This window comes from Triturus cristatus, chromosome 12 (genome assembly GCF_964204655.1).
Source record: "Triturus cristatus chromosome 12, aTriCri1.1, whole genome shotgun sequence".
In the NCBI taxonomy this organism is placed as follows: domain Eukaryota; kingdom Metazoa; phylum Chordata; class Amphibia; order Caudata; family Salamandridae; genus Triturus; species Triturus cristatus.
In genome coordinates this window covers 52,499,751-52,643,929 of record NC_140595.1, presented here as the reverse complement: position 1 = coordinate 52,643,929, position 144,179 = coordinate 52,499,751, and the positions used below count along the sequence as shown (strand labels likewise).

Genomic DNA, 144,179 nt, shown 5'->3' with positions numbered 1-144,179 from the left:
GAGAGAGAAGCCGCAACCACGAACTTGAACTGGCAAAACTAAAAATCGAGGGAGAAATAAAACTGGCAGAGAAGAAGTTGGCCGTCGAGCAGTTACGGCTACAAGGGGAACTCGAAGAGAAGAGACTCCAAAGGGAGCACGACGAAAAGAAACTCCAGCTAGAACATGAACGCGGCCTGAAGGAGATTGAGTGGCGGGCTAGAAACGAAAAGTCACCGCCACCCGGGAATCCACCGTCCGCTCCCACCGGGGAAACCAAAGTTCACATCCCCAAGGAAGTGGTAAAGGAGTATTACAAGAACGATGATATTCAGCAGTGGTTTAAGGCCTACGAGGTCGCCATGACCTCTCACCGAGTCCCGCAGAGGGATTGGGGGGCTGGCCTATGGGGCCGGTTCTTAAGCGAAGGAAGAGACACTCTGCTAGATCTGCCCTCCACGGTCATGAACTCCTACAGCCACATGAAGGAAGCCCTCGTGGGCCGGTACGGACTCACCCCCGAAATGTACCGACAACGATTCCGAGATTGCAAGAAAATACCGGGCACCACGTGGGTAGAATACGTGAACTTTTACAGCCGAGCCTTGGACGGGTGGATCAAGGGCAGCAAGGTCTCCACCTTCGAAGAACTGTTCGATCTGATTGCCTGGGAACATTTAGTGGCCAATTGCTTTATAGAACTGCGCCAGCATCTCCTGGTCAGTAAACTCACCGACCCTCGGAAGCTGGCCGCTGAGGCTGATCGTTGGGTGAACACCCGGGCCACCCGGGGCCCCGTGGGGGACTACGGCCGCCACAGTCAAGGCCCCCCCCGCCAGAGGGGCGGAGGGAACCACAGCCGACCAAGAGACTTCCCCGGGGGGTCCTCCACCAGCCCCCCCAGCAGCCCACCAGCGGCGGGTTCGGCACCGTCCCCAGCAAGCACCGGAGCCCCCGGATGACCAGGTCCACGAGCTAGGATCACCTGCTTCTGCTGCCAACAGCCCGGGCACTACGCCAATGACCCACAGTGTCCCCAGTATCAGCGAACCACAACGACCAACCCCACGGCCCGGCAGATGGCCTCCGTGGCTCTGGGGGAAGAGATGGAAGACTCCGAGGAATGGGAACCGGCGGCCATGGCCCTGGTCTCCCTTGGTGATCGAGAAATGGTCCCCGGGACACCCTTGCCCGCCAACACAGAAAAATACCGACAGCAGGTGACCATCAACGGCCACCGAGTCGAGGGCCTTCGCGACACCGGGGCGAGTGTCACCGCGGTCCACCGCAGCCTAATTTCAGAAGACCAGATCCTAACCGGGGCCCTCTGTCCGGTCGTATCCTCCGACAATTCTGAGAGCCTCTGCCAGATGGCGCTGGTGCCCTTCGAGTGGGGAGGGGTCTCCGGAGAACTGAAGGTAGCGGTCCGGACATCGCAGCCCGTAGACTGCCTCCTGGGCAACGACCTGGAGAGTTCCCCGTGGGGGCAAGTAGAACGAAGAGCCCACCTGGAGATGATGGGCCTACCAGAATGGGTCTGCGCCACCACGCGCTCCATGACCGCACGATTGCCTCTCTCCGAGGGCGGTGAAGCCCCCTTACCGAACACTATCCCCGAGAGCCGGGACACCCTACCGGAAGCAGACAACCCTCCTTCAGAGGAAGAAGAAGACACTAACCCGGGGGAAGGACCGGAACCTTTCGCCCCAGAGGCCCTGACGGAGCTCGAAGAACTGCCCGAGATGGCCCAGTGGCGCTGTGAGGGGGGGCCCTCCCGTGAAGAGTTCTGCCAGGAACAGGCCACCTGCCCCTCCCTCGGGGGACTTAGACAACAAGCCGAAGCCCAGGCCGCTGGTGACCGAACCGGAACCCATTGGATCTATTGGGACAATGGCCTCTTATACAGCGAGCAAAAGTCCACCGAGCTAGGCGCAGCACGGGTACTGGTGGTACCCCTGCGGTTCCGGAGCCTCCTCCTGGGCCTGGCCCACGATGTACCCTTGGCAGGACACTTAGGCCAAGACAAGACATATCAGCGATTGGTTACCCACTTCTATTGGCCCAAGATGCGAGCGAATGTAGAAGTACACTGCAAATCCTGCCTCACGTGCCAGGGCAGTGGGAAGAGTGGCGGAAAACGCAAAGCTCCCTTACAACCGTTCCCCGTTGTGAGTACCCCGTTCGAGCGGGTCGGCATCGACATCGTGGGACCCCTGGATCCGAAGACCGCCCAGGGCCACAGATTCATCCTTGTCCTGGTGGACCATGCCACCCCGAGGCCATCCCCCTCCGCACCGTGACGGCTCCCGTGGTGGGCCGGGCTCTCATGGGGATCTTCTCCCGTGTCGGATTTCCCCGCGAGGTTGTGAGTGATCGCGGCACTAACTTTATATCCCGCTACATGAAGTCCCTGTGGCAGCAGTGCGGAGTCACGTATAAGTTCACGACCCCCTACCACCCCCAGGGCAACGGCCTAGTGGAACGCTTCAACCGAACCCTGAAGGGAATGATCCTGGGCCTCGAAGAGCCCCTGCGCCGGAAATGGGACGTCCTCCTCCCGTGCCTCCTGTTCGCATACCGAGAAGTCCCCCAAAAGTCTCTGGGGTTCAGCCCCTTCGAACTGCTGTACGGACACCCCGTCCGAGGGCCCCTGAGCCTGGTCAAAGAGGGCTGGGAGACAAGCCCCCGGGGGACACCCCCTGATGTGTTCCGCTACATCCTGGCGCTCCGCAGCCAGACGAGGAAGTTCAGAGAACTCGCAGAGGCTAACCTCGAGGCCAGCCAAGAAGAAATGAAGCGCTGGTATGACCAGAACGCAACTCTGGTCGAGTTCCAGCCGGGCCAGCAGGTTTGGGTCATGGCCCCGGTGAAGCCCTGCGCCCTACAAGACAAATGGACTGGTCCCTTCAAGGTGGTCGAGCGGAAGAGCCAGGTCACGTATCTGGTCGACGTACAGTCCCCACGGAACCCCCTCCGGGTCCTCCACGTGAACCGTCTCAAGCCCCACTTTGTGAGGACGGAATTAAGTTTGCTACTGGCCACCGATGATGGGGCAGAAGAAGACACCGAGCCCCTGCCCGACCCCCTGAACGCTAAAGACCTGGATGGTTCCGTGGAGGGAGTGAGACTTTCGACCACCCTCACTCCCCAGCAGTCCGACGACTGCCGCCAGCTGCTCAGACAATTCGCAGACCTCTTCTCCCTCATTCCAAGGGTCACCGACTGGGGTGTCCACGACGTGGACACCGGCGACAGCCCGCCTGTGAGACACCGAGCCTACCGGGTGCCTGACCGGGTCCGCACCTGCATCAAGACCGAGGTACAGAAGATGCTCACCCTGGGAGTAATCGAACCCTCCGACAGCCCCTGGGCCAGCCCGGTGGTTCTGGTCCCAAAGGCGGCTTCCCCCGGGGTCGCCCCCGAACTAAGATTCTGTGTGGACTATCGGGGGCTCAATGCGGTCACCCGCGCAGACGCTCACCCTATTCCCCGCGCCGAGGAGCTCATCGACCGCCTGGGGGCTGCCCGGTTCCTCAGCACTTTCGACCTGACCTGCGGATACTGGCAGATTGCTCTCACGGAGGGAGCGAAAGAACGCTCTGCCTTCTCCACGCCACATGGCCACTACCGCTTCAGGGTCATGCCGTTCAGGATGAAAAACGCCCCAGCCACGTTCCAGCGGTTGGTGAACAAGGTCCTGGCCGGACTCGAGGAGTTCAGCGCAGCGTACCTTGACGACATCGCCGTATTCAGCTCTCAATGGCACGAGCATCTCCAGCACCTCCAGCACCTCCGACAAGTACTAATGGCCCTGCGCCAAGCAGGCCTAACAGTGAAAGCCAGCAAATGCCAGCTCGGGCAAGGCTCCGTGGTCTACCTGGGGCATCAGGTGGGCAGCGGCCAGGTCGCCCCCCTCCAGCCGAAGATCGACGCCATCAAGTCCTGGGAGCCCCCCACCACGCAGACGGAGGTCCGGGCCTTACGGGGTACTACCGGAGGTTCATTAAAAATTATGGTAGTATCGCGGGGCCCCTCACGGAGTTGACCTCCAAAAAGCTCCCGAAGAAGGTGCAGTGGACCACCTCGTGCCAGCAGGCGTTCGACGCCTTGAAAACCGCCATGTGCACCGCCCCCGTACTCAAGGCCCCCGACTACTCCCAAGAGTTTGTGGTCCAGACCGACGCATCCGAACACGGCATCGGGGCCGTGCTCTCGCAGTTCAACGACAAGGGCATTGATCAGCCCATAGCCTTCATCAGCCGAAGGCTGCTGCCGCGAGAGCAGCATTGGAGTACTATAGAACGAGAGACCTTTGCCGTAGTCTGGGCCCTCAAGAAACTACGGCCCTACTTGTTCGGAACCCATTTCCGAGTACAGACGGACCACCGGCCCTTGCGGTGGCTAATGCAGATGAGGGGGGAGAACCCCAAGCTACTACGATGGTCCATCTCTCTCCAAGGGATGGATTTCACTGTCGAACATCGGCCCGGGACTGATCATGCCAACGCCGACGGCCTGTCCCGGTTCTTCCGCTTCGGCGAGGAGAACCCCCCAGTGGATGGGTAGTTCTCCACGCCTTTCAGCTGGGGGGGACGCGTGTGAGACCGGCCTCACGGCGTTGCCCTTCCCATCATCCAGCCAACCTGCAACCACCCTCAAGACACGACATCTCCGACTCCGGCCGCCCCAGCCACCCCCGATCCGCGGGCCGGCCAGAGGCCTGACAGACTCAACACCCTACCACGCATGTCCAACCGAGGGAGCGGGAACCCTCGAGCCAGACCCAGAGGCGCCAGCCCAGTCACACCTCGGGTCGCCTTCCCCGGGAGGACTTGATCGGCCACCAGGCCCCTGGGGAGCAGGCGCCTCCCCTGCCGAGCGTCTGGGGTCCCTCCCAGACCCACCTGAAAAGACCAAAGAAGTGAGCGGCAGGAAACCCGGACGAACCCCCTCCGTCACCCCAGTCCCCCCTCTGAGAGCACTCCGGACTTCAAAGAACCAGCGGAGTATAACAAGGGGTGCCGGAGAAACGAGTGCAGAGAAGACCTGGAACCATCCGAGCCTGCAGACGCTGTCGCGGCTCCTGAATGCTGAAGTCACCTGGGCCTGCTGAGTGACTCGCGGCCTCTTGCTATTGAACCATCTGAGCCCTGCGGACGAGGTCGCGGCTCCCGAACACTGAACCACCTAGGCCTGCTGAGTGACTCGCGGCCCCCAGCTATTGAACCATCTGAGCCCTGCTGACGGAATCGCGGCTCCTGAACTTCGACCACTTGTGCCTGCTGAGAGACTCGCGGCGCTCCCCTTGAGGACGACTCGGTAAGAGATCGCCCAGAGACACGACACCCTCCAGCTCGAGGATTGTGAGCTTTCCGCAGGGTATTTCGCAGAGACACTATCTTGAAAGACTGTCCCGCTACCCCCATTCCCCACGACCGATTTGTGGTACGTTGTGCCACTGCTGTACTGCTTGCATCTTGGATCATAAAGATCCCTTGAAATCATCGATTAAAAGAACCTATCGTCCTACAAAGAATACGTGTGGTGTCACTCTGTTCGTAGTGTATCTCAGGGTGTGCGCGCCTGGTTCGGCCTACTTGGGAGAGGTGGGTCAAAGGGGTGGGCAAGACGTATATCGAACCCCCCTCCGGCGAACGCCTTTCCAACAGCGGCAGTGTGTGGCGTGGTTTGTAAACAACAAGAAAAGCGGACATCAAAGGAAGGGTGGAAGGGAACGAGCATATGGGGTGTGAGTTATAACGAAAGTTAATTGTTGTAAGAAGGGATGCAGGAAGTGAGGCCGAGCACGTGATGCGTGCAGCAGTGTGAGGCGTGCAGCAGTGTGTGGCGTGCAGCAGTGTGTGGCGTGCAGCAGTGTGTTTTGTGTAGCAGTGTGCAGCGTGCAGCAATGTGCGGCGTGCAGCAGTGTGCGGCGTGCGGTGTGCAGCAGTGTGCGGCGTGCAGCAGTGTGCTGCGTGCAGCAGTGTGAGGCGTGCAGCAGTGTGAGGTGTGCAGCAGTGTGCGGCGTGCAGCAGTGTGCGGCGTGCAGCAGTGTGTGGCATGCAGCAGCGTGCAGCAGCAGGTGTGTGGCGTGCAGCAGTGTGTGGCGTGCAGCAGTGTGTGGCGTGCAGCAGTGTGAGGCGTGCAGCAGTGTGAGGCGTGCAGCAGTGTGAGGTGTGCAGCAGTGTGAGGCGTGCAGCAGTGTGAGGCGTGCAGCAGTGTGTGGCGTGCAGCAGTGTGCGGCGTGCAGCAGCGTGCTGCGTGCAGCAGTGTCGTGCAGCATGCAGCAGTGAGTAATGCAGCAGGTGTGCAGCAGTGTGCGGCGTGCAGCAGTGTGCGGCGTGCAGCAGTGTGTGCCGTGCAGCAGTGTGTGCCGTGCAGCAGTGTGTGGCGTGCAGCAGTGTGTGGCGTGCAGCAGTGTTTCGTGTAGCATTGTGCGGCATGCAGCAGTGTGTGGCGTACAGCAGTGTGTGGCGTGCAGCAGTGTGTGGCGTGCAGCAGTGTGCGGCATGCAGCAGTGTGCTGCGTGCAGCAGTGTGCTGCGTGCAGCAGTGTGCGGCGTGCAGTGGCATGCATCAGTGTGTGGCGTGCAGCAGTGTGTGGCGTGCAGCAGTGTGTGGCGTGCAGCAGTGTGTGGTGTGCAGCAGTGTGCGGCGTGCAGCAGTGTGAGGCGTGCAACAGTGTGAGGCGTGCAACAGTGTGAGGCGTGCAGCAGTGTGAGGCGTGCAGCAGTGTGTGGCGTGCAGCAGTGTGTGGCATGCAGCAGTGTGTGGCATGCAGCAGTGTGTGGCATGCAGCAGTGTGTGGCGTACAGCAGTGTGAGGTGTGCAGCTGTGAGGCGTGCAGCAATGTGCGGCGTGCAGCAGTGTGTAATGCAGCAGTGTGTAATGCAGCAGTGTGTAACGCAGCGGCGTGCGGTAGTGTGTGGCGTGCGGTAGTGTGTGGCGTGCAGCAGTGTGTGGCATGTAGCAGTGTGCGGCGTGCAGCAGTGTGAGGCGTGCAGCAGTGTGAGGCGTGCAGCAGTGTGAGGCATGCAGCAGTGTGAGGCATGCAGCAGTGTGAGGCGTGCAGCAGTGTGTGGCGTGCAGCAGTGTGAGGCGTGCAGCAGTGTAAGGCATGCAGCAGTGTGAGGCGTGCAGCAGTGTGAGGCGTGCAGCTGTGAGGCATGCAGCAGTGTGTAATGCAGCAGTGTGTAATGCAGCAGTGTGCGCAGCAGTGTGTGGCGTGCGGTAGTGTGCGGCGTGCAGCTGTGTGCAGCGTGCAGCTGTGAGGCGTGCAGCTGTGTGCGGCGTGCAGCAGTGTGCGGCGTGCAGCAGTGTGTAATGCAGCAGTGTGCGCAGCAGTGTGTGGCGTGCAGCAGTGTGTGGCGTGCAGCAGTGTGTGGCGTGCAGCAGTGTGTGGCGTGTAGCAGTGTGAGGCGTGCAGCAGTGTGAGGCGTGCAGCAGTGTGAGGCGTGCAGCAGTGTGAGGCGTGCAGCAGTGTGCGCAGCAGTGTGTGGCGTGCGGTAGTGTGCGGCGTGCAGCAGTGTGTGGCATGGTTTGTAAACAACAAGAAAAGCGGACATCAAAGGAAGAGTGGGAGGGAACGAGCATATGGGGTGTGAGTTATAACGAAAGTTAATTGTTATAAGAGGGGATGCAGGCAGTGAGGCCGAGCGCGCGCTGGCGTAAGCAGTCTGCTGCTTTCAAGTCCGATGCCAGATGCCAGCTTCGCCCTTGTATGCCTCACATACACTGGCCATAAACCGCATTCCTAAGGTCTTGTGCCCCTTACTAAATCTCTCTGAATGTGTGAGGCGGCGCACGCGCAGGAAGTGGCTGGTGGCAAATGGAATGCGCGTGGTTGTGCGCGTAACCGCCACCCGATCCGCCTGGGAAGCCTTTGGAAGCATTTTCTGAAGCCCCTACATAAGTCTCGCTGTGCGATCGCTTACGCGATAGCCATGCGAGACCTAAAAACACGGACATTTCTGTGTTTAACCTGGACACTCTTTGAAAACAGGGACATTTGAGTCACTTGGAGAAAAGTGTCGGGACACGGGGACACTTCTCCAAAAACAGGGACCGTCCTGGGAAAACGGGGACGTCTGGTCACCCTAATTACTGTGCACAAGCCCACCTCCCGGTAGTGTTTGACAAGGGCTCATTCTAATCTAAATTAACAACAAGCATTTGCAATGCAATAGGTCTCGCATTTACGCGAGTTTAAGCTATTGGCATTGTAAATGAAAATGCCTTTTATTTATGTTTTGAAAACGAAAAAAAATAAAAGGCATTGTCATTTGCAATGTCAATAGCTCAAACTTGCGTAAATGCGAGACCTATTGCATTGCAAATGCTTGTTCTAATTGTTGTGGTGTAAATGACATGACATGAAATACCATCACATAACATATTATCACATAACATTTAGTGGTGTAACACAGGCCCCACGTGGGGGGGGGGGGGAGGGCGAGCTGAAGGGGTCCCCTCAGCCCAATACTAAGGCCTGAGCGGTGCGGATTAAATCTGGAGCAGGGGGGCCTCCAGGTACCTTGCAGGGGGGCCCCCTCAACTTTCCTTACGCCACTGATAACATTACATCACATGACATGAGATAACATATCATCACATAAGATTACATGACATAACATAGCATCACATGACATGGCACCGACAGGATGAAAGCATGTCTGTACATAAGACATACAAAGCCACAGGACGTCTGTGATTTAGTCTGGGGCTGAGGAGGGCAGTGGAAGACCGAGTAAATAATCTTCCATAGTGTACGACAACTATTCACCTAAAGTGCATTTTACAGCCTTGCCGGTGACGTCCTGGGACATGTGCCATGGGAAGCATCTCTCTGAGCAGTCCATGTTCTCTGAGGAGGTGCTGTCCCAGATGTTGAGGGGGGGAGCCCACCCCGTCCCAAACAGGGCTTTAGGGCTGGCCTCAAACAGACTCCCCTCCAACATCCTTCAAACACGCCTGTGTAGTGACACGAACACCCCTTGTCGGAGGAGTGGAACAGATACCAGGGCAGCAGCTTCAGGGGGGTTGGGTGGACACCGTGCCTCTGAGGTAGTAACAGACAATAAGGCAGGGTGTGGGAGGGGCGAGAGAACAAATCATGATGTGGATAACGTGAAGTGAGGGCAGAAAAGTAACGTTCAGGCAGCATCACTAAAGAGAAGCCGCAAGGGATTTTAAAAACAAGCATTTGCAATGTAATCGGTCCGATTGCGTTGCAAATGCTTAAGTTTAAAACTGAGCGCGGCACCGCTTCACGGACACCGCACTCGGTTTATTTTATTTTATTTATTTATTTTTTTTTCCTGGAAGAAACCTTTATTACACATTAAAGAGATACAAACAAGGGCCTACAACCACACGGGCCGGCAGGTAGAAGGCTCGGGAGCCAGCAAGGCAACTCCATACGTTCAAATAAGTCAGAAGCAAGAGCTCCCGAAAGTTCAAAAGCACATATAACAGACCGCGGCCATGGTCCAAGGGCAATCGAAAAGAACGGTTTCATATTTTCTAAAAAAAAAAAAAAAAAAAAAAAAGGAAAAAAGAAAAGAAAGATCCACAATAACACACAAACAAGGCAATGAGAGTCCGAAATAGCATTGTGCGTTCCCCAGGACGGGGGAAGATACATATTATCTAGAATAACTCTTGACAGGAGGTGGTAGTGGGGGGCGGCGGGAAAGGGGACAAAGCATGCACAATTACGTAGAATGTGCGGCTAGGGGGACAAAGCGACGTCGACCTCTCGCGGCAGAGGCGGAGCACAGATATTCCCACGATAGGAATTCCATGGACCCCACACCTTAGTCCACCTCCCAGGCTTGCCTCTCGCCACATACACCGTCTTCTCCCTGAACATACACCAATCCATATTCTCCTTCCATACCGAAATCGTAGGCGGCCTCGGGGAACCCCACAACTGTGCGATATTGCGCTTAGCCACCATGTACCCCAGAGTCACCCACTGTGTCTGTGCCGCGTTATAGTCAGTTGGTTCACAGACATTCAGCAAACACCTCCTGGCCTCTGGTAACAAAGCGACATGCGTGACTTCCTCCATTACAGTATGCACCCCGTTCCAAAATCGTACAACCTCCGAACATTCCCATAGGATATGAAGAAAGGTACTCAACAAGCCACAGCCACGCTTACACAGTCCATCCCTCGAATAACCCATACGTATCAAACCCGGCCCAGTGACAAACTCTATGGAGTATCTTCAGCTGCACAAATCTAAGGCGGGCCGGGATCGCCACCTCTTTCGGGGAGGCCACTGCCGATACCCAATCCTCATCGTCCAGTTCCAATCCGTCGGCCGTCCACGCCTCCCGCAGATGGGTCAGCAAGTCCGTACGATCATTAATGAGTTTTTTGTAAATCAGGGAAATAGTGCTGTCGGGCACATAGCCGTCTAACACCCTATCTTCCAACGGGGAATATTCTGGGATAGCAGCGACATCCGGAAAAACCGAGCACAGCGCATGGTGGACCTGCGCATATCGAAAGTACTCCCTATCATTTAATTTGTATTCAGTTTTGAGCATGTCAAACGTTTTAAAGGACCCTTTCGCCCCGAGGTCACCCACCTTACTTATACCAATCATGTCCCATTTCTCAAAGCCTTTCGTTTTCCACAGACAACCCAAACGCTGGGAGGCATACAACGGCGTCGCTCGAGTCAAGCGATCCCTCCACCCCATCGCGGCATTCGCCGCATGCCACACGCGTACCGCAACTTGTGTTGGTCCTGTCAACCGTGCATCCGGAGTCGCCGAATACAGTGCCCTGTTGTAATCCCCGCCCGGAAGTAATAACTTATCCGTCTCGAAGGCCGGATTCAAAGCAGGACCGTATATCCCGTGGTTCACCGCCGCCAATTGAGACGCCCAATAGTATCTTTTAATATCGGGGAGGGCGACACCCCCATCGTACCAAGGGAGTGTCAACTTGGCGAGAGCGATCCTCGGTCGCCCGTCCCAAAACAGTTGGCGCTGAAGACCCTCCACCTCACGGAAGTAACGGGCCGGCACTACATCCAGTGTATTTTGTAAAGCGTACAAAAAACGAGGCAGCAACATCATTTTAAACAATGCCGCCCGTCTGAGCGGCGACAGCGGAAGCCGTCGCCACCTCGCGACGTCGGCCTTCAATCGCTGGAGTGGGGGGAGAAGGTTCCGCTCGTAGCGGATCGCAGGGTCCAGTGATATGTAGATCCCCAAATATTTGAACCCCAATGTAGCAATCTGAATAGGGCACCCCCGCGGCAAGAGGGGGGCCCCGCCCAAGAGGACGTAAACACATGACTTGGCCCAGTTAATAACCAGGCCAGAATTACGACCGAAGGAATTCAATACGTCCACCAATACAATTAGCGACTGTCGAGGAGAGGTGAGATACAGAAGGATGTCATCAGCATAAAGGGAGACACGGTCCTCGAATTCCGGCATCCATCTAATGCCCCGCAGCGACGGCTCCCAACGCAACCAGGCAGCGAGAGGCTCTAAAGAAAGTGCGAAGAGGAGGGGCGACAACGGGCATCCCTGCCGCGTACCTCTCCCCAGCGCGAAGGGAGCCGACGCCCTACCATTCACCACAACCTGCGCCAATGGGTCAGCGTATAGCAATTTTACCCACCCAATGAATTCAGGGCCAAACCCGAATTTCGCTAACGCAGCCCAGATATACGGCCACTCCAAAGTGTCGAACGCCATAGTAGCGTCCAAAGACGCCAAGATGGCCGGCTCACACATATACTCCGCTCTAGCAAGCACGCCATGCAACCGCCTCAGGTTCAGGGCGGTATTACGATGAGGTATAAAACCGGACTGGCTTGTAAATAAAGGGACCCCCTCACAAATAATTAAGGTCAAGGAGTTTGAGGGGAAATAAACAGAAATATACAAAGACACTCCTCTCTGACCTATATAACTTTTGTTCGAAATATAATTAATGCATGGGCTGACCACTAATAAGGAGCCTAGTCGCTTTGCATGTTAGATCAAATTTACAGAGACTTTTGTTGTTTTTATAAAAATATATTCTTTTTATTCATTTCACAATGTCATTTTTATTATACATCAATTTTCATTATTTTCTAGCATGTAATGAATCATTTTCTATTCAAGTCCATATATACCTCAATTTTTTACAATTTATACAAAATCTGTAAGACATCAGAACCCTACTCAGCAATAAGACAATCAATATTCAGGACCACATTCATAACTCAAGTACACTCACATTCATACTTCACACTTATCCTTTGAGGGTGTAGGGAGTATCAGAATGACAAGACATCTCCAATGATAGGTTATGAAAAACAGAACCTAGATAGGTCAGGGCGCACGTGGTCTACGCGCGTTTCGGTGGGATAGCAGGGGATGAACCACCTTCATCAGGACCTCGCCCAACTAAGGTACAGTGTAGTCGGATTTGTACCGAGTAGGGAAACTATTAGCAAACTGGTAGAAATTTCGTTCTTCAGGTATCAACTGGAGCAATATGGCACGTGACTTCTATTATGCCAAGGGCAGACAACAATTTCTATTGGATACGTTGGACTAGATTTCACTAATCTTACGTGGTGTCGGGCAGAGAGACGACAGTGTACTATACATCATGGCATTTGAATATGCATAGTCCTAGGATGTTACGGCCGGTAAAATATTCCTTGTTCTGATATTGATGGCTGTGCAGCAATTTTAGAAGTGCGCAGGAAGAACCTCCACTTTTTTTGGTCGATTCTGCTGTTGTTGGGAAACAAACGTCTCGTACTGGATCAACAACCGTCTCTCGCCGCGTCTCCAAGAGTCCGTAATCAACGGAGGTTCTTCCTGCGCACTTCTAAAATTGTTGTCTGCCCTTGGCATAATAGAAGTCACGTGCCATATTGCTCCAGTTGATACCTGAAGAACGAAATTTCTACCAGTTTGCTAATAGTTTCCCTACTCGGTACAAATCCGACTACACTGTCTTGTCATTCTGATACTCCCTACACCCTCAAAGGATAAGTGTGAAGTATGAATGTGAGTGTACTTGAGTTATGAATGTGGTCCTGAATATTGATTGTCTTATTGCCGAGTAGGGTTCTGATGTCTTACAGATTTTGTATAAATTGTAAAAAATTGAGGTATATATGGACTTGAATAGAAAATGATTCATTACATGCTAGAAAATAATGAAAATTGATGTATAATAAAAATGACATTGTGAAATGAATAAAAAGAATATATTTTTATAAAAAAAACAAAAGTCTCTGTAAATTTGATCTAACATGCAAAGCGACTAGGCTCCTTATTAGTGGTCAGCCCATGCATTAATTATATTTCGAACAAAAGTTATATAGGTCAGAGAGGAGTGTCTTTGTATAAAACCGGACTGGTCCTGATGAATCAAGTCGCCCACGACCCGAACCAGACGGTTGGCCAATACCTTAGCCAGAATTTTGGGTTCAGCGTTCAACAACGAGATAGGCCTGTAGGAGGCACAGCATTCTCGCGGCTTCCCCTCTTTATGTATCACAACTATGGTGGCAAGACGTTGGTCAAGGGGGAGGGAGCCCGCCGCCCGTGCAGCAAGGAACATGTCACGGAGATATGGTGCTATCTTATCTGGACGCAACATATACAGTTCAATGGGGAGACCATTGGGACCTATGGCCTTACCAGAAGCGATCGAGCGAATGGCCAGAGCAATCTCATCCGGCGACAACTTTGCCTCCATCAGTGTGCTATCGGCCTCCGAGAGGGACGGCAGTGCAATATCTCTAAGTAACAGATGAGAGTCCTCCTCCGAGCACCCAGAGACCGGAGAGTACACCCCACGGAAGTAATCCGCGAAGCAGTCAACAATTTCCACCGGGTCAGTAACACACACGCCATCCACTTTCTCCACAACCGGCACCACTCTACTCGCTCTCTCCTTCCTGTCCAACCAAGCAATCAACTTCCCGGCCTTATCTCCCACATCATACAGTCGCCCTTGTTGCTCTCTACTCATCTTTTTAGCAGCATCCGTGACCAGCGCTCTATAATCTGACTGTTTAAGGTTGAGAACGTGCAATTTCTCGGCCGTGACACCCCGCTCCAGATCCCCTCCATCTCAGCTATGTCAGTTTCCAGGCGGACCACTTCTTCCCTCCCGCACCTCCTAGCATGGGAAATAAGAGACAAGGCTTGCCCCCGGATCACCGTTTTATAACCTTTCCAAAGGGAGATAGCAGACGACACTGACCCCACATTATCTTTGAAGTAGTGATCAATGGACTTAACCAATTCAGCGCGAACAGTAGGGTTACGTAAATACCAGGGGTTAATTGGCGCAACTCTTCCCTCCGCCCCAGGAACAACCTCCATCTGCAACAATAGAGGGGAATGGTCAGAAATACCTCGGGCCAAATGTCGCACCTCGCCGATCATTCCAGCCTGGAACGCTGGCATAAGTATATAATCAAGTCTCGAGAGACTCCCGTGGGCCCCCGAGTGGAAGGTGTATTGTGCCTGTCCCGGGTGCATCAGTCTCCAACAATCTATAAGTCCTAAAGTATCTAGAAAGCCACCCAACCAGGCCTGGGCTCTAGGGAGGTCCCTGGGGGGGTGACGGTCCTCCATACCGGATACAACAGCGTTAAAATCACCCCCTAGCACCAGAACCCCCCCAGGGAGTCCCAGGACCAAACGCCCCAAGTCCGCGAATGTAGCCGCCTGCAATTCAGGCGGCACATAAACAGCGACAAGCGAAACAGTTCTACCCTCCCACCTCCCCACCAATGCCGCATATCGCCCTCTATCATCGTGGAGCACCTCGTCCACCTCCAACGGGAGAGAGGCCCTGACCAAGATACCCACTCCCCTAGAGCCAGAAGTGAAACCAGAGTGAACAGCTAGGCGATAGCCCCGCCTATTCAGGGCATGGAAGGAGTTCCCAATCAGATGTGTCTCCTGCAGGAAAACAATGTCGGGCGAGATCCGTTTCAAAAACTGCAACACCACCCCGCGCTTGATCCTATCCCCCAGTCCGTTCACATTCCACGAGAGTATTCTCAATCCCTTACCCCCCCACCCCGCTCCCGTGCATAATGCCCACATCCCGGAGAACACAACCAGAACAAATCAGCAGCTATCCTCACATTGCCTCGTGAAACAAATAAACATTCCCCAACTCCCCCCCTCCCCACCAACCTTCCCGTTACAACTCCTCCCACCCTGCACCCCTGCGTGAGCCCATGTAGCCCCCCCAACTTGCAGTGTGCCTGTCGCCCTAACATTAACTATTGCTACAAAAAGAAAACCCCTGAGGAGGAAAGAGCCTCACTGAGCACCCCACAACCCCCGGGCATTGAAGGATAAGGTGCTGAATAGAAACACCAAACCAAAATATGGAAGTGCCATCACAATAGTCAGTCACCGGGAACCAAAAGTCTACTCCTGTCCAGCCGCGCCCGCTCCATTCCCCTCGATCTGTCCCTCCCGACGTCGTTGCTGAGGCAATGTATCAAGCCAATCTCCAACCTCCTCCGGCCGGTTGAAGAAGTGCGTCTGATCCTCAAACTCAACCCGCAACCTGGCCGGAAAGAGCATCCCATATTTCAGGTCCATGTCTCTTAGTCAGTCGCCGTTTGACACCCATGAACTCCTGTCGCTGCTTTTGGACCAATTGTGTGAAGTCCGGGTAGAAACTTATATGAGTGTTCTCGAACTTCGTCGGCCCACTCACCCTCGAGGCCTGCAGTATAGCGTCCCTGTCCCTGAAATGAAAAATTCTGGCGATGATGGGCCGTGGGGGAGCGCCCGGTTTGGGCTTACCACCCGAAACTCTATGGGCCCGCTCAACCGCAAAAAATTTACTCAAGCCTTTGGGTGCGAGATGGTTGATCACAAGGTCTTCCACAAAGAGGTCAGCAGCAGGAACCTCCGATTTCTCCGGCACCCCGATTATGCGCACATTATTCCGCCGAGCCCTACTTTCAAAATCCTCCAATCGACGGGCAGACAAAGCAGTGGACGTCCGCAGATTACGGACCTCGGTTTGCAGGTCAGACACATCCGTTACCAGACTCGACGTCGTCAGACCCAAGGATTTGACCTTTTCATTCGTTTGCGAAAGGTCCGCTCTGACTAGGTTAACGTCGATCAAAACTGTGTCCAATTTATGGGCCAATGTATCGAATCGCTGGCCGACCGCCGCTTTCATCTCTTCGATGGCACCCATGACGTCCTGTAGTGTTAACTCCGTTGACGATCCCGGGCCATCCTTGGATCTTTCCGGCGACTTATGCGGGCCACCAGGAGAACCTCTCGACTGGGTATAGCGGTCCATGCTGTTAGCTTGGGTATGGGCTCCCCGCCTAGTCGTCTTGGATTTTTGCTTATCTCCGTCCAATCTAGCCGCCATTGTCTGATGGGCGTCAAGGGTGTCGGCCACCAACACGATGAGGGAGCACCGGAGAACCAATCTAGAACGCCTCGGAGACCCCACAGGGTAGTCCCAGCTAGTGGCCAAGAGCAGGCAGGGTACCCAATCGTCCCTCTGCAAATGTGTAATGGCAATCCAAGGCCCCTCAGGTTCAGCGAGGAGACCCGAAACCGAAAGTGAAAGTAGGGGGTGCGCACCGGTCCAAGTCCCGCATGCCGTTGTTGTTCACTTTCTGCCCGGGCACCATGCCAACTCGAGTCCGGGGCCAGGTCTGGAGTAGGCCGCCAACTTGGAGTCGATACTATTCCGGCTCCCGATGTCCGATTTGAATTTGGACAGCAGATATCACCTCCACATAGGTTCGCCCGTGGAAGCCCGTCGATAAAATCAGGATCAATTCAGGATAGACGTGGGAGGTTGTGGAGGCCCTCGGGAGCCCTGTGCCTACGCGGCCATCTTGGTTGCGCGCTAGGCTCCTCTCCCGCGCTCGGTTTATTGATATATTTCTTAACTTCAACACTGAGCGCGGTGTCCTTGAAGTGGCAGCTGCGCTCAGTGCTAAAGTTAAGAAATATATCAATAAACCGAGCACGGTGTCCGTGAAGCGGCACCGCACTCAGTTTCAAAGTAAAAAAAAAAAAAAGTTAAAACAAGCTCGCGCTGACGAGGAGGGAGTGGGAGAAGGGAGGGGGTAGGGGAGAGGATTCACGCGCTGTAAGGCTTAATGAGCCATTACAGAAAGCCAGATGGCGGCTGTGCGCGTGCACGCTCGCGTGAACGCAAGCGCTAGGCCACCAAAAGCCTGTGGCAGCACTTTAAAAACTCCACTCCTAAATGTCTCGCCAGACCAGTGCATGCACTGACTCAGGCGAGACCTAAAAGGCGTTTTTTTCTCTCATTTATATACTTGGCTAAAATGGGTATATTCTCGTGAAATTGTAATAGAATGGCACCATTTGCTACCAAAATCTAGCCACCCTGCCAGGTTCCGCCTGTGCAACGATCCGCTACACCACACTGGCTAGTTTTACAAAACAACATACAAGCATACATTCACGCATCCTGCAGGCATATATGTACGTATGTATGTATGTTGTTGCGTGACGCATGCATGCATGCATGCATGCATTCACCCGGAGCTATGTGGTGTGGAACAAGATGTGTACTAATACTGGATTAGGGACAGTGCTATTCTGACGGTAGACGTTCCGCAGGGTTGGGGGGGCCTTGCAATCCAGGTGTTCCACCATAATATCAAAATGTTAATATCGACCCGCATTTATGTCGATTCCACCATATCGCCTACCAGCATATTATCATGGTAAGTCGAGGTGAAGTTAAGAAGAGTAAAGCTATACTTCCCTATATGTATGTACCGTGCCAGCGTTGATATAGAAGTCCAGGCTGATAGAAGTAACCTTGATGTTTTGACCTATAACCACAAGCACTGAAAGAAAGACCCCATCACCCCCACCCGGATCACTCAAGGAACACAGTCTCATGATTTCACAAGCGAAGAGCAAAAGCGCGCTGTGAAAACATTGACCGGGCTCTCTGGTAACCACAATATCTTCCTTAATTTCTAGGGGCTTTTCTAATAAATAAAATACATTTCCTAATGTCTTAGGGCAATAGATTTGAGACATGTATAGCTAAAATCACCCTCAACCATGGAGCGTCCTTACTACAGAACATGAACAGAAGATGCACTCAAGGACAAGAGATCATGTGATGTGTGAAAGGCAAGATGGCGGCTCGCAGTTAGGTCAGTATGGGGGCCCGGCTTCCCAGAGTCCGCCCAGTATTGGAAATGCGGCCTGATGCTGGCTGTTAAGGGTGTCAATAGACCATAAGATCCCCCGGTTCACTTGCCATTCTGTCCCCATCAAATATACCGGAAAGAGCGATGGTTTCATCTGTTTTAACCACCTTAGGAAATACCTTGAATGAGAAGGCATCTGGGGATATCATCTCGACAGGCTCAGCTGGATCTGGGAGGGACACTTTTACCCCGTACTCAACGCTCAATGGATGCGTTATTGACAGCAGGTCTGCCTTTGACTGCGGATACGGTGTCCATGGAGCCGGACAAGGACTCGGGCCCGATTGATGCATCAGCAGCTGCCCCCTTTCCTTCTGGTCCAGTGGAAGTTAAATCTTGTAGTAAGGAGCAGACTCCCTCTATTTCCATCCTGCCACCTCAACTGCATTTTCCAGAGGTGCCTGAGGGCCGTAAGCCCTCTTTTCATCACAAAGTAGGGCCTTCTATGGCTCGTCTGAGGCTGCGAACCATGCCACAATCGCTTCAAGTTTCCCAGCTTCTGTGCCCTGGTAGCCTGAAGCAGGCAGCAACAATGGGGGGAGCCAAGAGGCTTTTTCCTCGATTTCCTTTTATCCAAGATGCATCTGTGGGTTCAACCTCATATTGTTTGTGGCAACTTCAATGTGACGCTATGTCCTCAAAATGAATGAATTACCTTCTTATATAGCGCATGGCTACCCTAGAGCATCCCAGCGCTGTCAGGACCAAGGACATTATCAAGCATTAGAGGATGTTATTAAACAAGAATGTCTTTAGTTGCTTCCTGAAGGCAGTGTGATTTAATTCATGCCTGATGTTGTCAGGGAGTTTATTCCATTCTTTAGCTGCTAGGACCGAGAGTCGACGGCCGCCCATGCGGGCCAGCCTGACCTTTGACACAACAAGCAGATTGCGTTGGTTATAACCGAATGATAACGACGAAAGAAAGGATCCAGAATGGAAGGGCCAAGGTTGTGAATGGACTTATGTGCCAAACACATAGTCTTAAACACAATCCTTTCATGGATTGGAAGCCAATGGAGCAATCGAATTGAGGGCTTTGCTGATGACCGTTTGGGGACTTTCATGAGTAAGCGAGCTGCACAGTTCTGTACAGCTTGCAAAGTTTTTGTTGTAGTTGCTGAAGTCCCCAGATAGATAGCATTGGCATAGTCCAGTCGCGAGAGCACCAGCGACTGGACTAATATACGTCTGGCTTCAAAAGGAAGCAGGTCTAGGACTTTTTTAAGAACTCTCATAAGCCCATAACAGGTCGCGGCTACTTTGTTAGCCTGATGCTGGAAGTTCAGGGCAGAGTCCAGCCAGACCCCCAAACTTTTTATTTTGGTCTTAGGCTTCGGAGGGGGTCCAAGACACTGCGGCCACCAAGGGTCCAAATTGATTGGGGCTTTATAGCCCAGCAGCATAATGTCTGTTTTGGCTGCATTTAGCTTTAAACAGGACGAGGTCATCCAGTCAAGGACATTGGAGAGACAAGGGGTAAGATTGTTAATCCCCTGATGTAAAGTATCGTCTCTCACAAGGGAAACAACCAGCTGCGTGTCATCGGCGTAGGTGACAAGCTGAATTCCCCAAGGAAGCACCACCTCAGCCAAAGGTCTCATATAGATGTTAAACAAAGTGGGGCTGAGGGATGATCCCTGGGGAACGCCGTGATTCAGTTGCAGCTGGCTTGATGACACTTCATCCTCAAAGACGGAGAAATATCTATCCGATAAAAAGGAGTGAAGCCATTTAAGAGCCAATCCGGAAATCCCTGCATGGCGGAGCCTGTGCAGCAGAAGAGAGTGATTTACAGTGTCGAAGGCTGCGCTGAGGTCCAGTAGGACCACCGCAGCGCAGCCTCCCGCATCTACAATAGCCCTGGTCGCCTCCACTACCGCCACCAGTGCAGTTTCTGTTCCTCGCTTGGCTCTGAATCCAGTCTGGGATGAGTGTAATGCACCAGAAGACTCAACAAATGAGGAAAGAACCTGGTTGACGTGTTTTTCGGCTATTTTACTAAGGCTCGGGAGAAGCGAGATAGGCCTGTAATTCGCCAGATCTTCCGGGTCTAAATTAGGTTTTTTCAATAGGGCACGAACCTTTGCCTTCTTCCAATTGGGGGGCACTACTCCTGAAGCTAAAGAGGCATTGATGACCTGCATTATTACCGGGCATAATGTTTCAGAAACCTGCTTGAGAACCGTTGGGGGGGCAACATCCTGAGGAGAGCCCGATTTTAGGTGGTTAAGGAGCCTTTCGACATTGGCCAGATCAAGCAGCGGAAAGGTTTTGAGAGCTCCAGCTGAATTAGGGGTAACCACATCCGGCGTTTCAGGGCTAATCTCCACTTCATCTGGACTATGTAGAGTTGTTGCAAAAGTCGAATAAATATTGGAGACTTTGGACGCAAAAAAAGCGGCTAGATCCTCACAATGTTTTTGAGGATCCGGAGCCGGATTAGTAGTCCTATGAGTAGCCACCAGGGATTGGAAGATTTTAAAAATCTCTCTAGGAGCATTAGCTGCTTCTGCGATTTTACCCTGATAATATGCTGCTTGAGTAGATTTTAGTAAATTTTTATAGGATCTGAGAGAGGCTTTATATTGGGTTTTCGTAGCAGGTGCAAAATCCTTTTTCCACTTCTTTCCGCCCGTTTACACACCAGCTTAAGTTCCTTGAGTTTATCGGAGTACCATGGTTGTTTGTTGTGGCCCTTCCGATGGTGTATCTCTTTCTTAGGGAGAGTGGTGTCTATGGTGGAATTAAGCCAGTTGTCAAAGGCTTCATTAGCAGCCACTGGATCCTCGTGAAGAGAAGGCGGACAGCTCTTCAAGGCAGTCTCCCACTCCCCAACTGGGAGTCTAGACCACACTCGGCTAACTTTCTTAGAGAGAGTAACTCTGTGGTGTTGTGTTTCTGGCGACCACCTAAAAGAAAGTAGGGCGTGGTCTGACCAGGGGACAAAGAGGGGCTGTTCACATGCCAAGTTCGTGAGATTAGTGAAGCAATGATCTAATAAGTGGCCAGCAACATGTGTAGGCTCTGTCACAATTTGTTTCAAGTGTACTAATCCCAAGGAATCAAGCAGACATTGCGAGGCAGCAGCATCGCTTTCATCGAGGTGGATGTTGAGGTCACCCAGAATGGAAAAGTTGGGGGAATTACTGATGGAGTGAGAGATTTTGTCCACAAGGTTAAGGCAGAAATTATGGTGGGCACCCGGTGGTCTATACACCAAGATCCCTGAAAAGGTACATGTGGGCGAAAGGGAAATGGAGAAACCAAGACTTTCGCAATCTAAGAGTGGGCTTTCATAGGTTCTGCATCTGAAAGAGTTTTTATGAATGATTGCAACTCCGCCTCCCCGACCTGTCAGGCGATCCTGTCTGATGATCAAATAGTTGGGCGGGAGCGCCTGGACTATGTCTGGGTCAGATGACTCGGTCAGCCAAGTCTCCGTTAAGAAGAGTATATCAGGATCAAAAGGATACGGCTTCTCGGCGTGTATCCTCTGACCAGCTTTCTGATGACCCAGCTCGAAGGGCCAAGCATCGGCTCCGGGTGGCTGTCTATCAGTTACTCTCATACGATTTGGTCGATGTCTCGCAGTCCAAGCATCCTAGGGACCCGGCGTTTACGTTTTATTCTGTACCCTATAAAGCTATGTCAAGGCTTGGCATGTTCCTGGTGAGTAGCACTTTGGTTTCCTATTCAAGTATTACACGCAACCCGGGGGTTCTGTCGGACCACAACTCTTTGTCATTGTCTATTTCACGTGGGGTGTCTACTCGGGGCTCAGGCCCTCGGAGGTGGACATTTGAACATACGGTACTGTTAGAAGATGGTTATGTCAGCTCCATGAATGCTCACTTAAGGGAATTTCTTTAATTTAACATCGGATCAGCCCCACTCCTGGTGGTCTGAGACGCCCTTAAGGCAACGTGTCGTGGATAGAGCCTTCAATTTGCCCCCCGTCGACGGAAGATGGCATTGACAAAAGAAATCGTGACCCAACGGACTCTGAGCTCCCTGGAATCCGACTTGGGATATTGACTCATGGTAATGGATCGACCTCGGGCCGGCCGGCTCTGGGAGCAAACTACTGTCCTTAGAGCCTCCCTTAGGAAACACATTTGGGAAAGAGCAACTTCTCACAGGGCGGTTAAAAATGGAAGGGCCCGGCAGATGACCTACTTTGAAAATAGTGAGGAAATGGAGCTAACCTTATCATTTAGGATAAGAGAGGGATCCAGTGTGAATGGCATTCAGTAGATCAGGGACAAGAATGGGTCTTTAGTTACAGATTCAGTCTCAGTCTTTGGGTTCTTCATAGGTTCTATCAGGACCTATATCGGGAGGACTGCTTTTCTTCCACCGAGGACATATCTCGATTCAACCAGCAACATCCAGATCCTATGGTAACCCTTACTCAGGGGTCTAAGTTGGAGGCCCTATCACTTTTTTGGAGGTTAGAGATGCCATCAGTTCTCTGGCCAGTGGGAAGGACTCTGGTCCTGATTAGATACCTTTAGAGTTCTATTGAACTTTCTTGCAGTATCTGGCTCCGGTGTGGAGGGGCTCATCCACCCTGCACATTTTCAGGAAGACCCTCAAGACCTGGCTCTTTGACTGACCGAAGCTGCTCCCCCCCCTCCCCCAGCGCCTTGAGACCCTTGCAGGTGAGTAGCGAGCTTAAAACTCCCTGATTGATTGATTGACTTGTTTAATTCTTTTGATCTGTTGGATAGGGTTCCTGAGTCTTGGAGGGAGACAAACATTATTATCTTTTCTAAAAACGGGAAAGATCATACATTCTGCGGGTCATACCACCCAATTTAGTTAATTAATGCCAACTCTAAGATCTATACTCACGTTCTATCTAATCAGCTGTCTGTAATCAGATTGGAATTGGTGGACCTGAACCAGCATGTTTTCACCCATGGCCGGGACACATCATCACATGTCAATACGGCTATTATGGCTCTGGAGGTAGCCTCGGTTGGAGGTGGTCCAGTCGGTATGATATGTTAGGACACAGAGAAGGCCTTTGATAGGGTCTCCTGGCCCTTCCTTGGGGGAAGGGGGGGGTCATGGAGACCGTAGGCTTAGGCTCAGTCTTTCTGTAGAGTCAGGTGTCTTTATTCTGGCCTTAAGGCAGTATATGTGGTGCGGGGAACCAATCCGATCCTATTTCCATACTCCACGGTACCAGGCAGTGGTGTCCTCTTTCCCCTCAGCTATTCGCTCTTTACATTGAACCATTTATTCAATCTCTCAAATGGACAGAAGAAATACAATCCCTGAGACTTCACCACTTTGAAGTAAAAATCCTTGCATATGAGGATGGCATTGCTGTCTTGACCCCAGCTCCGATTAGTGGTCTATGTGCAGTAGTGGCGGCAGCCCAATCTTTTGGAGAAGTCACCAGTTACAAGTTAAACTTGGATAAGACTCGGATCCTATCCAATGTGTCTTCTCTTGGCCATGATAAGAGGTGGGTGCAGTACTTGATTTGTCTTAGGGTCATCTTAACGATCAATACTCTTGAGATCTTGAAAAACAATTATGGGAAGCTGTTTCAATATTCAGCGGAAGTGTTTCTCAAGTGGAACCGTTTGCATTTGGGGCTAACCATTTGCGGCAATCTTATCAAGATAATTATTCTCTCTCGGTTTCTTTATTCTTTCCTTTGTATCCAACTTTTTCTTCCGGTTGCTTTTTTATTTTATTTACTAAAGTAGAGGCATAATGGCAGAAGTGCATTTAGTCTTATCAAAAGCCTCAGTGTAAGATCCAGTTTCTACGGCAGTCAAGTAAAAGGGTGGGGTCTCGCGTCACGTCCTCAGATTTTATTTTCTGGTGTTATTCTTTTCACAACTCCGGTTGGTATTGGAATGGGGGTAATGCCCATTGGGTTGCACGTTTAGTGAGTTTCTTCTGCTGGGTGAAATCGATAGTCCCCGGTATGGGCATGGTGGACACAATATACTTCAAGCGAACCCTGTTCAAGAGTTTAAAAGTCTTCCATCTTATTTGCGGTTCCTTCAAGAGAATATTCCCCGGCACTACCCCATTCAATTAGCTCACATATTTGGGCTATAACCCCAACTTTCCCAATTGTATTCAAGAATTTTTTTAGGAAGACCTGGGGATAGGCTAATCTCTTGACTTTAGGCCAGCTGTTTGAGTTCATGGTTTTCTCCTCATTCAGTAAAATCCAGCAACAGGTTTCCCTACTGTCAACAGTTTTCTTTAGATACTGCATTTTATCTTTAGACTTAAGGAAGAGGACTGGAGTCGAATGGACAACCCCTGCCACAACTTTATTAGGAAAGCTCCATTCATGGGAAATATAGAGCTTTTTTACAAGTCTATCTACCCGTCATCTCATAAACAGGTGAACTACCTGTTTCAGGCGAGGGCGAGTAAGTGAAGTACTTGGCTTTACATGGAAGTAACATGTGCGGATCTTTGGTTTAGCAATTTGTTATTTCATTCAGCTTTGCATGTATCTCATACAAAGGTACATTATCTTAAATGTATTAACAACTGGCATTATACTAGTTTCGTCTCTTCATTATGAATCTACATCCGGAAGATCATTGTTTTAGTTGTGAACTTACGGGAGCTGACGAGTTCATGCCTTTGCATCTTGCTCAGTATCATGCCTATTTTGGGAACTGATCTTCGGCAAATTAGGTGGCATCTCTAAGCTGGCGGTTGTGACGGATTTGAAGCGGATTATGTTGGGTAATTTACCAGCTATTCCTTCCTACTTATATGGGCTATACTTTTTTTCCTATAGCGTTAGCTAGACTGGTTGTGGCAAGATTCTGAGTCTCTAGCGGGGCTCCAGATCCATGGATCAGGTGGCGGGAATTTTTGAATTCAAGTATGTTGGCGTTAACTGAAAACGATCCTCGGAGGAAAGAGGGCAGATCTGGGAACCTGTGCGGGGCTGGTTGGCAGAGGTGACTGCTCCCCAGGACTGTTCCACCTAGTTGTGTAGTCTCATTTGTTTTCCACCATTCTCTCCCCCACCTATTTTCTGCTCTTGGTCTCTTTTCTGATCTTTAATTTTGCGAAACACGCATTATTAAAGGCAATTGTGAGGTTTGTCATGCTCTAATTTGATTGTTGGTTCCCTCCCCCATTTAGGTCACTCCTCTCCTTATTTGCCTGCTAAGTTTTGTGTATGTCCCCCTGCTTTTGGCACTTGTTGTTATTCTGTTATCGAAGACTTAATAAAAATCATTCTTAAAAAAAAAAGAGAGATCATATGATGTGAAATGTACCACAAAAAGCTCTGCTCCCAGGGGCCAACTTTAAAGGGCTTCATAAACACTACGCGTTGTGACTGCTTGTACTGAGGAAGGCAGTGATCTTTCAATTGCCAAACTACATCCTGGCTGGACACACAGGCTTCTTTCTGTGCACAGGACCTGCTCCAAGATTATATATATATCCAAAAGTCCATGACGCCGAGGATACCCAGTCTCTTGGATGGATGCGTGCGTGCGTGTGTGTATATCTCTCTGGGTAAGAGTGGGGAAAAAAATAGGTCCTTTTGATGTAATGGGATGTCGTTATGGCAGATTTTATTTTATAATGGTGATGTGTTCGGTCCTTCGCTGCCCCCCCCCCTTACCCCTCCTCCACCTTCTCTCAGCCAATCATAGCTTTGTACAATCATAGAGTAAGTGCTTAGCAGTGACTTGGTTAGAGAGTGAAAAGATGGAGTGCAGGTGCCGTAGCGCAAGGGTAAGTACCACTCTGTAGGCAGCGGAGTGCTACAAAACACCACGCGCCTCCACTCCTCCATCTGCTGAATGGAAAACTATAATCTGTTGCATCTGTAATAACGCTGTGTGGAGGGTTCTGGCATCTTCCCCAAAAAATTAAAAAGTTCTCAGAGCTCCTGATGGAGTGCATGGCATGTAGGATTGTATCCACTGCCTTTTTCGCTATAGTCTAGGTTCCTGTTTTCATAATAAAACACAGACAAACATACAGACAGTTATAGATCACCATCTTCATTCATTGACTTAATCAACAGTCATATTTTTCGTCCGTCCACCACAGCACACCGACCGCATGGTGCAATGGGTCAGCACTCTTCAGCCATTGGCTCACTTGCCCTGTGAGCGACAGCATTTACCCGAATTACATGTGCACATCCGTCTAAAAACAAGTGCACTACAGTGCAAGGGCTGGTCTGCTTGAGCAGCTTGGCAATGCCTTTATTTTAGTGCTGTTTATTTTGCCATTTTTTGTACAAATACTAAAAAAACGATTTAAAATTTGCCAACGCCAGACCCACTGGCTTTGCCAGTGCCTTTTTTGCACAGGTGCGGTGCAAGGGCTGGCTAGTATTAGCATCTTGGCAACTCCTATATTTTAATACTGTTTATTTTCCCATTTTTGCATATTTAAAAAAAAATAAAAAAGATTTCTAATTTGCCAGGCATGTTGCTTTGCCAATGTTTTTTTGTGGCGCTACTGGGTGTGAGGTTTTGGTGCCTTTCCTCCTGTTTTCTTAGGCTAAGAATGAATGTCACAACCACTTATTAGGGCCCTGCTACATGGGGAATTTTCTGGTCAAAAGGTGTCAATCTGTTGTAGGGCGATGGTGGTATTCCGAGTGCTACAGTGAACTCTATTCTAAGCGAAGAGACGTTATTTTGTTACAGACATGCTTAATGCGAGTTAATGAGAACACTGGTGAGGGTCCAAGTGAGTGTTCTAGGGAAGCGAGACTGTTGGGTTAAGGTCACCTTGATTAATGAGTGTTGACAGCATGATGGGAGTACATGCGGAGTACGGATGCTTAGAGAACGTTTAAAATTTACCCCTCAAATTTGCATAAAGTTTGCACGTACGCGAACTTTTTATTTAAGGAACTGTTTCTGAACACAAATGCAAGTCAATTCTCTCAGTAAAAGTGTGTTTTGTGCGGTTTTTTTTCTTCTGCAACCCCACTTTTAGTGAATATTTTTCTAAACATATGCCATGCTGTTTTAAAATGCTTCAAACTTTAAATTGATAAAGACGGCGAAGATTTTTAAAAAGAAATTCACAAAGTTGTGAGTAAAAACTTTTGCAAAGTCACTCTCTCTCTCGCTCTCTGATCTCTCAATCTGATCTTCAATTGCTCAGTAAAAGGACATTTTTGGACAGGGTCTTGTGGAAAGTGGAGTGAAGGGACATGCTCGCTTCCAAGCTTCTCACTTGGGCTTGCTGAACGGACAGACGGAGCAGCACTGGTTGGATCAATCACGCTCAATGTCTACGGGAAAGAGATAACTTGTTTAGGGTTATGTGGAATGCTCAGTCACTAGAGTTTTATTGGTTAGTGGGGTGCTGAATAATGATTGAAGATGGATATTTGAGTTCAAGTCATGAAGATCTAAAGAGGTTGGTGAGGATCTTGCAGAACACGGAGCGAGGCTGGAGGATAGAGTTTTAGCCATGATGCATGCAAAGAGATTTCTCGGTTCGTGTCGTGTGGAATACTCACGGTAGTTGGCTCACCAAGATGGAGTCATGATGCACGCAAAGCAAGAATGTTTGGTTAGAAGTTTGCTGAATATTGAGTGAAGATACCTCATTGATTATGAGTCATGATGAAAGTCTAGAATGACGGGTTGATTAGACTCTAGCAGAACACTCACAGAAGGTGGATTATGGAGTTTGAGTTATGAAGAAGATAAAGAAATGTTGGTTACGAGCAAGATGAATACGAAGTGAAGAAGGACCATTAATTCCGAATTAGGATGAACACAGAAAGATTGATAGGTTTCAATTGCGTAAAATACGAACGGTTAATAAAATCGTACAGCTGGAGTGATTATGAACGCAAAGAGAGATTGCTTGCTTCGAGTCATGGAGAATGCCAATTGGTTTGTGGTGTTCTAAAGTACAGCGGAGTCAAGAGATCATTGGATACAAATCACTGTAAACGTGAAGATCAGTTGTTGGGTTGTCTTTGAGGTGAATGTAGAGGAAGGGATTAAAGCAGTTTATCTTTTAGAGATAAAGTATAAAATCACTGTTCAAGAGTCCGTGCTTAGTCAGTGGCTGGGAAGATAGCCTTCCTGTTAACGGAGGCCAATGGAGTTCACTCTTTCTAGTCGATGCTCAAGATTAACTGTTGTTGCGTGTGAGGCGTGCATCCCGTGACAGTCTGTGGTTACTGGGCCATCACCATGGTGGGGATTGTGGGCACTACTGGAATGCTAGGGTAACACTGCACTCCAAATGGACAAAACAGTTACTTACGTTACTTCTGAAGGGTAGCGTGTGTGAGCTGCCATTGCATACTCCAATCAGGGTAGATGGCTTAAGAGTCATTCAAACAAAATGTCCATTAAAGCCATTGGTTTACAAAGTAGCAGGTAATTTACGTAAACATAGGGATGTACAACAGTAATATTCATACAAAAAAAACTCAACGCTTCTAGCACGTTATGGGCCAGAGATCCAGTACCAAACACATTGCGAGCACTTACACAGTAAGGCACCAGGCTACAAGAAACACGGAGTCCTACGATCAATGATGTGCAATGGGAAAAGACTTCTGGGACTTTGGAATCTTTAGGTCTCCGATATTGTAATATGGGCTTTATGCATAGCATCCAGTCAACACAAAATCAAAAAGTAGTGGAGCTTTGAGGCCTGGGGGGATCTAAATCGAAAATATGTATGTGACTCTCAACACCCATTTTCCGCCTTTGATAGGTCTTTTGCCCCTGGAGTAATCCTGGTTGGTAGCATCATCATCTGGTCTTTGTTGGCCTCCACCGGGAGGTGATACTGAGAAACTAGTTGGGATCTACATCGTGAAAATGTGAGCTAAAATTACCTCTTTATCATAGACTCAAATTTTATTTTAAACAAGCATTGGCATAGCCAATAGGTCTCGCCTTTGGGATCTTGTACGTTTTTATCCAAGCAACAGTTGATGTTATTGCACCAAGGATATTGTGCTGCATAACTAAATACTTATAAAGTCCCAAAAGCGAGACCTATTGGCTATGCCAATGCTTGTTATTAGATGTTGCCTTTCGAGTAGGGATAGAAAGAAGTCCAACTATAGTGTTAATATGGAAAAATGATGAGAGCTAAAACAAATACCGTAACCTTGCATGTAGCGCTACTTCCTTGTAGCAAAGTGCATCCTGATGTCCAACATGGACCGAGGATGCAATTGGTGCTAAACAAATAGCATTCATTACATGCAACAAAATACGAGCAGCAGCCATCTGCCACATGATCTCTGTTCCTTTGCTCTTGCGGTTGGCATTTATGTCCCACATAACTCTAAATTATGCGAGCAGATGCAATCGCGAATTTATCCCCATGCGTAATTCAAATCTGCCATGGTCTAATATATTTTACTATCGGACAAGGTGATTAATTTACAATAGCACCCTCACCATGCCTCTGCTCGTGGAGCTCAGATAGCGGGACCCAGAACCAAATTAGTTATGATACATAGAAGGGGTGGGGGGGGGGGGGGGGGGGGGAATAAGGTATATGACAAAGATTTTAAGAGTAAGTGTGGTAAATGTCCTGAAGCTCCTTACAGCCGCCGTAGTGTGGAGCCACAGACGAACCATGTAAAGGTGACATCGTGAACGGACAGGAGTACACACATTGGGAACAAAAGCAAAGATAGAGACTCAGTTGCATCAGAAATCCAGGAGGATGGGCTCTTGTCTGTCATTGTTAATGTTCATTTTCTGTGAATCTACTATGTGACAGGATTCGGCCTTTAAAAGCCACTGCAGTGTTGTGCATGCTTGTCAAATAATGCCAGAAGGAGCTAGCCCTGAATTCTCCTCGGCATAGGAGCGTAAACTAACCTGCATAAACCATTGTTTCTCACCGTGGGCACAAGAGACATTTATATGCACTTCCTTTCTGGTGCTCTTTTAAAAAAACGAGTTGCAATTTTATATTGTGTAACATCAGTGAGAAAAAAAATGGTATGCTCTTGTGTGCCTTAGAGAGTTACTGTCTTAGCTATGGGCGGACTACACTGAAAGATGTTCAACCATCCAGACACTTTCCCCGATCATGAATTTTCAGGTTCATGCCATAGAACATGTTCATTCAGCCTGTTGAACTGAAGCACTGACATAAATCCCAAAGTGGAGCGTGAAATGGAGGTGGTGTCAATGAAACCCAGCTCGGACCTGAGCATTAAATTGTATTTTTGGTGACTCTTTATAAAGTACATACTATGTGATGAATCGTCTCTATTGTTTTTACTGTGTTTTTTAAAGCTGCAACACGACAATTTCGGATCCCTTTACAATGGATGGGTGTGGGACAAAATGTGGGAAATTTTGGTATAGGGCAGTAGTAGAAACATAAAAGTCAGGAGGGCTTTCTGCGCGACATTGTAGACAAGCATTGGCATAGCCAATAGGTCTCGCCTCTGGGACCTTATAAGTGTTTTGCCAGAGGTGTTGGGAAGTTTGGTAAGAGATGCAATTTAACATAAAGGGATACGAAAAAGGAAACCAGGAAAGTGTGATGGGGGAAGAAGAGGGCAGCAGATGAGCTGTGGGGAGGGAGGGAGAAGCAAAGGGATGAGAGAGAGTGAGACAAAGAAAAAGCAGATGGCGACAATAAGCAAGTAGGGGGATAAATATAAAAGGATCTAGAGACTGTTGGGGAGGGAGAGGGGAGGAAAGCCAGGGTTAGAGATCGGACGACAGAGGGAGGCGAGAGAGTGGGAGGACATTGAAGGGAGGGAAAGAAATAGGAAAGCCATTGTTTCAATGCCGGGGGGGTGGGGGGGGGGGGTATAAACCTGAACTAGCAGGATTTCTTTCCTCTGGATATCTAAGATCTCAGTGTGACTCGCTGCTGGTTCCAAGAGGAGTCCTGCGCGGAACATACATTTTGTAAAGTCATGCAGTGAGCGCTGGCAGTGCCAGCAACCACGCTCACTGAACAAACACATTCATCGAATGCAGCGGTGGATCCCTTCACACCACTGAGATAGGGCCAAACCACACACCTTCTGGGATGGAAACCTGGAGACTTTGTTGAATTAACCCCCGGACTCCTGGAAGCCAGGCCATGAAAGTGGTGGATCACTTGCTACACAAATGTGTGAATGGCATCACCATGGTTTTCAACTTGGCAACTGAGAGGCGCTTTGTTGTCAGCTGAAGTTCTAAGTGCTCACTTTATGATCTGAATCACTGTTTCTAGCGCCAACAAGCCTATCTGGCGTAGAAGCACTATATTATCTAAACACAGGTTAGTCGTACTAACCTCACCTGTCCATTCAAAGATACTCTCCCCCCTTCTACTAGCCCAGGTATTTTGCAGAGTGCTAAGTACCATCATGCAGTCACTTTAGAGCGCTAGTGCGCCAGGCAGACACCAGGGAGGGTGGATATTGGTGGAACAGAGACGTGCTCTTCAGTTGGAGGACCCACTCTTCTCAGATGGAGGGGAGGAGTTCTCTAAGGCTGGTCTTCCTTCAGTGAAACTATTGCCTTAAGTTCGCGATCACATGGTTTGGAAGAGGACACCCGAGGACGGGACGCAGGGTCTGGTAGTGAATAGGGCGCTCTTGTTACAAGGGTCAGTCATCTTAGGTCAAGATGCTCCTCAGGTCTCAGTCAGCCATCATCGTCGGAGAAAGTGAACTTTGTTAGGGAGAGTAATTGTAGTTGTATTTATATAGCGCTTACTACCGCTGACGAGGCGTCAAAGCATTTTACCACAAGCAGCACCGGAAACCAGCTCCGGAACCCAATGCAGAAATCACAACATTCCAGTAAACCCTGTTTGTCTCTGAATTCGGACCATAAAGTGCTGGAGTGGTGACAGCAGGGGGTGGGGGGCTCTTTTGTTCTCACTAGAACTTCCAGTGAGTTGGGTCCCACAACCTGTCAGCAGTAACTTGCCCCACAACAGATGCGCCTAATCAGGGCGCTGAGTTGCTCTGTGATCTGAGGGCTCAGATGTCAGAAAGCCGAGCCGACTGCGCCCTTGTTACACATGTAGCGACTATGAGAAGCGCTGGGCTGCGCGCCGTAAAAACATCCTCTCAGTACACACACCACGATATGCCCAAGGAGGGGTGAGGGGGGGAGGGGCCTCAAGCAGGCACTGCAAAACACGAGATGGGCTGCTGGAGGTGCATGGAGCAAAGAGGAGGGTGGGAAGGGAGGCGGGGAGGGAAGAAGGAAGGCGCGAGCCAGGAATGGAAATACCATGAAACCAGGCGCTCTGGTAGGGAGAGCAAAGCAATACCAAAGTAGGTAGGGAGAGCGGCGCGCGAGTGCATACATTTTAAAACAAGCAGGATGGGAGAGGCAGTGGAAGGGAGAGAAAGAGGGGCAAAGCAGAAAAGAGACGTAGGCACAGATGGGCATAGTGAAAATGACAGAGACACGGCACGTATACTAAGTAAAACAGAAGCGGAGACACAAAAGAAAACATAAAAACAGAAGAGACATGTGAATACACACTCCAATGACAAACGGCGGAGAGGGGCGAGAGGAAGGGACGGCAAAAGTGAAAGCAGCTGCAGGAGGGAAAAAGCATTGGCCGCGCGGAATGCATAGATGGGGGCTGCAGCGGGAGAGAGAGGCGGAGGGAGTTGTGTGCGCGCGAAAGCACTTCATGAGCCTTGACGGCTCCTAACTGTAGGAGATGAGAAAGGCAGATGGCCGCTCCGCGCGTTCACGTGCACATGCACGCATGCACGCAAGCTTTAGGCCAGGAAAAGCTTGTGGGTAGCACTTTTAAAACCCCCTTACTAAAAGTCGAGCAAGCAGCGCATACACTGCTCTAGGCTCGACCTAAAAATGATATGGGTAAGGTTATAAACAACGGTGGGTTTGGAAAAAAGGACCGTCATGTCACTATCAACAAGGTTAAAAGAATGGTCTAAAGGTTTCAGCAGACATGCACCCTTGCCGGGTCATGCCTTTCGTCAGTACCCATTAGTGGGAAGAAAGCATAATCCCCCTCGTTTTTTCTATATAACTCACGTCAGGTGGAATAACTATTCCCTGGATCTGATTATTCTGCTGGTTTTATTCATTCCGGCAAGCAAGAATGCATTTGTTCTCAGCTTTTGAAATCACCACACATTCCCCATAGGGTAGCGGGAGAGTTGCGTAGGCTGCCCTCTTGTGGTGCAGATTATAGCCTACGGTTCGATCTCTCTCCTCCTGAACGTTGTATCCAGTCAATGCACATAAGTGGCAGCCAGAATGATGTGCAGCATCCCCGGGGTGCTGTGTACCGCTTTCCCTATTTTTCAGCGGTTCTGTATTCAGCCCAGACGAATCAAAAGGTTTAAACCTGTAACTCCAAGAACCTGCTCAAATTTCAAAGGCAGGTACGGCATCTAAAGGCATGAACCTCAGCAATGGTGAACATTTCCATTTTGAAGGGTATCTATGGGACAGGACACCCATTGGACCTCAGTGGGAAGGGTCCAGCGGAGACCTCAAACTACAATATCTCTGAAACTGGAAGGGTCTCCAGTAAACGTTCCATCAGTTCTGGTTTCAGAATCGTCGTCCTCTGCCAAACGAACACTCTCCTACGACCCGTGATGAAGTGGGTAAGTACTGTGCTCTGCTTGGGCTGGAAATGGAGATGCATCGGTTCCTCCAATTTCCAGGAAGTTATGGGTGTGGTGGAGCAATGCAAGCTCCCATACTCTCAATGCTGGGATCCTGCAGGCCTCCAAGGGGCTTTAAATAATTGCATTATGGTCAGCTGGTATATTACATCTTTGTGGCACTTGGGTGGAGTGAGGCTGGGAGGGGCGGGTTGGCCAGAGTTAGGGGGGAATCAGGGGGGGAGGGGGGGGGGGGGGACGGCACAGGGCAGAAAAATCAAACCGGTCCAGGGTAGCACAGCTTTCATTTGGCATTCAAGGTGTTTAATCACCAAGTACAAAGTAGTGCTTTAAAGCACATATTTAAATTATGTTATTTGAAAATGAAGAGCCTAATTTAGAGTTTGGTGTACGGGATACCCCGTCTGCTGTGTTACAAGTGTGTTATATCCTGTGACACTTGTAATACGGCGGATGGGATGTCGGTCATGCTTGTGACAGAGTACCCATTCACCAAACTATCAGACCCTAGATTGTTGTGGTTTTAGATACATTTTCTGAAAATGCTTGTCATGATATAATAGCATTGTGTTTTGGATAGTTGCATCACTTCAAATGTTGCTTTCATACAGAAAAGGTGGCTATCAAAGAGATTGGTCCCTAGGTATGCTCTATGCCAATTCTACAAGCTGCCCAGTCTGTTGGCCAAAGACTCAAAAAGGGGCATCTATTCAAGCAAACCAGGCCGGGACCCACATGTTTCATCCGGTTAGTTCTTATCCACCTCTGCGGCTGATGGATACCTAGCCGTACGGCCAAGTGCTCAGATCTGAGTTTCACAAACCTGATGTACTTTACAGAATGTGCAAATAAACATAAATTAAAAGTTAGTCATATCCTGGGGCAACAATAAGAAATACTCAAACACTAAACTCAAAGACCTCAACCTACCATTTCACTACCATGGCTCACTATTCAAACTGACCTCTGAAGGAAGATTCTCAAATATTCCTACATTTAAAAAAAAAAAAAAACCCACCAGGATGTTCAACAAACTCGCCTTCAACTCTGAAGCACGTGAAAGACAATATGAGGAGACGTAATTTCCTACGAACGCCTCTCATCTGCCAATGTCAGAGTAATGTGGTAATAGCAATTACAAGGCTCAAGGCCAGATCTACCAACCGATAACAGTTTTATGATCGCAGATCATGAAAGATAAGCCTAGGGGCTGGGTCGTTGACCACTCGTGTGACTGGTAGAGGAGAAAACGAGTGGTGCTCCGACAGAACCTCCACCCATGACGCAAGGTGGGATGGTGTTCCCATCCAATGAGGTAGGTACAGGAGCACAAGGACTGCCCACCGGTGGTGCTGGAAGGAAAGCTCTAATGCCTTTGTGGTAATGATTACATGACCATCCACATGAAAAGAGGGAAACTGAGGAAAAAGCTGCCAGGCAGGTCCTCCCAATAGTATGGCAAATCACAGTGAATATCAGGTACGCAGAGATAGAGTGGAGGGCCAGAATGTTGCTAACTCCGAGACTTAGGGAAGATTGGGAAACGTATAACCGTAACCTTGCATTTATGGTTCTCCTACAAAAAGGGAAGAAAGCACTCGCACACTCCTAGCGGCATGCTTCGTTATGGGTTCGTTCTCACCATGACCAATTCATCAGTGCATGGTGATCCTCCTGTGATACGCAAGACTTGTGCGTTATCCTGCAGTTTCCTGGTCCTTCAGACATGATCATAGACAGCACTCACGTAACTGAAGTATAGGCTTTGGCGCCTAGGGACCTGTCCTGACGAGTGCCACCGACACACCATGGTCTTCATTGAGGGTGGAAACGTGTATTATTAGGGGGTTTGAATCGTGGCATACCTTCCTGATCTTTATTTTTTAATCAAGCGATGGGAAGGTTCAAAAGAAAAATTAATCTAGTAATCATCCCCTATGCATTTTTATGCTCTTTAGTCTTTCATTCTGTTCACAGCAGCTGAAGGAAATCTCACTCAATAGCTATTTCTATCTAACAACATAAAACATTTTGTAAAGCGCTTCTAAGTAAGCCCACAATTCACCAAGGAATTGGTCATGGTGAGGAGGAACCAGATGACAAAGCATGCCACTGGACACTGGGTGAGGGTTTCCATCGTTTATGGAACACCATAGAGTGGGGTTAGAATAATATGTTTACAGGTCTTCCAAAAATCATTTTGTTAAGGACACTCTGGGCAGCCTCTGTTTTTATCAGCTTACCTGATATTCTTTGTCATTTGTAATGATTGAATGGCCACACTGGTTTGCAAGTAAAGTACCAGGAGATCTTTAAAGAAAAAGTATGACAGACAGACCCCCCCCCCCCCCCCCCTCCCTTTACCTCCTTTCACTTGGTCTTTGCCGGTCATTCCCCAAGTCAACCAACTCACTCCTAACTTCTCTTTCTCTTCAATATCACCCGTGCAGCTCTAGCCTCTATTTCACTTCACCGTCCATCGCCTCACATGTCCTCTTCTCATTTATTTTTCTCATAACTGAGCGTCTTTCTGGTCACTGCCATGCCCATGTCTTAGTCCGGTCATTCCCTCCTTTCCTTCAAAGCCTCTCACCAAACTCTTTTCTTTCACCTCTACTTTCTCAGACTCATTTTGTCCATCTTTTCTGTCAAGCCTTCTTCACTCTGCCCTGCTCTCTCTTCCTTCCTCACCTCTCCCAAAGACTCCCATTCCCTTTCTATTCATTTTCCACCCTCACCTTCCATTCCTTTCAATTTCTTTAATCAAGACATGACTGGTACCCGTTTTTTAATTGCGTACATCTCCTGCCCTTGTGTCCCATTATCTTCTTAAACCGTTCATCTGTCTCTTTCTCTCTCAATTCCCTTTATAATCACCCTTTTTGCCTTCTCTCCAAATGTCTCTCTATACCCAATCTCCATCACGGCACCCTTACTCCACCTCATTTACTCTCCTCTTCTTCTAACACTCTTGCTTCACTGATATGTCTCATCTCCATTCCTCCCCCCCCCCCACACTCATTCCAATTCCCAAATTATTTGGCCATCAATCTCCATCTTGTCTGCTTTACCAGCCCTTTCCCTTGTCGCCTACCAATGCGTCTTGTAGATGCCTGATCTCTAAGTGAAACAAGACAAAAACAATCACCCTGAAAACCACTTATTTAATTGGGTTTTGAGCATTGACTAAAACAATGTAACTGGACAAGGCGGGGAGGACATGGTCCCACCTCCCTTTTAACTACAGTGGGTGGACTGCCCTCTAGGAAAATGCGGAGCCATCTACTAATGCTGGCACCTCAGACAAATCAGGTAGAGCCAGTTTCAAGCCCTAATGAGCCTTTAATAGGACTCAAAGCTGGTGTAGAAATTCCAAAGTACCCCAAAGGGTTGCATGTCTCTACATTTACTGGTAGTGTTTACCATACCCAGCTTCAATCTCCACTCAAATAGATTTAAAAGGGCTCTTGTAAAGCCTGTTATTGATATAGAAGACAGGCATCTGTACGCACAATACTTCAAGAGAGTTTGCATCCGTTTGAAATATTTAACATTTTAACAATTTGTGACAGATATCCTAGAGTTGTGTTGCTATGAAAGTAAGAGATTACGCATTTATGTTATGAGATAGAAATACTTCAGTGGTTTTATCAATCATTCTAGAAGATTATGAATTCATTGCAGGATTATGAAGAATCACAATTTTCTATATAATAACAAGTAGTTTCTGAGAACCTTAAAGCCAAAGTGGCTAATTTATCATCCCTCTGAACCCTGTAGTGCAAATTTGAGGACAGCCCCCCCCCCCCAGCTAACTTCAGAGACATCCCAATTCCTATGTTTTAAAAAACTTGACTCAGATTGAATTTGGTTGACAGCCAATTAGAAACTAGCACAGCATTTACCAAGTAAAAGTTATACATTTGATGGAGAAGCCAGTGTCTGGCTGACAGGCAGAACAAGAGAAACGTTAAAGACCTAACAGTGCCTCAGTCACACATGACTGAACTGGTGGGAGATTTCTGGCAGAAAGAGGAGTGAGGTTATCAAGACCAGAAACATACATTAAACCCATGTAGAAGTTTCTTGACCCTCTGTTTGGCTATATCAAAGGTGACTGGTTCACATTACTGCATAATATTAGCGAAGAGCTATTAGCAAATAGAATGTGATGTCAACCATGGTCCAAGCGTCCGAACCACAAGTGACGACTGTCGCACTCTTCAGGGAATACTTGAAGGTATTGCGGGTGGCAAGGCATTCTCACCAGGAGAATCTCCAATCCCCCCTCAAACCCACCATTGTTCCAGTCTTGCAGGCAGCTACTGGCTCAGGTTAACAGTGCTGGCTTTGGCCCATGTGGCGCAAAAGAACAGGCAGACCCCGGAACTGGCAGTCCTGGTTCACTCTTGGGGCAAATGATTTCAGGGCCACGGACAGAATGCAGTGCAGGTAACTCCACAAGTAGAAACCTATTTGGTACTGGACCTTTAAGAATTTAGTGTCCATTGCAGTCAATTCCTTCCCTACATATTTACAAAAAATATATATATGAAAAACTTCTGACCTTTGTACTCGCCCCTGCTACATGGTGAGCTTTCTGGGAAATAGCAGCAAGTTGAACACCAACTCAGAGACCTTCTAACCTATAAGCATTCCCAAGACTTGAAGTGGGATGTGCAAATATCCAACGCGGGCTGTAAGTGGTCGCCATATTTTGTATCTGGCACATCCGGCCGGTGAGGAACTCAAGTCCTATCAAACAATTTAAAATGGACCTCAGAGAGAAGAAGCCATAGACCCGACCATCAACTTCCAGGAATACTCCTCTGTATAAAGTGCTGTGGTGAGATATCACAAGCCTTCTTCTGCAGATTGACGATGCTTGGGCACAGCACAGGTTTTGAGGCCTAATACTTTCCATCCTACAAATGAAGAAGTTGCATCAATTCACAAGTACGTTCTCCTGCTCGCCAGCGGGAAGTTCGTCGTCAACTGGTACACTCACAACCATGCCGTTTACCGACGCCTCATCTACCAAAAATAGAGAGAAAGAGGAAATCAGGTTAGTAATGGTCTTTTGTTGCTAAACATGCTTCAATTAAACCTTTTAAAAAAAAATTATTGGAAGCTTAATATGGAGCAAAACTAAAGGCAAGAGGATATTGCGACTGCAGCAGCAAAGGGGAAGTAGACACAAGGTGCACCGGCACAGACTATCCCAGAAAGATATAATTCGTGAAATTTTAATCCATACGGAATCTCAATCTATTCAAATTCTTTATCAATCTTCAAACCGTTGGTCACAGGATTCTTCATTGATATGCAATACTTTTTTTATCATCCTTAAAAGTAAATGGAACTGACTAAATTTGCGTGCATACCAGTGAACGCTCTTTTTGTTGAGAAACTAAAGGCAACCATGCATACAAAGGAATCACTGATTTCCAGCCATGCTTCAGCTTCTGCGAGTGCTGTAGGGCCCAGAAGGGAGGTCAGTCAAATTTCAGGTAGTAGGTTGCGTCTCTGAAAGGCCAGTCAAGCTTGGATAGAGCAAGCTCTACTGAGATGGACTCCAACAGAACCCTTCCAGAGGCACGACCATCAAATTCTCTCTTCGTTACTCTCCGTGCCGACGCTCTCCTACTGCAAGGGCACCAGACGGCTATTTTGAAGCAGAATACCACGAAGCAAGAACGAAACAAAAACACTGCCCAGGCCAAGCCTACAACCACTATCATTTTTTTTTTAAGAATACATATCTGTTTTGTAAAACATATCTATGCCCACTTTCAGAATACTGATGTGGAAATACTGCAATTCTTAAAACATACACGGTCACAGGCAAACAATGCACCAAAGCAGAGAGCATGTATTGTGGACATTTTGGGCACGCCTGCGTCACTAAGATTTATACCCAACAAAAGCAGGAAAAACTAAAAGATTCACACTGCCTGCCCAGCTCCCCACTTGTGGCAGTCATTAAAGATGCTGCTGACTCTCCAGCCATGTCCATCATTTCATTACGAATACCAGCTAAAGAGCTGAGTAAAAATCAATTATTCACATTGATCAAGAACAAACCGGAACAAAGGAGGAGATTTAAAGAAATGTTTCACCGCAGCTCCTGTGATAAAATGTTCACCAGATTCAGAACGTGTTCCCTTGTCTTACCTTCAAAGATTTAAGTTAGCAACGCAAGTTTACTTGGGCGTCGAGTCTGTCTCTTGCTCAATGAAAGGGGATTTGCTGCCAACAAGGAAGGAAAACATGAGTAAACAGCTGTTTGAACCAAAGAGCGTGCCTTATCACCGACCAACTCTGTGCAATCAAAAGTGAACTGTGACACATAAAGCTCCAAAATGGCCGCCTGCACGCCATCGGCATGAAACCGCCAGACTGATGTGAATGAGGCTTAATACGTAGAAATGGTGCCTTAGGTGTCCAAACCTTCACCAGTGGACTCGAAGTGGTGGGGATATCGGTGGGAGACGTCAGTGTTGTCGTTTGGTGAGAGCATGCATGTTTTTAGAGCGAGAATCCTCACGGGGCAAGGTGACCGAGCTAGCAGTGTGTGAAGATCCAAATCCTCGTTTTCTTCGCAACCTGAAGTTCAATGGGAAACTTTGCAACTTCACATAGTGTTGAAGATTTATGCTTTTTCAACACTTGGTTGAAAATACGAAAGTTTGAGGTAATTCTTGCTGCAAAAGACAAACTTAAATAACAAAAGTATGCAACAGATAATCTTGTGGAGAAAAAAAAAAAAGAAGAGTACATAGATTTTCCATCTTGGCAGGGCTTGATTGAAGTGAAAATGTTCTCAATATGTGGAGAAAATTATTTTGTAGTATACAGAAAAACGTCTCTTAAGGAATTGTAAACTGCGTACTTCAAAAATTGGGAGGGAAGGATCAGGAACTACTCTGGTGTATATTTCACGCACTCCTAGGCTCAGAATGCATGCCAAACTTGACTTTCTCCCCCTAGTATCCATTCTGCTGTTTTTCAAGGATAGTTAACTAGCACAGTCCATGTGTAAGCCATTGAACATATGGAGGATTTCCACAGAGAAGCAGGTATTCGGGAGAGTGCCCTGTAAAGCATACGACGCACCATGCTATGTCAGGATACACATTCCCCCCAGTCCCCTACTGCCCAGTGTCCGGTGCTACAGAAACCTGGCCTATACCATTGATGAAACAAGGATATGCACTGGGTACCAACCAACGTTAAATGAAGAGTAGCAGAACGTCTGTGACGGCGAGGATGGGAGGACAAGAAGAACAAGTTACTTACCTTCGGTAACGATGTATCTGTAAGAAACATTAGTTAGTTAGATTCCTCACCTTAGAATATCCCCAGGCGTCAGGCTGGATCAGGAAAGATTTTTGTAGCAATACCCCTTACGCGTCGCTAGGCGTTGTCTGCGGCTCCGCGTCCGTCGTCGGCGTCGTGTGCCGGAATGACGTCGGAGTACTTAGACGCCGCCCTCGCGCACTGACGTCAGTTCTTATACATAGCTTTCCGCGCCAGGGACGCTGAGCCATGCAAGAGACCGACACTGGTGCCAAAAAATCTAGGGCCCTGAAAGGGAGAACCTTAACCCTAGATGTCGGTTCGCAGGCTGGGTGGGTCGGTGAGGAATCGAACTAACTAATGTTTCTTACAGATACATCGTTACCGAAGGTAAGTAACTTGTTCATCTGAAAGAAACACGTTAGTTAGATTCTTCACCTTAGAATAGATACCCCAGCAATACCAACCCCGGAGGTGGGCCTGCGAACCAAGATCACACCAGAAAGTCCAGGAGAACAGAACGGCCAAAGTGGCCATCTCTCCGGACTTGGCTGTCCAGGCAATAGTGCTTGGCGAACGTGTGCAGTGAAGCCCACGTCGCCGCCTGACAGATGTCCTGCAAGGGGACTTCCCGTCCCAGGGCAGTTGTCGCCGCTGTGGCCCGGGTGGAATGGGCTCTCAGCCCAACAGGAGGGACCTTTTTCGCCAAAGAATAGCAGAGTTTAATACACAACACGACCCATCGCGAGATGGTCCGCTTGTGCACAGCTTTACCCTTCTTCGCACCCACATATCCAACAAAAAGTTGGTCGTCCACCCGGAACTGTTTGGTGCGGTCCAAATAAAATGACAGCGCACGTTTTGGGTCCAGACGGTGGAGCCTCTCTTCATCTTTTGAAGGATGCGGAGGTGGAATGAAGGTGGGCAGCGTGACAGATTTCCCGATGTGAAAGGGAGTCACGTCTTTAGGAAGGAAAGAAGGACGGGTCCGGAGGACAACCTTATCCGGATGAACTGAAAGGAAGGGAGGCTTAGCTGACAGAGCCTGGAGCTCACTCACCCGCCTAGCGGAGGTGATAGCCACCAGGAAGGCAGTTTTCAGAGTCAGTAGACAAAGTGGACAATTGTGAAGGGGCTCAAAGGGAGCGCACATCAGAAAAGTAAGAACAAGGTTCAAGTCCCACTGAGGCATTACGAATGGAACAGGAGGGAACATATGAGTAATGCCCTTCAGAAAACGGGAGACAACAGGGGACTTGAAAAGAGAGGGCTGATCAGGAAGCCTCAAGAATGCAGAGATTGCAGAAAGATAACCTTTCAAGGTGCCCAGAGCAGAGCCCTGCTGGGCCAAAGAAAGAAGGAAGAGGAGAACCTCAGAAAGAGGGGCAGCAAGGGGATCCACAGCCTTTGCTGTGCACCATGCCACAAATTTGTTCCACCGGCAGGCGTATACCGTCTTTGTGGAGGGACGCCTGGCTGCCAGAATGACATCACAGACTTCAGGAGGCAAGTCAAATGGCATCAACTGCCGCCGCTCAATCTCCACGCATGGAGGTGGAGGCTGGACAGGTTCGGGTGGAGGACCGTCCCCTACTGCTGCGACAGAAGGTCCTCCTGAAGAGGCAGTCGTATCGGGGGATCGATGGACATACTGAGTAGCTAGGGATACCAGTACCTTCGTGCCCAATCCGGAGCCACCAAGATGACTTGGGCGCGGTGGCGCCTGATCTTCTTCAGCACTCTGGGCAGAAGTGGTATAGGCGGAAAGGCGTACAACAGACCGCAACTCCACTCGCGACGAAAAGCGTTCCGAGCGAGTGCCGCCTTGGAAATTCCAACGCGCAGAACTGCTGACATTGCGCGTTCTCTTCGGTGGCGAATAGATCTAACCAATGCTCTCCCCACTGCAGAAAGAGACCTTGCGCCACGTCCGAGTTCAGACGCCATTCGTGATCCACCATGCACCGGCGGCTGAGTTCATCTGCTCTGGCGTTCAGAGAGCCCGCCAGATGTTGAACCACCAGGGTGATGCCCTGATGTTCCAGCCATGTCCAGAGGCGCAGAGCCTCCTGACAAAGGATCCACGACCCCACCCCGCCCTGTTTGTTGCAATACCACATGGCGGTGGTGTTGTCCGTGAACACCTGCAAGACACTTCCCCGGACAGAGGGAAGGAAGGCTTTTAGTGCAAGTCGGATCGCTCTCAGCTCCAGTAGGTTGATATGGAGCAGAGTCTCCGCCGGAGACCAGAGTCCTCTGATCCCCGCCTCTCCCATATGGCCCCCCCCCATCCCGGGAGGGACGCATCCGTCACTACGACATGCTCCGGTTGGGGTAGGGAGAGGGATCTGCCGCTGACCCAATCGCGATTCGTGAGCCACCACTGCAGCTCGTTCGCAGTGCCCTCCGAGATCAGGACATGGTCGGACAGGTTGCCTCGATGCTGGGCCCACTGAAACTTCAGGTCCCACTGCAGAGCCTGCATCCGCCACCTGGCGTGAGGTACCAACAGGATGCAGGAGGCCATCAGCCCCAGAAGCCGCGGCACCAACCTGACCGAAACCCAGGACAGAGGCCGGAAGATGGAAATCAGGGCCTGAATGTCCCGGACCCGCTGTTCCAGCGGATAGACCTGGAACTGCGCCGAATCGAGAACCGCTCCAATGAAAAGGAGCTTCTGGGAAGGACTCGGGTGCGACTTCGGCACATTGATGGAGAACCCCAGCGAGTGCAGGAGGTCGGCCGTAGTCTGGAGGTGGGAGACGACTTGCTGGGGTGAGCCCGCCTTCAACAGCCAGTCGTCGAGATAGGGGAAGACTGGAACCCCTGATCTGCGCAGATGAGCTGCGACCACCGCCAACACCCGAGGGGCACTGGTGAGGCCGAAGGGGAGCACGGTGAACTGAAAGTGCTCCTGACCCACCGTGAACCGCAGGTAACGCCGGTGGGCCGGCAGGACGGGGATGTGGAAATAAGCGTCCTGCAAGTCCAACGCTACCATCCAGTCTCCAGGGTCTAGGGCAGCCAGAACCTGAGCTAAAGTGAGCATCTTGAACCGGTCCTTCCGGAGGAAGGCGTTGACGCTCCTGAGGTCCAAGATCGGGCGTAGGCCCCCTTTGCCCTTCTTGGGAACCAAAAAGTAGTGGGAATAACAACCACTACCTACTTCTGGACCAGGAACGCGCTCGACGGCCTCTTTGGCCAACTTCCTCTCGTAGAAGATGCAAATGATCCCCCGACATACGGTGGTTCAGCGGTGGCATGGCTGGAGGGGTCGTCTCGAAGGGGAGGGAGTAGCCCCTTTGGACGATTTGCAGCACCCACCTGTCCGACGTGATGGAGCGCCAGTGGAGCAGGTAATGGCGAACTCTGCCGCCCACTGGCGTTGAATAGGCCTGAAAGCTCGGACTAGGAGGGCTTTGAGGCGGATGCTGCCGGGGTGTATGTGGACTGACCGGCACGTTGACCTCCAGTACCGCCTCGGCGGAATCCACGTCCGCGTGCAGGTTGGTTCTGCGGCCGGTGGCTGGGCGGACGTGAGGAGGCGCCCCTTCCTTGGCCACGAAAGGGGCAAAAGGCGGAAGTTTGCGGCCGCGGGGCCGAAAGACCCAAGGACTTGGCCTTGAACCGAGCCAGCGCACTGTCCGCCTTCTCACCAAAAAGGTGAGTGCCATCAAAGGGCATGTCCATGAGGGAACTCTGGACATCCCCCGAAAATGACGTGGACCTCACTGTGGAGGGCTTGGACCAAGTGCCCTGCAGAACCTCAATGAGGGCCTCATTAAACTGCAGCAGAGGCTCAATGGAGCTTGCTGTCCGTTGAAGGACCTCTGTGAGGACTTGCGCAGCACCACTGAGAAGGCTGCACCCTCCTCCGAGGCCACAGTCGGAGGAGAAATGAAACCAGCGTCCGGGGAGGTATCCAGACCGCTGGCATCCCCCAATTCCTCTGCCCAGTCCTGAGAAAGTTGGGCCTGAGCAGCCATAGGGTCTTCAGACCCCTCCCAGTCGCCCTCGTCATCCGATTCCTGATAAGCAGGAGGAATGATCGGAGCCGGGCAGTAGATGAAGCGTTCACCAATCGGCGCTGGCAGTGGCGCCGGGCAGCGCGGCGGCGGGCGGCTCTGCGCCGGCGTCGGGCCCGGTCCGGAGCTAAACTGGGGAACGACGTCGTCCGGGGACGGCGTCGGAGGTGGAACCGGTGTCGGCAGAGGAGGCGTCGTGAGGTCGACCGGCGCCGACCGAGATCCAGGCCTGGATCCCTCGGGGACCTGCGGCGTCGGGGCCGGAGCCGTCGACGGCGCCGGGGCCGCTGGCACCTGAGGTCGCCCAGTCGAACCTGCGGGGCCCGAAGGCGCACCTACAGTCGTCGACGGCGGAGCCAGGCCCCTCATGGCCGAGAGGAAGGCACTGACCTCCGCCGGAGTCGCGTCAGTCCCAGGGACCGGCGGGTATGGGGACGGACGCGGCTCCTGCGGCTCCGACGGAGTCGCGGGGGTGGGACCACCCTGACCCTCAGCCAAGTCGCGCGACCGGCGAGGGGAGTCCGAAGAGCAATGTTGTCTCTTGGACTTCTTGGAGTGCTTCGACTTACCCGAAGACCCCGACGAGCGATGACGATGGCTGCGGCTCCGCGATCGGTCCTTGGACCTCCTCCTGGACCGGGACCGAGAGCGGCGCGGAGCAGAGTGCCGAAGCTCGAGAAGCTTACGGGACCGCTCCCGCCTAGCTTTCGATGTCAAGGCCTGGCAATCGAGGCACGACTCCGCATCATGGTCGGCCCCCAGGCAATAAAGGCACCGGCGATGGTGATCCGTCACCGACATCAGGCGATGACAGGCGTCACAGGCTTTGAAACCAGGCATCCTACCGGCACCAGAGTCGAGTCGAAAGACCAAAATTAGTCAAAAAATGACTAGGGGTAAGCTCTTCCCGGATCGGCGCTTACTGGTGCGGAAAAAAGAAGAACTGACGTCAGCGCGCGAGGGCGGCGTCTAAGTACACCAACGACGTCATTCCGGCGCACGACGCCGACGACGGACGCGGAGCCGCAGACGACGCCTAGCTACGGGCAAGGGGTATTGCTACAAAAATCTTTCCGGATCCAGCCTGACGACTGGGGATATTCTAAGGTGAGGAATCTAACTAACGTGTTTCTTTCAGATGTAAGTATATATAGTAGGCAAGCCTGCTGGGCAGGCGAAACGTGTCCAACATTATCGGCTGACAATAAACATTATTTTGGCGTAAGAACACGGCGTCGATTCTCTTGTTGTGGGAAGTTGTGGTGAATTGCTCGGACCGTGCCTGAGAGGTCCGTCAACGTCGGCGCACCCTCTGTTCTGGTGGCGGTGGCCTCTCTTAGGCAAACGTGGAAAATATATATATATATTATCTACTGGCGGTCGCCAGTAGATAGTTATAGTTAGGACCCTGTTTCCATAGGAAAACCGCAACATTCTATTTTGAATAACTTTGGCGCCGGTCGACGAATCCTCGCGAAATTTTCAAAACTACTGGGGCGCTACGGTCTGCTCCTACCCTGAAAGTCTCGGGGGGATTCGTCATGCGGGGGCTGAGAAAAAAGGGGGGTCCCAAAACGCGTTTTCCCCATGCATTTTTCCATAGGACCTTTAGACACAGCTACAGCCCGAACGGCTGAACAGAGTTACTTGAAATTTGGCAGAGAGGTAGTCTACAGGTCAAGGAAGTGCCTTTTGTAGGTCTGGTGTAAATCTGTTCAGTAGTTCCAGAGAAAATAGCATTTAAATCAATATATATATCTGTGGCAGCTTACGGTGCGCTTACCGTGCGCTTACGGTAAGCTTACCGTACGCGTACGGTGACGTGCGCGAGCGCGATTCTGGTTGGCTGTTAGATCTTAGTAAACATTCGAATCGGTCGAAACCAGGAAGTGTCGGCCGCCATTTTCTCTCTCGCACTCTGAGGGGGGGAGGAAAAACAAAGCTGGATAACACGAAAAGGGGCAGCCTAGACGGCTCCTAACCACATAGCCATGATTAGTGTGTCCCAAAACAACCCCCAAGGCCAAAAAATTATTATTTTTTTTTTTGAAAAAACGCCGATTACGCTTACCGTACGCGTACGGTAAAAAATAAATAAAAAAAAAAAAACAATATCCACAATTGCCCCACCCCGTGTGCAAAAGGTGCCTGAAGGGCACCTTTTTTGCATGGCATATTTAACAATAAAACAAATAATATAAAGCCTTTCACAACGAAGCGCATAATATGTTCGTGTGCGGACGGTGCGCGAAGCGCATCGTGCGTACATGGCCCATCCAGCGTAACGTGGGCACGCGGTGCGCGTAGTGCACCGCGTGCCCACCCTGCGTGCACGGCACTAACTGCGTAAAGTGGGTGCGCGAAGCGCACCGCGTGCTCACTGTGCGCGCACCGTGCGCGCACGGAACGAACTGCGTGAAGTGGGCGCGCACGCCACGAACGGCGTAAAGTAACTTAGCATTTAAAAAAACGTACAAATTCACTGAAAAAAACATAGGTTTCACACACGTTATAGTTAGGAATTAGCATTTAAAAAACCTTGCAAATTCAATGAAAAAACCATAGGTTTCACACATGTTACAGTTAGCTGGACATTTCACTCGTAAAAAACCATTGAAATTCCCCCGTTATAGTTAGTGCAGGCAACTATAACTCACGCGACCGCAATCCTCTGCTGATGACATGTGTCTTTATGAAAAAAAAATATTTGTAATATATGTATAGCTAAAATTTAATGGAAGAAGACATGGGCAAATAAGTGTCTAAATACAGTATTAGCATCAGCAGAGGATTGCGGTCGCGTGAGTTATAGTTGCCTGCACCAACTATAACGGGGGAATTTCAATGGTTTTTTACGAGTGAAATGTCCAGCTAACTGTAACATGTGTGAAACCTATGGTTTTTTCATTGAATATATATATATATATATATATATATATATATATTTAAACACAATCTTCCATCGATTCGAAGATGCACTCCAAACCAGCATGAGTGAAAGCGAGACGCTTTTCTTGCCTTCGGAATTAGTTGCTCGGCCTTACGCGTTTCGGACTTATCAACTCCTTGCTCACAGCAATATATTATATATATATATATATATATATATATATATATATATATATATATATATATATAAATAATTAAGCTCCTCAATCAGTTCCCCACATCACTGTAGTTTCCGGTGCTTTGCACGTGTTCAGTGAGATAGTGTTTGCGAGTTCGCATGTTGGGCCATCGTTGTTGTTTTAGCAGAGATATTTGGGGTGAGTTTGTCGGTTTTTAACTCCTGATCTCTAGGTTTTCGCCAGTTAGAGGGTCACAGAGCAGTCAGGCTCTAGGAGCAGCGCGCTCAGCTCCTCTTTAGAAGCCTCCATTCCGTCTGCACGGTGTGTGTGTGTGTGTCTGTAGCTCCCGACAGTGGCAGTCAGACCCTTCTGCATCCTGGAGGAGAGCTCTGCGGGAGCAAAGAGTTCACAAGGCGCATGCTCCAGAGCAGGTTCTTGCTTGCAGATGGGATAGCCATAGCTCACTTGTCTTCATGCAAGTCTCTTCTGAGCCTTCCTCCAGAGGAAGAACCTCACAGCAGCCGGGCCAGACCTCCGTCAGGTCTTCAGGACAGACCCCGACTCCGAGGACAGGTTAGAGGAATGAGAGGGGAGAGCCATCCGCACCGCCTGTGGAGGTGAACCACGGAAAGGGAGGGCGCGAGTTCAGACACCGAGGACACTCTGCACAGCAAGACCGGCTCACCAGTCCAGACTAAACTCCTCGCCTGGCTGTGGATGACTGGGGGCAGCGGGCCGGCTCTGGTTCGTGACCGGTACCAGGGGCCCCAAGAACAAGGCCCAGCGGCGGCCTTCAAATCCAGAAACCCTCTAGGTTAATGATTAGCACTGGAACTAATCAAATGTGGCTTCTCAATTTCACCCGATTTTCCCATTCCCCCCCCCCAAAAAAAATCATTCCGCTTAATTCTATACCCCCCCAACTTGCCGTGCAAATGTGACTCCTCAGCTCTGTGTGTGTGTGTGTGTGTGTGCCCGCAATGTCGAATGACTCCCTCGGGCTCAGAGACGTTTTAAGGCATGGGCAATTCTATTGCTCAGGCCCCACCTTCCAAAGGGTCCCCCCCGGGAGTGTGAGTTTTCTCTCTGTTTGTCTTTTGTCTGTCCTATTTCTCTATCTAAACCCCTCTCCCTCCCTGCCCTATACCCGACTCCGTCACTCTACCCCGTCATTTTAAGGATTTGTGAGGTCACAAGCGAGTTCTATTCAACTTTTTTTAATGTGTCCATGTTAAAGTTTAACATATGATTTACTGTTGTTTCCATTATGCCAGCCTGATGAGTAATTCATGTGTCACAAAATTCAAATTTATTCCCTACAGGCGGCCCCAAACTATGTCTTGCTCCGGGCCCCCAAAATCCTTAGGATGAGACTGCTCGGCCTATGTAATTTATACGTATAAAATCCATAAAATGACCTACAATGCAGCCCCTTGGAAAGTAAGAGAGGAGAAAGCCCATTGTGACAAGTGTTTCTTATAGAAAATGGTGTTAGTGGAAGGAGCGACTCAGAAGTAAATAGTCTTAAATGGACCTCAAGGTCTGCTTGGCGGCATGATGCTGCCCTCTTCAGGCTGATGAAGGCACTGCGGCTTCACCCTGGTAGGGGGTTCTACTTCTCATGCATGCCACACTGGCTGCTCCAGAGTGTAGTAGAGGAAACAGAAGTGGCAGGGAGGGCGAAGATGGTGTTGTAGAGGCAGGTGGGAGTGGTGAAAGGAGTCTGGGAGAGTGACGGCATGTAGGAAAGAGAATATTTGCACAGAGAACGAAAAGAATAGAAAAGAGTGATAATAAAGGCTCAAGGGGGAAGAAAAGAGCTCGCATATGGCCATGACGTCGTGTGAGAGGGCTAGAAGGGCTGCCTTCACCCTGCGGGTGTCATCCATACGATGCATGGCACACACTTGACTGTCGGGTATCACGTGATTAGTGCGACCACTCCCAGTTGAAAGTTGTGCCCGGGGTGGGGCACTCCAGGATTTCTCCATTCTTGTCCCCTCTGAATCGCCTAAATCCTAGCTTTAAGGTGGGCGCAAGGGGAGACACCCACGGTCTCTCAGTGCATCGAGGATGGAGGCAAGAATGCACAAGGAAGCCAAGGTTTGTGGTACCACTGGTCCATGTACAAGGAAGCCAAGGTCAGTGTGCTTTAGTGGTCCATGCACAAGGAAGCAAAGGTTTGTGGTACCACTGGTCCATGTACAAGGAAGCCAAGGTCAGTGTGCTTTAGTGGTCCATGCACAAGGAAGCCAAGAACAGTGTGCATTAGTGGTCTATGCAGTGTGCTTTAGTGCTATGAACAAGGAAGCCAAGGTCAGTGCGCTTCAGTGGTCCATGCACAAGGAAGCAAAGGTTTGTGGTACCACTGGTCCATGTACAAGGAAGCCAAGGTCAGTGTACTTTAGTGGTCTATGAACAAGGAAGCCAAGGTCAGTGTGCTTTAGTGGTCTATGCAGTGTGCTTTAGTGGTATGAACAAGGAAGCCAAGGTCAGTGTGCTTCAGTGGTCCATGCACAAGGAAGCAAAGGTTTGTGGGACCACTGGTCCATGCACAAGGAAGCCAAGGTCAGTGCGCTCCAGTGGTCCATGCACAAGGAAGCCAAGGTCAGTGTGCTTTAGTGGTATGAACAAGGAAGCCAAGGTCAGTGCGCTTCAGTGGTTCATGCACAAGGAAGCCAAGGTCAGTGCGCTTCAGTGGTCCATGCACAAGGAAGCAAAGGTTTGTGGTACCACTGGTCCATGCACAAGGAAGCCAAGGTCAGTGTGCTTTAGTGGTCTATGAACAAGGAAGCCAAGGTCAGTGTGCTTTAGTGGTCCATGCGCAAGGAAGCCAAGGACAGTGTGCTTTAGTGGTCTATGCAGTGTGCTTTAGTGGTATGAGAAAGGAAGCCAAGGTCAGTGCGCTTCAGTGGTCCATGCACAAGGAAGCAAAGGTTTGTGGTACCACTGGTCCATGTACAAGGAAGCCAAGGTCAGTGTACTTTAGTGGGCTATGAACAAGGAAGCCAAGGTCAGTGTGCTTTAGTGGTCTATGCAGTGTGCTTTAGTGGTATGAACAAGGAAGCCAAGGTCAGTGTGCTTCAGTGGTCCATGCACAAGGAAGCCAAGGTCAGTGCGCTTCAGTGGTCTATGAACAAGGAAGCCAAGGTTTGTGGTACCACTGGTCCATGCACATGGAAGCCAAGGACAGTGTGCTTTAGTGGTCTATGCAGTGTGCTTTAGTGGTATGAACAAGGAAGCCAAGGTCAGTGTGCTTCAGTGGTCCATGCACAAGGAAGCAAAGGTTTGTGGGACCACTGGTCCATGCACAAGGAAGCCAAGGTCAGTGCGCTTCAGTGGTCCATGCACAAGGAAGCCAAGGTCAGTGTGCTTTAGTGGTATGAACAAGGAAGCCAAGGTCAGTGCGTTCAGTGGTCCACGCACAAGCAAGCCAAGGTCAGTGTGCTTTAGTGGTATGAACAAGGAAGCCAAGGTCAGTGCGCTTCAGTGGTCCATGCACAAGGAAGCAAAGGTCACTGCACTTCAGTGGTCTATGAACAAGGAAGCAAAGGTCAGTGCACTTCGGTGGTCTATGAATAAGGAAGCCAAGGTCAGTGCCATTCAGTGGTCCATGCACAAGGAAGCAAAGGTTTGTGGTACCACTGGTCCATGCACAAGGAATCCAAGGTCAGTGTGCTTTAGTGGTCTATGAACAAGGAAGCCAAGGTCAGTGTGCTTTAGTGGTCCATGCACAAGGAAGCCAAGGTCAGTGCGCTTCAGTGGTCTATGTACAAGGAAGCCAAGGTTTGTGGTACCACTGGTCCATGCACATGGAAGCCAAGGACAGTGTGCTTTAGTGGTCTATGCAGTGTGCTTTAGTGGTATGAACAAGGAAGCCAAGGTCAGTGTGCTTCAGTGGTCCATGCACAAGGAAGCAAAGGTTTGTGGGACCACTGGTCAATGCACAAGGAAGCCAAGGTCAGTGCGCTTCAGTGGTCCATGCACAAGGAAGCCAAGGTCAGTGTGCTTTAGTGGTATGAACAAGGAAGCCAAGGTCAGTGCGCTTCAGTGGTCCATGCACAAGGAAGCAAAGGTCACAGCACTTCAGTGGTCTATGAACAAGGAAGCAAAGGTCAGTGCACTTCGGTGGTCTATGAATAAGGAAGCCAAGGTCAGTGCCATTCAGTGGTCCATGCACAAGGAAGCAAAGATTTGTGGTACCACTGGTCCATGCACAAGGAATCCAAGGTCAGTGTGCTTTAGTGGTCTATGAACAAGGAAGCCAAGGTCAGTGTGCTTTAGTGGTCTATGTACAAGGAAGCCAAGGTTTGTGGTACCACTGGTCCATGCACATGGAAGCCAAGGACAGTGCGCTTCAGTGGTCTATGTACAAGGAAGCCAAGGTTTGTGGTACCACTGGTCCATGCACATGGAAGCCAAGGACAGTGTGCTTTAGTGGTCTATGCAGTGTGCTTTAGTGGTATGAACAAGGAAGCCAAGGTCAGTGCGCTTCAGTGGTCCATGCACAAGGAAGCAAACGTTTGTGGTACCACTGGTCCATGCACAAGGAAGCCAAGGTCAGTGTGCTTTAGTGGTCTATGAACAAGGAAGCCAAGGTCAGTGTGCTTTAGTGGTCCATGCACAAGGAAGCCAAGGTCAGTGCGCTTCAGTGGTCTATGAACAAGGAAGCCAAGGTTTGTGGTACCACTGCTCCATGCACAAGAAAGCCAAGGTCAGTGTGCTTTAGTGGTATGAACAAGAAAGCCAAGGTCAGTGCGCTTCAGTGGTCCATGCACGAGAAAGCCAAGGTCAGTGCGCTTCAGTGGTATGAACAAGGAAGCCAAGGTCAGTGCGCTTCAGTGGTATGAACAAGGAAGCCAAGGTCAGTGCGCTTCAGTGGTCCATGCACAAGGAAGCCAAGGTCAGTGCGCTTCAGTGGTATGAACAAGAAAGCCAAGGTCAGTGCACTTCAGTGGTCCATGCACAAGGAAGCCAAGGTCAGTGCGCTTCATTGGTCCATGCACAAGGAAGCCAAGGTCAGTGCGCTTCAGTGGTATGAACAAGAAAGCAAAGGTCAGTGCGCTTCAGTGGTATGAACAAGGAAGCCAAGGTCAGTGCGCTTCAGTGGTATGACCAAGGAAGCCAAGGTCAGTGCGCTTCAGTGGTATGAACAAGAAAGCCAAGGTCAGTGTGCTTTAGTGGTATGAACAAGGAAGCCAAGGTCAGTGCGCTTCAGTGGTCTATGAACAAGGAAGCCAAGGTCAGTGTGCTTCAGTGCTCCATGCACAAGAAAGCCAAGGTCAGTGCACTTCAGTGGTCCACGCACAAGGAAGTCAAAGTTAGTGCACTTCAATAGTCCATGCAAAAGGAAGCCAAGGTTCGTACACTCCGGTGGTCCATGCACAAGGAAGCCAAGTTTAGTGGACTCCGGTGGCCATGCACAAGGAAGCCAAGGTCAGTGCGCTTCAGTGGTCCATGCACAAGGAAGCAAACGTTTGTGGTACCACTGGTCCATGCACAAGGAAGCCAAGGTCAGTGTGCTTTAGTGGTCTATGAACAAGGAAGCCAAGGTCAGTGTGCTTTAGTGGTCCATGCACAGGGAAGCCAAGGTCAGTGCGCTTCAGTGGTCCATGCACAAGGAAGCCAAGGTCAGTGCGCTTCAGTGGTATGAACAAGAAAGCCAAGGTCAGTGCGCTTCAGTGGTCCATGCACAAGGAAGCCAAGGTCAGTGCGCTTCATTGGTCCATGCACAAGGAAGCCAAGGTCATTGCGCTTCAGTGGTATGAACAAGAAAGCCAAGGTCAGTGCGCTTCAGTGGTATGAACAAGGAAGCCAAGGTCAGTGCGCTTCAGTGGTCTATGAACAAGGAAGCCAAGGTTTGTGGTACCACTGCTCCATGCACAAGAAAGCCAAGGTCAGTGTGCTTTAGTGGTATGAACAAGAAAGCCAAGGTCAGTGCGCTTCAGTGGTCCATGCACGAGAAAGCCAAGGTCAGTGCGCTTCAGTGGTATGAACAAGGAAGCCAAGGTCAGTGCGCTTCAGTGGTATGAACAAGGAAGCCAAGGTCAGTGCGCTTCAGTGGTCCATGCACAAGGAAGCCAAGGTCAGTGCGCTTCAGTGGTATGAACAAGAAAGCCAAGGTCAGTGCGCTTCAGTGGTCCATGCACAAGGAAGCCAAGGTCAGTGCGCTTCATTGGTCCATGCACAAGGAAGCCAAGGTCATTGCGCTTCAGTGGTATGAACAAGAAAGCCAAGGTCAGTGCGCTTCAGTGGTATGAACAAGGAAGCCAAGGTCAGTGCGCTTCAGTGGTCTATGAACAAGGAAGCCAAGGTTTGTGGTACCACTGCTCCATGCACAAGAAAGCCAAGGTCAGTGTGCTTTAGTGGTATGAACAAGAAAGCCAAGGTCAGTGCGCTTCAGTGGTCCATGCACGAGAAAGCCAAGGTCAGTGCGCTTCAGTGGTATGAACAAGGAAGCAAAGGTCAGTGCGCTTCAGTGGTATGAACAAGGAAGCCAAGGTCAGTGCGCTTCAGTGGTCCATGCACAAGGAAGCCAAGGTCAGTGCGCTTCAGTGGTATGAACAAGAAAGCCAAGGTCAGTGCGCTTCAGTGGTCCATGCACAAGGAAGCCAAGGTCAGTGCGCTTCATTGGTCCATGCACAAGGAAGCCAAGGTCATTGCGCTTCAGTGGTATGAACAAGAAAGCCAAGGTCAGTGCGATTCAGTGGTATGAACAAGGAAGCCAAGGTCAGTGCGCTTCAGTGGTATGACCAAGGAAGCCAAGGTCAGTGCGCTTCAGTGGTATGAACAAGAAAGCCAAGGTCAGTGTGCTTTAGTGGAATGAACAAGGAAGCCAAGGTCAGTGCGCTTCAGTGGTCTATGAACAAGGAAGCCAAGGTCAGTGTGCTTCAGTGCTCCATGCACAAGAAAGCCAAGGTCAGTGCACTTCAGTGGTCCACGCACAAGGAAGTCAAAGTTAGTGCACTTCAATAGTCCATGCAAAAGGAAGCCAAGGTTCGTACACTCCGGTGGTCCATGCACAAGGAAGCCAAGTTTAGTGGACTCCGGTGGCCATGCACAAGGAAGCCAAGGTTAGTGCACTTCAGTGGTCCATGTACAACAACGCCAAGTTCTGTGGTGTCCAGTGGTTCAGGCACAAGGAAGCAAATGTTTGTCGTCCCAACGAACCAATGGTCTATGCACAAGAAGCCAAAGTTTGTCGTCTCCAATGTTCAATGTACAATTAAGCCAATGTATGTGGTCTCCAGATGTCCACACACAACAAAGCGAAAGTTTGTAGTCTCCACTGATCAGTGTACAACGAAACCAAGGTTCTTGGACCCCAGTGGTGCAAAGTTACTTAACAGATAAGCGTACCCCCAGCTCACCTAGGAGTAACTTGCAACAGTTATCCTTTTGATTTGAAACAGAAAGGTTCTATTTCCTTCAACATCTGGCAAGTACAGGCCTGTGACTCAGAGAGATGCAGACCCATCACAGGACAGGTGCAAGATTGTTAGCTGGCCTAGGTGAAGTATACAGGTGAGTGACAACTAGGACTCCATACACAGAACATTCCGCCCCACACCACCATGTAGACACATCCTTAAGGACAAACTTTGTACATGCCAACTACACTTATGTGGAAGGGACAACATATTTTTGATACATTTGTGCAGAATGCCCACGCTTAGGAGGACTACGAAATATGTTGGGTGCATACATGTCACAATTCCGTGTTCCAGAGAGACAAAATGTTCATTACACACATGCCACTATCACGGTGTATTGTCGCTGAACATTTTTGGTACACACATGCCAACAAATCCACAAGGAATGGGGATTCGTTTTCGTAATTTTTTTTATGCTTCCCTACATATTGATTAAGCACTATAAACTGTTCCCCAAGCCGCGTCCCATAATCTCGGAGTCCCTGAAAATTTATATGTACATCCTCCTGTTAAATGGCTGCCAGACTGGGCTGCTCGTTGCCTGTAGGAGCCCCTGGCGGTGTAGACGTACAGCCTCCACTGATAAATGGCTGCCATACTGGGCTGCTCGTTGCCTGTAGGAGCCCCAGGCATTTTCCAACAGCCTTTGCCCTTCCAAGAACCCCCTCAGCCTGCCAGGCACTAGATAGACCGCTCATTACCCACAGCACTACTGACAAGCCAGACCATAAATAAGTCAGTCTGCCGAGTAGCTGCATCCAAGGAATAATCAGAGGTTTTGGCCAGCATGTGCAGCTTTAAGAAACGAACTACTGCAAGTGGATAGACTCTGCCCTCTAGTGGCAAATGATGAAAAGTGCATCTGAGCGCTGGTGCACCCTTTGTGATAACCACAAGTCTCCGAGAGAAGTAAATATAATTTTGTAGACTTGAAAAATACATAACACCAAAGCCCCTGTAAACTGCCCAAAGTTTTAAGAAAAGACCGATGGATATTATGCAGATTTGTAGAGCTCACTATCAACTGGGAGGGTATCCAGGTACTGATCAGGTGTGAGTCAAGCCACACCTTGGGCCTAGTGGGACTACTCGAAAAGCCAGGTCTTCAGCTTCCTGTGAAATTGAAGAAGTGAAGAGGGGGCTCTTATGTGTAGGGGGCTGTTCGTTCCATGCTCTAGGAGTGATGTAGGACAAGGCTCGACCCGCGGATCTGGTTTTCCATATACGCGGGATTTGTGCAAGTAGGAGTCTGGCGAGCGGAGGTGTCTGGAAGGTTTGCGAAAGCAGATGCGATTGTTGAGGTATGCTGGGCCTGTGTTACATAGTGCCTTGAAAGCGTGGGTGAGGAGTTTGAATTGTGCTCTTTTGAGACTGGGAAGCCAGTGGAGCTCCTTCAGGTGTGGCGTTGGATGAGAGTGATGCGGGATGCCAAGCTCGGAATGGTCAGGAGCCTTCTGGTGAATGAATGAATGAATGAATGAAATGAAATTTATAAACGCGCAACTAAGCCCGAAGGCATCAAGGCGCCTAACCAAAGAAAATCATAAAAGGCAAATCCAGAACTAAGGGTAGGCTTTAGCAAATAGCCACGTCTTGAGAGCCCTCCTAAAGGCTTGCTTTGAGGGAAGGGATTTGATCTCAGCCGGCAGAATATTCCACAGCTTTGGAGCCAAAGTTGAAAAAGCTCTGCCACCCCACTTGGCTCTACGAACACGGGGGACTGATAACAAGGATTTATTGGCGGAGCGCAGAGTTCTGGAAGGTGTATAAGGGGCCAACAGGTCCCTTAGGCCTCCAGATCTGTTAGTAGCCAAAGCCCCATAGATCAAACATAGGGACTTAAAAGAAATCCTGGCCTCAATTGGAAGCCAGTGCAGTGTCTTTCTAGCAGCCGAAGCAGAAGCCCGCTTAGGTAGATCCAGTACAAACTTGGCGGCGGCATTCTGCACCATTTGAAGTCGCATTAACAGACCCTTGTTAATGCCTAAATATAAGGCATTACAGTAATCAAGTCTTGAGCCTATTAATGCAATTACAATTTGCTTTCTGGCTTGAAGGGACAGATAATGTTTGATTTTCCGCAAGATGTTTAGTAGGCCCCAGCATGTGGAGATAGTCCTCTTTACTTGCTGACCCATCCCCAGGGTAGGGTCAATCATGACTCCTAAGTTCCTGGCCAAGGTAGTGGGTGTCGGACACACGCCCAACGATGTGGGCCACCATTCCGCCGACCAAATGTCCTCCTTTCCTCCGAACACCAGAATTTCTGTCTTTTCGCCATTAAGCTTCAATGAATTGCAAATCATCCATTGAGCAACTGCCTCCATACAGTGTCTAAAATTGGAGGCAGCGGAGATGACAGGTTGGGCGAGAGACATCAATAATTGCGTGTCGTCGGCATAGGAGACTACCTCCATCCCATAAGATCTAATAAGCCTGGCAAGTGGGGTCACATAGATGTTGAAAAGGGTCGGACTTAATGCACAGGAAGGGATGAAGATAGGAACTCCCCCAGCTTAACTCTCTCTGTTTCCTCTGGCCGAGAAAAGAGGCCAGCAAACTAAGTGCGGGCCCCTCCACCCCTATCTCCCTCAGCCTAGATGTTAACACTGAGGGAGACAGGGTATCAAACGCAGCCGTGAGAGCTAGCAGGATAAGGAGAGTGGTCTGGCCCTTATCTACTCTAGTGCGGATGTTGTCAAGCACAATGGTAAGGGCCGACTCCGTGCTATGCTCTCTCCGAAATCCATGCTGCGAGTGATCCAGAAGGCCAGAAGTTTCCAGAAAGGCTGCAAGATGCTGGTTGAGATGGGTTTCCAGCATCTTTGCAGGGGCTGGGAGCAGCGAAATGGGGCGGAAGTTTTTGAGAACCCCCGGGTCTAATGTGGGCTTTTTTAACAAAGGTTTAACCACCGCTCTTTTCCATTGTGAGGGGAAAGTCCCATCCCTCATTGCCCTGTTCATGATATCTAATAACGGAGGCAGAAGAATCTCCTTACATTGTTTAAGGAGTTTCAAGGGGCAAGGGTCTAGAGGAGACCCCGACCTAGTCTTGATCAGGAGGACTTCAAGTTCCTGAAGGGAGAGGGGTGGAAAGCTGGACAAACACCCTGAAAGCACCTCCTCGGGTGATGTTAGCGATGAGACAGGTAAGCATGTAGAGGAAGATAGTGCCGACATCTGAAGCTCTAGTGCCGAATATATGTCCACAATTTTAGATTGAAAAAATTGTGCAACATCATTGCAGAGCTGCTGTGAGCTGACAACGGGATCAGGCACCTTCAATGATGTAAGCGTGTCTACGTTCTTGAACAGCTCTTTCGGCGAAGAGAGTGAGGAGGTAAGAGAAGTAAAATACTCTTGCTTAGTTCTTATCACCTCCGTCTTATAGTTCCTTAGGAGGATTTTATGTCTATCCCTCTCACGCAAATCCCAACTAGTCCTCCAGAGACGTTCCTGTCTCCGTACTCCCTGCCTAAGAAGTCTTAACGATACCGAGAACCACGGGGCCGATGGACTTTTCCTCGCGGAGTAGCGCAATGAGGCTGGAGCCAGTTCGTCAATAGCTGTTTTGATGGCACTATCCATCCTCCCTACTGCAGAGCTTACGTCCTCCTCTGGGGAGATCGCCAAACTGGGCAATCTGGGGGCGAGCACGTCATTGGTTATGTTTTTGAGGTTACGTCTCAATTCCATTTTACTTGGCTCGTTCCCCTTGCTACTAACAGTAGCGATCATTAATTCTATAGGGATCGCATAATGGTCCGACCAAGAGATAGGGATGGGAGTCTCAATGGTCAGCCGAGTGTCATTAGAAAAGACCCCATCCAGCGTATGGCCCGCCTGATGGGTGGGACCCTTGACTAGCTGTTTCATCCCACGGCCAGAGAAAATATCCAATAGGGATAGAGTTTCAATTGACTCCAAATTTTCCAAATGGAAATTCAGGTCCCCCAGAACAGTAAAGTGCTCACAGCCAAAATGTGGCTCTAAAATATTAAGCATGTGATAACCAAAATCTGCTCTGGTCCCCGGAGGTCTATAAATGAGAAAGCCAGTAAACGGAACAACATATGATCCGTTAATGGAGAACTGAAGGGCCTGAAAGGTGTCTTGAGGTTCAGATAGTGGGATAATATGGCAGGAAAGGCAGTCACTATGAAGGATACCCAGCCCTCCCCCCATACGTCCCACTCTGTCCTCCCTCACCAGCATGTAGCCTTCTGGTACCGCCTCAACCAAATCAGGTCCCGAGGAGTCCTTGGCCCAAGTTTCCGTAATGAAGACCCAGACCGGTTTTCTGGCCAGAACGAAATCCTTAAATGCGAGATTGTTCTTAATTAATGACCTCGCATTTACGAGAAACCCCTTATCACTCCTCAGGCTAGTTCCTGATTTAAAACTCGGACCTACAGGTGTAGCGACAGCAACAGAAACCGACACCATAGAAGAGGACCGAAAACAGTGGCAGCCGGGGGAGGTCTGAAGCGCCTCCGGGGCATTTCTATAGTGGCAAGGCAGCTTAGAAGGCTTAAGAGTGAGCAAGTCCTGCGGATGGGGTTGGATACTGTGTCAAATGCTGAGGAGAGGTCCAGGAAAATTAGGGTAATGTGTTTCCTCCATTCAGAGTCATGCGAATATCGTCTGTTGCAGCGATGAGGGCAGTTTTCATGCTATGGCTGGGTCTGAAACCAGACTGAGTTCTGTCAAGGAGTTGGTGATCTTTGAGGTATTCAGTGAGGTGTCTGCTGATTATTTACCCCAAGAAATCAATGGATATTACTGACCCAGTAAATGCAAGCACCACAGAGCGACTTGACTCTTATTAGATTTGAGCGCTATGTTTGTATCTTGCAGAAGAAAACAAGTTACTTACCTGTAACTTTGGTTCCTCAGTATTGGTAACTTTCATAGATTCTCATGCTTTGTATCATTCCCCGTCGTCGGAATGGGAGCCTTGGTAAATAAAAAATATATATCATAACCATAGAAACAAAAGAGAAAATAGGCTTAGGCCTCATCTCATTTTGTAGTATATCACCCTCTTTGTGTAAAAGAGCCCAAACTTTTGCCAGGACCAATCAGCACAGCCTCACCCTTTGGAACCTTCCTGAGAGAGCTCAGAGCCTCAGATTTTCGTAGCCGTTGTGCAAACAGCCACTACCTCAGTAAACCGGCAGAGCTTTCCCAGGGGAGGTGGGTGGGCGCATGAGAATCTATGAAAGTTACCAATACTGGGGAACCAAAGTTACAGGTAAGTAACTTGTTTTCTTACCCCAGTATTGGAACTTTCATAGATTCTCATGCTTTGTATCAGAATAGCTAGCAGTAAATCACAAAAGCACATTTTGGTAGACACCTGGCCTTACATAACCATCTCAGTTTACAGTTACAACTAGTACATGGTAACCAAGAGAACACAACATTACTGAACCAAATGTGCTTACCAGGATGGAGGGATTGTAGGGAAAGCTCACCTCTCAATAAAAAAGATTCCTGAGGACTGCTTGACCAACAGCAGCGTCATCTCGTCCCACCGACTCCAGGCAGTAGTGTTTCGTGAAGGTGTGTACACTGCTCCACGTTGCTGCCCTGCAAATGTCCTTGATAGCAACTCCAGCAAAAAGAGCCACTGAAGATGCCATCGCTCGTGTAGAATGAGCACGGGCCCTTCTGTCCAAAGGTTTGCCCGCCGCCTGATGACAGAATTGAATTGCACTGGAGATCCAGCGGGAAATGCCACTCTTAGCGAGAGGCAACCCCTTCCGTGGTGCACTGTAGGCAATAAATAGCTGTGTAGACTTCCTGAAAGAACGTGTGTGCTCGAGATAGAATTTCAGACATCTCCGGACATCCAAAGAATGCAATGTTCGTTCCGCCTGGGTCGAAGGACGTGGAAAAAAGGAATTCAAAATCAAGGGTTCATTCAGATGAAAATCCGAAGGAACCTTCGGGATGAATTTTGGGTTGGTTCTCAAAATTAGCACATCCTTTTTGAACTGCAGAAAAGGCTCCACTATGGACAGAGCCTGGAGCTCACTAACCCTCCTAGCCGAAGTCAATGCTAAGAGGAGGGCTAGCTTCCAAGATAGGAACTTCAAGTCCGCCCTGTGAATCGGCTCAAAGGTCGCTTTCATGAGCTGAGCCAGTACTAGGTTGAGCTGCCAGATCGGTGGAGGTGCCCGGACCGGAGGATACATCCGAAACAACCCTTTAAGGAACTGTTTAACAATCCTTGCGGACCATAGAGATGGCCCCGATGTCTTGCGTCGAAAACGGGATATGGCAGCCAGATGTACCTTGACAGAAGAGTGCGCCAAACCTGATTTAGCCAGTGACAGGATGTAAGGCAAAATCTGATGTGGCAGGGATTTATAAGGATGGAGTTTATTCCTCTGGCACCACAGACAAAATCTCTTCCATTTTGCCCTGTATGTCTTATTAGTGCCTGGCGCCCGCGCCTGAGACAAAACATCCCTGCACCCCCTGGAGAGATTCAGATGACGGAATTCTCTGTATTCAGGAGCCACGCTGTCAAGTGTAGTGACTTCGGATCCGGATGGAGCACCTGTCCCTGATCCTGCGACAACAGAGATGGAATCAGCGGCAAGCGAATTGGGTGATCCTGGGAGAGAAGCAGGAGTTCCGTGAACCAGAACTGCCGGGCCCACGCTGGAGCAATGAGAATTATCTTGCACGGTTCCGCCCTGACCTTCCTGAGAACTCGAGGAATGGGAGGAAAAGCGTAGCAAAATGCGCCGAACCAAGCAATCGAAAGGGCATTCCCCAGCGATCCTCGATGGGGAACCTTGCTTGCGTAAAACCGACATTTGGCGTTCTCCGGGGACGCAAAGAGGTCTATGGTCAGAGTACCCCATCTCTCGAACACTCCCTCCAGCGTGGCTTGGTCTAATTCCCACTCGTGAGTCACTTCGTCTGACGACTCAGAGCATCCGTCGTGATGTTGAGGCACCCTGCTAGGTGCTCGGCTTGCAGGGTGATCTTGTGAGAAATCGCAAAATCCCAGATCGTCTGAGCTTCCTTGGACAGAGTCCGCGATCTTGTTCCCCCTTGCTTGTTGATATAGTGCATGGCCGTCGTGTTGTCTGTCCGGACCAGCACTGCACGATTCTGAAGTCTGGGAAGGAACGCCAGCAAGGCTAAGCGAATAGCCATCAGCTCCAAGAGGTTGATGTGGTGTAGGCTCTGCGCTGGACTCCAGTGACCGCTGATTTGAAGCTCCTGGAGTACCGCTCCCCAGCCTTCTAAGGAGGCATCTGTGGTCACCACCATAGGAGAAGGAGGGGTCCGGAATGTTAATCCTACTGCGATGTTCTCCTTTACCAGCCACCACTCGCAGGCCTTGCGCATAGCTGGTGTTACCCACACCTTGTCGTTGAACGACCCTTCTGCCTGGCGCCATTGTTTGTCTAACTCCTCCTGCAGAGGACGCATATGAAGCCTGCAATGCGGTATTAATGGTATGCAGGATGATATCGATCCGAGCAAGGACTTGTACCTGCGAACCGACACATTTTTCCTCTGCAGCACTTGACGAGCGGAGGTGATCAGCTTGCGTTGACGCTCTTCCGACGGACGAGCGGTGCATAATGTCGTGTCCAGAATAGCTCCAAGGAACCTTTGGGACCTGGAAGGTATCAGCACCGACTTGGATCTGTTGAGCTGAAGACCCAAGTGGGCGAACAATTGAATGCAAGTTGACACGGCTTGAGAAGTTGCCTTGAGCGATGGAGCCTTGACGAGCCAGTCGTCCAAGTATGAGAACACTTCTAAGGATTGCTTTCTGAGAAAAGCCGCGACTGGTGCCAACATCTTCGTGAATATCCGAGGTGCAGACCGAAGGCTAAACGGAAGCACCTTGAACTGGAAATGGCTCTTGCCTACTGTGAAGCGTAGATATTGCCTGTGAGCTGGGTGGATTGGAACGTGGAAGTACGCATCCTCTAAATCCAGGGACGCCAAAAAATCACCCGGATTCAGTAGACGGAGAATATCCTGGAGAGTGACCATCCTGAAGGAAGAACCTGGAATAGAAACCCTTGCCCCTCTGCGAAAGAGGTACTGGTTCTATCGCCCCCTTGATGAATAGTTGGTGGGCTTCGAGATGTAACAGTCGGAGATGTTTTGAGGGACGGGCGTCCGGAGCTCTCGTTGGAGGAAGATCTTAGAATTCCAACGTATGGCCACTCTGAACAATATTCAAAACCCACCGGTCCGATGTTATAAGGACCCAGCTGTCCAGACAATAGGAGATCCTGCCCCCAACCGGTGTCCTTGGTAGGGGAGGAACAGTAGTCAGAGCCAGGAGGCCGCTATTGCCTCTTGGCATTGTCTCGTCCCTGACGATTCTGACGTCCTCTCTGGGACTGACGAGAGAAAGACGCCAATTGACCTTGGCGTTGGTTTGAGTAATGATTCTTATATGACTGTCCTGACTGTGTTGAATACTGACGTTGGTTTCCTCTATAAGTAGAGCACCCTCGTCCCCGTGCACCTCTGAATGGAACCTTGCGATAATTTAAGGATCCTAAGGACTTTGCTGTGTCCGTGTCCTTCTTTATGCTTTGCAGGGCCTCATCGACATGCTTACCAAAAAGCATTTCTCCGTCAAAGGGAAGGTCCAGGATCTTATTTTGGACCTCCTGACGGAACCAGGTTGCTTTTAACCAGCCTTGACGGTGCAAGACCGCTGACCCTGCCAAAGCCCTGAAAGCAGTAGAGGCTATGTCCATAGCACAGTCAATGACTTCAGAAGAACATCTCTCTCCTTCCATGAGAACCTGTCTGGCCTCCTCCTGACTCGAATCTGGCAGTAGGTCCATAAACGGCTCCATGTCGCACCACATCTGGCGGTCGTACCTGCCTAGAATGGCTAATGAATTTGCCGCTCGAACCAACAAACTGGCCATGGTGGAAAATCTCTTCCCTACATTGTCCAGCCGCCTGCCATCCTTATCCGGAGGCGTAGTTAAAGGAGTTGACGGATTCTTGGACTTGCTTTGTGCGGCCTGAGATATTACAGAGTCAGGCTTTGGTTGTCCTAGAAGACATGCAGGACTGCCCTCAGGGGCCTTGTATTTCTTCTCCAGCCGGGGAAGAACCGGGATGACCGTAGCTGGGTTCTGCATAACCTTAATTCCCTCATCCCAGACATGTTCAATGATGGAAATTGATCTGACCGACTTTTTATACTGCGCCTTAAAGTCATACAGAAAACAGTCCGACTGTTCCACTGTAAGAGGCAGACCAAACCTCTTGGATGCACGCTCCATAAGATTATGGAACCCCCCAATATTTGCCGGAGGCGACACGTTCGTCTCCCGGCCTGCAGCATCCGGATCTTGCATTCCAGTGTCATCAGGATACACATCCGGATCCCCTGGATCGGTTAGTGGGACCACGTGCCCCTCATCGTCGTCATCCGTATCCACATCTTGTGTATCTTCATTGGCAGGTTCCTGATACGAAGTCTGAGGAACCACTACTGGTACCACCAGTGGTGAGGTACGGGGTACATCTTTAGGAAGAGGTGGCAAGTCCACTGCCGTCCCTCGCGGAACCACCGATGTAGATGGGTGCACTGGAGGAACGTCAGGGCGCGATGGAAAACGAGCTCTGTAGTCCTGCAACATCATCTGCAAGTCCGTAACCAGAGCAACTGGTAAAGCTATCATGTCCTGCCTCAAAGAGCGAGGATGTACTTCCTGTTGAACATATTGTTGCTCCTCCTGCTCCTCTTGGCCATAATACTCCTCAGTATCAGTCTCTTGCTGCTTTACATGCAGATCTGAAGGACTGTAGGCATCCCCATACTGCTCACCCTCATCCTCGTCCTCCGACTCATCTAGAAGCATAGATGGTGGTAAAGGCGTAACCCGCCTAGGTGAAGTCATGTCCGGTGTAATTTTCAACCTTTGTATTGAAAATCCTGAATTTCTCGCCGTCGACGGTCCTGTCGACGGTCCCGTCGTCGAAGGAATCCAAAGCGTCGACGAAATCGGCACGGTAGTCTTCTTCGACGGAGTGTGAATCGTCGTCGACAATGAGGTCGTCGACGATGCCTGAATCGTCGTCGACGGTAGGATCGTCGACGGAGCCTTCTTCTTCGTCGACGTCAAGCTCGTCGACGGAGCTTTCTTCATAGTCGACGGGACAACCGTCGATGGTCTCGTCGACGAGCTCGTCGTCATCAGCATAGACGACGTCGCCGTCGTTGTCATCGTCGTCGTGGTCTTCGTCGTCGACACCGCCGTCGAAGACGAGAATGAAGCTGTCGTAGACGATGAAGCAGACATCGTCGACGGTCCCGTCGACGATACCAAGGAAACAGTCTTTACTATGGAAATCGTCGTCGACGTACCTGCTTTAGTCAGCGTCGACGGACGCTGTTTCTTCACCGGAACCATCTGTGGAGTTCCTGCAGAGTGTTTCTTCGCAGGCTTTTCCTTTTGGGACGGAGGAGAAGATATGGAAACCTCCTTTTTGTCCCTAGAGGCTGTGTCCACACCGGCAGCCTGTCCCTGCCTCTCCTTTTCACTTCCGTGATGAGATTTCATGGGACCAGCCTCCTCAGACCTTTCAGAGATCCCGTGAGGGGCTTTGACAGGGGGTACCGCAGAGACGGAGGGAGATGACCTACCCCTCTTCTTTGATCTCCTGGAGGAGGTGCCAGAAATCAAATCCTCCTCATCTGAAGAGAGAACCTCCTTCCTGGTCTTCAGCTTTTGCAGCCATGTCAGCAACCGACCTTCTCTGTCCCGCAAAGTCTTGGTAGATAAGGTCCGACAAATCTTGCAGTCTGTGGCCTTGTGTTCCGGGTATAAGCAGTAAATACAGTTCTCATGCTTATCCTCAATGAAAAGTCTCTTCTTTCCACAAGAAGCACAGGGTCTGAATAAGGCTTTCTTTTCCTTTTCTGACATAATGTCACTATAGATGGTAAAATGTAGATTTCTAACAGAAAATTTGTGAAAAACTGAGCAGAGCTCAGTGGAGACTCCCTAGCACAACGTGCGGTAGAAAAACATGAGGTTCTGAGCTCTCTCAGGAAGGTTCCAAAGGGTGAGGCTGTGCTGATTGGTCCTGGCAAAAGTTTGGGCTCTTTTACACAAAGAGGGTGATATACTACAAAATGAGATGAGGCCTAAGGCTATTTTCTCTTTTGTTTCTATGGTTATGATATATATTTTTTATTTACCGAGGCTCCCATTCCGACGACGGGGAATGATACAAAGCATGAGAATCTATGAAAGTTCCAATACTGGGGTAAGATTGTACCTGTATGATGTAACATAAAAATGAAGAGAAAAAAAACAAGCAAATTTGGGCTCATTTGTTCTTATACGTAAGTATTTTCAGTAAATATAGGTATTTACCTACCACGTAAAGACACACTTCAAATAAGTGGTGGCTTTCCTTCAGTTAAACAATTGGTAAATTGAGTTAGACTCTGAATGAGCTGGCACTGTTGCCCCTTGCACAATCTTACTGACAGGACTCGGCTGGGCTCCAACATCATCCCTGGCGAAAACGTGTGTAGTGACTGCCCTCCCAGTAAATATGGGTTCAATTATGTACATTAAAGCACTGTTTTTGAAATTATATTAGCTAAGCACTTTCAGAACTAGTCCATCCAGCCATGATGAAAGGCCCTTCTCTAGTAGATAACCCGCAAAATGTCAGAGTGCCAAAATGGCAAGTTCTGATTAGCTGAAATATTCTTTTGCAGCACCAGTTCTGGACTAGAAGCACTGCTAGCCAGGCCACTATGCCACTCTGGCATTTTCGTGACAGGCTTAAGGCTAGGGGCGCTGCACTAACGGCCAGACTGGGGAACCAAAAGCAGCCCTGGCAAAAATGCTCAAACCAGCCCGCTCCCTTTATCTCTCTTTCTTTCCATCTGTTCTCTCTTGCTCTCTCCTTCTTCCTCCTTTCTCCCTCTCTTATTGCTGTCTCTCTACCTCATCACTTTCTCTCTTTTAAGCCTCTACGTGCCTTCTGCAATTAATCTTGAGGGAAAGTGACCTAGGCACTAGGAGCTGCGCTTTCAAAACTGGCCTCCAAGGGCTCCTGCCCATTGGGGAAATACCCAGTGGACTAAAAGGCCCGACCACCCCTAGCTACCATAAGCCAACCATGGCCCCATGGCTCCATTGCAGAAGCAGACTCCTGCAGAGTGAAGTGGCATAAACTGTTTACAGGGCTGATTTTGAATTCCATTTAGACTCAGACTAGAAGTTGCTCCGCCAACCCCGATGTTGTTTTATGATCCCGTTCTGAGGCGATACTCCTGCCTACATTAAAGTACCTAGTACGCACACCAGAGATGCTTGCCCAGAGGAAGACTTGGTTACAGAGTGCTGCACCAGTGGCCCGGATGTGTATTATGCAGTATAGCGACAGAAGTCATGCAGAGAGGGTACACCTTTGCCCAGAGGGTTCAATCAGCATTACTTACGGAGTCGAACACGGATCGGCCAGATCATGATAGAGCAGAGGAAGAGAACAGCCAGGACCGCCACACCTCCTGTAACAAGGACCATCACGTAGTGGTAATACTGGACGCAGGCCGAGCAGCACAACTTGGTCCTGGAGCGAAAGGCAACATTTTGAAGCATAAGGGTTTAAAGGTAGAACAGGCAAGAGAAGCAAGAGTGCAGATGACAACAAACCATCTAAGGGAGCACACACCAGAGGGGAAGGCAGACAGAGTTCTCACACTGCAGGGAAGCAGGCAGAGCAGTCACACTGCAGGATGGCAATCGGAGCACTCATACTGTGATGGAAAGCCAGGCATCCACGACACAGGCAGTAAGCAGAGAGCTCTCCCTGGTGCAGGTAGGCAGTAAGAGCGAATGAACACACACACACACACACACACACGTGAAGGTAGGCAGTGTGTACACACTGAGTGACTCAATGCACCTCACATACAAACACTGTGGGAAAGCAGCAAACCACACAAGAAAAGCAAGCAGACCAGAAGCCAAAGTGGGCAGATCTGTGAGGAACAGCATGCCCATACTTTATTTTAATCAAACAGTTTCCCAGCTTTTTGTTAAAAGGCATCCATCCCAGAACAGTTTGTTCAGAATTTTTAGGTGCCGCGGATGAAAGGGAAAGGTAGGGGTCTCCTGTGTGTGTAGCCAAAGGAGGAACAGAAAGCTAAGGGAGAAAATAGATCCCTCGCTAGGGTGCATGCTCCCTGCAAGAAATGTAAATGGATGCAGAGCAGTGGCCTTCACTGGCTTCCTGGGGTTCAGCCAGGGTGATCCTCTGTGGCTCGTCCCATTTGCTCCTTAATATGGTCTGTAATGAATATAATCCATACATTGAGGCAGCATTCACACAATGGATGTGGAGAGGAAGAGAGACAGAGCGCAACTTTTCCTACCTCAGGTCGGAAAGCGCGCACGCTCGGGACTTACTGGCAAGGATGCAGGCTCTGGATCAGCACCACCGCTAGCCCGTTGGCCACCTTGTCAGTGAAGCTCATCGCTCCGTACACGAAGGCCCCACTTTGCTGAAAACAGTGAGACAGAGAGAAGGATCAGAGAGGGCACAGATCCATACACAAATAACAAAAGCAAAGACGAACTACTTTGTGCCACCCAAAAGCAATCCAGCTTTACTTCCAATCTTGTGCTCTATGCACGGCACTCCTGAACACTCTGCTGTTAATTTACAGACTTTCTACTTGCCATTCTGTCACAGTTAGCTCCCTCTCTCTTCATATCGCCTAAAAGCCACTTTTTAAGCCAAGAGCTGCATTAGTGCCTATGCGTTCAAAGATGTCACCCATCCTGTATTGCCTGGATTCATATCTCAAAATTGATATTGAATTACTGCGAATGCATTTACACACTTCCTCTATGGGATAATGCATCCATCCACATCGAGTTTAACATAATGGATACATCTACATTAGTCCCACAAGAAAATGCATTCATCCAAACCCCCCACTGGAGGATAAGTTGAGCCATGGCCCTCTGACAAAATGCGTTAAACCACATCTTCTATGCTGGATATAACATTCATCTATACCCCCTTTGGTGAATGGACTAAAAATTGGGATGTTATACTGGTACATGGGTCCACAACAAAAAAAGTATTCCACTCGTTATTTATGCTGGATTATGTCCAGTTTGTGGAATGCTTAATTTACATAGCACCCTTTGTGGATGGTTGCAGAGATGACCTTGATGCTGATGCAACTTCTTTTGTTACCGTCCTACTGCCTCAGAACCTGCAATGCCACCACTATCATGGAATCATCCTCAGAGGGTTGATCCCTGCAAAGAGCAAAGCATCCATAGAACTCTGGCAGAGTTCCTGAACCTGGATAACTAACAGTCAACCAGGCCAGGAATAGTCCAACATCTTTGAGAAAACTGAAGCCCCAATCCAAGCGAACAAGGTCATCTCCCAAGTGCTGCACTCATTCCATCATTAGGGTACATCCTTCCTTATCAAACATAGAAGCGTCCAATGTGCCCAATCCGAAGCATCGCTGAAGTACCCCAACTCCTTCATCCGGACATCACTGAAACATCTTTAAACCCTGGTGTATCTGAAGCATGATTCAAATCTAGTAAATCTGAAGATTCCACACAAACAATGCACCTCCGAGGTGCATTTCCAATCTCGGTACCCATATTGAAGTATTGTATACAGTTTCTGCTTTAAACCATCTCCGGCACTTTGTGATACTCACCATGTTAACACCAATTAGGTCGGCGGTCATGGCGAGTGATGTAACTAAGATGGTGGCACAGCCGATTCCCAGCACTACAGCAGCTCCATAAACTGCAACCCCAATCGCCCGGTCCAACGCTACCCAAGAGGCGAAGGCTAGGATCGCAACAAGACCCAGGAAATATGTGAACTGAGTTCAGCAACACGAATAACAACGTAAAAGAGAAGGAATGAAAAAAATTGTTAGAGGCAGACAGTAGTAACTAACAGGAGACCTGCAATTAACCAATTGAAAAGGCAAGAAAGAACCATCAAGAATTTTGAGTAATATGCAAGAATGGTAATAGAAGAATGCCAGAATAAATATCTAGGAATCACAGGAGAAGAAAATCAAAAACACTCTACAGAGGAACCTCCAGAAACCGTGAAAAACAGCAGGTATCTCTAAAGGAGACCAGAAAATAGAAAGTAATAGAAAGTAGAAATTAGCAAGAAATTGTGAAGGTACAACAGCATAAGATAGTAAGAGATCAATACTGAAACATCTCCCAAGCAGTTTGAAAACTTGAGAAGAGAAAAGCAAACAACATCTCAAAGAGGCTCAGCACAAAACTGCAAGATGCAAAGAAATAAACTGCAAAAACTCACAAAAGAGGGAAAGCAAGTTACAGATCATCAAAATTCTGTAAACAATGACAAGCAAGAAGACCCTTGGGTGAAGAACAGCAAAAACAGAGTAACAGTGTAAATGCTCAGGAGATGAACAATAACAGATGGTGAGTGAATTACATGGATTGTTAGGGGAGAGAAGCAAGATGCACTAGAGGATTGTGAGAAAATTAAAGAAGCAAAAAAAGGCCAGACAAGTAGGCATCAGCAAAAACAGAAAGGCAGGTATTCACAGAAACAATAAGAAGAAAAGATGAAATAAGAACTAGAAGGGCGAGAGAACAGCAAGACATCACCAGAGAAAAAGTACAGCAATATGAAAGGGAACAAATGTTAAAAATGGGAAGAGCGAAGCACAACACTTCAGACAAACTGTTCAACCAGCTGCTAGAGCTGTTTTACAAGAAAGCATGTCTAAAGTAAGAGCCATAAACTATAGGAGGATAATAGCAACGAATGGTGAGAACAACAGAAAAGATGAAACATATTATATGATTAATCAGTATACTTCTAGTCAGAAACAGAGAATAAGAGAAGAATGGTGAAAGAGAAGGAAGAAATGAAGCGAAAAGTATCATTAAAAGAAAAAAACGGACACAAAACAAGGGGAACACAGGGAAAGCACCAGAGGTACAGGAAGGTAGAGATAGCAAAACACAAAAAGAACAGCATCCAAGCTCTCAAGAAACGGAAACAGGCAGAGAAGAATATCAATAAGGCGGAGAAAAGAAAAGCAAGAAATTATGAGAAGAGTACACCAAGAAACACAAAAATATTAACAGCAAGAAACCACATAGTAATATAAATTAAATGAGAGTCAAATGAACAGCAAGAAAGATTAAGAACAACAGAAGATAAGCAATGAAGAGAGAGAAGATCTACAACAAGCTACAAGAGATTAAACGAATGACACACAGATAGAAGTTATATCAAGATCCCACATGAGAGAAACAGCTATAAGAAATGAAAGAACACTATGAAAGTTTAGGAGGAAAAGAAGGAAAGCAGATAGTAAGGAAAGGAAGGCAGGCACTAAAGACCAACAGGAAAGAATGATAGAAGAATGTAAGAAACAGTAGAAAAGAGCACCAACAATACACTAGGGCAGAAATGGTAAATATTGAGGACAGGAAGAGAAGCATGACATGAAAAAACAGAGGAATGCCAGAAGAAAAAGAGAACACCCCCCAGTGAAGTACATCAGAGAAAAATGTGAGCAAATAGCAATAAAAAGGGCAAGAAGTGCCAAGAAACCACAATAAAGTAACAGCAAATAACAAGGATGGAGAAAGAAAACAAAGGCAACCAACTACTCTGGTACAAAATGTATAAACGGAGAGAGAGAAAAAACAAACTATGGAGGTCGAACAAGGTACCATGAAACTCTTATCAAACAGCAAGAGAATTATTAAAAACATAAAAATACAACAGCAAGAGACACCCATCTCGCAATATCAAACCCTTACTGATCTGATTCTCCAACCTAACCTCGAGGTGTTCAGTTTTCACTCCTTTCTTCAATTCAGCTGCCCATCTTTTTTTTCTCAACCCACACAGCTGTGCTCTCCTTCTATTCTCCCCTACTAAACTGGAGGCTGCCACTGGTAACACTCTACTCCAAATCTCCCCACAAATGACAGCTGCGCATCTCTTCTCCCTCTGTGGTCCCCACACCCATTGTGCTCAGCACAAACCCTACCAGTCAGTCTCACTCACATTTCGTCCAATCCAGCGGTTGATGGGTTTCATGAGGAGGGAGGAGATGAAGCCACTCACGTACATCACCAAGGGGATGGTCGCGATGAACCTCTGTCAAAAAGAGCAAAGGACAGGACACTCAATGTCACCGCCAACCCACAAACTACACCTGGGGCACAAGGGAAAGAGTTCTCAAAGGGGAACATGGCCTGTAGCTGCATGAGATTAGGCCTGTGTGCACAGACCTGTTATTATGTTCCTATTTTAATTGATTTGTTGAGTGCGCAAATACCCCAAAGGGCGTCCTGCCAACAGTGGTACAGTGGAGGAAATTCCGCAGGAATATTCTTCTCTGGATTTACTGTTTTCCTCCAGTAATTGAAGGATTTACCATCACCCCTGGACTCTAAAACAGATACAGCTTTTTTGTGCGTTTTTAAATGGGTGCTACTCCCTCTTAATATTACCAATCAAAACCTTAAAAATCAGCTCCCTTTTCCCTACGGTTAACACATGCGGTGTTATACTTCTGTGCCATATACATACACACTTTAAGGGGATACATACACAATTACTAATATTGCCCATTATTGTACACAATAGGAAGGCCTCACCTTGGGCAGATGCAGAGAGTTGGTCAGATACATGGGGATGTAGGTCTGCGACAGGTTAACGATGAGACGCGTGGACATGTACAGCAGAGCCACCTGTGAGGAGAGAGCACACCACGATCACTGGAGAGGCAGGACTTGTATAACGAAGGTTCTCATTTGCGTCTCTGAGCTTTGCAGGCACTGCAAACGATACCTGTCATTGATGCATGGAATTCAGAAAAAGGCCACTCACCGGGTATTGGGGTTTCCCAGCATTGTCATTCTCTGGAAGGGGCACATTTTGTACTAACACTTCTCAGCAGGGATACTATACTTTTAATGGGAGAGTACTGGCACTTCACAATAGCAAATAGGTACCCTGAGATAGCGAGAAGCTGCATGTTTTTATTTTCATTTCAAGCACTGTTGTGAGCCATTACTTCAGGACACATACCCACGTCTTAAGCACAAGAATCCTATTATCACACACATGCTAAACAAGTGCATGAAGCACACAAATGCACAGAAGAATAACACACAAATATATTTTTTTTGTATAGATGAAGAGCATGCAACATTCGTATAGTTTGAGTGCATTCTTGAGCGCCATCAGCTCGCAGCCATTAAAGCACATGTTCAACGTGGAGAGGCGATGTTAAGATCGAAGGATGGATCTCATCCAATCATCTACAGGAAAAAGAGAGGAAGCAGCCTGGCTTAAAGGTTAGCTAGAAAGTGGACCTTTGTCTACATTACATTAGCTGCAATAAGCAGGAGGGACCGGGTCGTTCACAGTTTGGCGAGCCAGGAGAAGCGCTATAACAGGATCTCTCCGGCTCCACCAAATTTGCGCTTTCCCTGTCAGGAGCCGCTGACTGACCACTGGTGCAGCCACTGCCAGTGGTCAATCAAAGGCAGTGCCTCATCTGCGAAAAAGCCTCCATCTTTTATGCATCAGGAGGATTGCCACATTCAGGGCAAATTTCTACTGTATGGCTCTACCACTGTATTTCTTTCAGACACAAAACCTAGCTTTGTGACCAAATATAAACAATGTACAGGTCTTCAGCTTTGTTGAAAATGGATCTACTGCACTAGCAGATGCACCTTCAGCAAAGAGATGTTTGCAGGAACCAGGGTTCTCTAAATACTGCATGCGGTCTTTCGCGGAGGGATGGATGAGAGATGAAGAGCTTCGCCAGCCCAGCAAGCCACACCAGAGTTTAAATGTCTGGAGTAGGTATCCTAGCTTATTTCCCAAGTTCACCCCTCTGTAGAGTTCAGGTCAGGAGTACTGTAGCGCAATCCTAGCTAGGCAGGAACACGCTATGGCCTCTCCTTAGCACAGAGAGATGATGTTCATGAAAAATGCTGAAATATTAGTGTTACTCACCCCCAGAGACTTCAAACTGTCTCATGGCCAGTGTGAACTGTTCATCCAGCCCTGATGCATATTCCACGGGTGCAGACTGGGATTTTAGTCCATTAATGCGCAGAGAATTATTCTGAATATTAATACAGAATACACAAAAGACAGCTGCCTCTATTGATTTCTCTACCGCATTCAACTGCAGAGACAGATCTTCTTATAGCTGCAATCGCTCCAGCTAGGAACCCCCAACAGCTACTAGCAGTAGTGATCAAACTACAAACATCTATGTCACTCGCATTCAAGTGGCATGCCACAATCAATATTTTAAAGCTGATCAAGTGATGAATGGTTTAAAATAAGGCTTTTGGCTAGCCCCTTCATGTTTTGCACTGCTTACTGTGGATTTATCCATGGTAATTGGACAATCTCAGTCTTTTACTACAAATTTGAAAATTCCGACTTACCTATCCTTGTGTCATTTTTTTGTGTTTTAGCTCTTATCCCTATTGGCGTCCACTAAAAACTTGATCTGTTACCCTAGTATGTAAGGGATAGCTACCCAATAATTAGCACTTCTAACAGTACAATTATGATATTTTCAAAAGATCGTGTAAAATCCAATTTTACAGAGCAAGTTAAGTTGCCACAAGTGGTTGGTAATTAGTTTGAAGTTGATGTTTTCCAATAATTAAACTATAGCCCATAAGAGAACAAAAATAGGATCCTCCTGGTTTTATTTGAAGGCATATCTGAGGGCAAATGTTGTGCATGTCTATTTAAGTCTAAAATGAAACGGTCTTTTTTTAGCTAAGAATGATGATTGTGGATCAGGCAAGAAGCCAAAGATGGGTTGTGCCAACTCTGTAAAAATGGAATCAAGGACCTTCCTCGTGTCCTTTTTGTCAGCCCAACACTGCAAATCTTTTGACATCTACTGAGGACTCCTCTTTCTAGACGGTACCTGGCCCACAATCCCTACTAAACCATAGGACAGGGCCCTTACCCTAAGAAATTACTCTTCTGAACTTTTCCTGATCATGCTCAATTCTCTTAACTACTTCCATCACCCCATCGACAGCTTCCCATCCCTACTCTTTTCCACTCAGCTCTGTTTGATTCTCTCCTCCTGTCTAATGCCTCTGCCTTTACTCATCATGCCACCTCCTACATCCTCTCTTGTTCCGCTTCAAGACTTCCTCTTCTGCCTCGCTATGAGGCGCCTCTCGCTTTCTTGTTCGATCATCACCCTACACTCCCACGCATCTTATTCATCTAGTTCACGCCTTCCCCACTCCCACCTATTTTGCTAATACTAGTTGTGTGTATGACGGTGAGTCACATTTCTGTTACTTTTACATCTATTCCTTGGGCGACAATGTGAAAAATAAAAATATAAAGAAAATAAGATCTGCACAAATAGCGATGGTGGTTATTTTTTTCAGTTTTAACAGTAAACGTCTATTAACTATTATTTAGATTTCTAACACGGTTTTAGTAGCTTAGTAGGTTTGGTTTTTATTTTGATTTGAATACCAATTGTGAAGGTTTGATTTTAGATATTAAGATTTGTAGAAAATTGTAATATTATGATGATGAAAGGGGCAGCAATGAATTTAATGTTTATCTACAGTAGCCAGTTCCTGTAGAAGCCAGGTTGTCATCTATATGCGTTTTTCTTGTCTTTAACTTGTCAGGTGCATATTTGCAACATAGTTCTGGATTTAAAACTGAATAAGCAAACGCACAAGTATCTGCATCCCTAGATAAGAGTAGGATATGATGATCATGAGCACGGACAAAGGACCTCCCACTCATACGTCATGTTTTTCCCCTTCCCTTGCAGTGACTGATTCTTTTTAGCTTCCTTTTATCAATATGTATGTCTTTAGTATTTGTAAGCAAGCACGGGCATTTGGAACCTACTTGTCTCCCATCTAGACCAGGCTTCTTCGAAGAGCAGCTCTTGGATACCAGTAGCTCTCCAGCTACCTGTTAGTAGCTCTACTGTGTGCAGCCCAGAGAACTAAATTAGAAGCTTTTGCTTGGTTCAATTAATATGTTTATACCAAATTGAACAGCGTGTATTAGAGACAAAAAATTATGTATTTTCAGAATTCATAAGCTGATATTTGGAGAAAAATAGTTACATTTCCCAAAAATATTTAAAGCTTATATTTCAATTATAAAAATCAAATATTGTTGGGGAAACTATTGACAATATTATTACGTTGGTGCAAGGGACATTGCAGCTATGGCCATTATACAAAACCCATATAGAGGCATTCTATATTGACAAATAGTTTTCTACATTACTGCTGACAGCCATGCCTAGCGTGCTGAAGTGATCGCTGCTGGGTTTTTGTATGTGGTGGCTACTAATATAATGTTTTCTGGTGTGGTTATGGTTACATAGCTGATAATATTAGTATATCCAGAGGATTTCCATTGAACATAAGTAGCTCCTATTAGAGAAAAGGTTGGAGAGCCATGATCGAGACAAAAAGGAGTGGATCCCAGGAGGGTGGTGAGAGCATCACAATTAAGACTCCAACCCGCTAGAATTCTCTTCCTTCCCACCTCAGAAATGTAGACTTACAGATTTTCTATAGAATTTGAAAATACACCTGTTCAAGGCAGCGTAAAACCAAGTATAACACACACACACACTTACTCAAATGTTCACCCAAATAATACCAGGTATCCATTCTCAAAGTCACTTCATACAAGGGGTGAATCTAGACGAAAAGGCTATCTTTATTTTCCACATCTTATTAAAAGTTTGGGACCGGCTATAAGCCTTTATGTGTACATTATTAAAACTCTTAAAAACGTGGTTTGTGTTATATCAGTACAATTGGACATCAGTGACCCAAGTATGCATACTATGCATTGGAGCAAAAAAACAATTATACAGTAGTAATCATTAAAAAAAAAAGATCAAGTGCTATGAGACATACATTAGATGTCTCAGCCTTAAATAAATAAATACATACATTCATTAACCTTTACTGATCCACAGACAGAATAGGGGATCTGAAAAGTCAAGCAATTCATTATATCCACTTGTACTATGCAAAATAAAAACACAAGTAAAAAAACACAAAAAGGAAACCAAATAAGACATAAATTTGGTGTTCTCTTCAGGACAGTATAAACAAGAAATTTAGTATTGGGCAGTCAAACAGGAATTTTCATCAAAAGCCTTCAATGGTGAATTGTGATGGTGTTCACAAAAGCTGTTGTCGTAGGAGACAAGGTGAATCTAAACAGAGAATTGAAACATTTATGTTCAAATTCAGACCCGACTGTGTATTCCCCTTTGGATCTAGGGGCAAGGCACCTTCCTATAGTTGTCCCTCATGGGTGATGGTGCGCTTTACAAATACAATATACATAACATAACTCCCTAATCCAGACTATGGCAATGGGGCTTGTCTTATCGACTGCCACCAGGCACTGGCTGGGTGCAAAAAGGCTGTCCTAAAAATACACAACCGTAATTTGTTGTACACAAAATGAGCTTTACGTGACAGGTCAACGTTTGGTCAGGCAAGAAGCCCTTGAGCCGTCAACTCTGCCGATCACAGCTATAATTAAAGATAATTCCGCAAATACAGATTCAACACCATTAGAGCTCATCACTCTGAACTGAAAACAATCAAAATCCTCCATCTAGCATCGATTTATAAGGAACCTGGGAAGGTTTCAAACTTAGGATGTTATTGCTCCAAGCGTTCCAATGTCCAGCATTCAGCTATTAAACATATGCAAACTCAGAAATTAGCTTCCTCAATAAAGCAAGATATCAAAAACAGGAAGTCTTCACTGTGTGAAGTCCACACCCCAGCTGAATTTGCACAGGGTGTCTCTGGGTTTGGGTGTGGCTGGGCAGTCAGGAAACCATGATTAAGGAGAAGAGATACTGGGTCTTGTTTGGTGAAGAAACGATTATGACATTTTTCCCATGTACTTGAACTCAATAACTTCTTCTTCTTTTTTTTATTCATACATGTGACTTTGCAATATTTAGGTTTTAAATTGAAGTGTACAGTATTTATCCTTGTTACTCTCTCTTCTAAAGAGAAGCCACATACATGACCTAGCTACAAAGGAAGGAAGGTTCTTAGTGACCTTAGTGATTTGCAGTTCATCCAACGGAGATCAACCTGAACTGGACACAGTTGAAAGACTAAGATCTCCACAAGGGGTAGCCCCTGAGGAAGGTGGAAATACCTCCTAATTCACTATTGATCCCAAGAGAGAGTGAGAGCGAGATGGCAGTAGCCACTGACTGGATACCCTGTAGCTTTGGGTGAGCTCCGCAAATGGAAAGCCATGTAAAGTAACTGCCCCTACAAGCACACATACCTTTGGGTGAAGGCTGACAAAACTGAACAACAACGCATGGAAGAGGTTGGGGGGACGGACAAAAAGTGCAAACATATATTGAAAAGCAAAACAGAATGAAATGGTGGAATGAACAATGTAGGGACACTCAGGCAAGTATAAATATTACAACATGCTCTTTAAGTACTTCTCTCAACTCTAAGGGCCATAGCAGTCAAACTAATTTCTGTTTCAAACTAATTTCTGTTTCATTCGGTGAACTGTAAAGAAGGGTGGAAAACATACAGTGTGCGGAATACAGCCTATTACCAACCTATAGAAAAATATAGATGAGATTCTCCATAAGATGTATAGGTTTTTCTACCACTGAGGGGTGAAGGATGTACAGGTGATGTTGTAAATTGCTCACCTGATAAAAAGAGGGTTCCTTCAACCAGTCTTTCCAGAGAAGGAGTAGATGAGCAGAGTTCGCTCGCTTCACGCTTGTCTGCTCGGGCAGGTGTTCCTCGGGCTCCGGGATCGGAGCATAGTCTCTCTTTTTCTCTTTAGTTCCAACATGGAACAACAACGAAAACAACGCACCCAGTCCCACCACGAGGAAGGCCAGGTTCTGAAACCAGAAAAGCACATAGTCAATGAGGACAGTGAGCTCTGAAACTGCACATGAACAGCATCCTTCTGGGCACACAGTGAGCCCAAAACCAGACAAGAAACAGATCATAAAAGGGAAAATGCCCTCTGAAAAGGGGCATCTACAGGATACCTGGGGACATGGAGTCTGCGCTCTACGTCGTATCGTCCTTGTCTGGGTTCAGTGAGCATGAACAGAATCACAGAGGTCACAGGAATTTTGAACCCAGACAAGAATCAGGTGGCATAGTTCACAGAGAGCTCCAAAATCAGACATCAACAGTATCACTGGGAGCACCGGGATCTGAACCCACACAAGGATGAGATCACGTAGGGCTCGCAAGGCAGACACGGACAGGGATAAAATGAGAAAAACATACACCAAATCAGGGTCATGGAGGGACTGTTTGATCTAAACGAGACACAGACATCCTCACTCTGGGCACAGTGAGCTCTGAAACCAGACATGGATAGACCATGAATGGCACAGCGAGTGCAGAAACCTTGCAAATGCAGGGTCACTGAGGGGCAGTGAGCTCTGGAACAAGCATGGACAGGACTGCAGACATTCCAGAGAGAGTTTAAAACCAGACTAATGCGGGGTCACTGGGGGAAGTAAGTTCTCATTCCGAGAAGAATGGGTTCACTGAGGGCAGAATGAGCTCTGAAAGTAGACAGTGGCACTATGGGAACATTGAACTTACTCTTCTTGTCTGCCCTCCCTCAATCGCTGATGACTGCGGAGTGTAGTAGCAGGCACTATGAAATTAGGTGAGTGTCCCCAATATGGTGCTGAATCTGGGAGACTGGTGCAGGTCGGGTATAATCAGTCATGTGTCAGTCATGTATAATGGAATCTACCCTGCTCAGAATGAGGAAGCTTTGGGCCAATGTATTTATTGAGCCCACAAGAACGGTGGCCACACCAGAATGGCACCATGAGCTGGTAGTGTCATGCACAGGTGCCCCATTTTAGAATCATTTTACAATTTGGAGTTCCTGCTCCTCATTGACCCTACTCTGATCTTGGACACAAAACCCACACTTTACAAGTAGAAACACAACTCACCCTAAAGATGGGCACATCCTCTCTCCCCAGGTGTTTAGATTGAGGCAGGTCTTCATCCTGCCCCACCTGGAAGTGAAGGAGCACCCACGCCACCGCATACACAGTGATATTGGCAATGACAGTGAAGGCGTACCTAAGCAAAACGAAAGAAAAAAACATTATGGAGGGGGTCTCCATAAGGCAGAGGCATCCGAGTCGTTTATGCAGTAACATATGGAGAAGTAATAAAAGGTGCCAGCAATATATTCACAAGACATGGATCATCTGAAGAGCCGGATTTTAGCCTCAAGGGGGCCGGGCTGACATTGGTTGGAGTTATTCCAAGGAGACTTAATCTTCGTAGTGGATTTCCCTGGTAGCAGGAGGTTCAGAGTTTAATCTTTTCATGGATTCTATGGACCTTATTATCATTGCATAAGGAGATCACGTCATCACCTATGGATGGGTATCGCAGAGCTAGCTAGCGAAACAAACAATTCTACATGAAAAGTGTCTTCACGCAAGGGATACGTTAGCCAGGTCTCAAGGCGGTGAATTGGGTTAGGAACCAACTACATTGCAGAACAAAGTTTAGTAGTGAAGCAAGCAAACTCTTAGCGAGCCGACTACGGAGTGCCAAAGCCAGTGCCTTACTAGCACAAGGCCTAGGTGTGAGAAAGTGCCATCTTTCTTGCATGGTATGCCCCCACTTTTTGCTGAATTGCTGAATGTACTTTGACTGAGTGTGCCCTGGACTCCTGCCAATCAGGTGCCCAGGGCCTATTTTCCTTCCCTAAAACACACAAAACCCAAATTGGCAAACCCTGGCCACATGTTAGCCCCTGGTAAATGGTACCCTAGGTACTCAGGGCCTTGTGACCAGGGAAGGCCTCTAAGGGCTGCATCACTCATTGTGCCACCCTTAGAGGCCCTGTACCCTTACACACACACACACTGCCTTTGCAGGCTGGGTGTCTGGGTGCAAGACAAAACAAAGTCGACATGCCACACATCCCTGTGTGCCATGCCCATCACCTACACTGCCATGGCATACATCAGCCACCCCTCTAGCTGGGTGCCTTATGCCAATGGTGTGGGCACAGGAGCAGGAGCCCTGTGCCCCTACAGTACCCAGGTCCCTTCCTGAGCACTGTAAGTGCAGTGCTGCCATTTAAGAGTACATGGTGCTGAGAGCTCGTCAAACACGAACTCCACAGCACCATAATGGCAACACTGAAGACTGAGAAGTTTGGTATCAAACTTCTCAGCACATTAAACCCACACTGATGCCAGTGTGGGATTTAATGTACCAAGCACCCCAGAGGGCATCTTAGAGATGCCCCCTTAAACCTAACCTACAATCCACGTCTGCTCTGAGGCTGCCTAGGCTGCCACACAGCAGACATGTTGCTGGACCCCTGGGTGGGAGAGCCCCTGCTCTCCTGGGCCTGCAACAATGCACATCCTGGGCGAGGTGCTAGATCTCCTCCCCCAGGATGGGCAGGGGGAAGCTTCAAAGGCATGCCGCCTCTGTGAGCTTCCCCAGGCCACTGCAACCCCCCACTCTGGCGGGAATCTAGGCCGGAAACCCCAAATAAGGACAGGGGATGTGCCAGCCTGCCAACCCCACCCCTCAGGTGGGGGGAGGCGAGGTGAAGCACATCTCCGGGCTCTCGCCATCTTGAAGATGGGAAGCCCTACCCTATCAGGACTAGGCTACTGCCCCCCTCCCACAGGAGAGAGGCAGGATAGGGGGTGTACCCACCCCTGGACAGGGACCCATTGGTCCCTGCCCTTCACCTACCTGTAACGCCCCTAAATCTAGTATTTAGGGGCACCCTGAACCTTCCTTCCCCAGATTCCGAAATACAAAGAAGAGCAAGAAGAAAGAAGACCTGCCCTGCAGCTGCTAAGAAGAGGAAGACACCAACTGCTTTGGCCCCAGCCCTACCGGCCTGTCGACCCTCGAACCTGCTCCTGCTCCAACCCAGCATCTCTTGTGGCCAGCAACCTCACAAACCCCGGAGGGCCTGGCTACCTTTTGGCTCTAAGCCCCTGGGACTCCCATGAGTAGAGGCTCTACTCAAAACCTACTTCTAATCCCTGGCAGCAGCCCGGAACAGCGAACCCAGCACACTCTGCACCAGCCAAGCCTGGCCAGTGCCGGAGTGAACAAAGACCACAAGGACGACCCCACGGCGACTGTGACCCCGAGTCCGGCACCCAAGAACCTCCCGCGACACTCCTGAAGAAGCCTGCAGCCTCAGAACAAGGTGCCCCCCCCTACCGCAATCAACAGAGGGTAAGATTTCCCGACACCAAAAGGCACCCCTGCACGCGGCGCACCGCAGCCCCCTGTGCCCAATCCCGGGGACCTACCTATCCTCCAACTACCCAACTTACCTCTCGAAGTGGTGGTGGCACCTGAAGAATCCTCATCCCCGAGCTTGCAGTCTTTTTCTAAACCGGGGATTTCCCATTGAAATCAATTGAGCGCCCGAAGGCTCAAAAGCACCCTGCACCCAGCCGCCCGAGTGGCCCTGGCAGTACAACCTCTACACCTACCTACTTCCCCACTTGCCCCGAGTAAGTGACCAGGAGCCCAGCTCCCACAGCTGCGTAGCTTGCTAGTCAACAGCCACCAACCAAGGCCCACCTATCCCTCATAGAATAACATTGGGCCTAACTCTCTCTACACCCGGCCGCCCTAGAGTCGCTGAGGGTGAACCAAGTGTACCTACCGGACCCTGGGGGACCCCTGAGTCTATGCCCAGAACCTCAACTCTGCCAGTCGAGTACTTACCTTTAAACCAATAACTCTATTTTCTTCATAGGGTAACATTGACTGGCTTTTTCCTGAAATTTCTTCTAAGTGTGGACTTTTCAAATCTTAAAATATTCACCAAAAATCAGCCGAGTAACGAAAACGAAAATACTCACCTGCTCTTAGGTGAACTCCCAGTGCTGGATCTTGGTGCCCAGCACGGACTCTGGAAAATACTTACAACTGTACTTACCAGTAACCCAATTTTCTCCCATTGGAAATCATTGACTGTTTTTCTGTGGAATTTCTTCTGTCAATTTCTGCAATCTTTAAATATTCTTTAAAAATCGTATAATATCTGAAAACGTAATTACTTACCTGTTTTGGATAAAGGTCCCAGTACTGAGTCTAGGTACCCAGTACTGGATTACAAAAGTAACGAGAACATACTGTACCTGCAACTTGAATTTTCTTCAATAGGGAATCATTGACTGTTTTCTTTGAAATATTTTCTGTCAACTTTTAAAATAGCTAAATATTGTTTAAAAATCATCACAGTAATTAAGTCGACTTTCATCACTTGATTCTGAGTACTGACCCAGGACTGAATCTAGGATCCAGTCCTGGAATTCCAAAAGTAATCCTAAAAGTAATCTGTTGCAAATAACTTGAAATTTCCATTGAGCTCAATGCATTGTTGTGTTTAAAATAGTGTTGCCTATTGCAACCACTTGTAACTGTTTACAAAAGTCAATTGCATATTGCAAAAGTAGCTATATAAAGCATCTCATTCTGAGAAAGTATATTTTAGTGCCAAGTGTTGGTTCTAAAATAAAACAAGCATATATTTTTTATATATAAACCATTGGCCTAGAGTTCAGTTATTGAGTGTGTGAGACCATTTGCTGACTGAGTGTGTACAACAAATGCTTTACACTGTCCTCTGATACTGCCTTACTGCTCGACCAAGCTACCACTTTAGAGAGTAAGGTTATATCTAACTTTAGCCTCTGTCAAACCCTTGGGGACTGTGGACTCTGTACACCCTGTACCTATTAAGGAACAGTATATACAGAGCCACTTTCTCACACTAGGACCCCACTCCACAGCAGGAGTAATCATATCATATTCACTGGGTACACCCCTACAGGAACACATTAAAAAACGTGGCTGCTTACCTTACAAAGCTTTACACGGGAGAAGACCAAGCTACCTAGCCAACTTCCTGTCGATACTAGGGGGTTACAGATCCTCTTGAAGTGAACACATGAACTAGAACAATCTTTTTCAGGAGACACAACCAGTAATGTTATCCCCTCCTGGTTCATTTAGTGGCACAGCCTGCATTTTATCTTTCAGAGGCACTTTCAACATCCTGTTATTCATATGGTCTGGTACTTACCCATGTCCCCTACTCTAGAACTCTACACGACCGACCCAGTGGTTATGGATAACATCTCCCTCACCCTCAATGTAACACTTGTGAGTCCACACAGATAATTTTATAATTTTTGGATTAGGGGGGAGTAACCCCCCCCCCCGGCCGTATTTTATTAACATTTAACAAACCCTCTGGATGATGAACTGTTACCTTTTGCCACAGTTGCTACAGTACCTCCGACTCCCGTCAGCATTATTATTGTGACTAAGTTTTAAGTTGACTCTCTCTTCCCAACTCGTATCTTTTACATACACCTCGTCTCCAGGTAGGTTTCTCTTTTGCTACTCACGGTTCGATTGTTTATAATCGCTTGCTATGTGTAAAGAATGTGAATACAACTCAGTGCAGTTGTGCTACAGAAAAATGTTAAATATCTACTAACGTAACAAAGTTCAGGGATTTCTGCTCTACATCAGCTGGCAGTCTGTAGATGCACCGGGTGACAGGGAATGTATCTTTGCACAGGATATCAAGTGACAATAATATGGAAGCATTTAAGAATACGTGACCAATGGGGTCCTCTTGTGGTGTCGGCACCGGAGTTTTACTTCTGTCTCCGGTTTCAACCTCGATGATCGATGAGCTTTCTTGGATCTTTTCCTCTGTTTTGTTGGAGTTTTTTCGGGAAAATCCGAAAAAATCTTCAGAGCTTCCCGTCTTGCTTCCAGACCCAATGGAGGAAAAAGGAATCTGAAGATGGCCACCACGCACGTCGACTTTCAGGATACCGTCTGACATCACACAGGGGACGTACCTGGCACCAAATGGTGGTTGACAGCGACCAAAACAAGAAGAAAAAAAAAGACAAACACAATTCCGGACCCAACCACTAGATGGCGGAATAATGCACAGCACGTGAATCCAGAAAAAGATTCACGCTGCAAAACCTTCTTTAAAGGTCTTAAAATCAACAATCTCGAGGTTCTTGAAGATAGCAATACTTAAAAATAAGTCCAGGACTCAGTAGTTCTTGATAGAGCTGAGAACCAGGGGTGGGTGGTTAAAATGCTCATTAATAGAGGCCTTCCAGCAAAGAATCCTTCACTGAAGAGCACCAAATATTCTCATAGTAGAAAGAAGAGATAAGGGGACTGTCAAAGCACGTTCAGCCACTTGACTGAACTGCAACTTAAATCCTGAACTCATTAAGAATGGGGATGAGTTTTTGCCACCTCCTGCACCTAAGCTACTTCAGGGGTTAAAAACGATGCTCAAGGACCAGCTGCTGGTTGGCCAAAGCTCAGAAAGTCAATTAACAATTGGTCTTTGCAACTCTTCTTGGTTGATTTCTCTGACAAGAAAATACAGTTTGTTGCATCCACTGAGGGAATGAGAGGAAAGTTAGATGCACCCATAATGTTAACACCAGACAACATCATTAAGAGTACCATCACGAAATCTAGAATAATTGAAATGCTCAGCACATTTTAATAATGAATTGAACTGGTGGTACGTTACTAGAATACTGCAAGGACATATCTATCATGATAGCCAAAACCAGACATTAGCCTTCATCGGAGAGACGGGTAGTGTGGCGTTGTCTGCAAAAAGATGATAAACGAGAGCAAGGACATACAACAGACTATGAGGAGCAGGAAGTATATTGGACCAACGCGCAGGGGATTCCTCTGTCTCCATCTCTTGAGGCTGGCACTTGCTAGGCCTGGTGCTCTATGGAAGTGCAGGCCAGTTTGAGTCAGCCTTCTTATTACTTCAGAAGCCAGCTGAAGAGGCAAGGTATGGTACTTTCTGGCAACTCTTGGGGTAGGCAACAAAGGAAAGCTCATGCTGTGACTGCCTTGGGCGGTCACCCAAAGGAGTGAAGCGATTAAGTACCCAGAATGCACAGATCAGCCACACTTCCTATTAATAAGAGGTATTCCACAATCCACGACAGGTGCATATAGATCATGCATGTAAAGTCTAGCGATAAAAGATGCAGAACTCCATAATTACGATAAGTACGACTTAAAGGGTGAGCCCTTCAGTGCTTACAAACTTATGCATCAAATAATCCATTACATTCAGCCTTCATCAAACGTATAACATTTGAAAAAGCATGCCTCACTAAGGCAACAACAGTTGCAGGCTTAGGGTGCCAGCAATAGATGGAGTGCCCGTGCCCCTAACGAAGGCACATAGATCTGCCACTGGGACAGATGGACTTCCCACACAAGAACTAGAATCTCTTTATGGTTGAAAGGTTTGGGAAGCGAAGAGAGTGATAAGATTTTATGCACACCTTAAAACACCTCTGCCACTTTTGATGCCGCAGAGGAGGACATACTCTGAGGAAGGGTGGCCCAAGAAGATGCTGGAGGAGTCAATACTGTTTGTTGAGGCGTAGTAGCAACATAGGGAGGTCTTTAGAGGATGGAGATAATAAACGTATTTAACTGCCTCCAGTATTTATAAGGGGGCAGGGGGGAATCAAAATGTCAACAGCCATTAGAGACAAGCTGAAAATATTATCGATGTTTCTGCAATCAATGACTACAGATCTCGGAGAGGTCAGACTAATGTACTTTAGAGTGATCTGATATACCCCCGCCTTCCTACATTGATAGCGCAGTTACAGGATGCAGCCTTTGCACAAGTTCCTGTCCGTGATCAGGATCTGAGACGGTGAGTGGTGTGACAGAGGCCTGTGCAGCACAGATAACAACTTGTGACTCTCCAGGCAATGAACACATGACATGTTTTACTTATCTGATTGAGAGCTAGACCGAGAAGCTTAACATAGGATCTTATACCATGGCTGAATTCTGCAGGTGGATACAGAAAGATGTCAAGTATTAGTACCTGGTGAGTGAGGCAGTGACTATACAGAGACAAACATGCATTTATAAAAGGTATACATCCAGAGGCCCTTCAGCAGAAACAACAAGAGGGATTGTGAAGCAGAGCATGGAAATAAGCCACACAAAAAATATGATGTAGAAGTGAGCCTCCAGCGCACTGCAGTGACCGATGACATTCTGAAGGATTGCAATGATTTTATGCACCTCTACCGCTCAGGTAATTCTGAGAAACTTGGAGTGTATAGGTGAACTGTACCCTAACTTCTCAAATGTAGAATATTAGTCTTTGTACGTAGCACCCGATGAGGCACCTGGCTCTTTCAACATGCTTGGACACAAGCTTGACAACAGGCTACTGTGTTAGAGGATGGCTCTGAGGCGCAAACTTAGTCTAATTGTGGTTCAGAAAGGAGGTATGGGTTAAGGGACTTCCTCAATTGTCTTGGCACCCCTTGAAGTAAGGATGGTGGCTCATAAGAACACAATATTTCTATGCTACCCTCCCTGCTCCTTCCATGTACTCACAAGACAACGCTCCTCTGTCCCTACAGCCACCCCACTGCACCCCCTCAACAAACTCCCATGTACCGCAATGAAATTTAAAGCAATGACAATATAAGAAGCAGTACTCCAAATGTTTCAATTTGTTATGCAGGAGTAGTTACACTATCGTAAATATACCTCATAACGCCACTATTTCCGACTAAGGACTGGAAACAAACCGTACTAAAAGGACAATCTAACCCTGGTGAAAGGGTGGAAGACGACCAGCGACAGGACAGATGAGGGCCTCCCATGCTTTCTTACCTGAACGCGGTCAGCTCCACCTTCTCATGTTCGTTCTTCGCTAGTTCTGGAATGAGGGACAGGTGTGAGATTTGCGTGGCTGCCCAGCCAAACTGGAAGATTACAATGAAAGGGGCAAAATAAACCAGTGCTGCCCACTGCGGAGTATTCTCTGTGCAGGCCAGGCAAGGGTTAAAGATGAAGGGGAACGAGAGGATCACACTGATGGTACCTGAAGAGACAAAAAAAAAAAAAAAAATCAGGAGGCAGCTGTTTATATTTAGAAACGTTTATCTGCACAGGGAGGACAGCAGCCTTAGAAATCTATACACCAAAGGGAACAAATAAAAGCTGAGACTGTGAACAATATCTTACAGACTACATCCTTGATGCCACAGCAGTACATACACATCACCTGCACCAGCAGAGGAGAGTGTTATGTTGAAGGCTTCAGACACAGGGGCCACTGATACAATTCACACGAATCTTCAATTTTAAAAGGAGAAAAGCATCCTCCAAACATTCATCTACCCTGACACGCAGGAAATTCTAGGCATACAATAAATGAAATAATGTATTTTGGGTTGTAGCACTGTCAGCCTAATAGTTAAGTTCCCAGCAAGACAAATTGAACTAATAGGATCTTCATTATGTGCATGGAAACAAGAAATACAGATCAAAAGACAGTGAGCAAGACAGGAAGAGGCAATGGCAGGAATAAAGGTAGCCAGACAAAAAGACAAAGAGCTCAAGGAAGAAACAGAACAAGATAAATGAGTTGGGAAGTGGAGAAAGAGGTGTGACACAAAAGTGAGAGAGGGAAGAGACACGACAAGAAAGGCAAATACATTTTTTATATTATATATCAGAAAATAAGAGAAAGGGAAAAAAGATTAAATACAGGTGAAGCTCTAGAAAATATAAAAATGACGACACCGCGAGGGAAAGAGACGGAAAAGCTAGGGCGGGAAAGAAACAAACAGAAGAGAAAAACAGAATTGTAGAGTTACTGGTTTTGTTAATATGTTGATCCTTTACCATTTTCTCATGGAACCTCTCTCTAAGCAAAGTGTACATGGAAATAACTATAACAAGCAGCTAAGAATATATTCTGCACACATCTAGCACACTATGCTTTTACTCAGTTTTTGAGAGCAAGTCCATTTGTTTTTACTTTATATACAATTAAGTGGCTAGCAGCCACCTCTGTGCTCTCCATCTCTCTCTCTCTCTCTCTCTCGCCTGTGCCTCGTCAGAATCTGGATATACCACTAACCATAAATGAAAACCCCTACGAGTTCATTTAGAGTCCGCCTTCTACATTCAGCATCAAGATTATCATCAGATTAGCTCTCTTTACCTTATAAAAGGTCCACCTATGTTCACCAATGCCACGGGGCTACCGATGTCTGCTCTATTGTGGGAAATTGAAATGCAACACATTTTAAGTGGCCTGACACACGGCATCACTTACAAGTTGGGGAGAACCAGTCACAAAATCACCAAGATAGATACTACCAAGTTCCTCTGACAGATCTACTGGCCTCCCGAAAAAGTGCACATCACTTAAAACGATTAATTGATCCTCACCGCGGTCTGTGGGTCCACCCTTGTGCATCAGAGGGCCACAACTCAACTGCCTCAACCATTTACTGCAAAGAGACTCCATGACAAGTGTGTTTTGGTTGTGTGGGACACAACAGGTGCCCAGGATGCAAAATTTGGGAAAAGTGTGCTTAAATATTGCAGGGGCGGGGTGAAAATGCACATTTATTCACTTAAATTAAGAGGTTATAATATTTCTCCTTTCAATTGGGTTGTCAATTATTACTTCCTTTCAATAGTTGTGTCTAGTGGTTAACTCTCATTTCTGATTTGTTTAATGTTTATGTAAGTCTCTGGCCAAACTTATTTCTAATTTTTATCCCAAAAAGAAAAAGAATTCTGTATGGGGACGGCTGGAAGGTATTTCTGAGAAGAGTCACTTTCTCCACATTTGACAGCAGCAGTCAACCTTAAACAGGGTTTACATGCCCTAGGTAGATTTTCTCAAAGAAAATGGTAGCAAACCCTATGTCTTGACCTGTGGAGAAGAAAAGATCCAGACACCCAATGTCTGAACAGATGTTTTGGGTTTTTCTTCTTTCTCATTACTGACGTTGGTAACTTTGGGATCCAGGATGACTATTAATCATCTGGGGGTTGAAAATTGTCATGAAGAGTTAAACCTTCCATACATAACTGTTTTTTTTTTTTAGAGTGAGGCCTTTACTATGTTGGCTACCTGTAAGGAGAAGGCAACGCTTACAAGCGATATAATAACGGACTGTGGTTGGCATACATTAAATCTGAATTCAGAAAAATAGGCATGCTGAGGGTTTTTACAGAGAAAGATGTATGCCCTAGTTTTAATAAAAGGGAAGTAGCCACAGCTTTTTATGAACTAGCTCATGAAAGACGCCTTAAAAGTGCAAAAGAGAAACCAATGATAACAGGTTATATGTCTTTGTGTGTTTCTGCGGCATCTCCCGTGTATTTAGGGGAGCCTTGCGGGAAATGAGAATGCTCTTTGTTATTTAGGTTTCAAGCGGACACAGTCAAATATTTACTATGTTTTTTGCCTGGGTATCAAACAAACCACGCTGTTGTTCCTTGCCCGTGCGATAATAAGACAGGTCAAACTATGTCACACATTTTATTGTCTTATAAATTTTATGATTATATTTTTTTTAACAAGGTTATTTTTGGTCCCACTTTTTAAAAGGCAATACTGCGACATTAGGCAGTGTAGAGCTATGTTTGTATCTGTTATTCAACTGTCGATAGTGAAACATTTTTACACGTAGGTTCCTTTTTAAGACATTCTGTGAGGGCACGTGGAACTTTATTATTTTAGCAACTTGCTGCTATCTGCTATTTCCTTTTTTGATATATAGTGTAGAGTTATGTTTATTTTTGTTCGGTCTGGTGGCTCAGTGGACTAATGCGTCTACTGCAGGGGACTGTGTTCGACCTCATGGTCACAGGTTCAAATCTCGGTGGGTCCACTCAGCCTTTCATCCATCAGAGGTCGATAAAATGAGTACCATTGAGTTGGGTAACAACCAACATCTGTTATTCAGCGACAAGATACCCGTAGTGGTGAACGTGCGCTTTACAAATACACATGTTATGTTTGTTAATTAATTGTCTGACAAAACATGCTAATACGTAGGATCATTTAAGACATGCTGTGAAGGCACTTGGCAGTTTATCTTTTTAACAATTGCTGCTATTTGTAATTTCCCATCTGATAATATTTAATTATGTTTTTAACTGGATGAAATGTCTATTGTTAAATGTATGTTACTTTTTAAATGGATGGAAAACCTTCTGAATAAAAAGTGTCAAACTGAACTGAACTGGATTTTTAATCACATTATGGTCCCAGATCCCAGTAGTGTCGAAAGTCACAAGATTTGGTAATGTCTCATTAGACTGGGGTCCTTGCCCACACTTAACAGGATGGTTCAATTTGGTTAGAGTTAGATGCCCACATATATGGCAATATTTGGGAAAAGCAAAGAGGGAGATTTTTGAGAAAACAAATGAAAAAAAAATAGAAAAATTCATTTTACCCACTGAGTTTCACTGAATTGAAGGCAATTTTAGGTGGAAGAGTGCTAAAAGAAGGCTATTTTTAGCTTAAAACTAAGGAGACGCCAACCTGAACTAGGTGCATTGGAATTTATGTGGCCAGATCAGTAGATGGTTTCCACTTATAAAAGCCACTCCAAAGGAAGGGCTGCACCTCTAAAAGCCACACAGGGGGAACGTATGCCTACTAAAAAGTCACACCGATGGAATGGTCTGCAACTCAGAAAAGCCACTGCAGAGGAACGGTCTTCCTCTCTAAAAGTCACAACGGTGGGACGGTATGCCTCCCTAAAAGTGACAATGGTGGGACAGTCTGCCTCCCTAAAAGTCACAACGGTGGGACAGTCTGCCTCCCTTAAAGTAACAACGGTGGGACGGTCTGCCTCCCTTAAAGCAACAACGGTGAGACTGTCTGCCTCTCTAAAAGCCACAACGGGGGACTGTCTGCCTCTCTAAAAGCAAGACCGGTGGGACTGTCTGCCTCTCTAAAAGCAAGACCGGTGGGACTGTCTGCCTCTCTAAAAGCAAGACCGGTGGGACTGTCTGCCTCTCTAAAGGCAAGACCGGTGAGACTGTCTACCTCTCTAAAAGCAAGACCGGTGGGACTGTCTGAATCTCTAAAAGCAAGACCGGTGGGACTGTCTGAATCTCTAAAAGCAAGACCGGTGGGACTGTCTGAATCTCTAAAAGCAAGACCGGTGGGACTGTCTGAATCTCTAAAAGCAAGACCGGTGGGACTGTCTGCCTCTCTAAAAGCAAGACCGGTGGGACTGTCTGCCTCTCTAAAAAGAAGACAGATGGGACTGTCTGCCTCTCTAAAAGCAAAACCGGTGGGATGGCCTGCCTCTCTAAAAGCCAGACCATTAGCACTGCCTGCTTCTTCAGAAGCCCAGTTGGACGTCTGCCTCTCCCAAGATCACTTCTATTGGAACAGGTGTCCCTACAACAGCTGGGCTGTTGAGCTGGTATGCACTTTCAAAAGCCACACCAAAGGGCCGATTTTCCCTTCTAAAAGCCACATCATTCAGATGGTCACCACGTTAACAGCCACATCAATGGGATCCACTGACTCTGCAAAAGCTAAGTCGATGGGTGAGTAGCTCTGCCCAAAAGCTGTATTGAATTGGTGGTACGCCTGTCCAAAATTTCCACCAATGGGATGATAAGCTCCTCTTAAAGCTCCACTAAAGGGTCGGTCTACCCCACCAATTATTAGCATGGTTGACACACTTTGCAAAGATTGTCACCGGCAGACTGTTTCACAAGTGATTCTCAATCTACAGTCTTCGCTATTAGACTCAAATTCATGCTTTCAATACGTTATCACGGGACCTCTGCTCAGTCGACATCACAACAAAGTAATAATCACGAGGATGGTGACTTTGAGTGATACCAGATCACGGGACATATTACTTATGGTGTCACTACCTTTAAAAAGTTTTTATTTTCCTGTTTGACGTTTTTCATGGGTGCTTTGCCTATGATGCGAGACACTTTCAAAAATAGAGTCAACAAAAGCAGAACGAGTGGTAGAAACAGGATGTACCAAAAAGAGGAAATAAGTAATATGTTATATTCTTGTCTGCCTGTCATGAGCCTAAATCCATCGTTTTTTTGCTCCCCAATGCCATTCCAGTTTAAATCCAGCCATATGCAAATCAGTCTTGACCCCGTTCCCCATGGGAACAGTCCTGCCCAAACTGCCAAGCCAGATTCTCCCTGGACTGGAAAACAAGCATCTTAGGACTGGTTTCGGGGTTTCACCCCTCATCAGCCAGGCTAGCTTGACTCTGGCGGCATGGAGACCATGGGACTCACGTTTGGGCATGCCCGTCCCACTCGGGGGGACAAATTCAAAAGGAACAATTGATGGACAAAATGTTGAACAATGTGAAACCTTCACCCCAGTAAAGACATATAGGTGGCATGAAAAAACAATTTCAAAAACTAAAATCTGGCTTTAGCGGGCAAGATACATTTTCAAACATAGGACTGGTGTAGGGGGGTATCCACCTCAACCCAACAGCTGTTTTCAACATGTATACAGTCTAATCCAATCCTAACTGCCCAATACTTCAATTTCTTTAGGAATGTTAGTCAGCCCACTCATCACAAACATACCCTCAACCAAACAGGTGTATGCATATCACAAAGAAATGTGCGTGAAAATGAGAAAGTACCTCACGTGCGCTACACCAGAGGAGCTACTGGCAGGTTCTCGCCAGCTTGCCCACGTTTTATCATCATTGCTGACTTTCTCATATGGAAAAAAGAAGAAGAAAATGTGTCCAGTAAAGAGTAAATATAGAGAGGTGAAAATAGTGATCGATGTATCTCTAAGCAAAAAAGAGCCTGTGATATGTAGAAGACAGTATGTCAAAAAAGGAATAAAATTGAGCTAAGACTCACATATATTGCTAGACCCTTTTTAATCTGAATAGTGAGCTTACTCAATAATAAAAACACAGCATGTTGCAGACCATTTCAAAGTAGGCCAACATGTTTCATTGCCTGCACTTGGTTGCGGCAATATCGGCAGGGCTTCGAGGTCAGCAATCACCTCACTGGACATCTAACTTTATACATAGAGTGGCAGCCAAAGGCCCACCTACCAGCTCCCACCATGCCGAAGGGTGTGTATTTCACGTGTCACGCAAGGAAGAGAAAATGCCCGACGATCGCATGGACGCGGTAAATTCAAAGCAACGGAGGTGCTGTTAACTAAGGGTTAGAGTTTATGAAATACACATCCCTTGGCATAATTGATAAGAGCGATAATTTTCCCTCTAAAGCTCCTTATTGTGAATGATGAAAAAACATAAAACAAAAGCCAAGGAAGAGGAAATAAACAGTGTGCAATCAAGGCCTGATTTAGAGCTTGGCGGAGAGGTTACTCCATCGCGATGGCATTGATGTACCCTTTGTGCCAAACTCTGCCAGCAACAGAGACTACTTCATATCTGCCGCTGAAACTGTCCTCTGACGGCTGATGCATTGTATCTTCAACAAAACAACAAACCATGCTCCGGTCTAGAAATGCTAACATGTCGCATTTCACTGCACCCCCAGTGCACATCATCCAAGGGGCATTACTGCAGCACAATGCACTGCAGCAGTGATAGTAACCCGCCGCACTGCATGGATCCTAACACATAAAACATTTCAGGGACCCTCACCCCAGCTGAGTACTCAGAAAGTAAGCCACTAGAATGTGAACAGCACTGAATGGGAAGCAGATGTCACTGAAACATAACGTGCTGCCAGGTACAAACCCACAGAACACGAAGCCCTGTACATCACAACCAGGCCGTGCAGAGTGCTCTCCAGCATTAAAGCCTGTGTGACTTATGGCTTGAGTGCAGAATCTGTCTCAAACTCTATGGAGAGTGCCGCCTTTGCCAAACATATGATAGATGAATCATATGAGCTAATCCATAAATTGTGTATCAATTTCCAACACAACTCAATCTTTAGAAATAAAACAGGTTTGTAAACCATGAATCCCTTGGAATCCCTCCAGCTACCCATTCGGGGCCTCTGCATTCAAATCCTCAGCCTGGCAGACATCTCCTGGCAGCCTCTCTGCGTCCTGGAGGCAGGATAGTTTCCTCCTAACCAGCATTATTAGGCCTATGTCTGTCAGTACACCTACAGCGCTCACGTGCTCCCTGCAGTTAGACACCGGGGTAAAGGTCACAAGGACATGGGTTATTTGGCCTGGACATCTTCCCACTGCCCACCTCCCCTGCACCCCAGTTGAGATGCTATTAAAAAGAATAAGCGCCTCGGTCAGTGCCTGCAGTATAACTAATCTGAACATTGACCGCGATGGCACCAGGGTCCAGGCTCCTATTCATTTGTGCTATTCTTTATTTCGCTTTCTTTGCAGCGCAAACTCGACCCGAGCGTATGGGAGCGCTTTACGCGAGCACATTACATCACATAATTACATTCATTTTTTTGTAGGCACGGAAAGAATAAGTGATCTTCCCAGAATAGTGGGATGTCGAGCCAACGCCGAGACTCACACCCTGTTCGCCAGTTGGGCTGTCACTCCTTATGGCTTTGTTAATGTTTAATAGCTTGTATCGAATTGTTTTCAGTTACAGCAGCGACGTCCAAGGGCACGCAACAGCAGCGACGTCCAAGGGCACGCAATGTGTCATGTGAGCAAGCCGGGATTAGAGGAACTTGTATCGTGGGTTTTACATGCAGCTATTTCATAGCACGTTTATTGCTGTTTACTACCATTATTGTGGCATCCGAACTGCCTCGTGGTAGTGTCAGCCTGGCCAAGAGCCGGACGCTAATCTGGCCCGCTACTCAGTCATTCTATTTATGTTAGAGTTTATAACAAATGGCTGCTTGCAATACCACAAAGCATCCTTTGTGCGTACAGACATACAATAAAGCATAGAAACGCAGCAAGAGTTGCCAGATTACTCAGTGTCAGAATGACAATGTTTCCAGCCCTGATTTTTAATCATGAAATCAACTGATTCTACAAACCAAGTCATTCACTGTGTTTTAAATGCATAGCCCAATACTGTAGTGCTTGTGTACAGTCAACATGGTGCGACCGGACTACCAGTTTAATTCGCCCAGACGTAGGGCCTTCTGGTACTTGAAGTCAGACAAGTGAGGCATGTCCACCGCTCAAATGAATTTCAAATTTCCCCACTAATCATGCTTGGATTCTAGAGTAGCGTGCTACCCTCCGAAAAGCAATTCAACACCTCATACGGGGTAGCAAGCGCTATAAAAATGCAAACCCTTCCTTTTTATTTATATCCCTCCACTATCCTTTACAATCCAAATAACAGACTAACATATCCACTGCTCAAATGAATTTCAGATTTCACTATACTAATTCACCACTAATCCTTTATGGGTTCTTGAGTAGCGTGCTACTCGCCGAAAAAAGCGATTAGACATCTTGTCAGGGGTAGTAAGCGTTACATAAATGCAATTACAATACAATAATGGGAAAATCCAAACTAGAGAGTATAAAATGGAAGAAGAAGCATGGCCAGACCAGTTATTCACGCATGGCCAGACCACTCAAGATCTATGAAGTACTTCTTATGCCAGCATCAGACAAAGATCTCTGCCTCCTCACATCTGGCACAATACAACTTAAGGTCGCCTGCAATGGACAATTCGAAATTTCCAAATTCCTCACTCTGAACACAGTAATCTTGTAAGCCTCAATGTGGCCAAGAATCAATCAACGAACTGTGAAGTACTCACATCAAGCACTGGACAGCTGGGAATATCTGAGGTACTCACATCTGTCACCAACAATCTGGAATTTCTGAACACACGTCACCTTGAGATCTCTGGTCATCTCAGACCAAGCACAGGACGACCACAAGTGTCTTAAATACACATCTCTCACACTTTAAAAGTGAGACTCTTGAACCATTCACACCCAAAGTGAGACAACTTGAGATCCCTGAACTGCTCACGCCTAGCCTGGGACATCATAAGACCTCTCAGATACTCACACCAGAAATGAGAAAACGTGATATATCAGAGGTACTCCCAATCCAACATCTCTGAAACAATAACAATTGGCACTGAAACATAGACACCAATACACAAATGACAAAACGACCAACTTACCGACCAGGTGCCAGGATTTTCGGCGGCTGTACCAGCGGCACCCGGGGGAGCTGTCCGCCTCGTAGCCCACCAGAGGGGTGCAGATGCCGTCGGCCACCTGGCCCAGGAGCAGCAGGACCCCCGCGTAGGTAGTGTTGAAGCCCAACACCGTGTGGTAGTAGAGCAGAAAGTAGGTGAACCACATGGAAGCGCACAGGTCGTTCAGGAAGTGACCGGTGGAGTAACTCAGCCGCTGCCGCAGCGGCATTGAGTCCTGGTCCGTCATGGTCCGGTGTGCCACCTGGGGACCGTCACACCAGCTGGAGGGTGGTCATGTGAGCAGCGCTGACAGCAAGGGACTTGGCTTTAGCTATTTTCCCTTCCTTTTTAATTTTGATTTATCATAAAGTGCCCCTCATGCCAACTCTTTATAGCCTGGCGGGTGCGATGGCTCGCGACTCGTTACATAAACATCCGGCCGGCCCTACTTGACTTTCCACTCTAACCTAAAACAGCCGCAATACGCTGAGGCCATAAAAAAAATGTGTTTCTAAACTGATTAACCCTTCTACGGGGCGGTACTACTAGAGTCCCTCTCAGCAAGTCCTGCGATTGGTTAGAAGCCTGTCCCGCCCCGAAACACACGGCCCTCCCCATCCCCAGAAAAACACCAGCTGCCCGGGCACCGGAAAAGAGCGTCCCGTTGCCTGGGAAGAGACCAGCCCTGAGGCTGACCCCAAAGTGACGTCCAGCTGGACCGGAAAGCGTGGACCAGCAGCACCAGAGCCGGCCTTCTACACTGAGCCGGTCCGCGCGGCCGTCTGTGACGAAAGGGGCGCGCGGTCAAAGAAACACGGCTACATCCGGGCCCTGGCACGAGCGGCGCAGCAGGGGCTCTAACCCTTTCAGGTCCCTCATAGTTCCATTCACACCGGAAGCGGAGGGAAGGTGTAAAGACATGCCCTTCAATATTTTTATGCCTCCCCTCAATGGTAGAAAAAGACTCGCTTATGATTTGATGTTTCAGGAATGTGTAATGTCTGGGTGTTTCCTGTTTCATCCATATTCGCCAATTTCCGGCTGCCCGGGCGTCAGCTCCACTTTTCCCAGGTTTCATCACGTGCGGTCTTATGATCACTGAGTCACACACACGTTGTGTACACTGAGACAAGGAGTACAATCAGTGCTACCTCGAAGAACAATAGGGTGACCACCTGCCAAGAAGGCACATTCACGACAGTAAAAATTCAGGGCAAAGGGTTACAAATCACGACAAATGGTCATTTTTACGGACACATCGGAGGACATTGATTGATTATAAAACAGACAGCTGACAGAAGTACAAGCCAAAACTTGTTTACGCTCTTTAGTTTGTATTACACATCGGAGTGTTGAAAAAACATTCACAACTAGCTGGACAGATTTAAAGATGAAACACGCATTGGCATAGCCAATAGGCCTCGCTTTTGGGACCTAAAGTATTTACTTATGCAGCACAATATCCTTGGTGCAACAACATCAACTGTTGCATGGCTAAACACTTATAAGGTCCCCAAGGCGAGACCTATTGGCTATGCCAATGCTTGTCTTTTGTTCTTGCAATGCTGGTAGCTTGTTTCTGCATAATGATAATAGACCTTAGGGACTTTTCTTGCGGCTTTATATAGCGCAAACTTTGTCCAAAGGCATCAGAGCGCTTTAGATAGACACCTTGCATTTAAATTGACAACTGTAGCAAGGACTGTACATGAACATATATGAATGCATTAATTTGATTCAGTGCAGATTGCAACAAAATGCCAATTTTGCATAACAGTTTACATCGATCAACACGTGCAAAAAACAAGATGTGCATGAGCTGTTTGGAACAAAAACACATTTATTGCATCAATCCATCAGTGTAAATGTTAGAGCAAAATTGTGTTTGTCTGTGCAAAGTCATGTGCCAGCCCCTCGCTTTTGGAACGTTATAAGTATTTAGCTATACAGCAAACTATGCAACGGTCCAAGGCGAAGCCTGAAAAGGTAGAAAGTGGGAACCATAGGGGAGAAAAATGAGAGCGGGAGAGGACAGGGAGTGCAAACTAAGATAGAAATGAGAGAAAGAAAACTAGGAAGACAGAGGGACAAGGAAGTGTTGAGAATTAGATACAAGGCGAAGAAAGGGGAGAAGTGAGTTAGACAGAACAAGAAATGAGTGAGGAAGAGTAACGGGCAGAGACTGAAGGTGAAAGAATACAAATATATAGAAAGCAGAATGAGGAGCGAAAGGGAAACGAAGAGAGAAAAAGCAGGAATCATAGTTTAAGAGAAATATAAACAGCATGATCATGGACAACCAAGAGTGCAAAAAAAATGTGAGGGATAGAAAGCAAAACAAGAGTGAAAGAAACGAGATGGAAAGAAAGTGAACTGATAGGTTAATGAGAGGGAGAAGGAAAAACGGCAGCTAAAGAAAGAGAAAGGAGAGGGTGAGAAGTGAAAAACAAAACTTGCGGGCAAGAGAAACGAGAAGAAATGAGAAAGAAAGAAATACAAGAGGGAGAAATAAAACAAAACCAGTGATATTTGTGCAATAGCTTGTCTCCACGCAAATCATACTGAAATCCCTGTGTTAGGAAGCTGCTTCTTGGTTATGAAAAAGATGCTGTTTTTTTCCTGATGAATACAGATGGCTGCAGAGGTTAGAGGAAAGCATTATGGTTTAGGCACACAGCTCGACGTTTCATGCAGTGCATTTTTTCCGTCTTCTGTATGAAGATGGCAGTACACGTGCTGCCTATGAGAGACCTAAAAAGTGTGGATATTACTTTTGGACTCAAGGAAGCATGTCTGGCACCCCAAGCGGCTGTGTATACGCAACCAAGCCTCCAACAACCAAGGAGGTGGCAAAAAAGAACAGTGCTGGTTTTATTGGAGTCGTGCAAAAGATATGAAGAGCAAATATGTGCAGACGGAACTTCAAGTTCCATAGTCCTTAGCGAGAAAATCATATTGCGTGGGTCGGTGGTATAAATAAGGGCCCTGTCTTGTTCCCCGTGATCCCAGGTCAGAATACGAGAGGGGGCGTGGGGGTACCACTGATTTGGTCCCATGAGGAGAAGGATCACGAGAGGTGTTCAGGACTCTACTAAATGCTGAAAAGATGTCATGGCTGTAGAAGTGCATTTAATTGTTTAAAAAAAGAGGGAGCATTCAACGTAACAACATAAGTTTGTTTGCATTTTGGCTTTCAAGCGAAAGCAAGTTTAGCTTAGAGTGATATTTCTTGAAGGAAATTTCAGTTTAAAAGCCTTTGCTGGTCGTATGCCTTTTCTAGACAAGAGTGACAACATCGAGATTCGGTGGAACAATTTTATTATTTCAGGTCAGGACAGCTCATTGGGCAGTAGGCGTGGTTCAGTTTGCAATGTTTACTACAATTTCCTGTCTGTTTGGCAGTAGTAGTCGGTTTTCTCATTCTGTACTTGAACTCACCTGTGTTTGAGTAGTTTAATAAAAACAGTACAACCAGTAGAACTCAACAGCATCCGACAGAAACGGTTTCAACTCATGATGTATAAAAGCAAACAAAATGACTGACTTGGAACAGTCAGACTGGTGGCAGCACAGATGCACTGGGAGGACGTGAAAGCACATCGGGAGAGCAACAAATGGAGCGGGAGTGTAACAGGAGCAGCTGCAATCAATCAATCATGGCATTTATAAAGCGCACTACTCACCCGGGAGGGTCTCAAGGCGCTGGGGGAGGGGGTATGTTACTGCTCGAACAGCCAGGTCTTGAGCTGCTTTCTGAAGGAGAGATGGTCCTGGGTTCGCCAAAGGTGGGTGGGGAGGGAGTTCCAGGTCTTGGCTGCCAAGTAGGAGAAGGATCTTCCTCCGGCGGTGGCTCTGCGGATGCGTGGTACGGTGGCGAGGGCGTGGTTGGTCGATCGTAGCTGGCGGGTGGGCGTGTAGAAGGTCATGCAGTCGTTGAGGTACTTGGGGCCCAGGTCGTGGAGAGCCTTGTGTGCGTGGGTGAGGAGTCTGAACGTGATTCTCTTGCTGACGAGGAGCCAGTGCAGGTCTCTCAGGGGTCCGGTGATGTGGCTGTGTCGGGGGAGGTCCAGGATGAGTCGTGCGGAGACGTTCTGGATGCGTTGGAGTCTTTTTTGAAGTTTGGCTGTGGTTCCGGCGTAGAGGGTGTTCCCGTAGTCCAGTCGGCTGGTGACGAGTGCCTGGGTAACGGTCTTCCTGGTTTCAGTGGGGATCCATCTGAAGATCTTGCGGAGCATGCGCAGGGCATTGAAGCATGAAGATGAGACGGTGTTGACTTGTCTGGTCATCGACAGGGAGGAGTCCAGGATGAAGCCCAGGTTGCGTGCGTGGTCGGTTGGCTTGGGAGCGGTGCCCAGGGCCGGGGGCCACCAGGAGTCGTCCCAGGCGGAGGGTGATGATCCCAGGATGAGGACTTCCGTCTTGTCTGAGTTCAGTTTAAGGCGGCTGTTCCTCATCCAGTCGGCGACGTCTTTCATCCCCTCGTGTAGGTTGGCTCTGGCGGTGGTGGGGTCGTTGGTGAGGGAGAGGATCAGCTGGGTGTCGTCGGCGTAGGAGATGATGTTGAGGTTGTGTTGGCGTGCGATGGCTGCGAGGGGGCTCATGTAGACGTTGAAGAGGGTTGGACTGTGTGAAGATCCTTGTGGTACGCCGCAGATGACTTCGGTGGCCTCGGATCTGAACGGGGGGAGGCGGACTCTCTGGGTTCTTCCGGCGAGGAACGAGATGATCCACTCCAGTGCTTTCTCTCGGATTCCGATGTTGCTGAGGCGCTTCACTAGGGTGCGGTGGCAGACGGTGTCGAACGCCGCAGAGAGGTCCAAGAGGATGAGGGCCGCTGTTTCCCCGTTGTCGATCAGGGTTCTGATGTCGTCGGTGGCTGCGATAAGGGCAGTCTCGGTGCTGTGGTTGCCCCGAAACCCGGACTGCGAGGGGTCGAGGGATTCGTTCGTCTCGAGGAAGGCGGCAAGCTGTCTGTTGACGGTCTTCTCGATGACTTTGGCTGGAAAAGGAAGGAGCGAGATGGGACGGTAGTTCTTGAGGTCGGTGGGGTCCGCCGTTGGTTTCTTCAGGAGGGCGGTAAGCTCGGCGTGCTTCCAGCTCTCCGGGAAGGTGGCGGTGTGGAAGGAGGAGTTGATGATGTCCCGGAGATGGGGTGCGATGATGGCGTCGGCTTTGTTGAAGACGTGGTGTGGGCAGGGGTCGGTTGGTGATCCGGAGTGGATGGAGTTCATCGTGCGGATGGTGTCTTCGGTGCTGATCGGGGTCCAGTTGTGGAGGGTGGTGGTGGCGGGCGTTGGTTCGGTGATAGGGTGCGTGGTCTGTGCTTCGAAGCTGTAGTGTATGTCGGTGATCTTGCGGTGGAAGAACGCGGCAAGTGAGTTGCAGAGGTCTTGCGAGGGCGTGATGTCGTTGTTTCCGGCGCTGGGGTTGGAGAACTCTTTGACGATGCTGAAGAGTTCCTTGCTGTCGTGGGCGTTGTTGTCCAGTCGTTCTTTGAGTGCCGATTTCTTGGTGTCGCGGATCAGCTGATGGTGTTTGCGGGTGGCGTGCTTGAGGGCAGTCCTGTTGTCTGTGGTCTGGTCGAGCCGCCAGGCTTTCTCGAGGGTGCGGCAGTTCTTCTTGGATTCCTTGAGTTCGTCGGTGAACCAGGGAGTTTTCTTGCTGCCGGGTCTGCTGGGAGGGTTCTTTAGTGGTGCGAGGTCGTTGGCGCAGGCGGTCAGCCACTTAGTGAGGTTGCTGGCTGCTTCGTTGGGGTCCGTTGTGTTGGTGGGAGTGTTCTGGCTGAGGGAGGCGGTGAGCTGCTCGGCGGTGATCTTGCTCCAGCTCCGACGGGGAACCTGTTGCGGGTGGTGGTGGGTAGTAGTTTTTCTGAAGCTGAAGTGGACGCAGCTGTGGTCGGTTCAGTGGAGTCCGGTGGCGTGGCTGAAGGAGATGTGCTTGCTGGATGAGAAGACGGGGTCGAGCGTGTGACCGGCGTAGTGGGTGGGAGTGTTCACCAGTTGCTTGAGTCCGAGGTTGTCCAGCAGGGCGGTGGTGTTTCTGTCGTTGTTGTTCTCCAGGTGGAAGTTGAGGTCCCCTAGGAGGATGTAGTCGGCGGAGGGCAGGGCTTGCGGGCTGATGAAGCCTGCGATGTCTTCGCTGAATTGTGTGCGTGGTCCCGGGGGTCTGTAGATGAGGGTGCCTCGGAGGGTGGTCTTGGGGTCAGTGTGTATCTAGAAGTGCACATACACTCTGCAACATTAAACAAGCACTGGCAGCACCAATGCACTGGGAGTACGTGAAAGCACATCGGGAGAGCAACAAACGGAGCGGGAGTGTAACGGAGGACATGAAAGCACATCGGGAGAGCAACAAACGGAGCGGGAGTGTAACAGGAGCAGCTGCACATACACTCTGCAACATTAAACAAGCATTGGCAGCACCGATGCACTGGTAGGACGTGAAACCACATCGGGAGAGCAACAAATGGAGTGGGAGTGTAACGGAGGACGTGAATGCTCATCGGGAGAGCAAAAAACGGAGCAGAAGTGTAACAGGAGCAGCTGCACATACACTCTGCAACATTAAACAAGCATTGGCAGCACCGATGCACTGGGAGGACGTGAAAGCACATCGGGAGAGCAACAAACGGAGCGGGAGTGTAACAGAGGACGTGAAAGCACATCGGGAGAGCAACAAACGGAGCGGGAGTATAACAGGAGCAGCTGCATATAAAAAAAGCTTACCTATATACATCAAAAACAAGCATAAACACTGCAACACCAACATGAAAGTTAAGAGCTCGAGATAGAGATAACAAGTGCGCGCGAAAAGCATTAGCCGCGCGGGCGCCGAAAGTTAAAGTGATCGCGATGCACTTAATTACCCGTGACAGAGAAAAGACAGATGGTGGCTGCGCGCGTTCACGCGCACATGCACGCAAGCTTGAGGCCAGCAAAAGCCTCTGGTAGCACTTTGAAAACCCACTTACTAAAAGTCGAGCAAGCAGCGCATGCGCTGCTCCAGGCTCGACCTAAAAACTAGTAAACATATACACCCCAAGTAGAGCATCGCTCTGTTGCTGAACTTAGATTTAAGCATTCGCAGGCTGTAGCACTACTAGAGAGTGTGAAAAAGAGAGGGAAATGATGGTGAGAAAGGAGAGAGGGCTATATCCCGATCGGGAGAGACAGAAGGTTGGATCAGTGGGAGAAGAGGAAAGCAAGTGAGGGCCTACCACCTAAGAGAAAGAACAGATGGTGAAAAGAAGACAACAAAAAAACATGGAGCAGATACAAGAGCAAATCTCAAATACATAAATATGGTGAGGGTGACAAAGATGAGGTTGAAAAGAGGAAAAAAAGGTAGCTGGGGCATACAAAAGGTGAGGTAGGGGGAACCAAGAGAAAGCATGTAGGGGGAGAGAGGCAGAAATGACTGGCTAGATTGGGATGAGGAGGGAACAGATAGAGAAAAAGGAACCAAGAGATGAAGAGGTTAAATAGAGTGAACAGAGCGATTATGTGAGGGTTAACTTTGTAACTTGCATGTGATACCTTTCAATTCCAATGCACCATATCTTTGAAAATATGGTGCTACTCTTCTCTTTCCCTTTCACACAACGCAGTACATCAACTTCACTTACTGCCCTGTGTTGTGTGAAATGTTAATAAATATATCCCTCAAAGATTTGGCAGAGGTGTCCAGCCTTAAGTGTTGTCTTGGACCTTGTACAGTGCTCACTGCCTTTTGGCTAGGATTGCACTACTAAAAGGTCATATACATATATACAGGCAAAGATCACTGTTTGTTACTGAAAGTACACTATCCCTCTGCACTACGTTATGACGAGTCAAAGCTCAGACAAGACAAAACTCAGATCTCTCAAACAGATGCATTAATCAGTAGAGATAAACTTTAATTGGTCATCTTATTAAACAGAGGATGCCTTTTTTTATGGCCATGGGTTTCAAAGCAGAGGCACTTGCTGTACATTTTTGAGAGTTAGTTTGATTGCTCTTCAGTGCACCTATCTACACATCAGTCAATGTGGGATACTATTCTAGAGAAACTTCATAGTTGTGATGAGTGCATGTAGTACTTTTGCAACAGTTGTGCTTGTAGGGCATAAGCATAACCTGCATATCAAAAGTGTGCAATGTGCAATCTTCATTTAAGTAGTTTAATCAGCATCCAGCTATCTTTTAGGCTTTAACTTACTCTTGTGTTCTCCATCCTCCTAGTTTAGTTGTAACTGTAATGGCTCGATATACACTGTTTGTATAGTTTGTATGAGACCAAAAGGCGAGAAGGTAAACAAGAAGGCCATGGTGGAAGAACTACTGTGGAGAAAATATACTTACTCCTGAACTTGCTTCGAGAATCTAAGCATTTGGCCACCACAATGTCACAGTTGGTCAGCCTGCTAAGTGCGAACATCATAGATTTGCAGTACTATGAAACCAAAGACACATTTGCAAACCTAGAATGGCAGTTATTATTTGTGCCCTGTGCCTGCCCTCATTACTGTTCTTGTGCCAGTTCCTAAGGTGTGGAACTATAAATAAGATTAACATAGGGTGGGGCTAGAGCTCACTACGTAACACACGGTTTCGCTATGCTCACTTTATAAAGGATGGGAGAAAAGGTGTGGAATTTTATAAAGTATCTGCTTGTCCCAGGGACAAGATGTTTCAGAAATCTACTTGTCTGGTCAGTAAATCCACTTGTCACATTTAGGTGACAAATCATGGCATCACTCTCATTAAATTAGAGCTGTGATGGTAGCTTCTGTGATTGTGCCAGGGCTCATAAGTTAGGGTTTTGATTCCAGCAAGGCTCTGTTATGGGACCTTCCTGATGCAAGGGGTGAAGGATGCTGTGGATGCGATTCGGTTGACCGGGGTCCTGATGCGACTACTCCTGGGGCCACGAAGGTGGTGAGGATTGGTCATGGTCACAGGGTTGACGTCGTCTTGGTGCTGGCAGAAGTCCAGTCTCAACTGGACTACCGGTCGCCCAGTATCGTGTTCACAGGCAAATCCTTCCTGGGTTGATAACTTGGCTTCTAGAGGTCCAAGTTGCACTTCAACAATACTCTCAGGTTTAGCAAACTCAGGTGTAACTTTGTATGTCGGGTCCTGGTCCCTGGTGCTGTACACCAGCAGCTGGAGGCGGTTGAAGATTCTGGGCTACCAACTTGCCCCAGCGGGCTTCTCAGCTATTGTGCTCCTGTGCTATGAACAGGAGGCCAACTCACTGACCCTTGGAGTCTCTTGGCCTTGGCTACACTCTGGAGAAGACTTCTCCTCGAGCAGGACACAGCAGGTACAGTCCCTCTCCTTTGCTAGCCACCAGGTTCAGCAGATGCAGTCCACACCGGTGCAGCCTCTCTTTGCCAGTTCCACGGTGCAGCGGGCCTGTCCTTCCAGTCCAGTTGAGATCTGAGTTCTGGATGCCAGGGGTGTCCTATTTATGTACAGAAAATGCCCTCAGGATAGAAAGCAGTTTGTAGCCAATGGGCTACCAGGTTGCCTCCTACCTAATGACCACTTCCTGGTAAGTATGGCATCTAGCCTTCCAAGGATGCACCATTCTGACCACTCCCAAGATGGTAGAGCCTCTCTGTCAGCGTCCAGAGCTCCCTAGCCAAATCGAGAGATTAGGCTACCAAGGGGGCTACACGTCCTTGGAAAACCAGCTTGACAACTGAGTTCCTCTTCCCTCTCCCTAGTTGTAATGTTGTCCAATAAGTGACACAATGACACTAGGACCTGTGAGTATGAATGGCGAGATGGCAAAGCTTGACCAAATGAGGAAGGCAAAGATGAAGGCATATGCGGACAGTCTTCTAAAAGCCAAGCCATCAATTGTACACGAAGGAGACTGGGCACTCGTCAGGCAAGAACAAAAGAGAAAGACAGACAGTTGATATAAACATGCACTACAAGTAACCAGTCTTAAAGGTGCCATGGTCACGGCTGCCGCTGATGGAAAAAGTATAACCCGAAACACCTCTCACTTCAGAAAGTGCATTTCACCCACAAAGGAGTCAGTGACTGGCTCGGAAGATGACGACGCTCTTGAGACCATCAAGTATCCACCAGCAGTGATGACAATCACTCCTCCCCTGCTGAGAAGAAAATAACAGAACCAAGTCAGTCACATCGGTCACAGCATACCTGTCGAAGACCTTCACATCTCATTGAAGAAAGCTAAAACTCACACCTCCACAAGACTCTCTTTTCTTTTGTTAAGTGTGTGGGGTGGTAATATTGTCCAATAAGTGACACGAGGGCACTACGATCTGTGGGTATGAATGGCGAGACAGCAGAGTAAAGAAAGTAATTAGGGAATAGGACAGGAAGGAGCTAGATAGAGAGTAGGACTGATTCAGGACAGTTGATACCTGCTAAGCTCCTGTAGTAAATTCAACAAAGAAACACTTTTCACCATATTGGTGTGTTGTTTCTTTCTGTTGCCATTACAACTGGCGACGAGTGTGGGCAAGATACTGTTCTGCTTGGGTTTTCAGATCGGATGGAACCCGCTCTACAGAGCCCTTCTGACCCAAACCAGAACGTTACCCCCTCCCTAGGGCCTTTTTACACCTAAATGACCACATATATATGTACCACCTAAGGACAGGGAATTCCTATTATATATATATATATATATATCAAGACCTCACAGCCCAACCACAGTCTCGCGGCCTTCAGCAGACCCAGAATCTCCTACCCAGACGGCAGCAACACACACAGTCTCGCGGCCTCAGTCAGACCCAGAATCTCCTACCCAGCCGGCAGCAACACACACAGTCTCGCGGCCTCAGGCAGACCCAGAATCTCCTACCCAGACGGCAGCAACACACATAGTCTCGCGGCCTCAGTCAGACCCAGAATCTCCTACCCAGACGGCAGCAACACACACAGTCTCGCGGCCTCAGTCAGACCCAGAATCTCCTACCCAGACGGCAGCAACACACATAGTCTCGCGGCCTCAGTCAGACCCAGAATCTCCTACCCAGACGGCAGCAACACACACAGTCTCGCGGCCTCAGTCAGACCCAGAATCTCCTACCCAGCCGGCAGCAACACACACAGTCTCGCGGCCTCAGGCAGACCCAGAATCTCCTACCCAGACGGCAGCAACACACATAGTCTCGCGGCCTCAGTCAGACCCAGAATCTCCTACCCAGACGGCAGCAACACACACAGTCTCGCGGCCTCAGTCAGACCCAGAATCTCCTACCCAGCCGGCAGCAACACACATAGTCTCGCGGCCTCAGTCAGACCCAGAATCTCCTACCCAGACGGCAGCAACACACACAGTCTCGCGGCCTCAGTCAGACCCAGAATCTCCTACCCAGACGGCAGCAACACACATAGTCTCGCGGCCTCAGTCAGACCCAGAATCTCCTACCAGACGGCAGCCTTAGCACGAGCTCATCCTATTATTACCGTAGTACATGACAGGGGAATCGGGATTACTATATATCAGATCACACAAAGACTATTAGTTGAGCACAACCTGTTCTCTAGTTCGAGGGGCTCGTTTCCCCCTCATCCAGTTACGACTTACCTGACCAGGATTAACCTCTGTTCATGTTGAGTTAACTCTGACTAAAAGAATAGGCTATCCTCCTATACAAAAATACACAACACATGCTAACTCACGACAAGCTAAATACTTTATTTAAATGCCACATGCACATTCGCAGAATACATCATATATATATATAACCTGCAAGGAAAGTGAAAGGTTAAGTTATACACTTCAAAGAAAAAGGGGTCGACATCACCTGAGTTGTATGTAGCCTGTGCTCAATGGTCATCTAGGTTCCCTTCTCCCTCTGTGCCTCGGCTTCGCCTGGAAGTCACACCTCCGCAGTCGCGGATCTACTCCCTTCTCCCTCTCCGAGTCACTGGAACCTCTTCCTCATCGGCTACTCTCTCCTCTTTAGATTCAAGTTCGTCATCTGTCTTCCCTGGAATAAGTAGTAGCTTTTCTGCTAACGGCCAGATGCCGCCTATGGTCTAGAAGCAAGTACCCATATCTAACTCAGACTTTCACTAATATAGAGGTGCATTCTCTCATGGAAATTTCCAGCTCGAAACCTGCCGCCCACCAAATTCCTGTACCTCCCCGTGCCAAGGACACGTTCCCAGCCGGCCGGCCTGATGTAGTGTCTTCGGCAGGGGAAAAATACACTCCTTCGATAAGGGCCGGCCTGAACCGGTTCTCTCCGAGCGAATAACACCTCATAACTAAAACATCGCCCTCCCTCTAGAAGTGTCCCAAGCTGCCGGAGCAGAAAGAAAGATGGAGTCTCTCCTGTCTGAGGCCTACCAGGCCTGAATTCAGCACGACTCCATGAAATACCCTCACTATAGGGCAAGTTATCCTCGATGCTAACGAATCTATCCCCTAGGCTATGTATGTAGGCCCTGATCTATGGGTAGGAGCACGGGATTGTGTCAAAGTGTCTAATAGATAGGCCCTATTCACTACTCTAGTCCTTAGACTTGGATGGAAAGAGACTGAAGTCATATTGATCGCTCTACAACACAAGAAGGCCAGGAAAATCAAGCAGTACAGATACCCTGTGGCTCTTTTTCGCCTGCAGCGAGGATCACTTGCAGAGGAAACACCATGCTGGGCACCTACCTCACAGTGGCAGCACGTAGTCGGGAGCCCACCCTGATCTCGCGGAAGACATCTGGCATAAACTTTGGCATGCATCATTTCACCCCCGAAGAGCGCAAGTTATCTGGGAGCTGGTCCCAAGCGTGCAGAGTGCAGCACAAGATACGACATCAGGAGCTCAGCCCGGTCGCATGCTGCCTTGAGACGCCTTCTCCTCACCTCGCTGAGCCCCGCGCACATCTTCAGCTGTAAGCTGTGCCCTGCATGCTGCCTGCTTCAGCTCTGAATCTCCCAGATTGCTGACTCCTTCTGACAAGCTCTCATGAGAGTGCAGCTCCTCTCAGCGGCCTTCTTGCGTCAGGCGGCTCCTCCAATGAGCCTTGTTGCACTTGTGGTGGCCATTTTGAAGTCAAGTGCCACTGATATTTTGCATATTGAGCCTCCAGTTTCAATATAAAGTTGGCAAAACATGAAAATTAAACATAAATAACAAATCTCACACCTTTATTTGGGCTCTAAGGCAAAAATAAATAAATACTACTAGCAAAGGACTTTCATTGTAGGTTCTGCACACCGAAGCCAGCCCTCACATTGTCCCTCCAATACAAAGATTGCGCCCAGATTGGTGGCTGTTCCTCTTCCCATCAGGGAGACTGAAACGCATATCTCTGGAGTGGAGGACGAAGTTGCCATTCTGCAGAAATTGGTGTCCACCCTTGAGACAACCCAGCGGGGCCTTGCGACACGCGTGGAGGACACAGAGGGTCGGGCCAGGCGTAACAACCTCCGCTTTGTTGGTTTCCCGGAGGGGTGTGAGGGGGGGATATGGAGCAGTTCGTTACTCAATGGCTGGAGAGCTGGCTTCCCCCGGAGTCCCTGTCCTACTGCTTCGTGGTAGAGCGTGCTCATAGAGCTCTTATGCAGAAGCCTCCGCCTGGAGCCCATCCGAGGCCAGTCATCGCAAAGTTGCTGAACTACCATGATCGAGATGTCATTCTTAAGCAGGCCAGGGCCAAGGAACCTTTGTTATTTGATAATGCATGCATATTGATATTTCCCGACTACACGAAGTTGGTCCAACAATGGAGACTGTCCTTTTTGGCGGCCAAGGCTTGACTTTGTGACCTTAAACTCCCATACGCTCTGCTGTATCTGGCCCGGTTGCGGGTGGTGTACTGATCCCGGACCCATTTCTTCGACTCGCCGGAGGAAGTGTTTCAGTGGACAGATGAGATGGTACGGCTGCGTCCTCATACGCCGCCTCGGTGGGAATCAGACTCTTCCTCCAGTGGGGCAACTCGTAAGCAGCATCAATCGAAGCTTAAAGATCGCCAACGTACCAGATCGAGCTGTCAATCCCGCTCCTGTAGTGCATTCTCCCAGGCCGGATCGGCCCCCCGGCAGACTACACCAGCCTCCTAATTGGAAGGGGAGTTCGCACTCCTTTGTAACTTAGACATTGGTGCTTGGATCGGAGGAGTTCAAGTGAGGGCCGGCTTCTCTGTTGGGCTTTCCAGTGGAGAGGGTGCCTGCCGATTTTGGGCTGTAATTTGGGGATCCTTTGGTCGAGGTATGTCGGGACTCCCCGTTGGGGTCCGCGGGCAGCACCTGACGCAACAGATGCTTCATTGTTCTTGAAGTATAGGGTGGAGGGGTTGTTGGGTTGTTTATGTTTTTGTCAACAAGTCGCACTTCGCTACAGTATTGTTAGGCCTCTATGATCGCACCACATACTTTCTCTTGCACCAGCATATCCCATTAGGGTCCTTCATGGCCGACCCACCTAGTGGCGCCCGGGTATCTCTCGGGACTCTCAGTCGTAAGCTGGAATGTCAGGGGGGTACTAGATAAAATCAAGCCAGGGGCTATTCTCCAACAGGCTAAGAGGGCCCATGCTGACATACTCATGCTACAGGAAACACCTCTTATGGGCTCGAAGGCGCTCTGCCTCCAGCGTTATGGTTACGCTCAGGTGTTCCATTCCGGGTTTGTGCAAGGGTCACGATTTTGATTCGTCGCCGAGTCCTCTACACACATATTAAGACGTGGGCGGACACCCAGGGGCGATATCTGTTTCTGCAGGGCACGATCAGGGAGGAACCAGTGGTGCTGGGCTGTGTCTATGCCCCTCCTCTGCTTTCATGGGGCCTAGTAGAGCAGCTTATGTCATTATGGGCTGATATGCCGGATGGCCTGTCCATGATAGGGGGCGACTGGAACGGCGTGCTGGATGTGGCCTGGGATCGTTGGAGGCACAGGGAGGGTGTGGTAGCTTGCCAAGCTACGAAACTCTCCTCGTTAGTGTCTGGGCTCGATTGGGTGGACCCCTGGCGCCGGATGCATGGTAAGGCCCATGGATATACATATCTCTCTGAGGTCCACAATTCCTACTCTCGTCTCGACTATCTGTTTGAACCTCGGGCGGTTGCGGCTAGGGTGGTGGAGGCGGATATTCTTCTGAGGGGTCTTTCTGATCACTCTCCGATTACACTTACGGTACAGATGGGCTGGGCACAGCGGCCCTTCCACTGGCGCCTCTCAACATGGAACCTTCAGAAGGCAGACTACAGGGAGTGCCTTGAGAGTGCGCTTGATCAATACTGGCAAAGCTTGACCAAATGAGGAAGGCCAAGATGAAGTCATAAGCGGACAGTTGTCGGAAAGCAAAGCCATCAATTGTACATGAAGGAGACTGGGCACTAGTCAGTCAAGAACAAAAGAGAAAGGCAGACAGTCGATATTATAAACATCCACTGCAAGTAACCAGTCTTAAAGGTAACATGATCACGGCTGCCGCTGATGGAAAAAGGATAACCTGCAACACCTCTCACTTCAGTGCATTTCACACACAAAGGAGCCAGTGACTGGCTCGGAAGATGATGACGCTCTTGAGACCATTCCAGTATCCACCAGCAGTGATGATCATCACTCCTCCCCTGCTGAGTGGAAAATACCAGAACCACGTTGGTCACAGCGTACCTGTCGAAGACCTTCACATCTCATTGATGAAAGCTAAAACTCACACCTTCACAAGACTCTCTTTTATTTTAAGTGGGGGGGAAGTAATATTGTCCAATAAGTGACACAAGGGCACTAGGACCCATGGGTATGAATGGTGAGACAGCAGAGTAAAGGAAATGGTTAGGAAACAGGAAAGGGAGGAGCCAGATAGGGAGTAGGAGTGCTTCGGGCGGTTGATTCCTACTGAGCTTCTGTAATAAGTACAATAAAGAAACGCTTCTTAACATGTTGATGTGTCGTTTCTTGCTGTTGCCGTTCCATTACACTAGTGCCAGCCTGTCTACCTAAACAATGAATCAGCCCCCTCAGTACAAACTTTAATATTCCCATTCAGACGTTAGCAGGGCTGATGTGTAAGCCTGCAACTCTTTACTTACCAATGGGTCTATTAGCTTTTCCACAGTAAAAACAACAATTTAGGTTTTTTACTGTTTATACATGTAAAAGTACATGTTCCACTTCTTAACATAAAGCTCCCTCGATAAGAGATTACTTACATATATTGTAAAGGGAGGTTTGGGCTTTCCCGTTACCCTAAATGGCAAAGTCGAGTTAGCAGTTTAAAACAGCCTTCCCAGTCTGCAGTGACAGACTGGGAGCCATATTTTACCTTGTCCCACTCAGGTGGCACAACAAGTGCTGTGGACTCTGTGTAACACTATAACTTGCATGCCTTGGGTACAATTGATACCACATACTAGGGACTTACAAGTAAGTTAGCTATGCCAACTGGGGACAAGCCAATTAAACATGCACCATTTCAAGGGTCAGAGCGCATGCATGGAGTCCTATTTAGCAGGGCTCAGGGAATTTCAAAGCCATTACACCAGCACTCGGCAGTCAAAATGGGGACAAAAAAGGTGGAGGGGAGTAAACCCGCAAATATCTTGTTTCCTTACATTTAGGATATATAATTTTCTAATTGTACCATTTGTCTCTTTCTTGTAAATTGCTCATGCAAATGTACTTATTAGCGTTACAGCCTGACTTTCTCCACTTGACCATAGTTTGTAAATATCAAGCAAATGTCTTCATCTCATTGTCGCTCAGCTCCTGCGGTTGCCACAGTTGTGAGCATGTTCTTAGCACTGTATCAAATACTGGATATTTACATTTTACAACTAGGTGAAATCTTTAAGGTCAGAGTCAAAATGGGATGGGCTCATTTCTCAAAGCTATTTAGATGTGCAATTTAGAAATGCATGCACAAGAGCTGGTTTTGCACTCATTGAGAGATTTGCATGCAAAATAATCATTTTTTTATGCAAATCTCTTTTTCTTTATGGCATTGCCTTTTTCTCAACCACGGTGCGTACCCGGACTGCTCTAAGGGTAACCATGTTCTACATACCAATCATTCATGAGCAAATCAATCATTTTGCAAACTGCAAGGCAACCTGCAGTGGAACACAATGCATTATACTGCAAGCAGCCTCTTTGTGAAGTAGGAGAATCTTGTATTTTTGTTTTTTAGAAAGCACTTAAAAACTTAATTGGGAAATTCTTAAATGGTATGACTGCGTAAAATGGTCCTCTCTAAACGGCCATTGGCCATAGCCGTATTTATAATCTCAGGTCGAAGAGCTTCACATGGCTTGAGCTCAGAACCAAAAAACACTACATTTTGGCACAGTCTGAAAATCTGACAGCTATTCATTCATGTCTGCAGTTTCCTAATTTTAGCTTTCAGTGAAGATGGAAACATCTTTACGTCTTAACTTTAGTGACGGGGCTGGTGCAGAGGACACTTTTGAAAACATATATGCAACTTACATTGCTGAAAATGTATGTTTATTAGTAATATTATTAGAGATTAAAATCTACTAATTTGTATCCCTCGCTATAGGTGAAGTGTTAGTTCTTTAGAAGACTTTCGCAGAGGCTGGTGTGAATGTCAGAACAGAACCAGGAAGATACTTCATTGACAAGTATGCCCAAATCTGAAATCGGAGACAAAAATAATATGCAAGAATTAATTAGGTCAACGATAAAGATGACGGTAGAAAGAGTACATGACCAATGAGCAATACTAAACTTAAATGATCAACTATTGATAGAGAAGTAGCTGGGAAGGACTCAGAGAACGACAAAACACATTTAAATTCCACTGATTTCCTCCAATAGAGTAGCGTCCCCCTGTGCCTGTACTCTCAATATTATTCGCTCTTCCCTATTTACCCTTAAGTTTATAGTGGGGATCCTTTCCAACTTCAGGGGTCGAACCGCCAAACTCGTTATAAGGACCTTTATCTCATTAAACCACAAAATGTAAAACTCTCACCAATTTCGCACATTCTGTACTCCTAACATCCATGTCCCCATTTTATTATGTGTATGATCTGTCTACCTATTGGTTGACGTCTGCATAATGTTGATGCATCAGGACATCCATCGATATTTCTCAGTGTAGGGCAGAGAACTAGACATGATATGAGGAGAAGCCCACACAAGAGCTCATTTCTATTCAGATTCAAGGAGAGAGTCGGACATAAAACTTCATTAGAATACTTAAGGTCTGAAGAGTAGCAGAGGATGGGCTCCACCGCTTGGGATGTGGTAGGAAATAAATAACTGCTAATTAGCCCGAAACCAGTCCTAGGATGCTTGTTTCCGGTCCAGGGAGCACCTGGCTTGGCAGTTCGGGCTGGACTGTTCCCATGAGGCACAGGGTCAAGACTGATTTGCATATGGCCAGGTCTAAACTGGGGCGGCATGGTGAGCAAAAGAATGATGGTTTTAACCCAAATCTCTTGACTGGGAGTAAATGTTTTGATTTGTTCTGCATTCCGTCCATCAAGTGTGTGTCTTTTGCTTTCTCGCCCTAAGTGCGCCAGGTATGCCCAGACGTGTGGCCTGGGCTCACTGTGCCACTGGAATCAAGCTATCCTGGCTGAAGAGGGGTGAAACCCCGAAACCGGTCCTAGGATGCTTGTTTCCAGTGCAGGGAGGACCTTGCTTGGCTGTTCGGGCCGGACTGTTCCCATGAGGCACAGGGTCAAGACTGATTTGCATATGGCCAGGTCTAAACGGGGTGGCATGGTGAGCAAAAGAATGATGGTTTTAACCCAGATCTCTTGACTAGGGGTGAATGTTTTGATTTGTTCTGCATTCCGTCCATCAAGTGTGTCTCTTTTGCTTTCTCGCCCTAAGTGCGCCAGGTATGCCCAGACGTGGGTCCTGGGCTCACTGTGCCACTGGAATCAAGCTATCCTGGCTGAAGAGGGGTGAAACCCCAAAACTGGTCCTAGGATGCTTGTTTCCGGTCCAGGGGAGGACCTGGCTTGGCAGTTCGGGCTGGACTGTTCCCATGAGGCACAGGGTCAAGACTGATTTGCATATGGCCAGGTCTAAACTGGGGTGGCATGGTGAGCAAAATAATGATGGTTTTAACCCAGATCTCTTGACTAGGGGTGAATGTTTTGATTTGTTCTGCATTCCGTCCATCAAGTGTGTGTCTTTTAATTAACTTACGTCAGCGGATCCCTCTCTTCTCCCAGATTCAGTTACTGCCAGTGGTCCAACCACTGACTGGATTCACTATGAATCAGTGGATCCCACTATTTGTCCAGAATCACTTACAGAGAGTGGCTACTACTTCCTCACTGGATTTACCTACACCACTCAGTCACATTCCTCTCCCAGATCCTCGTCCAGGTATCGGCGCACACTTGCTGCTAAGAGTCACGTAAAGCCAGTGAATTTCATGCATACCTATATTGACTTCTAACCTAAGAACTTTTCCCTGGTTGAATTTACTTGTCTGGTCTTATATTGTAGTGTTTGTGTAATACCCGAGGTCTGCATTAACATGGCATCATAGCTGTCTGAGTGCCACTGTCCTGTCGCATTGAGAGTGTGTCGTTAGTGTTCTCTTAGGTCTCGATTGCTGGAACTTAGACATAGGGAAAAGATGTGCCAGTTCGCGGTGGGGCATGCCATTACCATCTACAATGTTTCGAGGAATTTAAATAAATATTATTTTATCTACTGGCCTAGAGGTCAACCTAAAATAGTTTTGCACAGAGTCTTTCTGTGAGTCTTTTAGCTAAGCTGCTTGTGACAATTTTGTGTACTGTTGGCTTTACATTTTCCTATAAAGCCTGATTTCTCCATATTGTGCATCTTGTGCAAGATCTGTTTTGGGAGTCTTTTTGGTGACTTGTTGGGTCCTTATTCAAGTTCTCCATGTGGGGTTTCGAGGGAGGCCTTCTTCGGGTTGCTATGGAACCTCTTGTGGTATCTTGTATGAGAAGTGCTTGTCGGTTCTTATATAAAGCCTGTTTGAGGAGTACTGCGTAAGATCTGCTAGTGAGGCGCTGGGTAGGGTGGTGCGATGAATGTAGTTTTCTTTGCATGGGCTGTCTTGTGTAATGCTTGCATGTGTTGTGTTGCATAATCTCTGCATTGTATCTTAGGTAATGTCTGCTTGTGGGGTCTTGTATAATGTCTTCAAGTTGGGTCTTAGATAACTTCTGCAAAGCGGCACTCACATAACAAGGGGCGGTGTGGTCTAATGCCTGACCTTGAAGTCTGGTGACCTGGATACTAATTCTGACATCATCACTTGAGAAAAAAGCTATTATCTAGTTTTGGGCAAATTGTTTTATCTCCCCTTCTCTTAAATAGTAATTATGTGAAATGTAAATTTCTAAAAAGGGGTTTGAACAAAGTACTGCCTCAAATTCATGCTTCGATGCCCTCTTACCATCACATACCAGTCTGAACTGGACTCTACACTCCATATTGGTCTCTGTACTACATGTTTGAGGTGATCCTTCTACAGTAAATGTCTTCTGTAAATGGCGCCTTTGCTCCCTCCAGCCACATCAAAAGGTTCATCTAATGTGATGGTTTGCGCCACACTCTTGCAGAGTAGCGTGCTATCCGTCCGCAAGTCCGGTCAGTACCTTGTCAGGTGCACAGCTACAATGCACAACTTCTTGCGGGCACTCAAATTGGATTTCTGAGAAAACCTCTGCAAATCATTGTCTGGTAAACTCCACCCACATCTGGCCTTTGCAGTCACGTGCAGTGTTCTGGTGGGTATGGCAGTGGCCCAAGTTCCCCTGAGTGACCTGGTTCGCTGCCTGGAAAGAATAGGAAAAAACAACAAAAGGCAAAAACATACTCCAGGTCAAAGGAAGAACCGGTCTTGTGACTTCGGCAGTTCCTACTTTGCTTTAACAAAACTCTGAGTAGGGAAAGGGCGGCAGAGGCAGCAGAGGGTGTCACTGAGTGTACAGCACAGTGACAGTCAGCTGACACAACTGAAGTACAGGGGGTGTGCGAGGAAGGGCTGAGGAGGCCGAGCAATGACGCGCGCTGCGTCCATTTGAGGACATCTAATGTCTGTTGAGTCAGCAAGTATTCCTCGTTGTCACTCACGCATAGTTCTGGTGTTGCTCTTTTCTGTTTTGGCATGTCTGCTTCTGGTCACTACAGAGCTTCGAGGCGCTGTGTAGTGCCTACCTACAGAATCAGTAACAATGAGGTTACCCAAAAACTCAATGACATTGGAGCCACCGTTTACCAGGCCTGGGCTGGCCTTTGACAACGTAATGCATTCTGGGAGTTGTAGTCTTGGTTCACTTCAAATGAGCCACTTGGACAAGCACAGTTGAAAACAATGATTTGTAACTGGAAAACCCTAGAGCAGAACACGGTGTCACAGATGACAAGCAGTTTGCGAGTCAAGTGCTCTAGTTCTCGGAAGAACTCAAAAGGCCAATTAACAGAATCGAGCACTCAAAGTACAAGCTTAAATATGATTTAGAAGATTTTAGATCTGCTCTTACACACGTATTGCACACATTTGGGCTCAGCTCGATGCTTCCAATAAGAGCCGAAGTACAGAACATCGGATTCGTAGAAATAAAAAAAACTGTGAAAAATAAACAATGGCTATCCAAACTACAAAAATAAAATGCAGTACATAAACAACATTGACATAGCTGACTGGGTTTGGTGGAGGAAGCTAAGACGAGAACCCCTCATACTCTGCCTCCTCTCTTCAGAGACAGCATCCCCTCATGACCTATGACATACCTCCTACTCACATTAATTCATTCAATTGTATTTTTCAATGTTATATAACGCAAATTCGTTTTTATTTTTCTTCAAGGCACAGGGAGATTGAGTTATTTGACCAGAATCACAGGATGTAGAGCTGGGAGTCAAACCTGGCACGCAAATACCACCCAGACCCGGCAGTATTTGCCCATGCATAAATTTAGCTATGAAAATGTTGTTCAGGTATGCGCACTAAAAATTAGCATTATTCCAAGGTTCATTAGTGGCTCGTATCAGGTGAAAGTGGTGAGGCAGCGCGGGGAGGGGCAATAACAAAATAAAAAACAAAAACAAAAAAATAACTTATCTGCCTCTCTTCTGTTTTCTGCTGTGAACAGGCTGAGGCTCCCAGACTCCCCTACTACGGCCAATCCAGACGCTGCTCTCATGCTGGTTTACAGCATGGGAGAAGCGCTAGGATTGGCCTGAGTGGGCTGGTTTTCCGTTCCAACGAGGACTGGGGGAGCCTGTGACTCCAGTTGACAATGCAGCGCGGGTTGGAGAGATGTCATTGCGCATGTCGATTTGGCCATCCTCAGACAGTCAGCCAAATCGACATGCGCACTGCCAGCCGTGCCCACCACTCCTCCATGCTTCCAGTGCTCTGGTAAGTATGGCCCCACCTCCAAGACTCGGCTCCCTGAAGAAAAATAAAATGATAATGAAACTGTTTTATTATCATTTTATTTTTCAAGTTTGTCTCTGCTGGCAGGGGGGTCGACGCTCCTCCGCCATAACAGAGGGGCCGCCACTGCCAAGTTTCAATTTTCTAACAGGAAGAAAAGCAGGAAAAACCAAACCTGTGGTGTCGGTCTTTCTTCAGGGGGATTTAGTTCATCTAGCACCTCACCTCAAGTAGTGAAGCCCGTAGTCTCGGCCTGGGGTTCTCACCTGATAATGTGTTTGAGGCGATGCACATCTTCCTCTGTTTTGCTTACCTTTTTAAGTTTAGAGATGTGGCGTAATTTCTGGCCTTTGTTTAGCATCAGCATCCCTGCCTCCGGGCTACTCCCGACGTCTATAATTAAGAGTTTGGCTGATGTAGTCCTAGCCAGCTGCCACACTACTACATCAGAGCCATTGTTGTGCACTTTAATGCATTACAGCCTCAAGGGGCTGTTTGATGAAAAATCTTTTCATGCTATTGCTGTTCACCATAATGTTACTATTTTGTTAAAAGGTGTTGGTTGACGACTGTTCAGTTGGATGCCGGTCTCTGTGGGGTGCTGCCTGGAGGGTATACCCTCAGCGTTTGACACTTCCTGTTGTGGCAGTCAAATTCATACTAGAGGATATGGGCTAAAAAGGTAAGTGGTGCACTCAAATGTGTGAATTCCAAGCATCATGTCCCCTGGTTAGTTACCTTTCCGCTTCCTGCAGGAGCACTCCCCAGGAGGGTCACAATAAAGCTATTATAATGGTGAGTACGAGTGGTACAGAAGAGAAACCTGTAATCTGCTTTCTTTACTCCTAGAAATTAGACAACAGGTATGTGCCCAACATGGAAATAGTGTCCATCTGTTTGAGCCTCAGGGTCTTCACTGCCTATAACCTATATACTGTCTGACAGAAATATTGTGTCTTAAATATTGTTTATAAAAATATCACTACATTCGAGTTAATAATACAAAATTGACACCCAGCGGAGCAATTTGTTTGTTAATATTTAAGCCACAATATTCAATTGTTCTGCATTCTGTCCATCAATTGTTCTATTTGCATTTGTTGAGTGGGACGAGTATGACCAGATGAGGGTGCCGTGCTCTCAATGCAACTGGAGTCAAACTATCCTGGCTGAAGAGGCATGAAACCCCGAAACCGGTCCTAGGATGCTTGTTTCCAGTCCAGGGAGGACCTGGCCTGGCAGTTTGGGCTGGACTGTTCCCATGAGGAGCAAGGTCAAGACTGGTTTGCATATGGCTGGGACCAAACTGGGGTGGCAAAGTGTACAAAAGAACGATGGATTAAACCCAGATCTCTTGACTGGGGGCGAGTGGTTGAAAAGTTTCATCACTCTGTCATTCATGTTGTTGTGTTTGCTATGTTCACCCTAGGTGGCCAATAGTATGCCCTGATGTGGGTCCCTTTCTCGCTGTGCCGTTAGATTCAAGATAGCCTGGCTGATATATGGGGTGATGCCCTGAAACCGGTCCCAAGATTCTTGTTTCCGGTCCAGGGAGTACCTGTCCTGGCAGTTCAGGCTGGATGGTTCCCATGAGGAGCAAGGTCAAGACTGGTTTGCATGTGGCTGGGTCCAAACTGGGGTGGCGAAGTGAGCAAAAGAACAATGGATTAAACCCAGATTTCTTGACTGGGGGAGAATGGTTTAAAAGTTTCAGCACTCCGTCCATCATCTTGTTGTGTTTACAATATTTATTTCAGACGTTATTTTTGTTATCAATATTATGACATACAACCCCAATCTACAACCTCTTCTGGCACCACAAGAAGAGGAACCTTCAGTGCAGGTATATACAACAGGGATAGGTGAAACATGAGTACCACAGAAGTGGTGACTGAGTTTGCTCAAAGCATGTCCTCCATTCTTTACTAACAATAGACTGCTGTTTTAGCTGTAGTACTTTGTTAAGTGGCAATACAACCATTTTTTGGTTTCACCTAGACAGAGCATGCGCTCTCTGCAAGACATGTTTACATACAGTGGGCTTACAGCCCGCCAATCACTTACTATTCGTTAGCTTCAGCATCGCTCTCATTTTCTTCATCCCTGTTTGTCATGGCATGTGAGAGTCATGTCCTCTTCTAGTGTTTGGTCCTCCCCTGGAGCATGGACCAAGTTCTTGGAGACTACCCCTGCTCCCATTTTTGGAGCTACTTTTTTCTTTGTGTTCAAGCACCCCACAAAGTGCTTGTGTTTTCAGTCCGTCTCCCATATCCCCATCCAAGTAGCTTTTATTCCTTCTCACCTGCCCCCCTTCCATTTTGCTTCTTCTCCTCCCACCCGACCCTGTACTACCCCACTGCACTCTACACCACTCTGCTCTTCGCTCTAACACTCTACACCACTGCACTCTACTCTACAACACTGCACTGTTTCACCCTATGCCACTTCCCTATATGCTACTAGACTTTATGCCACTGCAATCTATGACACCGTACTTTTCACCCCTCTATGCAACTGCACTCTACTGTGCACCACTCTACTATAGGCCACTCTTCTATTCTGCACCACTGCACTAAACAACACTTTACTGTTTGCCCCTGCACTCTATGCACTGCACTTTACCCTACTGCACTCTACTCAGACCCACTGTACTCCATTGCATTCTACTCTGCAGCACTGCACTCTACACCACTCCACTCTGCAGCACTGCACTCTACTCTACTCTGCATCACTCTGCTCTACGCCACTCTACTCTGCACTACTCTAAGCCACTGCACTCTACGCCAATGCACTCTATTCTGCACTACTGCACTCTACATCACTCTACTCTGCATCACTGCACTCTATGCCACTCTACTTTACTCCCCTGTACTCTATGCCACTGCACTTTACGCTACTGCACTCTGCTCTGCACCACTCTACACCACTGCATTATACTCTGCACCACTGCACCCTACAACACTCTACTGTGCACCACTTCACTCTACTCTACTCTAGGCCACACCACTCTACTTTTCTCTGCACCACTCTTCTCTACACCAGTGCATTGTATGCCACCACTCTATGCCACTGCACTCCACACCAATGCACTCTACTCTGGACCACTGCACTCTCCACCACTCTATGTCACTGCATTCTACACCAATGCACTCTACTCTGCACCAATGCATACAACACCACGCTACTCTCCAGCACTGTACACCACTGCACTCTACACCACTCTAATTTACTCTGCATCACTCTACCTTATGCTACTGCTCTCTACCCTGCACCACTCTACACCACTACACTCTGCTCTGCACCACTCTACTCTGTCACTGCACTCTATGCACCTCTACTCTGCGCCACTGCACTCTACACCACTCTACTTTACTCTGCACCACTTGACTCTACGGCACTCGAATGAATGAATAAATGTATTTGTTTCATTTAATAAAAATGTTTTCAAAAAGACCGTGCACGGCATGTCCTTCCGCGCGCCTTCTTAGATCATTGGTAAAAACAACATTGTATCATTTGATTTAGTAAATTTTAAACAATCACTCAGGGCATAAAAGTAAGAGTCCATACAATTTGATATGTACCCACTAATTTGCCAGTTCCATGGGGGTCTCTAGATTAAAAAGAAGTTTCATTGCATCTGGGCAAGTGCGGGTGCCGTATTTTAAAACAGACGTTTCAATAAAGTGCAACATGCATGACTTAGATGTGGACAGATACAAACTAGGTGAGCCAAAGACTCCTAGTGCCGATGACACAATCTGCAGGAGGTGACCGTCTCGAGGGATTTCCAGCAAGCGTTTATATCTTTTATTGGCATGACCATAAAACTGACTGACAAGATGTGCTTTAAGACTGATTTGTTCAGTGCCGAGTCAAGATATGGCTGGCTCAATTTATCCTTCTAGTAGCTGGCTGAGATCCTAATATTACTGCTAGAGGACTCTATAAGCCCCAGGTCAACTCGCTCAGATAAAAGTCTCACTTGTTTCCTTAAAATGGTTTTGAAGATTCCTGGTTGATAAATAAAATCCCCGCAGTTGGACAAGTCAAGGTGCAGTTGGGTACAGGCGGTAGGTAGGAAGTCTGCCCAAGGATTTTTGCCTTTCATGAGAAATTCTTTCAGGATTGCTTTCATTGTATTTGGGGGAGCTGCACATATCCCTCGATAGTAGCGTATGATCGATGCCCAGTGTTCATAGGATTGTTTGCGTAGGCCAAATCCTAACCGTAATAAAGCATTCGGTGAGTGGGCAGATATCTGGAAAATCTGTTTAAACACTTGGCGATTAGCAGACTCCATGATGTTGGTCAGTGCCCCAGGGAAGACTAGTTGCCCATAGGAAATTGAGGTAATTAGCTGAGCTTTCGTGACCTTTCGGATTGGCTGGGTGGATGGGCTGCACAATTTGGAGTTGGGTTTGTAGAGGGCGTACTTCACCGCCATGGCTTTTGATTCTATGGATGCAATATGTGGTGAGTTTGCCATTGCTCATGATCCAAACCCCCAGATAGTTATACTTTGATGTTGTAGTTATTTTCAGCTTAACCATTCTCCATTGATATTTGACTTTGTTTGCATATTTCCCAAATATCACTACCTTTGTTTTACTGGCGTTGGCAGTTAATTCATATTCATTGTTGTAGATGCTTAGTGCGTCCAGTGCTTTTTGCAGACTCTTAGTGTGGTTCATTAAGACCATATCATCTGCATACTGCATTAAAAACAATCTGGTCTGCCCGATTTTAGGTGCTAACAGGTTGGCTTTTGATATTTACCAAGGTCTGTAGTATATAAATTAAAAAGTAGAGGCGCCAATACGCAGCCTTGTTTCAGCCCTCAGTCTGTGTATACCTTCGTTGTTGCTGTGCTCCAGGTTAGTTTGACGCATACCCAGGTTCTGGTATAGAGGGCAATAATGGGGCTCAGCAGCACAGTTGAAATCCCCCAGTTTTGTAGTTTTTGCCAGAGTAAATTCCATTAACACAGTTGAACGCCGCAGAATAGTCTAGGAAGCACGCAAAAAGGGAGCGCTGTTTTTCCTGGGTGGACTATTCAACCAGGTAAGCTAGGGCTAGAATGTTGTCTAATGTTGAGGCTCCGACCCTAAAGCCTGATTGATATGCTGGTAATAATCCATCCTCATTAGCCCAGTTTTGTAGTTCTTGTAAAAGGAGACTTGCGTATGCCTTTGCCTCGAAATTCAAAAGGGCTATCATCCTGTAGTTGGTTGGCTCTGCAGTGTCGCCTTTTTTGTGAATCGGTTGAAGTAGGAAACCTTTCCAGTCTTCGGGGATTGTTGCGTTGGTCGTGCAAAACTGGTATTGCGGGTAAGTATAGTTGCCCAGAACTCGTAGGCCTTTTTGAACAGGTGTCCAGGTAGGCCATTAGGCCCCAGGGATCCGTTACTTCTGATGTTCTTTAATATTGTTAGCGCACAGTTGTGCACATCAAAAGGTTCGGATGTTTCTTCAGTAATAATTTGGTTTGCCCCAATTTTTTTTTCCAGTGACGCTATAACGACTGGTACTTGTAGACAATGGTTGATAGTCTGGAAGGGTGCTGGAGATAGGCTTGCAATACTGTGTTTTCACAACGTTGATCCATGTGTAGCTTGGAACGCCGTTTCACCTGTCGAGGCCGTGACCGGACAGCATGTTAATGTATAGTCAAAATTCTGCTTGTCTGGTGCAACAAGATGCCATACCTGAATTCAACCCCATTGAGGCCAATGTTTTTATGGGAGACTTGAGGGATCACAAAATAACTAAGTGCACTTATAAACAATACACTACACAAAACACAGTAGGCCTGGCAGCTGGACCTGGGCCCCCTCGACGAGGATGACTGGGTAGAGGCACTTGAGTCCCTACGTGGTGCAGCGATCGCTGCCCACTTGCGGTTGATCCAATTCAAATACCTGCACCGGGTAGGTTTCACCAGATATAGGCTGTGGCGGGCTGGGCTGATCGCGTCATCTAGGTGCCTGCGATGCAAGGCAGCTGAAGGTGACTTCTTTTACACTATATGGCAGTGTACGTCCCTGTCGCGGTTTTGGAGAGGAGTGGCAGCATGCCTCTTGGAGGTCCGGGGATGGGATATTCAACTCTTGCCCCGATTGTTTCTGCTTCATATAGCCGAGGGGTTGGGTGGCAATAGATATAAGCGCCACATGTTGTTTTAGGCCTTACCATGGCCAAGCGCGATATCGCAAGAGCGTGGAAGAGTGAGGCTCCGCCACTGGTTGCAACCTGGAAGAAGGGTCTCGACTTTTGCTCGGGGCTGGAGAACCCTGTCTTTACTGCGAGAGGGTGCCCCCAGAAACACTATAAGATATGGAAGCGGTGGGCAGAATACAGGGGATTAGATTTAGAAACTCCCCCCTCTGTCTCTGCTGTCGAAGAGCTGTGAGTTGATCGGGCTGTGCTGCAATATAGATGTACACTCTATCTACATATGTACCTAATTGCTTAGACCTGTATATTCTAGGTCGCTGGGTGCGTCCAGCGATATTGTTACGGCACTATCGTTTGTTGTTTTAAGTTATTTTCTAATGTGTTTATTGCATCAACATGACTTATTATTATTGAAAATTGAAAATGTTGAAATCAATGCTGCTTGTCATTATATACCGCTGGCGCTCTACGGGACGCGGAACCTGTATCGGCTTTCAACAATAAAATTGGGATGTGACAAAAGAAATTCTGCTTGTCTACTTGGGATTAGAAGACATGCAGCCATTGAGAATCTTCTTGTTGCCTTTTAAAATTCCATATATTTCTCTTGTGCGAGTTCCTGGCTGCCAGCCGATTATGGAGTGCTATTTCATCGCCTGCGCATTTGTAATTGGGGTTGGCTTGTCTCAGTACTTTCTTGCTTTGTTGGATTTTTTTACATCTTGGTTGGTGTTGGCAACACGCCCTTTCTTTGGACCCTAACCAATAATTTATTGATTTGCCTAGCAGATGATGGTACAGCTCCGGCAACAGTCCCGACCATTTGGCAGGTATATTTCCCTCAATGTAGTCGCTGTTGACTATTAGCCAATTATTTTTCCAGGCTGCCAGACTGGATGCATCAATTTTATTCCACTTTAGTCGTCTCAGGAGCGTGTGAATTTCTTCCCTATTAGACAAACCCAGTGGATTGATATGCTTAGGGCTACAAGTTTGCAGAGAGATTGCTGTGAGCAGTGGGAGGGGGCTGCTAGTCTGCCGCACTGGTTTTCACAATTCTACCACTTGTTCATAAAGGAAATTACTATAAAAATGTGATCAATAGTTGATTTGGAATTTTCCTGGGGGGTCTTTAATCATAGCGTGGTTGGCGTCTTGTGCCTCTTGTACGGACCTCAGTCTATAAGTGTTTATAAATGTATGTATCAGGTTGCCAGCTCGGTCCCTAGGTGGTGAGGCGTCTGTTTCTGTTCCCAGGTTATGCGTATTAAAGTCTCCGGCCATTATTATCCCACAATTCAGGTAGTTACTGAACAGTTCTTCTAGTGTGTCGACCAGTTCCCTCATCTTGCCGTGTCACAGGCTGTCTTTGCAATTGAAGTACACATTCAACAGTAGGATCATTATTGTGGACCCATTCAGTTTCAGGCCTTGCAAATGTAAGGCTTGGACCATATTCGTGCTTATTGGGGATTTTGCTGACAGAATGGTTATACCAAGACTTACATATATGGATATGCCCCCTGATGGCCTTCCAAATACACTATACTTTTTTGCTGGGTGTTGAAATTCCTCGAATCCTGGTATTACCAATGGTAAGAGCAGCCAGGTTTCCTGGAGCCACAGCAGATCCCCTGTCTGTAGAAATTCAAAGGCATTCGTGTTCTGTAGTGTTGTTTTCAGCCCGTACACGTTCCATGATATTAATTTTATGGCCTTGTTCATTCTATCCGCTGGCCTGTTGAGTCTCCTTGTGCTAGGAGCAGCTTGATTGCCAACCTGACGGGGTTATTGCCGCTCCATCCCAATCATATGTATACAGCTCGGCTTTTACTCTTTTGGTGATTTTACGACCTGTTGCAGTAGTGGTAGGTGAGAAGTGTATTCTCAAGTTGAAGAATGGTTCAGAATAAGCAACTTGGGTTGTGCCTCTTCGGATGGACTTTTTCTGCGTCTGTGTTTTTCTGTTGCTGGATCTTCCTGATAGCATATGTGGGTATATTTCCTCTTTGGGTTCATATACATTGATCCCCATTTTACAAATTAGGTCTTTTCTGTCATGATCAGTTGGGCTAGCGCGTAAGTCTTCCTTTTTTTTTTTAATTTTTTTTCTTCATCATCATCGAGAATTATATTTAATGATACATTTCATTATGCAGTTTCATCAAAAAGAAGAACATAAAAAACACAAAAAATTAAAAGTAAGAAAAACAAAACATGATAAGACCAAGAATGCATGGAGGGCTAGCCGATTGCCCCCGATCAAAACGGAGAATGTCAATATTTTAATCTTTTTCAAGCCTCTCTTTCCAATAGGCAATAGGGGCCCATATCCGATTCCCCATTTGTCTTGTCTTCCATCCTTTTTTATCGTACAGGGCTTTTTCTAATGCATATACAGCTAATAATCGTGATAGCCATTGTTGGAATGTTGGCGGATTTGGATCTTTCCACATTGTTGCGACACAAAGTCGGCTCAAAATCATCGCTATATATATAAACTCAAATTGGGGTATTTCTACACCATTCCTAGTTACCCCCAGAACCATAACTTCACTAGTTATAGTAATTTTGATCCCTAGTGCTCTATCCAAAAATTGCTCTATTAAGTTCTTAAATAAATCCAAGGCGGGGGATGCAGCAAACATATGTATAGTATCTGCCTGTGTTGCCTGACATCTTGGGCAAACCACTCCCGTCGTTCCACCCTATTGAGCAATTCTGTGTGGGGTGTAATAGAGCTCAAACATGGTCTTATATTGCTGGACTTGTAAGGTGGCTACTCTTAACACTGAGTTTGATAGCTTGAAAGCTTTTTCAACCTCATTCCCAGATAAATTCAATTTTATATTCCATTTTTCTATAACCTTTGCACTATCGTCCTCCTTGTGCCTGGTCAATTCCCCGTATACCTGGGATATTGAGCAGCCCTTCTTATCTCTTAGAATTTCCATGATTTCTACTCTCCGATAGTTGATATCCCCTCCCTGTTTTTTTAACAGAGCTGATCTTATTTGAAGGTATTTAAAAAAGTCCCTGCGGTCTAAGCTATATAGCTGCTGTGCTTGATCAAATGTTATGAAACCTGTTGTACCCATGAGGTCACCGATCGTTTTTACCCCCATCATATCCCACCTCTTCATAACTGGATCATAAAAGACCTCTGGCAACAGCTGATTATTAAATAACGGGGTGTAATAATTCATCCTCCCCATTTTCATTTTCTTCTTGACAGTTGACCATACTGCCATTGCCGCGCCTAGAGTCTTGAACTTGACTTTTTTGTAGTAGCTACCTTCATTAAACGAAAGAAGCCACTTATTAGAGTCCTTAATCAATAGCTCATATATATCAGGGACGCTCTCTCCTACTCTCCACCGATCCTCCATACTTCCTCCCACTAACCCTCTGATATATTGCAGGACAGTCGCCCAATAATAAGCCCTATAATCAGGTGCCGCCAGGCCCCCTTGCTCTCTCGGTAACGACAGAAATTTCAATGCTCGCCGTGTTTTGCCTTTAGCCCAAATAAAACGATTTGTGAGTCCTTCTATTTCACAAAACCAGCTGTTATTAAATTTTAGTGGAATGGTGCGGAACAGATATAGTACTTTGGGCAAAAAGATCATTTTTACTAAATTGCATCTGCCAATTATTGTTAAATGTAGATTATTTAGTCTATCTAAGTCCCCTTTAGCCTTTTTTATTACCGGCCCCAAATTCATTTCCACTACCTTCGAGAGATCTGAAGTTATTGTTATCCCTAAATAAGTAGCTGAGTCTGTAATTCTTTGATCCACCATCGTTACCTTTTTATTAATTACTATTTGAGTTTTGCTCTGGTTTAATTTATACCCCGAGAGCGCCCCATAAGCCGTTGCTTCCCTTTCTATTTCTAGCAGCGCTGCAGTTGGGTCCGTAGATGTTATGGCTAGGTCGTCGGCATACCCTAAAATTTTTGTTTCAAATCCATTCAAAACAACAGGCTTGATATTTTCATTTAACTCTATCTTTCTTATGAAAGCATCTATATAGAAGGCAAAGAGTAACGGGGAGCAGGGGCACCCTTGCCTGGTGCCCCGTCCAATCTTTATTATCTCGCTCTGCTCTCTCATAATCCTTAATCTTATTGTGGGGTTCTTATATAGAGCTCTCAGAGCCCCAATACAGACATCTCCTATGTTTGCCTTCCCTAAAGCCGCCCAGAGGAAGCCCCACGAGACCCTATCAAACGCTTTTTCAGCGTCTAACAAAATTAAGGCCATAGGGTCTCGTGAGGCTGCCGTCCCGTCAAACAATGCACACACTCTTCTGATATGGTCCGCTGTGCCCCTTCCTGGGATGAACCCATGCTGTCGGGGAGAAATAATCTTGCCTATGCCTGCACTAAGGCGATTAGCTAATATCTTAGAGTAAACCTTAGTGTCGCTGTTCATCAGGCTTATGGGTCTATATGACCCGGGATCGGTTGAAATTTTATTCTTTTTTAGGAATACCACCATAGTTGCTTCCCCCCATGACTCGGGAGGTGTCTCCCCTCTTTGTGTAGCTACCATTAGTTGATAAAGATCCTCTTCTATACTAGGGAGGAATTTTTTATAAAATTCGAGCGGTATAAGATCAGGACCCACAGCTTTCCCAGCAGGTAAATCTTTAATTGCTGCCCGTACCTCTTCTATCGAGAAATTAGTCTCCAGCTTCGCTCTATCCTCCATTGTCATTTTCTCTACTAGCGCGCTTTCTAAGTAGTTCTCTATTTCACCATCTGCAGCGCCACTTTCAGGATTATATAAATTCTGATAAAACTCTTGGAAAACAGAGCATATCCCCTTTGGTGTTGTCGCTGCTATCCCTGCCACGGAATTAACCTGTAAAATTTCTCCTTTAGTGGCCGCCTGTCGTGTCCTAATAGCTAAAATGCGCCCTATCTGTTCGCTGAACTCATATTGGTCCTGTTTCCACGCCAAATATTTCCCAGCCGCTTTGACTGCGAGCGACTCACTCACTGCTGCCTTTGCTATTGCCACCCTTTGTAGTATTCCAGCGACCTCTTTCCTGGCCTCTATTGCTTTAATTAATTCTTCTTCGACAACAGCGACTGATCTCTGTTTGCCCTCCATTTCTTCTTTCTCTAATTTATTTCGTTTTAATGTAAAGCTGATAGTCTCCCCCCTTATGCCCGCCTTCATGGCATCCCAAACTATTCTGGGGGAAGCAGATCCTCTGTTTACCTTTAAATATTCTTTTAGCCAGCTATCCATCTGGGTAACATACTTAGAATCAAGCAACAGAGCCCTCTCGAAGGTCCAGCTAGATCTCTTTTTGTTGATTTGAGATAGCGATATCTAATATCAAAGGGCTATGGTCTGATACCACCCGTGGCAATTTTCTAACCTTAGCGATCGTCATCAATACTGCTGATACCAGAAAATAGTCCAATCTAGCTAAAGATTTGTGTGGCGCAGAATAATAGGTGCTTCCCCCTCCCCCAGAATTTTGCTGTTCCCATATATCTGTCAGCCCGTTATCCTGCATCATCTGTATTAGTGCCCTATGACTTTTCTTTTTTCGACCTGTAAATCTAATTGGATCATTTTTCCACAGACCATATAAGCCGTTGATGTTCAAGTCTCCACAGACTATAATCGGCATAGGCCAGTTTGTCAATTGTGTGTTAATATGATCTAAGGCCTCTGGATCATCGACGGTTGGAGCATAGATAGAGCATAGTGTAAAGACAAACTCTTGCACCTTGCATTCTATTATGACCCATCGACCATGGGGATCTGCCTTCTTTTTTTTTACTGTCACCATGCCGCCCCGTGCCAATACCGCCACCCCCCGTGTCCTAAACCCTTGCGTTGTACATATTAGGAGTTGATACCCTAATTGCTCTAGCAGGAATTTTTGAGATATCTCAATATGTGTCTCCTGTACACATACTATATCAGCGTGTATTGCCCCAAGATATTCTTTCAGCTCTCTCCGTTTTTTAGCATCATTCAATCCGCTTATGTTGATTGTGACTATCCGCATAAAGTTCGATTTTTGTTCCCCTTTTCCCGCTTAATCCCCTCCTTCCTCCTTCTGTATGATTTCTTGATGATGATGTCATTTGGCGCGTAAGTCTTCCATGTGGCTATTGTTGATTCTCTTGCTATGTTGTTGCTCAGGGCCTTAAATTGAAATCGAGTTAGGTCTTCTCTCGTAAGATGTGTTAACTTTGGAATGTATTGGAGTAGTTGTAAAATGTTTGCCCTGTTTAATGTATCCGAGCTTCCGCTGGATGTATATATTCAGGCGTAAGGACTGTGATGTTTTTCTCCGATACCCTTCGGGAGTGGACTTGCCCATGTAGTAACGGCGTACATTTCTGAGGAATGTTTGTTTGTTATATTTGAACTGGTGTCAGTTTGAACTGAATTAGTCTCCCACGATGTAATACTATTTGTTAGGGGTAGAAGTGATCTTGCGCTATCCGTGTTGGGTGGTGGTTCAACTTGTTCCTGCCTGTTTAGATGTTGTGCTATGTCATTGCCGCCTCTACTGTTTATTTGTATAGAGTGATTGAACGCCTGTGGCACTTGCTTCAGCCCTTTGTCAATGGAGCCGCCCCCGGGACGCGGTGTTGTAATTGGTTGTGCTGCAAGTGTCGTAGTTGGCTGGTCATTACCTGGACTGATGATAGGCCTCACATTTTGAAAGATTGGATAGAGTTTCTGTGGCCTGAATGTTTTTGGTTGATGGTCCACCTTTGGGTCTGTTTTGCGACCCGAGTTACTATCTGATACTCCCAGGCGCAGTTGTAATTCCTTTGTGCACGGCTGATGTTTTGTGTTTTTTACTTGCTTCTTCAGGTGTTTTTTTGCTCTTCTAGATAGAAGCTCACATGGTTCCGTTGTCTCTTCGAGATTGTCCATTGGGCCGTTACTGCTGGTTGCAGCTTTACCCTTTGCAGTCGAGTCATAAGGGGTTTTGTTTTGACTCCTCACTGTTGCCTGCTGTGAAGAGGTCGGAGGGGTGTCTGGTCTTCTGATAAGGTTACTTGCTTGGTTTTTGGCATAGGTTGAGGACTTGACTTCTAGACACCGATACTGTAGAGTTTGAATTGGACTTCTTGTTGTAGTCGACTTTCGCGAGGCGGGGGGGGGGGGGGCGGGCATCTGCTCCAGCTATGTTGTTGCTTACATTATTTTTTACTTTAGTTGGATCCCGGTCTTCTCTGCGTTGACCCAGGTGCTCAGTGGTCATTGTTTGTCTTTGTTTTAGTTCTGTGAATAATGATGTCAAAACTTCTGGCAGAGAGCTGAGCTTCTCAACAATTGGAAGGCATGAACACCTCGCTGAATGCAGCATCTTTAACAAGTCCAGGTTCCCATCTAAATTATCAATTTTGGCTGCTATATTCGTTATAGCTAATTGCTATTGCCTGCATTGTGTCCATTTGAATTTCTAGTTTTTGTGTTTGCCATGGGAGGGCGTTGATAGTGGCCATCAGCGTTGAGTTAATTGAGAATAAAAGAGAGTTTTGTTGAGAGCACCAGGATTGAGTTGGGAACTTTGTCTCGCCGAATAGATGGGAAGGAGGCTATTGTCTCCCAATCCCAAAGGAGGCGAGCTTTGATTGAGAGTGTGGGGCTTCATTGCTGATGGGGTCTGTGATAGGGACAGAGCGCCATAAGAGCAGCTGCCTCCCGCCTGTAGGGGTTTCCTTGCTTTTCCCTTCCATGTTTTGCATGTCGCCTTTCGGGGAGTCCAGCGCCGATGATATTTCCAACACTTTTGGTTTTCCTTGCCCTGTCTCATCCTCTGGGAGTTTCAAATTCGAGGGCCGGTCAGGTCAGTTGTCCGAGGGACAGAGGAATGTTCCATTGGCCAACTTCTCACAGTAATGCGAGTTTAGTTCCTGGCTCTAGCCGTCGTCTACTTGTTGCTTCACCTGGTCTGCTGAGGATAGTTCATGTGATGTGGCCTTGCTGCACGGCTCCGCTTTCGCTAGTGTTCTCAGCAAGGTAGACGTTGGCGTGAAATACTTGCAAATTGTCATAGCGTTGGAGTTTGGAATTGTGACGGGGGTGGACTCAAGCCAAGCTTGTGGCTCCATAGATGGCGTTCTTGTGGTATGGAGTTTACTAGAGGATGTTTTGATCCCTGGTCTCCTCTTTGTCGTTTTCCGCCCCTTTTGCAAGCTGGCTCGTTTGTAGTTTTTAAGTAGGGTCCCGTCTCCCAGCTTAAAAAGTAGTTTGTAGACCAGTTTCCAGATATGTGCAGGGCGTTTATGTTCTTTGTCAATGATTGTTCTTCTCCAGGGTATTCTGTTTTCCAGATTTTTCCAGAGTGTGATTGGTGTCATTTGGTGCAATTTAGCCTGAGATTTATTGATTCCAGCTGGTCCCGTAGGTCTGGTTACTCTCGCTGCTCCAACCTGCTGATTGTGTAGGGCTTTGTCAATACTTTTTCATCCTCCAACTATGGCGGGCACCCCTAGGCAGGATCTGGCAGCCGAGCAAAAGGCTCTCCCCAGCCCGATCGCACCCAGCCCTGGCAGCTTCCTCAGTCGACTAGCAGCCAGACTCGGGCCCCTGCAGCAGGATGGGGCCCCTTTGGTCGGCCACCTAGCAGTATCCGGAGGGGTCGGCAGGGAGTGGGACCAGAGTATCTGGAGAGATTGGCAGGAGGGGATAATAGTGGTCCCCCCGTTCCCCTGTGGGTCTCCCCTTACCGCAGGTGGGTAAAGCCTAGGGACCCAGTTGCCCTGGGAACAGCCAGCAGCAGGAATACGCAGGAGGCGGACCCCCCCCCCCTCCGAGACAACCCGCAGCAGCCTAATGCTGGCCTTTTCTGCATCAGTGGGTGGTCCCACCGGCCTGACCTCCCTGTTAGATACCTGCCGGTCCTCGATGCTGCCTCATGTCGGCCCGTAAGGAACACCAACAGGTCGGTATTTGGCCAGGGTTCCTCCGTTGCCTCTCCTGCTTTGCTCTTTGCCCCCTCACACGGCCTGCATGGAATCGGCAGCTCCTCAAAGTCACGAAAGTCCGCTGAACTTGCAGCCGTGTGGGTGCAGCAATGCTCTGTCTCGTGCACTCTCTCTGGACCTCGAAGGCTTGAGCAATCGATCTCCGAGTGTTGGATGGTCACAAATCGTCAGCATTTTCTCTGCGCCACTCTATTTGCACCACTGCACTCTACGCCACTGCACTCTACTCTATTTTGCACCACTCTACCCCAGTGCACTATAAGCAGGGCCGGACTGGGAACAGCAACCAGCCCTGGCAGATTGCTGCTCGACCGGCCCTGGGAAGCCAGGGGAGGCGTGGGGGGGGGGGGGGGGGGGGGGGGAATGGGTGCTAGGAAGAAGCACCGCTCCTGCTTTTGTTACAGGGGGCAGATATTGCAGCATTGCTGCAAAACCATCCCCCAGTGACAAAACTGGCCCCCACGGGCACAAAACCGGCCCCACCCCTCCGGCCCACTGGGGAAATGCCCTATGCCCACTACGGCCAGTCTGACAATGACTATAAGCCACTCTACTCTATACCACAGCTCTCCATGCAACTCTATGCCACTCCACAGTGCCACTCTACCCCACTCCAATCTACGCCAGTCCGCTCTACACTCCACACCACTTCACTGTACCCACCCCACCCTACACTACATCACTCCACTGTACACCACTTCACTCTACTTTAAGCCATGCAACTCCACGCTGCCATACAAAAAAGCTTGCTGATTTTATAGCGCTGGACCAGCTCCCAGCACTAAAAATCAGTGCAAGCACTGCGGTGGACCAGAATTACGCCACTGGTGAACTCTGCAGAATCTCGCGGAGTTTTTAGGTAACTCTGCAGAATTCCACTGCAAGTTCTCCCCACCCCTAAAAAATATACTACACATAAAACTAAGGTTTTCAGTTAAAAACAGAAGTCTCTACAACCTTCTTGGCCAGAGTTCTGACCCCAAAGAGTATTATAGCGCCTACACTCTAAGCACTATAAAACACAGTTAACGTTGCATTACACAGACCATGTTGTACAGGGTTACTTTTCTAATGTAGGTCAATAGTACCAGTACATCAATTGCACTGATGTTGTTTTAGCAGTTGATATGAAGTCAAGTGTGCCTGGCCCTCCCACTGTCCCACCGCTGAAAATAACAGAAGTGCCCACACTTCCTTGGCAAGGGCACCACTCTGGCGGTGTCAGGGATCTGGTTAGGGGTGCCTGGTGTATTGGCACAGTTACTGGAGTCCCACTAGTCCAGTAGCCATTGGCTAGCCATAGGAGGGTAGTGGCTGGCCAGGGTGCTAGTCCATCCTGATACACTCGGGTGACACAAAAGGGTGTAGGGCCTATCACACAGAGCCTTCTTGTTCAAGTCTAGAGTTTCTAATAGCGGGTACCCGCGGGGACATTGTTACTCGCTACTATTGCAGGACTCGCAAGGACAAAGCTGCAGAGTATGTAAGTTAATGGGCAGGGACCAAGGGTTTAAATGGTAGGTTCTTCAACAGGGCATCAGGGCACTTTTCCCTCAGCTACGGATGGTAAACCCACAGGCCCCCACAACAGAGGGGAGGGGCCGGGGGTGAAGCAGTCTCACCTTCAATGGCTGCTGCCCTCTTTCTCAGTCTCTCGGTACCAGTCCATCCTATACATGGGAAGAATTTTAATGAACTCCAGACCAGGAAGCCCTGACCACCCACCAGCAGAAAGGGAGAGAGCCCTCCCAGCAGAGAGAGTTCGAGTTAAGAACAGATAATATTGATTAGAAGAATAGGGGGCATGGCCAAGATGGCAGACATGGCGGAGTCAGTCTAGCAAGCTCTGCATCGGCCCTCCAAATAACTCCAATTATCTTGCCCTCTCTCCCGACTTAACAGGCGGAAAGCCCGCACCGTGACCCAGGGAGGCTACGACGGTGTCTCCGTGAGGGTGATGCGCCGTTGAGGAGGAATCGACCTGTGCCGTGTCTGTCCCAAAACCCAACTGCGGCCTGTAATAGGCAGGAATCACCACCTTGATTGGAGGTGCGGGGCCGGCGGCCACACTGCGGAGCATGGGCGGGGGACACTGGCTGCTGCTCCGCTGCCTAAGTTTATGCAGCACGGCCACAACGCCGACACCAGACCCCTTCCCCCCTCCCCCCGAGGACCAGATGCGAAGAAGTGGAACAGGGGAGCCGTTATTGCCAAAAGAGACACCACACCTGAGGTGAGCACGGTGGAGGTGTGGGCATGGACAAGAAGCAATACACGTGGCGCACCCATGCCAATTAGGTTAGAGGCATCAAGACATGGGACGTATGGCCTAATAGGGCAGTAGGTAGCAACCTTATACACAGGCTGGCCGGGAAGGAGGCCCTGCAACCTGCACACCTCCAAACAAAAATACACGCGGCGCAGTTGGGTACAGGCGACCAGGGAGACAGGAATCGGCGCAAGGCACAGGATAGGGGAGGAACCTGTGACCCATGTCCAGCAAAACAATCCACCTGGGTCGGTTTGAGCGAAAAGGTACCGCAGCCCTATGACTGTATCAACCAATTCTAACCCGATAAGAAGCTTGGGGCTGAATTCTGGCAGGCAGTAAGACACACACGGCTGTCCGGTAGGAGGGCAGAGCGACAGCAAGCTGTCCCAAGTGTCACAGAAAGCCAGTGGCACACATTGCATCAACAGAGAAGGGTTTCGCCGGGATGCCAAGTAGAGAACACTCACGGACCCGGGGCGTCGTGCTGGCAATTGAACTGTGCCAATGAACAAGCACTACGGGCCACAGGTAAAGCGCTGGCATGGGTGATTGACCACACATGAGTCCACGCCAAGGTCCAGTACTAGGGAGGATTGCCCTGATGGCTGCCCGCGGTGGGGGACTTACTGACTGGAGACGCTGATCCAGCTGCACAGTTCATAACTGATTGGAGGCTATCATTACGGCGTGAGGTGGATGGGCATTCCTCCAGGGGCTGAGATGTGGTCGGTGTCCCCTCCCCCCCTTGTACAGTACCTATAGATAATAACCAGGAAGTGGTCCCGGATCACCTAAGGCTCTACGTACTGGCACTGGGGAGGCCAGGGGCTACAGTCACATAGGGAAAGCTCCCACAGATCTGCCCAAGGTTGGAAAAAGTAGACACAACTGACTAAACGATGAAGAAAGACAAAGGGGAGCACAGCAAACAAGAAACGACCAGTATACTGCGCAGGGTAACGCAGCGTGCAGTGAAGCGCCCCAAGATCCTCAAAGAATGGCTGAGGCCTCACAACAAGATCCCACGGGAGCACAGATCCTTGCCACAATCGAGGCCTCTAGTGCAGCAGTCCAGGCGAAAATAGAGGCAGTGTCGCTGGATGTTGGTCTGCTGAGGGTGGATTTGTGGATGGTAGTGGAACGCTTCATCGCCACAGAACAGTCTCAGAAATAGAAATGGAGCTAACGACCTGAAAAAAGGCGCTCTCAGACCTCACAACAAAGGCCACGATCTTGGAGCAAAGGGCCGAAGATGCAGAAGGACGCTCACGGGGATGTAATTTACGATTTGTGGGCTTTCCGGAGGGTGCAGAGGGAAGGGCCCCGGAACAGTTCTTGGAAAACTGGATCAAGAAAGTCTTGCCGAATGCGCCCCTGTCTCATCTGTTTATAATTGAGAGGGCACACAGAGCACCGATTCTGGCTCTGCCTGCAGGCGCTCCTCCTCGTACCCTTATAGCGAAGATATAGATTGAGACTGCGACCTCAGGGAGGTCAGAAAGCTGGAAGACCCCAAATTTGAGAACCACACCATACCCATATTTCCAGACTGCACGAAATGAGTTTAACAACAGAGGATGTCGTTCACTAGCATGAAGCAAACATTTTAGAGCCATGCAGCTGCAGTATATGCTGCTATATCCAGCAAAGCTTAAGGTGCTACACGCAGAACGTTCGCATATCTTGACCTCCCCTGAGGCAATGTGGGACTGGATGGAGGTGCAGGGGGAGGGGTGCTCCATGCCATTTAGAGGGACAAGCTCCACGAATCGTGTTATACAAAATTCCTGCAAGCCCAATAAGCACCAGTGCACCAACAAGCAGCCCAGCCGCTAATCTCAGTGAATAGTAGTCCGGCAGGACAGATCGCTTGCCATAGAGTGAAACACGTCAAGCCTAGTGGAGAGGGGCTCACCCCACGTGGACCTGGCACAAATGCAAACTGAAGAGGATGAAGCTAAGGCGCTAGTGGAAGTTGTTACTGCGTCTTGCTCAGATACCAGTTCTGGAAACATGGTAGAAGACACGCCGCAAACAGATGACCCATAGGCACCAAGCTGGCGGAGACTGGAACGGACTATCAAGATAAGTGGTGGCTGGGGGTTACGAGCCACAATGGGCAAGAGAGACTGAAATATGGATATACATGCTAAACATACCCTGGATGGCACTGGGGTCTCTACAAGAGACGGCGAGAGATGGCAAGAGGGATGAAATGTATAGATGTGAGGTGGACCGGAGAGCCCCCCCTCTCTATCTTTTGTTCTCCACATCTTCCACTTCTTTAGTTTATTCACACACAAGTTCTCCTTGCCTGGTTATCTTCTATCTCTTTCTTTTGAATGTGAGTAGAGTAGTGTGAGAGTGTGACTGATTGAGTGGTAGAGGGGATAGAAGGGATAGGAGTGCGGGCGAGGTGGATTCCTACCTTGACGGGTTTCATGTCTCGACTGGCAATTATTTGAGACTGAACGAGTGGGGTACAGTTAAGGAACTCAAGACTTAGGAGTGAGTGTAGTTGGGAGTGGAACAGGTGGAGTACTTTTGAATATGTGATTCACTACATTTGGTTGTTATAACAGTATGGTTAGGATTAGGCATACGACTGAGGAGGCACAAATTGTTCACCCAGTGTTTTCCTGAGGGGTGGGGGGTTGCTCTGGTTCAAAGAGCAGTTTATGGCAGCAAAGGCAGAATAAGCGAAAGGTTAGGACATTATGATATCAATGGATAGATGACACCGTTTAAAATTGTGATGTGGAATGTGTGGGGGCTTAATTCCTTCACTAAACAATACAGGGTGCACAAATCACTCCTCCGCCATGGCATACATATAGCACTGCTCCAAGAGACGCACCTGACCTAGGCTGAGGTAATCAAGCTCCACAAGAAATGGAGAGGTCAGATGTACGCTGCAACGTACTGTACGTACTCCTATGGGGTGATTACATGGGTGGCCCCGCAAGTACAGTTCAGGCTTCTCGGTAGTGAAGCAGATATTGAGAGAAGATACATTAGAGTGCATGCAGAACTAGATGGCAAGGAAATATGCATACTGAACACCTATTCCCCCAACATAGATGACCGCAACTTTTTTCTGCATTCAGAGGTTATGCTGCTGCCCTTCGCGGGCACCTCTACAATATGGGCTGGGGACTTTAAATGCGTGCTAGATGCCACACTAGATAAACACCCTCCCAGGGCTACCTCAAAGCCGAACATGACAGAGGCCCTGAGAGGCGTTATGGACAGACTAGGGTACTCAGACACATGGTGCATGATGCACCCAGATGATGGAGGTTATACCTGTTACACTCGGGCACACAGGGTCCTTAGCAGGCTGGATCACTTTTTGCTCTCGAGTGAAGCCCCAGTTCGGGCAACCCAGAAGCAAGTGTTAGGATGCTATCTATCTGACCACGCCCCAGTACTCCTGGAGTGGGGGCCATGGTGCAGCAGACCCAGGCTGCACCCGCAAACGTTTAAGGATGAAGTCCTTAGAGGGATGCAGTGAACAGCTTTTTTCGAGAATAAATGGGGAGACAGAGTGAGAAACATTAAAAATAGTAACACACGGGGAAAGCTGCAAAAGGGTAGGGCCATTATGGAGGCAACTAGAAAAAGAGTTGATACAGGCAGACAACGCATTAGCAGGGATGCAGAAGCCTATGCCAGATGGACACCTGGCGGCGGAACATCTACTAGAAGCCCACAGTAGGGTGGGAGAGATATGGAACAGACTGAATCGCTTGGTCCGCAGCGAATACCGCCAGCTGCTTCATCGGGAGGGAGATAAATCAAGTTGACTGCTAGCATGGTTGCTAAAACGTGAGCGGCCTGCCCAATTATTCTCACATTCCCGAAACCAGATGGCAGCTATGCCATTACCCAAACAGGTATTAACGCACTCCTGCACACTCACCTAGCATCCATATTCAAGGAGGGTGCAGAAGTACCCCCAGACACTCTATCACATTTCCTCGATGACCCGGAGTTGCCCGATCTCACAGACGAACAGTGCAGGGGCCTCAAAGCGGACCTTACACTAAGGATCTACAGGAGGCACTGACTACAATGACCTGCTAAAAAGCACCAGGCCTGGATGGTCTCCCCACAGAATATTATCAAACATACACCAACATATTGCTTCCCCGACTCCTGGAAACGCTACAGGAGGCCAAGAAAGCAGGTCATCTGCCTCCGTCAATGAGGAAAGCCCAGATTGTCATGCTCCCTAAGCCAGGGGTGTCCCCTGTGCGCCAGGTGCATACCGACCCTTATCGATGCTGGGAGTAGACACGAAAATATTTGCTAATGCCCTCGCGACGCAATTGGGTAGAGTAATCACTCATCCAGTCCATACGGACCAGTGCAGCTTTATGCCAGGCCATGGCACCCATATGAATCTGCGTAGATTGTCGCATTTTTGCACGCCACAGCCACAACGGATCTCAGGGCGGCGGTACTTGCCTTGGATATTGAAAAAGCCTTTGATACCCTTTGATGGGATTATCTCTGGAAGGTATTGGTAAGAATGAGATTAGGCCAGGAATGTATTGCCTGGATACGCCTTCTATATTATTTACCAACGGCACGGGTGCGCATCGGTGGGGTGGTTTCTGAAAGGTTCTCCATCGAGCGGGGCACACGTCAAGGGTGCCCACTTTCCCCACTCTTATTCGCCCTGGCTATGGAGCCGCTGGCGATTAGGCTGCGCAAGGACATGTCCAACTGGGGTGTACCGGTAGATGGTCGGGTATACGTGGGTCTCTGTATGCAGATGACGCCTTGTTATATTTGATTCGATCAGAGGTGGCAATGCCCAAGTTACTGGACATATTAACGAATTTTGGCATAGTGTCTGAAAATTAATAAAGGAAAATCTACTCTGTTTCCACTTGCTGCCTCAATCAAAATAGACGGATTAGCGTTACCGCTCACGGAATTCCAATGGAGGTGCACGCACTTCCGCTATTTGGGGATTCAGGTGGCAGATACGGCAGAGGAGCACCCTGATCTGAACATAGGATCGGTGATCAGGGGATTAAAAACCTCCATTGACTTCTGGAATCGCCTCCCTCTCTCGGTCGTGGGGCGGGCAGCACTGGCCCAGATGGTGCTCCTACCGAGATGCCTGTATGTCACACAGAATTCACTCTGTGTTATCCCTAACTCCACTTTTAAGACCCTTAACAGCCTCCTACTATCGCTGGTCTGGGCTGGTAAACGTAATAAGAGTAAAACTGGAGATAGTACAATTAGACACTGAGCAGGGAGGGCTTGGCCTACCAGACCTCCAGTTATACCATATGGCTGCTCTCCTCCAATATGCAGTGCTTTGGTGCGCAGAGGGCCCCAATGTGGAGAAGGAGCTCCTGGCGGATTGGGGATGGAAAAACAGCCTACCGAAAAGCCAATTGATGGGAGCACGAACGCCGCCCCTCTACCCATTTCTGATGCGACAGGTGGCAAGGGCCTGGGAAAGGGCAGTCACGCTGGTCCTGCGTAAAGCGCCCTCCTGCGATGGTTGCGTGACTACTGCCAAATCCAGGAAGTCATGGACTTAGTGAAATGGACAGAGGGGGGTTGCACCACGGCAGGGGACCTATACTGTAATGAGACATTTCTTACATTTGGGGAGGCGCAGGAGTGTTTTGACCTTCCGGCCGGACAAAATCTGTAATAAGCGAAGATTTCCCGCACCGCACAGGAGATATGGAATATCTTACTGTAAGAACCGACAGAATCTCACCCACTAATGGAAATCCTAGACCCAGGTACACATAGAGGCCTGATCTCAATCCTATATCGGGCACTTGAAGCCGATCGGAAAGTCGATGACACACAGGTCCATGAGAGATGGTCCATAGACTTGCCAACCCCGCTCACGGATGTGGAGTGGAAGAGGGCATTTTAGCAGGTGCGTAATGTGGCCAGCAATGCCCGCTTCAAACTCATACAATTTAACTACCTGCACCACACTTATTTGGTACCCCAAAGACTGGCACACATTAATGCAGAGAGATCTGCAGAGTGCCCTCACTGTGGCATGGAACCGGCAACCTTTATACGTATGACGTGGGATTGCCTCAGGCTTCAGCAATACTGGAAAGGGGTGCTGAAGAGGCTCAGAGAAATGACGAGTCTCTGTATCGAGAGCACTGTCAAGCACTGCCAGGGGGGGGGTCCTGCCGACCCCAAAGATGAATAACAAAATGCAACACAGATTTACACACCTAGGACTGGTGCTCGCTAGACGCTGTATTGCAGTACATTCGACACAGACAGCACCACCCAGAGTACACAAGTGGACGGCAGATATGCGGGAATGGTTGGTGGCTGATGGGAGGCGGTTACGGATAGTGCCCACGGATGAGAACGCCGAGCAAGATCTGGAAACGTGGTGGCTGTTGCTATCGAACTACAACCCCAAAGTCAGCAGGGGGGGAAGGAGGGCTCCCACCCTCACTCAGGGCCCCAGAAGGTGAGGCATGGAGGCAGAGCACCTAGCACAGAATGCCTTGCCTCAGGTGTGTAGCCTATCACATCGGTTCAGGGGGGGGTGACCATCCCCGGAGGGTGGAGAGATATATGCCATTCATTTACTG

General features: G+C 48.0%; 1 protein-coding gene across 2 annotated transcripts; it reads right to left on the bottom strand.

The window, feature by feature from the left end:
- Positions 1-36,979: 36,979 nt before the first annotated feature.
- MFSD12 (major facilitator superfamily domain containing 12) lies at positions 36,980-98,523 on the bottom strand. Of its 2 annotated transcripts, XM_085637296.1 has the most exons (11): positions 97,786-98,523; positions 88,546-88,756; positions 80,754-80,886; positions 79,464-79,664; positions 73,357-73,449; positions 72,761-72,853; positions 70,395-70,565; positions 69,109-69,203; positions 68,139-68,269; positions 40,010-40,084; positions 38,744-38,869 (listed from the first exon to the last, which is right to left on the bottom strand). In XM_085637296.1, exons 1-10 carry the CDS (start codon positions 98,048-98,050, stop codon positions 40,020-40,022), a joined length of 1,458 nt encoding a protein of 485 aa, XP_085493422.1. In that variant the 5' UTR covers positions 98,051-98,523; the 3' UTR covers positions 38,744-38,869; positions 40,010-40,019. The 2 variants fall into 2 exon arrangements, with proteins under 2 accessions (XP_085493421.1, XP_085493422.1); XM_085637295.1 differs by lacking the exon at positions 40,010-40,084 and having other exon boundaries at positions 36,980-38,869.
- Between the last annotated feature and the right edge of the window lie 45,656 nt (positions 98,524-144,179).

Excerpts from the sequence above, each read along its gene's own strand:
- MFSD12 (XM_085637295.1), bottom strand. The coding sequence starts at position 98,050 with ATGACGGACCAGGACTCAATGCCGCTGCGGCAGCGGCTGAGTTACTCC. Across the intron at positions 79,665-80,753 it reads AGGATGTGCCCATCTTTAGG|AACCTGGCCTTCCTCGTGGT; the intron begins GTGAGTTGTGTT and ends TTCTGGTTTCAG. Across the intron at positions 68,270-69,108 it reads CAGAGCCTGCATCCTTGCCA|GACCAAGTTGTGCTGCTCGG; the intron begins GTAAGTCCCGAG and ends CTTTCGCTCCAG.